Consider the following 144,179-nt stretch of genomic DNA (forward strand, 5'->3'; position numbering starts at 1 on the left):
TCTTTCTGTATTCTTACAGTAGAAGTGAAATTTATTCATTAAAAAATTAGTACCAATTCAAGGGAATGCTTATCCTCTTAGGAAAAACCAACTTTGAACTAATGAGAGAGCTATGTGGATCTTTCTTCCTGATGTTAAGAACAACTTTTAAGGAGGCTTTGCTAGGCTTCTTTTGTAAATCTTCTTTCTGTCGCCATCTAGATATCCTTCTTGGAAGTGTTGATCAGGTGAGAAAGGTGTCTGACCTTTATATGTGTAGATCTCACTTTATTCTCTGCTGCAAAGCATTCAGTTTGTCAAATTTGGTTTTATTTACTCTATTTAATTGAGAAAATTACTGAATATTTACTATGTGCCAATCATTACACTGAGTTCGTGCTGTACCAAGATCATTAAACCTCCAATCCTGCCCACAAGGAGAGTAAAGTGCAACCACTACGACCGTCCAGCTGTTCGAGCAGTTAGAATGTGTCTTTGCTGCTCCACGGCAACCTCTTTGTCCTAGCCGAGGCCATTGTCTTAGGTCTGCCGAAGTAATGGTTGAGCAATCCATTTTTTTCTTTGCTATTTTTACATAATTTCAAGATTCTTATTTCTTCTTTTGTATTTGTCTTTTCACTTTATAAAAGTTGTCCTAATGCTCCTGCAATCTTTTCTATTTCCACTTTGAGGTTTATTGCAAAAAAAAAGGAAGAGAAAATGTAAGGGAAATGTAGAGATAACATATTTCCGGTATGATTTTCAAGACTCAGAACTTTCCTCTCTCTTTTAACATTCCTAGAAAGTAAAAGTAAGCAGTTAAGAAAAAGGAATGCACAAGGGAAATTTGAAAGTAAACGTGGAAAATGAAAAGAGAAGAAGTGACACCTTCTCTATCTAAACCACAAAATGTCACTTAACTACACAGGTCGGGGATTCAGAGCTCTACAGAGTGACAGGTTTCAAACCAGCCCATGTGAGACAGTTGCAGCTGCAGACAGGTCCAGAGGAGAGCAGCTGGCTCTTCAAGGCAGGCCGTTACCTAAAGGGCTAGTTTCAGCTTTGCTAAATCAGAGAATCTAGTCATTTATTTATCTATGTGTCTGTTTACTTTTTATACTATCCACAGAGATTATCAGATTCCAAGGATTTAATCATACCAACTCACACTCAAAAGAGACTGGGTTATAGACTGGATGGCCATTTTATTAACGTGTGGGAGGTCAGCTGTTACCTGAAGGCAAATAGACTTTAGTCAAGTGGACAGGGCACTCCCTGTCACCTGTCACGTGAACACAGGCTCCTGTTCACATAAGAGATGAGATTAGAGATAAAAATATTTATTAGTGAGGTGGGAATTCAAGGAAGGGAAGCAGATTGTTTTAGGGAAACTTCCAACCAGTTCCCATAGTTGGACGGTTAGTTTTCTCCATTGTTGGAACAGCTAACAGATGTTGAGTGCTTGTTTTGTCCAGGCATCGTTGTAGGTACGTTACATCATCCAATCTTCACAACAGCCCAATGAAATAGATATGATTGTCATTTCCATGTAACAGAGGAGAAAACTGAGGTGCCCAAAGTCACATAGCCAGTGTTGACTGGAGCTGTGACATGGCCCCAGGCCTAGCCCCAGAGTACACGTCCTAGCCACTAGATTGGGCTGTCTCCTCTGACAATGTTCTTCTTGTCTTAGATAAACACTGAGCAAGTTCTCACTCTCCAATTTCCATTTGTCTTCATCACCCAAAAGCACCATTCGCTGATTCCAGACACATTACAGTACACTGGAAGGGGCTATAGCGCCCTTTTCACTTGCTAAGTTCCAGTCCTGCCTTTCACATGACCTGTTTTGTTGAGCTCTACTGTTGCTTTGAAACTTCCTATTCCCATGTCAGATATTTGCGGAAATTATCCAGGAGGTTAAAGCATCCACTTAAAACTTATTCTTAATATCTTTGTTTTTAGAAGACTATCATTTTCTGACACTGTCCCCCCAAATTTTAGGCCTACTCCCTCATTGGAACATGTAGTCATTTTTGTACTCGCTGTGGGACAGAGAGCCCTCCGTGTGCCTCCTCTGTGACAGACACCTTGCTGGACACTCGAGATATGGCATTACCATCCTCAGGGAGCTTACAGTCTGTTAGGGTAGTCAGATGTTAAACAAATAATTAGATGGATTACGTAATTACAAGCATACAGAGTGTAGCTAAAGGAGAATGTTTCAGGTTAATGAGGGGTAACGTGGAGGCAGAACAGTGTAGCGCTAAATACCACTTAGGGAATAAATCGAGGCTTCCAGAAAGTTAAGTAACCTCTCTGAGTTTCCATTTCCTCATTTGCAAAGTGTTAATAATTATAGTAATTATCTCATAGGGAAGCTGTGAAGATTGAGTGAAATAATGTTTGTAAAACATTTTGCTGAAAGATTGTATAATTAAAGATTGCTGCCATTAATATTATTAAAAATAATCTGTATATTACAGATTCAGTGAAAACATGTGATCATAAGCTTTGAATACCATTGCAGCCCCATTATCCCTTAGTATGTGGTAGGATAGCACTTGTCAATGGAGTATCTAAAGAGATGAGATTATCTGCATTACTGCACAATGACAAAGACAGAGTTTTTACTGGGAACGGTTGTACTTGGTAGAGATCCGAGAGACTCACACACATACAAAATTGACCATTTTAGGGAAACCAGCACCTAGGAAATTGCCTGGCAGACCATAAGTGCACCATAATTTATTTTTAACAAATCTTATCTGCAAAACAATGTCTTCAGTGAGTTTAAGACCAACTCAGGGGATACTTTATGCAACATATACAGTTGAAATTTTTTAAAGAGGGACGAAAAGTGTAAAGAAGGAAAAGATCAGAAAAATCAGAAAAAATACGAATAATCTTCTCTTTTAAGTGCTTTTATATTTCCTGTTGACCTGGAAAAGCCACCATTTATTATATGAATGTTTCTTCCTTCTCTGACTTAATCTAGGCTTTTCTCCCCAAGAACAATCTAGAAGGTGTGGAAACTATGTTATAATACTGTGTAGATATTGCATTGGCACATGTAGTTTGGATTCCCCAGTCTAGGCACTCATGTCAGTAAGTGCACATTTTTAATTGACTTGGTAAAAAAAAAAAAAAACTAGAAAGGGAAAGGAAAGGACAAAAAATGGAAAAACCCAGAAAATGAAAGTTTCTATACTCACTATTTAAAAGGTACTCGTTGCCCAAAGTCCTCAGAACTTGCTGCGACTTCCCCTTCAGGTAGTCTTGCAAAATCCTCCAGCTTCCCAATGGCCTTTCCAGTCTCTGTGCTGCTGGCCTTGGTGATGCTGTGCTCCAGCCCTGCCTGCCCTCTGGGCTGTGACCTGCCTCTGAGCCACGGCAATCAGGAAGCCTTCACACTTTTGAGTCAAATGGAGAGAATCTCCATTCGGTCGTGTCTGAAGGACAGGGCTGACTTCAGATTTCCGCAGATACTTGTAGACGGGCACCAGCTTGAGAAGACGCAAGCTGCAGCTGTCGTGCACGAGACGCTCCAGCAGATCTTCCGCCTCTTCAGCACCAGCGGCTCTCCTGCGGCTTGGGATGACACCCTCCTGGACCAATTCCTCGTTGGACTTTATCAGCAGCTGGATGACCTGGAGACATGTTTGGGGAAGGAGACGAAGGTGCAACAGTCACCCCTGGGAAGTGAGAACTCCAGGCTGGCTGTGAAGAGGTACTTCCACGGAATCAGTCTGTATCTGAAAGAGAAAGAGCACAGCGCCTGCGCCTGGGAGGTGGTCAGGGTGGAAATCAGAAGGTGCTTCCTCTTCATGAACAAGCTCACAGGAAAGCTCTCGAAATAAAGAAGACACTGAGTCTGAAAACAGTTCATCTGGTCAACTAAATGGCTATCTTCTAAGACTCAAAGTGAAATCTTCATCCCTATTTTTATGAAAAATAAGTAACAGCAAATGTATGGGATTATCATAAAATTATATTAAGTGTTGTAAGTTACAAGAAGTTGTTTAGAACAGAGAAATGCACCATCCATTTGCTTTAGCTGAAAAACTTCTTGTAATTTTTATTTATTTAAATTATTTGAACTATTTTTGCTATTCATTGCTATTCATTGTATTTAAATATTTATTGTTCATAGAACACTTGTTAGCATTATATTTTGTCCACAACTGCTGTTCATTTTTAAGTTATGGGAAATAAAAGCTATTTTTAAAAACCAATTTTGCTTGCACAGACTTTTTGAATAAAAACCTCACCCTAAGCCTGATCCCACTAAGTAAACCTAAGCAAGTTTCCTGAGTGAAGAGGGAATAGTGGAGCCCAGCACGGGTCATAGCACAGTGGACATCTTGAGGAGGGATTGAATACGATTCCCTAAGACATAGCGGAGAGGTGGAAGGGAGATCTGAGGACAAAAGCCCAGGGCATGGACACCATTACCCGCTCGGGGCCTCCAACAACTGGAGATGCTTCAAGGTTTAGTGAACCACATAAACCAAGGAAGTCAATCTAGATATGTGGACACTGGAGAACCTTGGAGAAGGCTGAGGACGGGAGGGTGAGTCAGTTTTTGACACTTGACGAGTCCTGATGTCTCATTTCTTATTCTTGTATTCTAAATATTTCAACCAAGAATTGAAGAAAGTATCCCTATAGTCAAAATTAATTTATTCATAATTCACACTGAAATGCCCTTTTGTTTTCCAAGATGGTTCCATGTACATTATTTTATTTGACTGTCAAACCTCCCCTCTGCCAATTAGTCATAATATTTTTTTATCATCACTATTCTTATTCACTTAACAAATATTGTTTGAACTCCTACGTTGTACTATATATTAGGTGGGACACTAGGTGCTAGAGTACAAAGTTAAATAAGATTTTACCCTGTACTGAAGTTGTTTATAGTCTTCTAGACAGCCGGCCTAAGGAGAAGAAAAGTGAGGTTAGCAAGTGGTATATCTCTGAAAAATAAAGAGAATGGACACACCAGCACCTCTCAGACTCAGAATAATTAGTATTCTATCCAAAAATGGATTCTGGCTAGTGTATGGCAGAATTTTTCTCAAATCCTGATTAGATGGGAGAAGATATCAGGAAGCAAACGACCAATCACCAGACTGCGAGGAGCTATCAAAGACTGCAAGAACAGGCGTCAGTAACTGCTAATACAGGTGACTGACGGTGACCACCCTATAAAAGTGAAACACACATGACAACCAAATTGGCAAGGAAGAAATAAAACTCTCTATTCACAAATGACATGATCTTATTTTAGAAAATTCTAAAGAATCCACGCACAAAAAACTATTAGAGCTAATAAACGAATTCAGCAAAGTTGCAAGATACAAGATCAACATGCAAAAACTAGTTTGTATTTCTATAAACTAGCAATGAACAATCCAAGAAGGAAATTAAGAAAAAATATTCCTTTTACGGTAACATCAAAAAGAATCAAATTCTTAGGAATAAGTTTAACTAAGGAAGTAAAAGATTATAACTGAAAACTAGAAAACATTGCTAAAATACATTAAAGAATACTGCATTAGTCAGCTCAAACAGCCATAACGAGATATCACAGACTGGGAGGATTAAACAACAGAAATTATTTTCTCACAGTTCTGTGAACTATAAGTTCAAGGGCAAGGTGGGATTAGGGTTGGTTTCTGGTGAAGCCTCTCTTTCTGGCATGTAGAGAGCCACCTTCTTGCTGTGTCTTCACATGGGTTTCCCTCTGTGAACACAGAGAGAGAGAGACCTCTGGTGTCTCTCCTCTTCTTCTAAGGACACCAGACCTATCAGATTTGGGCCGCATTTCATTTAAACTTAATTACTTCCTCAAAGGCCCTATCCCAAAATACAGTCAATTTAGGGATTAGGGCTTCAACATATAAACTTGGGGGTAACACAATTCAGTCTATAACAAAGAACTAAATAAATGAAAGGACATCCCATATTTATGAAATTGAAGATTTAAGATTGTTTAGATGGCAGTACTGCCCAAAGTAATCTATAGATTCAATGCAATCCCTAACTAAATCCCACAGCCTGTTTTACAGAAATGGAAAAGCCAATCCTAAAAATCATATGAAATTGCAAGGGACTCCGATAGCCCAAACAATCTTAAAAAATAAGAGCAAAGTTGGAAGGGTCACATTCCTAATTTCAAAACATACTACAAACTACATTATTCAAACAGTGTGATACTGGCAGAAAAGTAGACAAATAGACCAATGGAATAGACTTGAGAATCCAGAAATAAACCCATATATCTATGGTCAATTGATTTTTGACAAGGGTACCAAGACCGTTCAATGGGGAAAGAATGGTCTCTCCAACAAATCGTGCTGGGACAATTGGATATTCACATTGCAAAAGAATGAAGCTGGATCCCAAACTCATACCATATAGAAAAAAATCCAAAATGGATCAAAGGTCTAAATGTAAAAGCTTAATCTATTAAACTCTTAGAAGAAAACATAGGGATAAATCTCCATGCTCTTGGTTTTGCCAATGGATTCTTAGATAATACACTAAAAGCATAAGCAACAAAAGAAAAAAAATAGATAAATTGGATTTCAACAAATTTAAAAGCTTTTGTGCATCAAATGACACTATCAAGAAAGAGAAAAGGCAGTCTACAGAATGGGAAAAAATACTTGCAAATCATATATATAATAAAGTTCTAGTATGCAGAATATATAAAAAACTCTTACAACTCAACAACAAAAAGGCAAACAAGTTACTTAAAAAATGGACAAAAGACTCGAATAGACATTCAAGATGGGCCCCTGAAGATCAGGAGATGGGCCGCTCAAGATACAGAAATGACCAACAAAGCCGGGAAAAGATGCTCAACATCAATAATCATTAGGGAAATGCAAATCAATACTACAATGAGGTACCACTTCACACCCACTAAGATGGTTGTAATCAAATAAATGGAAAATAACTCCAAGTGCTGGTGAGGATGTAGAGAAATTGGAACCCTCCTACATTGTTGGTGAGAATGTAAAATGTTTCAGCTTCCGTGGAACAGTCTGGTGGTTCTTTAGAAAGTTAAGCATAAAATTACCATATGATCCAGAATGGTATGGATCATATGGTAATTTTTTGTGGTATATAAATTTTTGTGGTATGACAATGTTCACTTCTAGGTTATATACCACAAAAGAATTGAAAACAAATATTCAAACAAATACTTGTATTTAAATGTTCTCAACAGCACTATTCACAATAGCCTAAAAGTGGAAACAATCCTAACTCCCATTAATGGATGAATGGATAAACAAATGGTGGTATATCCATATAATGGAATATTATTCAGCCATAAAAAAGAATGAAGTACTGGTACATGCTGCAATGGGAACAGACCTTGAAAACAATATGCAAAGTGATAGAAGCCAGACACAAAAGGTCACTAATTTTATGATTCCATTTATATGAAACATCCAAAATAGGTAAATTTGTAGAGCCAGGAGGCAGACTGTGGTTGCCAGGGGCTGAGGGGGGTGAGGAAATGCAGAGTGACAACTGCGTAATGTGTATGAAGTTTCCATTTGGGGTGAACAAAAAGTTCTGGAACTAGAGAGTGGTGATGGTTGCACAACACTGTGAAAGTACTAAATACCACGGAATTGTACACCTTCAAATGGTTAGTCGATCTAGATGATCTTTTATTACTCTAATGATTTACCATGTACATGTCTTCCCAAAAGATTTTAAGTTCCCTAAGGGCAAGGAAATACCAGATCCTTTTAACCCAAGTCACCTAGTCCAGACCTTTAAGCAGAGAAACATTTAAATGATTGCTGAGTAATAGGTCCTTTTGAGTAGTTATCATGACTTCCCCTTTCATAATGTCTCATCCTGTTTGCAGGGCAGTGCACGGAGGTCTTAAAGATTGTTAATGGAAATGAAAAATTAAATCTATACATTTAGTAGTTGTGTTCACATAGTAACTAGTATTTTTATGACTACCACAATAGTTCTAATTTTCTCTAGTGTGCTAGTCTTGTCTTCTCCTTTGGACATAGGTTTCTTGCAAACAGGAACCCTTCTTAGCTTCTTCTATGGTCTTTGGGCAAGTTGCCTGAACTTTCTGTGGGTCAATTTTCACAGCTGTATTATGGGGTTAATAATAATACTTAACCTCACAGACTTATGAGGTAAAGGGTAATGGGTGCAAAACGCCTGGCACATAGGAATCACTCAGATGTGAAATATTTGTTGTTGTTATTAACTGTGCACATAGTAGTTACTCAATAAATTATTATTCACCTCTGAGTTTGCTGTAGTAATTATATGAAGAAATTCAGATGCCTCTTGATCTTTGGTTAATGCCTCTACATTTCAGGAGCTGGGGAGAAAGAACTGGTCAAAAACACAGAGAAGCCAGGGGCCAGCCCCGTGTTGTAAGTTCACATGCTCTGTTTTGGCGGCTGGGGGTTTGCAGGTTTGGATCCTGGGCGTGGACATAGGCGCCACTCATCAAGCCATGCTGTGGAGGCATCCTGTGTACAAAATAGAGGAAGATGGGCACAGATGTCAGCTCAGGGCCAATCTTCCTCAGCAAAAAGAGGAAGATTGACAACAGATGTTAGCTCATGGCCAAGCTTCCTCACGCAAAAAATAAAATACAGAGAAGCTGACTGGGAATTTACAATGTCTCAAAAGCCAAAGGACAAGACTTTGGGGGGACAAAAGGGTGTTAACAGTCTTGCATAGATAAGAAGAACAAAAAAAACACAAACTAATTAAAAGATCGGCAGAGGACTTGAAGAGACATTTCTCCAATGAAGGTATACAAATGGCTAACAAGGACATGAAAAGATACTCAACATCACTCATCATTAGGGAAATGCAAACCAAAACCACAGTGAGATACCACCTCACATTCCTTACAGTGGCTGCTATTAAAAAAAGAAAGTGTTGGGAAGGATGTGGAGAAATTGGAACACTTGTGCTCTGGTGGTGAAAATGTAAAATGGTGCAGCCACAATGGAAAAAAGTATGCAGGTTCCTCAAAAAATTAAAAATAGAATTACCAGACGATCCAGTAATTCCACTTCTGGGTTACACCCAAAAAAGTGAAAGCAGGGTCAAGTATCCATTGATGGATGAATGGATAAATAAAATGTGGTCTATCCATACAATGGAATATCATTCAGCTTTAAAAAGGAAGGAAATCTGACACATGCTACAGCATGGAAAACCTTGAGGACATTATGCTAAATGAAATAAGCCAGTCACAAAAAGACAAATACTGTTTGATTTCACTTATATGAGGTACCTAGAGTAGTCAAATTCACAGATACAGAAAGTGGAATGGTGGTTGCCATGGGCTTGGGGGAGAGGAGCATGAGGAGTTGTTGTTTAATGGGTATAGAGTTTCAGTTTTGCAAGACGAAAACAGTTCTGGAGATTGGTTGTACAACAATGTGAATATACTAAACACTATTGAATTTTACACCTAAAAAAACGGCTAAGATGGGAAATTTTATGCATGTACATTTTGTCACAATTAAAATTAAAAAAAAACTTTTTTCAAGTCTTGCATAGAACGCAAGAATCACAGCATTGTGGGTCAGGGCATGAAATTTCTTCAGAGTCTGAATGAATGTCTAAATTCTGGCTTCCCGCTGATTCACTGTATGACCCTGGGAAATATACTTAACCTCTTTGAGCAGCCTCAGTTTCCTTCTCTATAAAATGGGAATAATAATACCCTCCTTGCAGGAGCACTGATTTGATTAAATGAGATAAGGTATGCAGTACAGAACAATACTTGGCCCCTAAAATGGATTTTAATTATTCTTATTAAAACTGAGAGAAGTCTATTAAATTCGTCAATCCGTCCTTGGTGATCATGAAGACAGTAATGTCAGTAATGAGTTAGCATTAGACTGAGTCTTCTTCAGTAGTGGGAAAAATGAAGACAATACTAAGGATGTTGTTCCATCTCAGATAAATACAAGAACAATATCTGACCAAGGGCCTCAGGAAAACTTCTCAGATTAGGAGCTCTCATCACTCTCCTTGCTTTACCTTATTGTAGCTTCTTTCATATAGAACTCATTAGGCATTATCTTATACTGTTAAATATTTCATTTTTAAGATCTACATAACAGGGTGAAAATCATTCAAGTATAAATATTCTTGGCCGTGCCCTTACCCCCATAATGGGGATGACCTACCTGTGTCGCTTGGCCATCAGTGTTGGGTTCATTGGGGTTAAGGATGAAGATGCACAACTGAAGCTACTCATAGAAGAAAAATGTCTCCATCAGCTCTTTAGAGCGAGGCAAAAAAAGCAAGGCAGGCCGGCATTTGCAGAGACAGATAAGAGCGATGTGGGGACACGCAGCTGCCATGATAAGTGTGACTTTAAAGAACTAAAGAGAATTTCTTAAGTTTATTTATATTTACAAAATACACATAAATATATTACCATTGTTAAATTTTCAAACAATTCATTCAAGTAAAAAGCCCACCCTTGACCTCTTGGAGGATCCGCCTCAATCCCACATTGCTGATAATCTAATGTATATCCTTCTAGACATCTTCCCATGTATTTAGTAATCTATCCATACAGAAATATTGAGTGTGTGTTACATGAATATTATTACTCCATATATATCAGTCTGTAATTTGGTTTTTTTACCTAGTAACAGATCTTAGAGACTTTTCTCTATTAGTATGTAAAAATCTACTGCATTCATTTTAATTGCTGCATTGTGTGTTACTATAGAAATTCAATGCATTCCTAATCCATACTCAACAAGATTGTTAGATGAAACCTACAAGCTAACTATAAAATGTGTCAAGAAGAAATAATTTACAAGAAAATCTGAGAAAGGAAGAAAAAAACAGATGAACTTGACTTTTCAAATATCAAATGATCCTCTAAGGTTATAGAAATTGAAACCAAGTGGTATTATTATAAGAATAGACAAATCAATCAAAAAAACTGAATAGAGGTCAAGGGTAACACAATTTAATTCAGTGGACCTTTGCATAGAATAAAAGTGGCATTTCAAACCAGTGGGAAAAGTGAGTGTTGGGACAATTATCTAGCCATTTGAAAAATAGCATTTTCCCTGTGTTGTATTCTTACAGGTTCTCCTTGCTGCTTTAGACCTAAGTCTATAATCAAAAGTAGAGAGGGAGAGACAAATGCAAGCTAGATATGGTCACATGACACAATTCTAAACAATAAGATTTGAGGGAAGTCTGCTGGGAACTTCTAGGAAGAATTTCAGCTCTTATTCCTCTCTCCCTGCTGGGGATGCCCTTGGAAGGATTTGATGCTTGGGGCTGGTGTAGCTGTCCTGTGCCCGTCAGTAAGACACCAAGAGAGTCACAGAGATGCAAGTCCTGCACACTCGCAGTTTTGACCTGTTGATCTAACCCTGCAACCATCACCCTACAGACTTCCAAATTGGGATACACACCTGCCTTAATTATTTTAGCCTCTATTAACTGAGTTGTCTGTTAGAACGCACTCCTAATAGATATAATGACATTGATCAGATTTAAGCTCTTTCTTCAAGCCTCAGTAGCCTAAGATATGGCTTTTTAATTAATCCAGGGTTTTGGGGAACATATCGAGATCAGTTTTTGTTTTTCTCCTTATTATGTAGTAAATTACATGAACAGATTTTCTCATCTTGAATTATCATTAATATCCTGGATAAATTCCAGTCATTTATTTTTATTTTTGTTTTTGTTTTTGTGAGGAAGATTGGCCCTATGGGAACATCCATTGCCAATCCTCCTCTTTTTGCAGAGGAAGATTGGCCCTAGGCTAACATCATGGCCATCTTCCTCTACTTTATATGGAACGCCACCACAGCATAGCTTGACAAGCGATGCGTCAGTCCACACCCAGGATCCGAACCTGCGAACCCAGGGCCACCAAAGTGGAGCGCGTGAACTTAACTGCTACGCCACCAGGCCGGCCCCCAGTTGTTTATTTTTGGTTTTGGTGAGGAAGATTAACCCTGACCTAACATGTGTTGCCAATCTTCCTCTTTTTGCTGAGGAAGATTGGCCCTGGGCTAACATCTGTGCCCATCTTCCTCTACTTTATATGTGGGACATCTGACACAGCATGGCTTGATAAGCCGAGTGTAGGTCTCGCTCAGGATCCGAAACTGCAAACCCCAGGCCATGGAGGCAGAGTGTGTGAACTTAACCACTACGCCACCAGGCCAGCCCCTAGTTGTCTATTTTTGATTCACTTTTGGGTTGGAGTTAATGTGGTATTTTTATCTTCATGTTTATAAGTAAAAATGTCCCATGATTTTCTCTTTTGATTTTGTTATCCAGGTTTATAACAGCCTTGTAAAATGAGTTGAATAGCTTTCCATCCCTTTCCATGCCCTGTTAAAATAGGAACTAAATATGTTTTAGTGAGTAGTTCTATGATATAATTTCTCACTTTGCTGTCTCTACAAGACATGTCAGTGAAGACCTATACTGCTCTTTAAAGACTTTTGATGATGGATTTCTGTTTCTTTTGGATGCAACACTATGCAGAAAAGAGACTCAGAAATAGCAAGAAGACTCTTGTGCATTGGGGCTAAACTTGTCTAAAACAATATTTAAGCTTTATCAAAACTTGTATTCTAAAGCTTATCAAAATTGTATTCTATTTTGAAATTTATTTTTCTTCCTTTGTTCACATTGCTCTCAATGTGCTCGTGGATATGGCAGGTGCTTGAAATGTTGTCAAGAGAACTTATGAAATGAACGCTCAGCAAATAGTGCTGAGACAACCCATTGCAATTTGACAGTCAGAAGCTCATCAAAGCACATATTCCTAGCATAGTATTTATTCAATAAACAATACTTAAGTTCTGACCATGGGCTAGACACTGTGCTAACGACTTGGGATACAAAGTTCAGACTCAAAAAGTCTAATCTTCTGGAAGAGACAGAAAAAATTAACCATCAGTTACAGAACAGAGTGGTAAGTGTTCTAATGGAAGTGCTGTATTTGCAAAGAGCCATGGGCATGGGGGTGGGGGGTGGATGGTAAAATGGAGGGACATCATCAATCACTGGTACTTTAGAACTGATAGAGGGATATGGAAAGACATTAAAGAATTGGACAACGGGAGGAGGGCCAGAGATGTGCAGGCTATTTGGAAGCGAGAGCTAAATCAAAAGGTTAGCAAAATTGGACATTTTCTAAAAATAAGAAATGAATAAGAAATAAGAGCTAGGAACAAGATCAAGTTTCCCTCCTTACAGCGGGTCTAGCAACGAGAGATGGGAAAGTTACACGAGGCCTTGAATGTTCCTGCTAAAACTTGAAGCCCAGAATACAGTTGTTAAATTTCTTAACACAGGAAAAGGAAAGAGACCTCACTGTGTCCAGTTTCCTTATCTGTAAAATTAAGATAATCTTAGTACCACTGCATAAAACTGTGGTGAGGATGACTTGCTTCAATTTATATAATATGCTCAGAATGGTACCTGGATCTGAGTAAGTGCTCCTTACATGTGCAGCTCTTCTATTTGAATCTGGTTAGAAGATTATTCCCTGATGCTCTAGGTCTGTGGGCAGGAAGATGAGGGGTTCCAAGAGAGCTGTCCAGGAGTTCTTCTGTGCCAGCTCAACCAGAGCACAAGGGAGAGGAGAAATAGCCATTCCCTGGGGTGACGGGGCCAAGTGAGTCACAGCAAGTATCCTGGAGTTCTAGACAGAGCCATTTCTACTTGGCACACACCCCAGCTGTCTACAAGGACACACCTTTCCCCACCTGTTTCCTGTTTTCCCCTCACGTTCAGGAGATAAAAGTTTCCACCAGAATAACACAGGCATCTTGGCAGGCAGCCAGAGGAATCCTCTGCTCTGCGAAGATTCAAAGGTTCGATGTGGTTGCCTCACCCAAGCCACCAGGCCAGAGGGGAATCCCAGCCTTCAAATCCAGTCTGACAATTTGCATTTAGTTTCCTTTTCACTTGCTGCATCAAGCTCACTGTTATTTCCGCATCCCCCGGCTCATTACGCAATCCCTGATGATGCAATAAAACGAAATGTAGTTGTACGTTTTAACTACATAGGAGGTTTTGCTTTGGTTGTTTCACTTTAGAGATGATCCAGAAACTGCTTCAGAGACAGGAAACTGACACGGAACTCAGACTATAAGACACGCCCACGTGTTAGCAGAGGGGCGGGGGCTGATGCTTATTCAGCAGCTGCTTTACATGTGTTGCCCGTTTAATTCTCTTCTGAACCCCAGGCCTGGCTCCGTCTACCCTAAGAGTGGTTGTGAGAATTAAATAAGTGCAGCTCAGAGAACAGCCTGGGATCTGAAGGGAAAGTAAATCCAGGCTTGGTGGGGCCTGGCATCTGTGTCTGAGCCGGCCTATCTGGACTCTCCAGCAGCATGGGGAGGCCTGGCAGCACAGGGGGGGAGACATTGGGTGGGCAGCCCCTGTGTGTCCCTGGGCCACCAACCTGCTGATGGGAGCATTCCAAGAGTGGCAGGGGGAGCAGACTGTAGGAGCCTCTGGTTGTGTGTCTGTATTGGACACGGGGTGCAGTTAGCAAGAGTGAGGCAGGACCCTCAGCACAGTGGCCTCATCCCAGCTGGATCTGAAGTGACCAGGAGGAAACTGAGGAATGAGTCTCGTCAAAGGCCTGTGACAAGACATCCAGGATGTGGGAAGGGGAAAAAGAAGAGAGAAGAGTCTGAAACCAGGGCACATAGGCCTCAGCCGCATATTCTGCCTCTTCACACCAGGTTGGAGGCCTGAAGGTTGATTCACTACATCACCAGCTGCTGGCCTGTGGTTATGGGGAAACCCCAGCCTGGGCAGAATCAGCCTCGGGCACTGAGTGAGGATGAGGGTGAGACAGCAGGTGGAGGACTGGGGAAGACAGACTGTTCCCTCCCACGGAATACAGGCTTTTCCATTGGGTTCCAAAGTTTCATAGGAATTCTCTAAGTTGCTGAGCAAAACTTCTCCAGTGAAATAAGGATTTTTGGTGAGATTACCATTCATTTTATTATTGTGGAGAGTATTGTTTTTGAACCAAGTTCCTTCTCCTTTCCTGTGTCTTCATTACCTCCCATCCTCATCCTTGTCCAGTGGACTTTACTCCAGTATAATCTCACTCCACAGTCACTACCAAAGTTCTGGAAAAATATCACATTTGTTATTATGTGATTTGAATAGAACAACCAATAAAGAAAGAGATTAATGTTATTATAAATCCATAATACTCATCCTCAATTAGCCACCAAAATAGGTACTTGCAAATATTTTCAACATCAGCAGTTTTCAAATGCTTTAGTCTCAGGACCTACAGATACTCTTAAAAATTATTAAGACCCCCAAAGAGATTATCTTTATGGAAGTTATATTTATTGATATTTACCAGGTTGGAAATTAAAACTGAGAATGTTTTAAATATTTATTATTCTAAAAGTACTAAAAATAAACTCATTACATCTTAACACAAAAACCTATGTTTGTGTGTGTGTGAGGAAGATTAGCTCTGAGCTAACATTTATTCCCAATCCTCCTCTTTTTCGCTGAGGAAGATTGGACCTGAGCTGACATCCGTGCTCAGCTTCCTCCACTTTGTATATGGGATGCCGCCACAGCGTGACTAGATGAGTGGTGTGTAGGTCCTCACCCAGGATCCAAACCCACAAGCCCCGGGCCACCGAAGAGGAGCGCACAAACCTAACCCCTATGCCACTGGGCCAGCCCCCAAAAACCTATTTTTATGAAAAATAACTACATTTTCCAAAACAAAAAATATTTAACGAAAATGTTTTAAAGTTTTACAAATCTCTTGAATGTCTGGCTTAGCAGAAGACAACTGGTTTGTCATATATGCTCTGCATTCAATCTGTTGTGGTATGTTGTTTTGTTTCAAGTCTTTGAAGGAAATCCAGTCTCACACAGACATGTAGTTAGAACATGGAGGACGTTGAAGTCCTCTGAAAGTGTCTCCAAACCCCAGGGTCCCTCAGACCGCACTTTGAGAACCACTCATATACATCATCATTACACAAGGTTGAAAGGATACTTACTGCCAGCAGTGAGTTTGAATTTCTGTTCATCTTCTACCTATTTTCCAATTCACCTTATTTGAATTATAATTTAGAAAACCAAGAAGTTTGGGAAAACATTATACTCTTGTGGTTGATACTGTTCAGGATTATCAGCTAAAAGATTTAGATAAGAGTAAGTATACATGTACAGCTTTGTTCTTATTTAGTAACCTTCTTTTACTGTGAATGTAACAATCATACACAAAAATGCACAAAAGATAGGTATAAATTTTAATGAATAATTAAGGCAAATACTCATGTAACCACTAACCAATAAAAACAACCAAAATTTGCCACATTCTGGAAGTCTCACCACCATCACCATCACGTGTGCCCCTTCTTGGACACAACTCCTTCCCTCCCCACTAGAGGTAACTGCTATCCTGAATTTTATGCTAATCACCTCCTCACTTTCCTTTATAATTTTACCCTAAATCATACACTCTATTTTTTACTGTTTTTAAACTTTATATAAATGGAATACATATTCTTTTGAGCTCAATTTGTTTTATTCCCCATTATGTTTGTGAGATTTATCCCTGTTTGTGCATATAGTTGTAGTTCTTCATTTTTGTTGTGATTTATGATCCTATTATATGCATGGACTACAATATATTTATCTATACAACTTTTAAGGGATATTTGGGATGTTTCTCGTTTGGGACTAATATAACTAGTGCTGCAATGAATATTCTTGTACATATATCCTAAGGCATAGCTATATGATTTTTTTCCGGGGTAATTCCTAAGAATATAGTTACTGAGTCGTAGGCTATGCATGTTTTCAGCTTTGCTAGATAAAGCCTTAATGTTTTCCACGGTGGTTTGACAAATTTACACACCCAACAGGAGTGGGTAAGAGTCCTTGTTGCTCCATATCATCATCACACATGACATTTTCAGTCCTTTAATTTTTTTACTTGCATTCGATGTATTTGTTTACCTAAAAACCTGAAAAATCAACAAAAAACTTTTAGACATAGTGTTTATGAAGTTCCCCAGATACAAAATCAAAATTAGTAACTTTCATATATATGTGTGTATGGAATGAAAGTTAGCTCCTTCAAAATTAGAAAATGTAATGAAAAAATCATTTCATTCATAATTGTAATAACAATAATAAAGTATAAAATATGTTTTGAATAAACCTCAGAAAGGATGTGCGAGACATACAGTCACACCAACAGTAAAACTTTATTAAAAGATTTTTAAAACAGCCCAATAAAATGGCAAGATTCACCATTTTTCTTCATTAAGTGATTAATAAATATTTGCTAAATATTTATTCGATACATGAATGTGTGTGTCTCAGGGGAAGGCTGGCCTTGGCAGCCTCCTATTGCAGAGTCTGATTGCCCTTGTTAATGATGCGGCCAGCCCACCACGTGCTTAAATGTCCCTTGCTCACTGACAAAAAGAACAAGCAGGAGAAGCTACTTGATCCTCATTGGTGATCAAGGTGAAAACGATCAGTCTCGATTTAAGGGAAAAAACTAATATTTTTCACTGGTTTCTGGCCACCTTATTTGAATCAAAAATTTAATTATAGGCTTGTACTTAGAGGCCAAGGAAAAGATGAAGTTGACCTTGACCTGTCAATGCTACTTTAAAAAAAAAATGAAGTCCCTACTTTATTCATATTTCCTTAGCTTTTACCTGGTGTTCTTTTTCTGTTCTGGGATCACATTCAGAAGGCCACAGTACATTTAACTGTCATGTTTTCTTAGGCTCTTCTTGGCTGTGACAATTTCTCAGTAGTAGATTTTTTATGTTATTGTCCACGGTATCATTCCTTAAATGTCATTTTCCAATTTTTTGTTACTAGTATAAAAAGAGGCAGTTGATGTCTAATATAGACCTTCTGTTCAGTGACCTTGCCAAATTTATTTATTTATTTTTTATTTATTTATTTTTTGTGAGGAAGGTCAGCCCTGAGCCAACATCCATGCTAATCCTCCTCTTTCTGCTGAGGAAGACTGGCTCTAAGCTAATATCTATTGCCAATCGTCCTCCCTTTTTTTGTCCCCCAAAGCCCCAGCAGATAGCTGTATGTCATAGCTGCACATCCTTCTAGTTGCTGTATGCAGGACGCAGACTCAGCATGGCCGGAGAAGTGGTGTGTCGGTGCACGCCCAGGATCCGAACCCAGGACGCCAGTAGCAGAGCGTGCCCACTTAACCGCCAAGCCAGAGGGCCAGCCCTATTTTTAAAATCTAACAATTTATCTATAGCTTTTTTGTATTTTGCATATACACAATTACATCATCTGTAGATAATGAAAAAATATCTGAGGCAGTCAGCAAGAGATTTGAACAGGCCCCGCACAAGGAAAATATCCAAATGGCCAATAAACATATGAAAATGTGCTGAACCTTATTAATAATCAGGGAATACAAGTTAAAACTAGAATGAAATATCACTATACACCACTAGAATGGCTACAATTAAAAAGACCAGGAGTGTTAGAGTGATGTCAGCTTCATGGTGGAGTGAGCTTTCCCGTAAACTCTTCCCCCGATAAGATACAACAAAAGGAACAGTCACAGACCAACAACAGACTCCTAGACAGTGAAAAGCAAGATCAGAAAGATCCACACTGCCGCATATCTGAGAGTGGAACGTGCTGGGCCCCCAGAGGAAGTGAGGAGAGGTAAGGAGAACTCCTCTCTCTCCCCATCAGATCAGCAATCCCGGTCCACGTGGCTCCCAAAGAGCGGGGAGGGGCAGCACTCTGCCGGAAAACCATAGCTCTTCAGGCTCTCTCAGCCAGTGGGAAACTCCCACACGGAGGACTCAGAACTGCTACAGGGGTACCATCAACATCTGAGCACCTCAGGAGAGCGGATAACGAGGGGCAAGTAAGAAGCCCCCCACACCGGGGACCCAGCGGGCAAAAGAGAGAGCCCCACCCCCTGCAAGCCGGACACTGCAGCTCAGCCTATGAGACCAGATCAAGCAGCTGGTGGATTGCAGTGACCAGCCAGGGTAGAGTGCAGGGGGCTCAGATTACACAGCCCTTAACTCCCACACAGTGGCAGCGGGTGGAAATTGCAACCAGATATTTCCAGGATGAGGAAAAACAAAGCCAATACAGGAACCACAATGTAAAGGTACATGAAATCACCAGACCAGAAAGAAAATGACAAGCACCCAGAAACCAACCCTGAAGACACAGAAATCCATAACCTAAACAACAGAGATTTCAAAATAGCTATCATAAAAAAACTCAACGAAATATGAGACAACACAGACAAACAATTCAATGAGATTAGGAGTTTCTTCACAAAAGAGCTTGAAATCATAAAGAAAAACCAATCAGTAATGATGGAGATGAATAACACAATGGAGGAGATGAATGAGAATCTGGAATCTTTAAAGAACAGAGCTGACAATATGTAGGAAAGAATTAGCATTATAGAGGATAGGAATACAGATATGCTCCAGATGGAAGAGGATAGAGAACTAAGACTAAAAAGAAATGAAGAAAGTCTCCGAGAAATATCTGACTCTATTAGGAAATGTAACATAAGAATTATAGGTAATCCTGAGGGAGAAGAGAGGGAAAGAGAACAGAGAGTCTATTCAAGGAAATAATAGCTGAGAACTTCCCAAATCTGGGGAAGGAGCAGGAAATACCAGTAAGTGAAGCCAACAGATCACCTAAATAAGTCAACAGGCAAAGGCCCACTCCACGACATCTAGTGGTAAGGCTGGCCAAAGTCAATGACAAAGAAAAAATATTAAGGGCAGCTAGACAAGAACTAAAAATAATGTACAAAGGAACTCCCATCAGGCTCTCAGCAGAATTCTCAACAGAAACTTTACAGGCTAGGAGAGACTGGAATGATATATTCAAAATACTGAAAGACAAAAACGTTCAGCCAAGAATATTCTATCCAGCAAAAATATTCTTCAAATGTGATGGAGAAATAGTAACTTTCCCAGATAAACAAAAGCTAAGGGAGTTCATGACCACGAGACACCCACTACAAGAAATACTCAAGAAGGCCCTCAGGCCTGAATAAAAGAAAAGAAAGGGAATACAAAGCTTGGAGCAAGGAGAAAAATAGGTAGACAAAATCAGAAAAATAGTAGGTCTTTACCAGAATATTTCAACAACCACTTAAATACCAAAATCAAAGATCAAAGGAAAGAATTCATCAAAAATAAATATAAACTCATCATTGTAAACACACACTCACAACACAAGATAGAATAAGGTATAACAAGAACGACTTAGAAGGGGAAGAGGAAAGAGATTGAATTGACTTAGTATAAGGAAATAAGAGGCCATCAGATAATGGACTATCTCATACACAAGATTTTTTATACAAACCTCAAGGTAACCACCAAACAAATAACCAAAACAAAATCACATATGATAAACAAAGAGAAAACTAGAAGAGTTATAAGACAGAACAACCAAACTGAATTGCAGTCCAAAACAAATGGGACAAGAAACAAAGGAAATGCAAAAGAATTGATTAATAAGTGACAAAACAGCAACATTAAGCCCTCATATATCAATAATTACCCTAAATGTAAATGGATTGAACTCTCCAATCAAAAGATACAGAGTGGCAGGATGGATTAAAAAGCAAGACCCAACAATATGCTGCCTCCAGGAAACAAATCTCAGCTCTAAAGACAAGCACAGGCTCAGAGTGACAGGGTGGAAGACAATACTCCAACCTAATGGCAAACAAAAGAAAGCAGGTGTTGCCACACTCATATCAGACAAAGTAGACTTCAAGATAAAACAGGTTAAGAGAGACAAAGAAGGGAAATATATAATGATAAAAGGGACACTCCACCAAGAAGACATATCACTTATAAATATATATGCACCCAACATAGGAGCACCAATGTACATAAAGCAACTATTAACAAACCTAAAAGGAGACATTAACAACAACACAATAATAGTAGGGGATCTTAATACCCCACTTATATCAATGGATAGATCATCCAGACAAAAAGTCAATAAAGAAATAGCAGACTTAAATGAAAAACTGGACAAGATGGACCTAGTAGACATGTACAGAGCACTCCATCCAAAAACAGCTGACTACACATTCTTCTCAAACACACATGGAACGTTCTGAAGGATAGACCATATGTTGGGAAACAAAGCAAGCCTCAATAAATTTAAGAAGATTGAACTCATAACAAGCATCTTTTCAGACCATAATGCTATGAAACTGAAATCAACCACGAAAAAAAAACCTAGGAAAGCGACAAAAATGTGGATATTAAACAACATGCTACTAAACAACCAATGGATCATTGACAAAATTAAGGGAGAAATCAAAAACTATCTGGAAACAAACGAAAATGAAAATATGCCATACCAAACCATATGGGATGCAACAAAAGTGGTCCTGAGAGGGAAACTCATAGCGATACAAGCCCACCTTAACAAACAAAAAAAAAGCCCAAATAAGCAACCTTAAATTACACCTAACAGAACTAGAAAAAGAAGAACAAACAAAGCCCAGAGTCAGCAGGAGAGAAATAATAAAAATCAGAGCAGAAATAAATGAAATTGAGACCACAAAAACAGTAGAAAGGATTAATGAAACAAAGATTTCGTTCTTTGAGAAGATAAACAAAATTGACAAACCTTTAGCCAGACTTACCAAGAAAAAAAGAGAAAATGCTCAAGTAAATAAAATTAGAAATGAAAGAAAAGAAATTACAACAGATACCACAGAAATACAAAGGATTATAAGAGAATACTATGAGAAATTTTATGCCAACAAATTGGAAAATCTAGAAGAAATGGATAAATTCTTAGACTCATACAACCTCCCAAAACTGAACCAAGAAGAAATGGAGAATCTGAATAGACCAATCACAAGTAAAGAGATTGAAATAGTAATCAAAAACCTCCCAAAAAATAAAATCCAGGACCAGATGGCTTCTCCAGTGAATTTTACCAAACATTCAAAGAAGATTTAACACCCATCCTTCTCAAACTATTCCAAAAAGTAGAGGAAGATGGAACACTTCCTAAATCATTCTATGAGGCCAACATCACCCTGATACCAAAGCCAGACAAAGACAATACAAAGAAGGAAAATTACAGGCCAATATTGCTGATGAACGTTGATGCAAAAATCTTCAACAAAATATTGGCAAACCAAATACAGCAATACATGAAAAGGATCATACACCATGATCAAGTGGGATTTATACCAGGGATGCAGGGATGGTTCAACATCCACAAATCAATCAACGTGATACACTACATCAGCAAAACAAAGAATAAAAACCGCACGGTCATGTCAATAGACACAGAGAAGGTATTTGACAAGGTACAACATCTATTTATGATAAAAACTCTCAACAAAATGGGTATAGACGGAAAGTACTTCAACATAATAAAGGCTTTTTATGACAAAGCCACAGCCAACATCATACTCAACGGGGAAAGACTGAAAGCCATTCCTCTGAGAACAGGAATGAGGCAGGGCTGCCCACTCTCACCACTCCTATTCAACATAGTACTGGAGGTTTTGGCCAGAGCAATTAGGCAAGAAAAAGGAATAAAAGGAATCCAAATAGGCAATGCAGAAGTGAAACTCTCACTATTTGCAGATGACATGATTTCATATATAGAAAACCCTAAAGAATCTGTTGGAAAACTATTAGAAATAATCAACAACTACAGCAAAGTCGCAGGGTACAAAATCAATCTACAAAAATCAGTTGCATTCCTGTATGCTAATAACGAACTAACAGAAAGAGAGCTCAGAAAGATAATACCATTTACAACTGCATCAAAAAGAATAAAATATCAGGAAGAAATCTTACCAGGGAGGTGAAAGACCTACACAATGAAAACCAGAAGACATTATTGAAAGAAATCGATGATGACATAAAGAAATGGAAAGACATCCCATGCACATGGATTGGAAGAATAAGCATAGTTAAAACGTTTATATTACCTAAAGCAGTCTACAGATTCAATGCAATCCCAATCAGAATCCCAATGATGTTCTTTACAGAAATAGTAAAAAGAATACTAAAATTCATGCGGGGCAACAAAAGACCCCAAATAGCTAAAGCAATCCTAAGAAAAAAGAACAAAGCTGGAGACATCACAATCCCTGACTTCAAAACATACTATAAAGCAATAGTAATCAAAACAGCATGGTACTGGTACAAAAACAGACACACAGATCAATGGAACAAAATTGAAAGCCCAGAAATAAAACCACACATATACGGATGGCTAATTTTTGACAAAGGAGCTAAGAACGTACAATGGCGAAAGGAAAGTCTCTTCAATAAATGGTGCTGGGAAAACTGGACAGCCACATGCAAAAGAATGAAAGTGGACCATCTGCTATCACTATTCACAAAAATTAACTCAAAATGGATCAAAGACCTGAAGGTGAGACCTGAAACTATAAAACTCATAGAAGAAAATATAGGCAACACACTATTTGACACTGGTCATAAAGGAATCTTTTCAGATGACATGTCTACCCAGACTAGGGAAACTAAAGAAAAAATAAGCAAGTGGAACTTTATCAGATTAAAGAGCTTCTACAAGACAAATGAAACCAGAATCAAGATGAACAGACAACCCACCAGCTGGGAGAGAATATTTGCAAAACATATATCTGACAAGAGGCCGATCTCCGTAATATATAAAGAACTCACACAACTGAACAACAAACAAACAAACAACCCGATCAAAAAATGGGCAGAGGAAATGAACAGACACTTCTCCAAAGAAGATATACAGATGGCCAATAGGCACATGAAAAGATGTTCAACATCACTAATCATCAGGGAAATGCAAATCAAAACAACACTAAGATAGCACCTCAAGCCTGTTAGAATGGCTATGATCACCAAGACAAAAAACAACAAACATTGGAGAGGATATGGAAAAACAGGAACCCTCATACACAGCTGGTGGGAATGCAAACTGGTGCAGCCTCTATGGACAACAGTATGGAGATTCCTCAAAGAATTAAAAATAGAGATGCCCTATGATCCAGCTATCACACTACAGGGAATCTATCCAAGGAAACTGAAATCAACAATCCAAAGAGGCTTATGCACCCCTATGTTCATTGCAGCATTATTCACTGTAACCAAGAAGTGGAAGCAACCTAAGTGTCCCTTGACTGATGATTGGATTAAGAAGACGTGGTATATATATATATATATATACAATGGAATACTACTCAGCCATAAAAAAGACAAAATAGTCCCATTTGCAACAACATGGATGGGCCTGGAGGGTATTATGTTAACTGAAGTAAGCCAGAAAGAGAAAGACAAATACTGTATGATCTCACTCATATGTGGAATATAAACCAACACATGGACAGAGAAAACTGTATTGTGGTTTAGCAGGGGCAATGGGGGTAGGGGGTGGGCACAAGGGATGAAGGGAGACATATATATGGTGATGGACAAACAAAAATGTACAACCCCAAATTTCATGCTATAAACTATTAAAACATCAAAAAAAAAAAAAAAGACCGCAATACCAAGTGTTGACAAGAGTGTCATGCAATGGTAAATGCCATACACTGACAGTGAGAGTGGAAATTGGTACAAACATTTCGGAAATATGTTTCATGTTATCTACTAAATCTGGACATACACATATTCTATGACCCAGTTACTTCCTCCTAGGCATATTCCCAACAGGAATATGTACAAATGTGCACCAGAAGATACACACATGGGTTTTCATAGCAGAATTAATGATTATGACAAAAAATCAGGAGGAAAAAAATCCCAAATGTTCATCAGTAGTGAAAAAGATAAAACAGTGTGGCATTTCTAAATGGATATGACACATTCTTGCAAGCTGCGTACAACATAGATGAATCTCAAGGACATATTATTGAGGGAAAGAAGGCATTTATACAAAGTTCAAAAACAGGCAGAATATAGGATGTTAAAAGGCAGTCGTGATGCTAGGGGAGGAGAGTAGTGATGGGGGACGGAGGGAATAATGATTGGCAGGTTTGTTCTGTTGGTAGTGTTTACATCTTCACTTTGTTTGTGGTTACAAAAGCAGGCATAAGTTTTTATTTTATAATAATTTGTTAAGCTGTATACTTAAGATTTGTGCATGGATTTCTATGTTTATTATATAAACATTTTTTCAAAAGGAGGAATAGGGAATTCTTCCTTTTATCAAATTAAGAGAGTATCAAAATATTCTCTTCATATAGACTTTGCTGCCCCTTCCAAGCTCTCTCTGACAGACTTTTTTTGGCTTAATTTCTGTTTTGCCACTGCTCATGAACATCTCGATAATCTTCATCTTGTCTAATTTATCATTTTTGTAGGGCCCTTCTCCTTGAAGAAATAGTTGAAGAGATGAGGAGGAGAGAACAACTGTAATTTTGATTCTAGATACATAATTGTCTTGCAGAGAGAACTGTACTGAACAAGAAGAGGAGGAACCTCTTCTACTCTGGGAGGTTTATGGCAAAGCAGCTCCAAGTTCAAACGGTGATTTCAATTGGCTACAAACGTCATCCTAGTTTTACTTTCTGAATGTCCCTCCGCCTCCGAAAAACCTCATTAACCGGAAGTTAATTAACTTCCGGTACAGGAACCGGAAGTAGCTCTCTGCACCACAGAAAGTTGGTCGCAGAGGACGCGAGCAAAAACAATCTCCACAGAGGGAAGAGCTTCAAATAACAAAGGAAAAGGTGCCACGAAAGGGCCCCGGGCATTAATCCTTGCAATGCGCAGGTACACATCAGGCCGGGGAAGAAACAGACTTCCCTGGGAGAGACAGGGTTATGAGCATTTTTCTGGTTTTGTGATAAAACTCTAATAAATTAGGGGAAATGAAACAAAATAAGGGACGATGTCTTACAAAGGAAGAGATTTTTAACCCATTCATACGTGGGCTTCTGCAGTGATTATCAGCAGACCCTCAGGAGAAGGGGTAGAGGAGAAACTTCTTGAGGTGACTGTAAGAGACGTGTTAGGAAGCACCTCATGAAGACAAGAGCAAGAACTGGGAAGAGGACAAAGGGAAGAAACCAGAAAGAAGAATCCCCTTTTTATTACTCTGCATCCATCCCCTTTCTTCCGATTTCCTAGCCAGGGCCTCTATTTTCACCTCTGCAGCCAGGGGAGCATCTGGGCAGGACGTCTCTCCCCTCTGCCCGCTCCACTTCCCCTCCAACATCCCCGCCTGTTCTGCCCAGGGCAGAACTGCAGGCCGCGCTCTGCCCACGGACCCCCTGAATTAAGTGCAAACGCTACCCCGTGGCCTTCAAGAGCCTCCACAGGACACCTCCAGCTGATTTTTCCACTCTCAGTCCCCTTCACTCTTAACACTCAGCCTGTCCACAATTTGAAATTCCTTCTATCTGCTCCTGGCAAACGTGTCCATGCTCCTGGCTCTGTTCTTGCTGGTCTCTCCGTCTGGAGCTGTGCTGGCCATTATGGTAGCCGTTAACCACATGCGGCCCGTTGAGCACTTGACTAGTCCAAAGAACTGCAGTACGAATGTAGAAATACGCATCACATTTTGAAGACGGTATGAAAAAGAAGAATTATGTCAATACTTTTATATTGATTACATGTTGAAATGATAATATTTGGATCTGTTATCTTAAAATATACTATTAAAATTAACTTCACTTGTTTCTTTTTACTCTTTTAATGTGGCTACTAGAAAATTTTAAATTGCTTATGTGGCTTGCATTATATTTGTATTGGGCAGTGCTGATCTAGAATGCCCCTCACCATGTCAGCTTCACCACAGTCCCCTCTGCCTGTGGAGCTCACACCACGTCTTTAGGCACACTGCCTGCACTAAGTGCGTTGAGTGCCTCTTTATCCTCCGATCACCTGTAACTTCTTTTTCCCTTGAGAGTCACCATCGCCACCATGGTTGGCACCACGTACCTATCTGAAGGCACCACTGGCTTGGTCTACTTCATGTTCTAACTGTGATATACAGGAAAAAGCAAAGGTTTGAATGTCATCCACCCATTTTATTAGCTGTGTGTATCTTGGGCACATTACTTAGCCTCTCTGAACCTCAGTCTCGTCCTCTATAAGATGAAGATGATGATAACCCATCTTAAATGTGTACTGTGAGGATTATTCAGAGATTGGCACATAGTAAGCACTCAATATATGGTAACTAACACTACTGTTACTACTGCCACTGCTATTATTTTTATTCTATTAGATTATGAACTCTCTCAGCATGGAGGATAAGAGATCACTGGATGTGGGGAGGGTGAGGAGTCCCTCTGTCACACCTGGGGAGGTCAGCTCTACACGAGTGTGAAAGTCACCCCGGAGGGCCAGGACTCCGTGACCAGACTCCTGGGACGACCTCCATCCCCTGAGTCCATCTCTAGTCTGACTGACCTCTGCGACTCCTTGCATTGGCCTTTGTGCTGTGAGCCGTGGAACATTCAGGCTAATCCAAGGATGCTTTTCAAAGAGAAACACCCCGAGGAATTACTCAATGACTGACTTTACTGGGCATCTGAAAGTGGAACAGCTGAGAGATGCCTTTGCTTTTTCCAAAACTCCTTGTGCAGAACCCATGAGATGGCTGAGGGTCTGTTCAGAGCTGGCGTGCAAAGGTCGAGAGGCCAGAGGGAATGAAACCCACGGAAGAAGCAGAATAACCAGAAAGGCTGGGCCTTGTTCGTTCTTTTTTTAGTTTAGATTAATCTATAGAAAGAATACATTCACTGCTGGAAAATTGGAAAACCACACAAAGACAAAAGAAAAAAAACACCCTTAGTTTTGCAAGTTAAACATAATCACTATTAAAATGTTGGTGTATATCCTGTTATTATTTTTTTCTCTACATACTTTTACATAGCTGCCTGGTATGTACAATTTTATGTCCTTTTTATTTTATTTTCTAATAATATATATTCATTTTTTATTTTATTTTCTAATAATATATATTCATTATACAAAAAATCATAAATGTGAATAAAACAAAAGAAAGGTTAAAAATTTAGTAACACATTAAATTCTTTCAAACAAATAAAGTGCACTAAATTATGAAAATGCCTAATAATCCTATCTCCTAGATATCTTTTTATCAGGGGGAAAAAACTCAGGCACAAACAGCTCTAAAGGTACAAAGTGAAAAGGGAAAGAGTTTTCCTCCTTGCTGCGTCCTCACTCCTGTCAGCATTCTTTCCTAGGTTAACTACTAATAATAGACGAGCGAATGTGCCCAGAGAAAATAATTATATGCATGTATCAACATACATGTGTATATTTTTCTATTAACTAATGAAACAAATGATAATGCCATGTCCATTGTTATGTGTATTGCTCTTTTCATTAAATATGTCTGGGATATAGGTCCATATCAGCTGATCTTCCTTTTTAATGGCTATATAGTATTTCATTTTGTCTATACCATACTATTACTTAACTGATTCCCTACTGATGGATATTTAATCTGTCTTTTTTACTATGACAGTACTACAATGAACACTCATAAATGTTCATATAACATAAATTTATGATATGTATACACACACATATACATACATATACACATACTTCAGCAGGAACATCCATAAGTAAATTCCTAGCAGTGCTATTGAAAATTAAAGGGACAATTCCATTGTTTGAAATGTTAAATTTTGAGACATATTGCCAATTTCTGCGTGGTCTTTCCCTGTGAGCTAGTTTGGGCTCTCCCACAGCATGACAGGTGCAGGGCAATTGGACCACTACGTGTGAAGACAGCTTTAAGGGCAAGATTTCCAGCTAACAGGGTAGACACTGCATTATCTTTCTCAACCCAGCCTCAGATATTACACAACATTGCTTCTACCGCAGAATTCTGTCCCGATTCCAGAGGAGGGACGCAGACCCCAGCTCTTGATGGGTAGAGAGTCAGAGCCGCACTACAGATTATCACAAGGGATGGGGGATATTGTTCTGGCCATTTTTGAAGAAACAGTCTTCCCCACTCTCTAAAAAGTTTGCATAAATTTATACTTCCATTGAGTGTATATTAGAATACCATTTCTCCACGCCCTTTGCAAATCTTTTAGTGAAAAGTGGTTACCTTGTTGTTAGTTTGAGTTACATTTCTTAGTAACATTGAGCATATTTTTATACCTTCATTGGCCCTTAAATTTCTTTTCCTGGTGTCTGGCTATTTTAAAGTTTTCTATTAATTTTAGGGGCTGTTTCTACACGAAAGAAATAATTCCTTTCTTGTGTGTGGTGACTGGTGTTGATACAGCTCTTCCTCTTTGACTTTGTGTTTTGGCCACACAGAAACGTATAACTTGTTCATAGTCAGATTTATCAATGTTTTCTGTTATAGTTCTAGGGTTTTATATCTTGTTGAGAAAGGTCTTCCTTACTCCAATATTATTTTTAAAATACGCAAATTTGCTTCACGATTTGGGTCATTTTATCAAATAATCTGCTCCACATAATGTGATGTGGGCGATATAATGTTTAACCATCCTCAGTTTCCTGAAAATAACCTGTCTTGGTCAATATATACTAGTTTTTTGTACTGTTGGATTCCTGTTACTAATATTTTTTCCCAGATTGAAGCTTTTCTCCACTGCCAGATTTCCCCAAAACTTCTCATTTCTGCTGACTATAACTTATTCCCCCAAATGTGGAGGTTTTACTTTTATTATTATTTCTTACATATATTACTTCATTTCTGAATTTGTCTAATTCTGATTTATGTTGTTTATATCATTTCTTAATATTTTTAATTTCCTTTGTAACACTATGTTAAAATTTTAGTCTGTATTGTGTTGAATGCATTCCTGGTATATTTTCATTATCTGTAGAGATATTATTCTGCTCCTTACTTGCCTTTTTCTAATAATAACTTTGTATGAGACTTAACTCTAATACTATGCTGATGTTTGATTTTATAGGAGCTTATTTTCCCGACTTCTAGAAGTGGTCAGTGGTTATTCTAACTTCACGGAGCTCCCTATTCTGTTGCTTTGGTGAATTGTTCAAAACTGTGGTAGCTTGCATTCTGAGTTGTCCACCCCACACTGGTCTGGCCTTCTTTACTTGTCTCTGTTGTTTCTATCCTGCTCAAATTTGAGTCTCCTTCTAGCAGTTCCTCCCCAGTGTAGGGCCCTTTCCCAAAAGGGAGCTGTTCCTGGTTGGTTTGAAAATTGCTCATATCCTAGACTATTTCAGTGCCTTTCAGAACATACTGAGGCCCCTCACACTCACCAGCTATTGCTCTGGGCAAAATCCCTTCCAGGTTCAGCTGCTGTTCTCCAACTAGCCTGGATGGCTGTCCAGTAACTACCTCTCGGCTGTTCTGGGGTTCTCAGGTCCGTTGCTTTCCTCTGCTTTCTCCCACACGGACGATACTACCAGGCAGGTCTTGTGGCAATTGGTGGTTTGTCCCCATCTGTTTGCATTTTGTGGTTCTGTCACCCAGTTTTTACGTTAGATGGGGTTTTTGTTTCTTCTAGTTGCAGTGTCTGTTTTGGTGTAGGGACTCAGGGAAATTCAAAACTACACTGCTACCACTGCCACCTTCCCAGAATCTCGTCCCCGTATTCGTGGATTGTTTGCTGTGTCTTTTCAATTCGCAGTACCCTTCTCTCATTTCAGTTAACGATGCTGCTCTCTTGCCCACTCCCCCAGTCTAGAAGGAAAGATAAATTGCTTCCTCTCCACCCCATTTAGGGGGCATTGTATCAGCGCAGTTCAAGCATGAGTAGTTTGTTAGGAACACCTCAGATGTCACCAATAGATAGGCCCGTCTGGGGAGAGCTGATTACATACAGCCAGTGAAGAAGAAGGACGAGGAATGGAGGGACATTTGGGAGATAGGTTGAGCATATTGTAAAGACGAGAAGACAGGAAATCTATTGACGAGAGGAAACCTGGAGCTCAGGGTTGCTCCAGGTCCATAAATCCACATTTAGCCAGATACTCCCAGCCTCTGCTTCAATTTGGTACAATAGAAGTAATGTCCCTCAACATGAAGTATATATTGAAATTATCGTAACCCATAGAACCAAGAGAACTGTTGCAGCTATCTGTAAAATGATGCAGAATTTCCTCAAGCATTTGAATCTGGTGTTGTCAGGAAATGAGAGACTTCACATAAATAAGTTTATTTTTCTCCACCACTATCCTCCTGGTCTAACATATTGGTAAGTCCCCTAACTGTGCTGCCTGGGGACATCTGCCCTCCCTCCATTACTTATTGCTTACTGTAGAGAGAGTATTTGTTTTCCAAAATCTATTCAAGTTATTCCACTCCAGTCTAAAAGCCTTTCATGACATCTACGGCTCTTAGGATAAAGCAAACCTTCTTAACATGGCCTCAGAATCCCTGAGCTATCTAGCTCCCACTTGCCCTATGGCCCCATCTCAGACCACTCTCTGACCACTCTCTGACTTCAAGGTCGCAATGGCCTTCGGTCGTGTCCTCTGCCCTTATCACGCATCCTCCCACCACAGGGTTTTTGCACATGCAGTCCCATCTCACCTTCCTTCTGATTCCAGCTCCAGTGTCACTACCTAAGGGCAGTCTTCTCTGACCTCTCCTGCTACATTGTGTTCCCTATGCTACATATGGAACCCACGGAACCATGAACCTCTCCTCTGTACCACTTGTCACCGTTGCATTTTACTTTTGTGTTTTTCTTTGATTAATGCTCTTCTCTCCAACGCAACTGTAGGATCCATGAGAGTGGGGATTACAATCTTTAGCAGCTCATGCTATAGTTCTTTGCACACAGTGGGGATTCAGTAAATTCACGTTGAAAGATAACGCGTTTTCTGAAAACTAAAAGTAACTATTTGAAACATAATTATTATAACTTATTTTTGTATTGAAATCTTTAAAAATGTATGACTCGTCTCCTCGCCTATATAAACAGGATGTAAAAATCATAATTTTACTTCTTACTGATTCCTCTCTTATGAAAATCGGTAACTACACTCTAAAAAAAAAATGGCCTCAGAACTATTGAAATAGAACCATTTGTCTTAACAGTAACATCCCCTGATTGCTTGATCTCTTTTTTTCCCATTTTCCTTCCAGACCTCCTTGTAATATGTGGTATCTATTTGCATGGGAATGGAAAATGAGATATTTAGATTTGTTAGAAATATGTACAAAATAAGAATACATTGGCCCTCAATAATGGTCACAAGGCCTCCTATAAAGGCGTCCACGAGCTTTTGTGCATGGCCTGTGTAACACTCATTTTGTCTGCTTACAGATATCGCTTAATCTCTAGTTTTCAGTTATCTTCTAGATAGTTGAGATTGCCATAAAGGCGTCCACGAGCTTTTGTGCATGGCCTGTGTAACACTCATTTTGTCTGCTTACAGATATCGCTTAATCTCTAGTTTTCAGTTATCTTCTAGATAGTTGAGATTGCCAGATAAAGCAACAAATAAGACTGATAAAGCTATGTGATTCTTGCTTGATATGGTAAGGCAATGCAAAAAATTTCAGATTAATTTAGTTGAACATTATTCTATTTTAGATACAAAAAAGTACTTGTCTTTTTCAACATCATAAGTTGTATATATTTACTGTTTTGTGATAGCATAATCAGGAATTAAATCTAATTCTTACGAAAAAGAAAATTCTCATACAAAGACCCCCCCATCCCCAAAAAATCTCATACTAAAACAGAAAAATAAAAAATACTTTGCCAAATGAAAGAACCTTGTAATAGTAGAGTCTTAAATGATTTGGCTTATTTTTTTCCTTTGGTATTGAACAATTCACTGAAACCTGACAAAACATTAGATATCCTCGGAGTTTGTATATCTTTTTCCCTAGCTTATATAAAATAAAATAGTTAGGAGCTTAAAGAAAAAGAGAGTTTTAAAGACTACTAATGATTTCAATGACATAGGAAAACAGAAAGGGAGAATTGAAAGTGGGAAATTCCTCTGAACTAGAAAGAGTGGAGGACCATCCGGTATAAATAGCCCACACTCATGGAGGAAGGACACTCGTCCTCAAGCTCTTGCAGCCTCTACTCCAGCATCGAGGTGGTAGAAGGCAACGCTGTTCCTGTTTTCATCATGACCAACAGGTGTATCCTCCAGATGGCTCTCCTGCTGTGTTTATGCACCGTGGCTCTTTCCAGGAACTACAACTTGCTTCGGTCCCAACTAAGCAGCAGCAATTCCGCATGTCAGAATCTCCTGCGGCAGTTGAATGGGACCTATTGCCGCGAGGACAGAATGAACTTCGAGGTCCCCGAGGAGATTGAGCAACCACAGCAGTTGCAGAAGGAGGACGCCGTGTTGGTCATCTATGAGATGCTCCGGCAGACCTTAGGTATTTTCAGAAGAAATTTCGCTAGCACTGGCTGGAATGAGACCGTCGTCGAGAGGCTCCATGTGGAAGTCCACCTGCAGATGGACCGTCTGGAGACAAACGTGGCTGAAATAACGGAGAAGGAAAACTTCACCTGGGAAAACACGCCCGTTCCGCAAGTGAGGAAATATTACGTACGGATCGTGCAGCACCTGAAGGCCAAGAAGTACAGCCGCTGTGCCTGGACAACAGTCCAAGCGGAAATCCTCAGGAACTTTTCCTTCCTTACCGGACTCCTAGATTACCTCCAAAACTGAAGGTCTCCCGGCCTGTGCCTCTGAGAACGGACAGTGCTGACGGTGATTTCAGGCGTTCTTCCACCAGCAGAGGCGCTTTCAGTGACTGACAGCTAATGCACTGCGTTTGAAAGGACAGTTAAAGACTCGAAAATTTTTTACTAACTTATGAATTAAGTTATTTATTTATTTATTTAAACCTTTACCTTGGAAAATAAATTATGAAACAAAAGTCAACATGGCCCATTTTAATTTCAACTTGACATATAACCACCCATGTTAAAAATTGCAGAGTATCTATCAGATGTTCTTTGTAAAATGTGCCAGTAAACTAGGATAGTTTCTGGCCCCTGCCTTCAAGGCATTTAAAATCCAAGGAAGCCACGTGGAAAATACAAGGTAAGAGATGATAAGGGGACTGGAACCTTATAGGAGAATAAATGCGGCCTGAGCCACAGTAAAATGGAAGAGACAAGCAGGAGGCTCTGGAACTAGAACTACAGGTGCCTGCTGCTTCTACTGTGCCCCACACTCTCTGGCCCTAAAGTTAGAATTTGACTGGCTGTCAGGGTAACCAGAGGAATATTTCAGCTCTTGTGTTTGCCTAAGCTCATCCCTATTATCTGCAGGACGCTCTGCCTCCCCCTCTCCCCCCAGACCCCACAGGATTTTAAAATGTTTATGTGCCCCCCAAGCCTAAGGGTGAGAAGTCCCAGGCACTTGTGTGACACTGTTAAGTAGCAGTCCCTTTATAGTACTCTTCATGGGACAATCAAGATGTATGGGTGTCTTGGGGGAGCTGGCATTTCTGTCTCCTTCCGGGGCACAGACACCAGAGGGAGAAGAAAGATTGTCTACTATGCAAATCCCTATGCTCATTTTAGAACTTAGGTCATTTACTTGTTCAGTGATATAAACAGTTTAATTGAATCATGAAAAATAATGAATAATAAAATTTACTTGGCTATGTAAAAAAAAATCGATCCATTTGATAATCTCTATCCTCATATAGACAGGCTGACTTTTTACCAGTGTCATCTAAAGATTATCAGATCATTTGAAGTCTAGGTTTCCGAGGGATGGAAAATTATGTCACAACTATTTACAGTTCACATGCATTCTGGGGATTTTGTCCATACTGGACAAGGGCAGGATAGCTGCAGGATTGATAATTTGGGGGACATAGACGACTGCCCACCTCAAAAGTAATGTGGTAAATTGTCTGGTTGCTGTGAGCTGTGTGACTCAGGGAGTGTGTGAGTTTAGATGTGTGGCTCTATGTATGACTCCAGGCTAGTTGTTTTCTATTATGACAAAGCAGAGGGCAAATTAGAGATGAGGTCATACTTGTGAGTTTAATACAGCGCTAGGCAGAGGCTGAAAATCGTGCTGCTCTTGCAGATTGCATTCCCAGAGCCACACGCAACTTAAAGGAAATAGAATCCTAGTGGTTTTAGCAATGGACTCGGTAGGCATTATTGACACCAGTAACAGTAGAGTGGAAATATTAGCCATGTCTACTATAATCCTAGTCACTGTGGCCGTGATTAGGCAAAATAGCTTGGACATTCATGAACACCTTCCAGTAGGAAGAGGAAATATAAGAAACTGCTCTGGTAAAAATTATTTCTTGAATGATTACACTGGGCCTGGTGCTGAGGATAACACAGTGAATAAGACAAAGTCCAGTTACTAAAGAGCTGATTTGCCGAAGATGGTCTCATACCTACTTTCTTAGTCCAGTTTGGGCTGCTGTAACAAAACACCACAGACTGGGTAGCTTAAAAAAACAGAAACTTACTGATCACACTAGTGGAGGCTGGAAGTCCAAGATCACGGCTCCAGCGTGTTCGTGTGAGGGCCCAGTTCTGGCTTGCAGACTGTTCCTTGCGCCTTCACAAGCTGGAAGGAGCAGGGATCTCTCTGGAGCCTTTTTTCTAAGGGCAGTAATTCCATTCATGAGGGCTGGGCTGTCATGACCTAAACACCAGCCAAAGGCCCAACCTCCTATTAGCATCACATTAGGCATTAGAATTTCAAGACATGAATTTGGGGGGGACACGAACATTCAGACTATAGCACCTACCATTTAAAGAGTAGGAAGCTAGAGAGTTGAGACAACTTAACTTCCTAGGCAAAAAAAAAGGAGTAAAGCAAGGTTCAGGATCAGAGCTGAAAGCAAATTCTTCATGTGACAATAATCTATATTTATGCAGTTTTGAATTAAGGACAAAGATGTTTTCCTTTTATTTGAAAAGAATAGACTTGAATTGGAACCTCTGAAAGTTCTTTGGGAAATTTGAGATTTGAAATTTAATGCAAAAACACAAAGAAATTGATGATGTTTCTAAATTGCCTGTTCTCATTGGGGATGATATCACTATTGACAGTCCGAAAATTAGTTCTAGGGGTGTGAACAAGTCTTAGATATTACTGTAATTTGTGGTGCTCCAAAGCTCAACACTATCCAAAGAAATGTTATGCTTCAGTTCATTTTTTTCGTTGGGTTTTCTTGTGTATCATATAACAAGCATTGACATTGAGTTCATGGAAGATACACAAAATGTGTGCAAGATCAGTGCCATAAAACCTATGGTGAATGGGTGGCTCATGGGAGGACTTTCCATCCATCGTTTGCTTGATCTCAAAGTCATACTGTAAGAGGTGGCCTTCACTTAGGTCTGAGCTGCCATTGGCTTTCTGTGGATGTTGCTTATGTTTGAGCTTCAGTGCTTCTGTGTGTGAGGTGGGGTTGAGAATTAAATGCAAATAGTCTATATTTTACTATTTAATCTATAAAGTGAAACAATCATTAATAATTATATTGATCGCAGAAAAGAAAAGATATTGTCAGAGTATCTAGCAGGTAGTGAAGTTAAAAATCATTTTCTGACATGAAGTAAAAGTAAAAATTATGTATGTAAAAATATATGTTAAGAAAATAATTTGAATTTTCAATTGTTTTTAGCAGTTCTGAAAGATTTTTATATATATCATTATTGGTATTATGATGATGTATTCACGTAAAATTTTAATATGAATACGTAATTTGATACATTACTATTTAGATAAATAAATATATTGCATTAAAAGTCCCTCTGCAAACTTATTTATGAAGATAAATTAAATGTCAATAGCTTTCAAATTTAACTTTTATCTTAAAATTTTAGTTCATTCTTAATCTTGCATGGAATAGAAAGAGTAAAGTATGCACTCTCTTTTTCTATGTATAAAGTAGAGATGTAGAGAGAATACCTAAACAGATATGCCGTGTATCTGTGTTACTAAGTTTTCTTGAGGGGTTCAGTTAGGAAAAAACACAAAAAGACTCTGGGGGGAGGAGGCAATGAAGAAAAAAAAATGGTTGAGAAACACTGCTCTAAACCCATGTGGAAAAATGTATAAAGGAAAGAAAAACAGAAGTAGAAAGTAAGGGAAACTTTCAGAAAATAGACACTCATGTGTGCCCTATTTAAGACACATGCACAAAGGAAGGTCTACAGAGAATCCAGAGACAAGGGTCACAGGTCACCCACCTCAGCCAGGCCAGCATCATCTGCAAGATCCCCAATGGCCCTACCCTTTCCTTCCTGATGGCCCTGGTGGTGCTCAGCTGCCACTCCATCTGCTCTCTGGGATGTGACCTGCCTCACACCCACAGCCTGGGCAACATGAGGGTCTTGATGCTCCTGGAACAAATGAGGAGAATCCCTGCCCTCTCCTGCCTAAAGGACAGAAACAACTTTGGATTCTCCCAAGAGGTATTTGATGGCAGCCAGTTCCAGAAGGCTCAAGCCGTCTCTGTGGTCCATGAGATGATCCAGCAGATCTCCCACCTCTTCAGCACAGAGGGCTCATCTGCTGCCTGGGATGAGACCCTCCTGGACAAATTCTACACTGGACTTGATCAGCAGCTGACTGACCTGGAAGCCTGTCTGACCCAGGAGGTGGAGGTGGAAGAGACTCCCCTGATGAATGCGGACTCCACGCTGGCTGTGAGGAGATACTTCCAAAGAAATACTCTGTATCTGCAAGAGAAGAAATACAGCCCTTGTACCTGGGAGACCGTCAGAGCAGAAATCATGAGATCCTTCTCTTCATCAACAAACTTGCAAGAAAGGTTAAGAAGTAAGGAATGACATCTGGTTCAACATGGAAATGATTCTCACTGAGTAATAACGTCACACTTCCACGTGTTCTCTCATGTCACAGACTCTCATCTCTGCTGCAATCATGACCTGAATTCAATCAGATTTGTCAAATGTTTTCAAGAGTACTAATGCATATTGTGTTTAACCCTGAGGACGATAGTCTCATACAGATGACCATGCTGATCTATTTATTTATCTATTTAAATATTTATTTATTTATAAGATTTAAATTATTTTTTTCATACAATATTGTTTGAACCTTTACATGTGCTTTAATATAACAAAATGTATCTTTTATATTTAGTCAATTTATTATTTTCATTGTTCATTAAATTTTTACTTGGAAAATATCTTGTATTTGTTTCTTCTTTAAAAAAGAAACACCACACTTGAATGTGCAACCTAGTTAAAGAATGGATGGCATAATTCCTTTCCCAATCATTGTTATATTCAAGTTAGAAATAAAAATGGACATCCTCTAAGCACGGTTGTATGTTGCTCTCAGGATGCTGAAGTGGACATAACAAATACAGTTCTTGCTTTCTTGTATGTTTGATTTTGTAGGGAAAACAATAATCAGTTGATTGATCATTAAATTTCAATTATTTTTAAAATAGTACCAATTAATATTATCAATATAATAATAATATAATAATAATTTAATTATTATTAATATAATTAATATTAGAAATTAATATCAGGTTAATGATATAATGATAAGAAGGGGAAAAAATGGAATTCTCAGCAGAAGGTGGATCGAGTCATGTCAGGATATAAGAACATAAGCAGTAGATAGTCTCTGTATTTGGCTGGAAGACATCTATGTGCAAATTTCCACTGCATATTTGAGTTTGCAATTTACAAGCAATTCCATGAACTGTAAAGCATGGGAAGGGGAGTGGTCAGATGAGAAGAGAGTATAGAATGAGAAAAGGATTTAAAATCGATTCCTTGGACCTTCAACATTCAAAGGGAGGGAAGAGCCACAAAGGAAACAGATGGAATGGCCATATGTTAACAGGACGAGAGAGCAGTGAGAAGACTGTGTTTAAGGACTGAAACTGCTTAGAAGACTCAATGTGTTCATGAAAAATGTGGATGGAAACTGCCCCCCACACTGGGAAGGTAGATGGCATTGGTGACCTCAGGGAGAGCTGGTTTGGTGGAATAAATCACCAGAAACCATACAGGAGTAGGAGGAAGGGTGAATAAGAGAAGTTAGTGACAACATATAGAAAATGGTTTTGAGAGGTTTGCCTTCTGAAGCGGAGGAGAGAAATAGGATGGGACCGAGAAAAGAGTGTGGATGATTTTTTTCTCTGCATTGTTGTCCCTTTTTTTGAAATGTATTTGCCTCTGGAGAGATTTCATATATTGACAAATCATATTAATATGTTTAATGTCTTATTTACTTTAAATCATGACAAATTTAATTAGTACAATGATAACTTATCATTATTTTGATTAGTACCATGTTGAAGGTCACTAAGCTACTCTGTGGACTGAAACCATCCACCACATGGGGAAACAGATGGAACTGACCTCCGTGAGAGCTGGTTTGGTGGAATTAATGAGCAGAACCACACTGGAGAAGTGGAAGGGTGATAAGAGAAGAGAAGAACTCCCATTGTCATTTTTTTCACCTGGGGATTCACTTTATTTTTTTTTATCCTATTCAGACCGACTTTTGTTTTCCTTTTGCCTCAGTGCATCCAAATGCAGGGACGGCTTTCTAAGAAAGTTGAGTGGAGAAAGAAAAAAAATGATGTCTTGAAAATGATGGAAAATAATACTATAGGCCCTTTATGTTTCCATTTTTACTTCCCTATTTTGATACTGACCTCAAGACGAAATAGAAAGTAATTCAGAAGCGGTAAGACAAACTTTGCCCTGAAAAGTACTAAATTAAAACAAACAAAAAACATTAGAGAGACTCTGAAACTAGTGAAGCAAAGATGGCGAGTTTTCTGTAGCACCATATGCTGCCCTCACTGTCCTCCATCTTCACTGTGAGAAGGAGAGTGATGAACTAAGACGCTCTGGAGAAATGTAATGACTGAATAATCTAGGGATGGTTATTAATTATTTCAATATAAGCTTCTCATGGGAGACCAATATAAGCTTCTGATGTGAAGTCTGATGGAAAATCTGAGAATATTACTTGTTAATAATTATATCTTGGGTAATTATTACAAACTCAGTGATGATGACAAAATAGTGAGCAAGATATAGACATTTCTCCTAAGGAGGTTACTTGTCAAACAGGCCTAATAAATCCATTTTCAAGAAGACAAATCCAGAAGGATGAGGCAGCTTGGCTGACATGCAAAATAAAGACAGCAAAAACAGTGCCCAGGAACAGATGTGAAATTTTGTTCTTAGCAAGAAGAACACTATTTACATAACTTTAAATTTAACAAAAAGACTTTCCTTTTGAAAGATTTGATTCATCTATATTGAATCATCTGGGGCAAAACTTCATTGCCCATTGAAGTTTCTTGGGGCAAATTAAACATAAATTGAGAAAATGAAAGAATAATTTAAAAGGTTGATGTCTTCTAATTTATTTAGAGTATACATAAAGGAAAGGAAAAAGAGATAAAATGTATACAGGAACATCCAGAAAATAAAAACTACTGTGTTCTCTACTCAAGAGACAGGCATAGCAAGGTCTTCAAAGAAAGTAGGGGTCAATGCTCAGACAGACACACATCTCATCCAGGCTACCGGCATCACCAAGGTCCCAAATGCTCACCCCTCTGATGGCCCTCCTGGTGATTAGCTGCATCACCATCTGATCTCTGGGCTGTGACCTGCCTCAGGGACATGGACTTGTTCAGAGGAAGACTTGATGCTTCTGAGACGAACGAGGAGGATCTCCTTATTATCCTCTCTGAAGGACATCTCCTCTGGTAGATAGTGGATGCAGCCAGTTCCAGAAGGCCCAGGCCATCTCTGTCCTCCACGAGATGCTCCAGCAGATCTTCACCCTCTTCCACACAGAGCGCTCCTCTGCTGCCTGGAACACAACCTTCCTGGACAAACTCGGCACTGACTCCATTGGAAGCTGGAAGACCTGGAAATCTGTTTGGTCAGGCAATGGGAGGGGAAGAATCTGCCCTGGGAACTGAGGGCCCTACACAGGCCATGAAGAGGTACTTCTGGGGGTTGCATCTCTATCTGAAAGAGAAGAAATAGGGTGACTGTGCCTGGGAGATTGTCAGAGTGGAAATCATGAGATCCTTCTCTTCATCCACAAACTTGGAAGAAAGATGAAGAAGTAAGGAAAGAGACCTGGAAATAATTCTCTTTAACAAATACAGTTATTGAAATGATTCTCTTTACCTAAGTCACATGCCCATGTGTTCCATCATTTTAAAGACTCTTATTTCTGCTTTAGTCATAGAATGCATTGAGTTAAATTGTTCAACGTTGTTGTTAAAGTGTTTTTGTGAAAATGAGTATCTCTTGGGGCTTCACTCCTTGAGGGAGAGCTATACTGATGCTGTTTATATGTTCATATATTGGGGAAATTCTGGTTTCTCATTCAACATGTAACCAGCTTGAAAGTCACCATTTCTGACCTCACAACAACAACAAAACGCAAAATGACTTGAAACAACTCTTTTTAGATCCATCAAGAATTGAAATCGCAGGGTAAGCCACTGCCTTGACAACTGGAGAGAAAGGAGGATGCAGTGGATGACAGCTTACCTGGAGCAGAAGCCCGCAGCTGGCTCTAGTATTAGTGGGAACACTTAACTGTAATTGAAGAATTGCTGGAGGCTCTGTGTGGATGAGTTTCAGTGTTGAAAACTCCAGGGGTCAGAGTCATTGGACCCCCACACTTCTGTGAGTTTTACCTCAGGAACACTAGTAGGTTCTCACGTGAAGATCAGAGAAAAATCTGTTTTTCCAGCAGAGGGAGGCAAAAAGTAATCATTTTGAAATATTCTGAGAGTTCTGTTCTCCTTAACAAAGGCCAGCACTCAAGGGAAACTGTTTTACCAGAGCCTAACCCACCGGGGAGAGGGGAAATACCTAATTCCAAACTCCTCTCCATTTCCTGTCTCACCTAATAGGGTGATAAAAAGCTGAGGAGCACTTGTGAAGGTCACAGCCCAGGGGCACAGGCTCCCTGAAAGACTGAGACATAATCATAGGATTCTAGAACACTTCCCCTCCCCCATACCAACATCAAATCAATAGGGTTCCAGTATAGTAACCAGAGATTTCAATGGAAAGAACTGCAAGTCTCAAACTTTATTTAAGAAGTCTCTCGGGAAACTCAAAGACACCAGGAGAGAAAAAAGCAAGGCCTCGAGAGGAAATTTTAGCCTCTGACACCTACAGCTAAAGCAAACAGTGATAGCCCAACTCCTAGCTGGGGAAATGTAACACTTCACCCCAAAGGGAAATTTACCCCAGTTCCTTTTACACAGTACCTCATGTCCAGCTTTCAACAGAAACTTACAAAGCATACTGAAAGGTGAAACACTCAGTTTGAAGAGACAGAACATGCATCAGAACTAGACTCGGATATTGCAGAGATTTTGGAATTATCAGACCAGGAATTTAAAATAACTGCGAACAATATGCTGAGGGCTCCAATGTATTAATTTATTCATTCATCCTCTTTATGTACATCAGACTATGTGTGGTATTTAAACTAGTTTTATTCATATAATACCATGTTCACCTAATAACATACTCAAATATCTCAAAAAATGTTCACCTGTATCTTTTATTACATTATTTTGCTGTTTAATTTATAAAACTCTTCCCCAGGAGACATCTTGGATTTGTTTATTCTTAAAAAGAGAAATAGCGTAAATTTCCAACCCATATTAAAAAATAAATGATGAATTCAACTCGCTCATTTGTTTTTTCCAGTCAGTTATAGTTTAAAACTGCATATTTCTGTCAGATTATGTGATAGTTCTGAGAATACAGAGGTGAAAAAGCAAATGCAAAACATTCTCTTGGAGCTTTCAACTTGGAAGAGAAAGATATAAAAGCAGTAATCAAGCTTAATGAATTTCAATTATGTTTCATGTTACAATGAGAGGTAGAGGACAAGGGATTCTGTCACCAGAAGCTTGAATAAGGGATGTCTTGAACGGGGAAAAAGCAGACGTTCTCTATAAAGTCCTCAAGGAACATCTGAAGACAGACTTCCCATTGGTAGATGCAAATGTGAATGTGGAATCTCCAACAACGTACATCCTGGAGATATGAATTTGTAATAGTTTCATATTTGGAAATCAAGGCATAGTAATGGATGTCATTACTTATGACTAGAGTGTGGAATGAGATGACCTAAAGCTTGTAAAAACTTTCAACTTTTAAGGCTGAGAAAGAGGACAGCCTGCAAAGTGGACAGAGTCGGAGTAGCCAGTGCGGTTAGGAGAAAACCAGGAGGAAGGATCTCCAGAAAGCACTGAAGAAGAAAACAAAGAGTTTGAGAATTTCACAGGGTGAAACTTAAGTAGTTACTGATGACGTGTGATACGGGATTCTGCATGGAATCTAGATTTGGTCAGGACACATATGTGATCCTGGGGAATTCACTCAACTTCCCTGACCTTCAGTTTTCTCAAATATAAAATAAGGTGGAAATATTCCTAGAGTTGTTGTGAGTATTAAACAAACTAGAACATTTCAAAGCACTTAGCAGAGTATCTTCCACTGAGTGAGAGCTTAACGGATAATAGCTGTTTTCTTATTTTTTCATATAGATCTATAGGAGTATGGTGAACTCTCCTACCTCTCTCTCTGTAACTGACTGTAAAACGCTGACAGTCTAAAAAACAGAATTGAGAAAAAAGTGGCTCTTTAATTGTATGTAAGTACATACACAATAATATAATATATACATATATAAATATGTACATATATCTGTAAAATACATATACCATAAAATGTACTATATATACTACATATCTATAAAGATATATAGTATTACATACATTTGCTGATTCTGATTCCTGGTACAGTTCCCCTTTCCTCTCTGCTTTCCTGGATCCCGTTCTTTCACTCCCATATCAGAATGGTTTCATTCCTTCCACTGTAGAAACCCTCAGCGTCTCTCCTCACTCACTTTTCATTAAGCTGTTCTTCCCATTCACACAGCTGCTTTCCTTTCCATTACGGTTTCTGGTGTCAATTTCCCCTTAAGAGTACAAAGCCACAAACTGAAAGCAAAAGATGAGTGGAAGTTTTAGGTTTTTCAGAAACTCTCATATGAGAGGCCTTTTTTTTTTCCTCCCTGTGAATATTTTTGGAAACGTTGCAATGCTGTGACACTAGCTGTGGCAAAAAGGAAATAGAAAGCTGGATCCATTTTGCTCTGGGGCTGTTAAAACATTTATAACGGAAGAGTGCCCCCTGCTGGCCAAGATGGACAAAGACAGGGACCAAGTCTGGAGACCCAGCTTCTATTCTAGGCAGATCTGTCCCCTTGGAGCATTTTCTCCACAGTTAAAAAAAGGCTCGTTCTTGGAAAGAATCGAACATAATACCGGAAGAAGCTCGTTTCCTGAGCTTTTGTATATTTTTTAAAAATGTCCTTTGTTTTTTGGAGGAGTTTTTGGTTCACAGCAAAAGTGAAAGCAGAAGGTATAGAGAATCTCCACACACTCCCTGCCCCTCCACATGCAGACTCCCCATTATCAGCATCTCCCATCAGATGCAACATTTGTTACAAGTGATGAACCAACATTCACACATCGTTATCACCCAGAGTCCACAGTTGATATTTAGGTTCACTCTTGGTGCTGTATCTCCTATGGGTTTGGAGGAATGTATAGTGATATAGCCATCATTACAGTGTCTCTACCCTAAAACCCTCTGTGCTCCTCCTATTCATCACCCACCCCCTGGCAACCACTGACCTTTTTACTGCCGCCATAGATCTGCCATTTCCAGAACATCAAAAAGGTGGAATCACACAGCAGGCAGCCTTTTCAGATTTGCTTCTCTCACTTAGTAATATGCATTTAAGTGTCCTTCATGTCTTTTATATTCTGTGGGCAAAAATGGTATGATTTGGCTCCATATTCCCACCTTGCCCAGAAAAATCTTTGTAGCCATATCCTGATCATATCCAGAAGTTATTAATTTGTTATATATTCCAAAGTATTGGAGAACTGAGGCGAAGGAGGTGTGAAGGGATTGGGGTCCCAGAGCTGCCAGCGGAGGGCACTAATCACCCGCCCGCCCAGCACAGGCAGGTGCCTGGGCAGCGCACCTGGAGAAGGGGCACAGGCATCCATGGTCCCCGCCCTGGATCCCTGGGCGCAGTGACAGGAGGTCACAGTGCAGCGCCAGCTGGGGACCGCTGGGTCCTGTAAGCTCAGGGAATGAGTATGAACCGGGCCCTGCCTCCCCCCTCTCTGCCCACGCAGAGCTGCGCGCTGCAGGTCAAGACTGTCCAGCCTCGCACAGAAACACAGTAAATACCAGAGGGAACCCTGCCCACATGTCTACACCCGATGAGCTGGTAAAGACTCCAGGAGCTCATCTGTGCCTCTATTTAGGCGCTTCCACGTTCTGATTCCACTAGGAGGAGGCAGCACCAGGCTCAGGACCCCCATTTGCTCAAAACCCTGAAGCACAGGAAACATGGAGTTGAGTCAGCAGCAGCCTGAGAACTTGGAAGGAGAACAGAGATGAAAGCCTTCACTGGAACAGCGGCAGGTCCTCAGGAGATGGAAGGATACAATGGGCAGCACTGAGTCAAGTGTTTCTCCAGAACATTCTGATTCAGAGGATCAGAAGATTGAAGTGGATGCTGAGAGCACATTGTTCTCCCATGGAGACTTGGCCAATAGCAGTGTCCCCAGCATGGGTGACACTGACAGCACAGCAGCCTGCAGAGTATCAGAAGGGAGGAGGGTTACTCTGGTGCCAGCTGCAAACTTCTCTTCCCTCCCTTGGACACAGCAAGTCATTGCTTGCAGGGAAAATTATTCCTGAGGCCAATGCAATCCAAGGAATCTCCTAAGTTAGGGTCATGATGCAGCCTCCTTTAAAAGCAAACAACATAAAACAATGCCTGAATAGGAGGGACACATGCAGGGATTTGAATACATGTAGCCACAAGCTGGTAGAGCCTCCCCAGAAGAACATGTATGAGTAACGTGCATGTTGGAAGATCACAATTTCTAAAAGCAACAAAGACCTTTGTGAAAATTCAATTATTTAATTTAGGCAATTGGAAAGAGGACATTGATGGATCAATCCTCTTTCTTTTCTTTCCAGTTGGTACATACTGCAGTACGTAGGTACACTTAGAGTTTGGAAATCTTCCTAAGGTTAGGGTCAAAAAATAACCAAAGAACATTGTTATATTACTGCTAAAAATATCATTTTTACAATTAATGCTGATTTTAATAATATGTTTACTTCAATCCTACAGTTTTATTTTATGAATTTTTAATAGGATGAGGCTAGAAAAATAAATAAAGACAACAATACTAAGCAGTGTGGCTGAGTCTGGAGCTAAAGCCAGACTCTCCTTGGTAAGTAGCCTTTTGAAAGCATTCCCTGCTTCTGTCTGGGACGTGCATAATACTCATCCATCTTGGTCATACATGAGCCTCTTCAGCACTCACATCGCAACCACTGGTTGCAAAGACAGAGAGGAGAAGAGACTCTTCGCTGGACTCTATCAGTAGACAGCAGGAAGTGCAGTCTGGCCTGGAGGTGAGAAACGGAGCTGTCCTTGGGAGTGAGAAGAGCAGGCTGCCTGAAGAGGGCTCCACGGAATCAGTGAGTTCCTGAAGGAGGAAGGTCAGAGCCCATATGGCTGGAATCTGTAAGATGCTTTTTGTTTATTCTTAAACTCACAAGAAAACTCAGGAGTTAAAAATAAATAGGCTTCCAGGAGTCTGCAGTTAATGGGTTAATAAAGTTATTTTACTATATTTCATTGAAGAAATCACTGATACAATCTTTGACTACTTTTTCAATTTACAGAAAAATCTACTCCCTTCTAACTAATTAATAGGGATGTTGTCTGTTTTTCTTTAGATTTTAAAGTCAGTTTAATGGACTCATACCACACTCTTTTAACCTACAAAACAATAGACAACAATTCCTTGCCATTTGAAGTGGAACTCAGGGTCCTTTGTCATCTCATTCTCCTTGTAACCTCTGGCCCTCCAGGACCAGTTCAACTGACCCCATCTCTTATCAACAGAGTGATTAAGAGTTGCCTTTCAGAAAATATGCAAAGTTATGTAACCAAGGCATGGGCAAAAGAAGAAATCTAGACCTGAAAAGATGGGTGAACCAAAAATCCTCCTTTCCATGGAACCCAAGGACTGGGATGATAAATATCATGATTACTATTATCCAGATTAAGATCAGAATCATTTGGAACATTCTAATTCCCTTTCTTTTAGTTCTAGATTTCTTGAGGCAATCTTTTCATTGCCTGAGTGAATTTATCAACTGATGGAGTGCTCAGGCAAGGGCTGCTATCCACTACCCTGCCAGACAGGGTGAGTGTTCTAGCAACTGGGGTTCTGGTTGCCAGTCTCTGTGAGTTGGTTGGTGTGACTTCTTCCTTCTCTCCTCAGAGCTGATCACACGTGGATTAAATGAAAGAAAAATCATATGACTGATCTTGCAAAGCTGAAGATAGGCCATTGACCCAGGAGTTGGTCTTTGAGTGTCTGGCAGAAGCAGCCATTGTCCTGCCTTTGTGTTATTCAATATTGGCCTTCATTCTTCCCCTCTGCCATACCCTGGTCCCCAATTCAGCTGCACTGAATTTTGCTAACTCAGAATATGTCATTTTGTCAGTGGAAAATCACTTCCCTAGTCTACTTTCCTGACATTCAGACTTACATTTATTTTCTTTTTGCCAGCAAAACCACTGTCGAACTTTACTTTCTAGGACACTTGAAATGAAAAACAAAACATCTGAAGTCTTGAAAATGATAGAGGTTGCAGCATGTTTGCCTTTCTTTTACTTCCTTTATTGTTCTCACTTCATCATGAATTAGAATGTAATTCAGGAGCAGCAAGGCAAATATTGACCACTGAGCCACTAAGAGAAAAAAAAGATACAAAAATTTTAAATGAGAAGATCATGAAAGAGTAAAGAAAGGAAAACTATTTCTCCCTGATGTAGGAGCCTGGCCTTCACTGCCCTGTGTTCTCAGAGGGAGACAGAGACAGAGGAACAAAGAAGCCCAATGAAATCCACTGACTGATGAACAACCAAAGGTCATTAGTTTCTGTAACATAAGCTTCTAATGAGAGACAATATTATCATTGAATCCCATGTGCCCAGTTCAGAAACTTCCAGCATAGCAAGTGTTCAATAGTTTAAGTGAAAGAGTTGAATAGTGAAATCTGTACTCCACAAAATAAAAATTATTGCCGACTAAAGGGGAGATGATTACACCTTGGTAATTCCTCCACCTCCTTAGACAAAACAAAGTGTGCTATCAGCACCTGAGGGCTGGTGACACTTTTGATACCTGGGGACTCAGGTCAGGAGAGCAGAGATCACCACTGAGAACTAGGGTCCTACACAGACACTTTAGGAGAAAGGGCGAGGGTCCTGAAGGATTAATTATTTTGTCAACAAAGAAACAAGCCCTTCCACAGTAAAGAAATGTTGAAGTCCTCAGGAAGTGGTGAGCCTGCCCTCAGGGCATGAGTCCAGGAGACTTCAAGAGGAGGACTCTGTCACTCTAGAGGAGAGGGTGGTACGAGATGTGCCATCCTCCTTGTGAGTGAGGTGGTGCTGGGAAAATAAATTATCTTGGAATTAGAATCTCCACAGCCATATGCTCCTGAAAAGAACCAAGACTCCTGCTGGCACAGCCTGAGGAGCACTATAGGCCTCCAGTAAGAAATGGTAGAAAGAAAGGACAAAGTCTACGTTAGTTCTGACCTTGTGGACCCAGTGAAGCATAACCACATGGACCTGCATCAATGAGTTCTAGAAGGAAGAGAAACATTGGAGAAGCTCATTCGCTCATAATCATCAGCCTTTCCTGTAAATCAAACAGTAAATGAAACCCAGTCCTTGGTTCTAAAGAGGTTAATTGTCAAAGGTGGTCTGGTAAATCCCTCAACAAATACAGAGACCATTAGGGTTGAGGGAGCCTGACCTCCTATGTAAAGTAAGGAGGGTAAAATGGAGCCTAAGAGCAGGGCTACAAATGTGTCCTAGACAGAGAAGAACAATATTTACATATGAAAAAGAATGTGTGTATATGTGAGTATTGACATACCTACATCACTTCTGACTTTAGGACAAAGACCTTTCTCATTTGATGAGTATCCATTTGGATTGGCAAATCTGAAGTTTACTGGGAAAATTAAATTTCTATTGCAAAATTAAGAGTTTGGATTGATGACATCTTCTTAGACCATAAGGAGAATACATAAATGAAAACAAAAAAGGAATTAAAAGTAGAGAAATGTTTAGAAAATGAAAATTTGTGTGTTCCCTATTTAATGGCCATGCTTAGAAAGAATGTCATCAGAGAACCTCAGTCCAAGGTTCACCAGAAGCCTGGCTCAGCCAGGTCAGCAGCACCCTCGTTTTCCCCATGGCCCTCCTGCTCTCTCTACTGACGGCCCTGGTGGTGTTCAGCTATGGCCCTGGCAGATCTCTGGGCCGTGAACTGCCTCAGAACCATGTCTTGGTTAGCAGGAAGAACTTTGTGCTTCTGGGCCAAATGAGGAGAACCTCCTCCATCTTCTGTCTGAAGGACAGGAAAGACTTCAGCTTCCCCCAGGAGATGGTGGATGGCAGCCAGTTCCAGAAGGCCCCGGCCATCTCTGTCCTCCACGAGATGCTCCAGCAGATCTTCAACCTCTTCCACACAGAGCGCTCCTCTGCTGCCTGGAACACGACCCTCCTGGACAACCTCTGCACTGGACTCTATCGGCAGCTGGAAGACCTGGACACCTGTTTGGTGCAGGAGACGGGAGAGGAAGAATCTGCCCTGGGAACTGAGGGCCCCACACTGGCAGTGAAGAGGTACTTCCGGGGAATCCATCTCTACCTGAAAGAGAAGAAATACAGTGACTGTGCCTGGGAGATTGTCAGAGTGGAAATCATGAGATCCTTCTCTTCATTGACAAACTTGCAAGAAAGGTTAAGAATGAAGGATGGAGACCTGGGGTCAGCTTGAAATGATTCTCCTTGACTAATGTGCCATGTCACCCTTGCACATGTCTTTGGTCATTTCAAAGGCTGTTATTTCTGCTTTAGTCACAGAATTTATTGAATTTAATTTAGTAAATATTTTGTCAGTTGTATTAAACAAGAATATGTTAAAAATATTCAGATCCCCGGGGCATCAGTGCCTAAGAGATGACTGTCCTGATATTTTTATTTATTATTTGTTTATTTATTGATATTTATTTTTATATCTTAACATATTTATATTTATACCTTCATATAAAAGATATTTGCCTTTATATTGTATTAAAATTTAGAAAACATGTTGACCTTTCCATTTTATTAAATTTGCATTTTGTTTTGTTTATTAAATTCTTATATGCCGGCCCCATGGCTTAGCGGTTAGGTACGTGCACTCTGCTACTGGCGGCCCAGGTTCGCATCCTGGGCGCGCACCAACGCACCGCTTCTTCAGCCATACTGAGGCCGCGCCCCACATACAGCAACTGGAAGGGTGTGCAACTATGACATACAGCTATGTACCGGGGCTTTGGGGGAAAAAAAAAAGAAAAAAAGGAGAAGGATTGGCAATAGATGTTAGTTGAGAGTCGGTCTTCCTCAGCAAAAAAATAAATAAATAAATAAAAATCTTATAAAAGACAACTTCTTGAGTCTGTTTATCCTTCAAACCTAAATCTAAACCCTGGTTTTCTAAACCAAATCAAAGAACAGATAGTAATATCTAACTACACATTCATTCAGTTCCTGTCATATATATGAATTGAGTATCAAAGTGGTAGATTATTGAATTGCCTTCAAGAAACACAGGTGAATAAATCTAACACAATACTTTCTCTATTGAATTTTTCAATCCTGCAGGGAAACAGACATAAAAAGATTATAAATTTTAAAATTTCAATTATATTAAAAATACACAAAGAAGTAAAGGAAAATGATGTTCTTACATCATAAGCTTTAGATATAAATAATTTTGGAGAGAAAAAAGATATACTTTCTAGGGTGTCTGGGTGATATCTAAGTGCAGAAGTCTTGTGGGCTGCTGGGCATGTGGGTCTAGAATGAACAACCAATGCCATGGGTGCACGTATTAATTTGGGATTCCTCATTGAATATCTAGGCAGGAGGGCATAGGAATGGATGTGGTCACGTATAAATAAAGTGGATGACGAGAAGAGGACCTACACATAGTCCTGTAGACCTTCAACATTTAAAGGTAGGGCCAAGGAGAGTCTGCAATAGGCACTGAGGCTGAGTGGCCAGTGCCATTAGAAACACACATGGGGACAAAGAACGGGGAGACTACTGAAGGGAAGAAGTGTGTTTAAATGATAGAGTGGTGCTTGCAGGGCAGGTGCAGACTGAACTGTCCCAGTGGAGCTGAAAACAGACGCCGCTAGTGACCTCAGTAGGTTCTTGGTTAGTAGAAATAATGGGACAGAAACCAGATGGGAGTAGGCTGAAAAAGAAACACAAGTATGAGAACTAGGGGCACCATGTTTAGAAAATTATCCTGGGAAGCTTGTTTGTGAAGTGGAGGAGACTCTCCTGGAGAAATTCCTCACTGGACTTGGTCAGCAGCTGGGAGACCTGGAGATCTGTTAGTCAGGAGAAAAAAGTAAAAGAAATTCCAGAGGCCAGTACTTCCTATTGGCTGTGAAGATGTACTTCAAGGAACCAGTTTTTATTTTAAAGAGAAGGAACACAGTGAATGTAAGTAGGAGGTTGTCAGAGTGGAAATCAAGAGCCAGTTGTCTTCATGATTAATCTTGTTTCAAAAAAAGATACCAAAAATCCAGTTGACCTTGGATTTCGCAATGACTTTTTAGATACACCAAAGACACGATCCATGAAAGTAAAAAGTGATAAGTTGGATTTCATTAAAATTAAAAACTTCTGCTGCTCTGTGAAAGACACTGTCGCAACAATGAGAAGACAAGACATAGACTAGGAGAAAATATTTGCAAAATATAGATCTCATAAAGGACTGTTATCCAAAATATACAGAAAACTCCTAAAATTCAACAATAACAAAAAAAAAAACAATTAAAAATGGGCAAAAGATTCAAACAGACATTTCACCAAAGATGAGATACAGATGGCAATAAGCACATGAAAAGTTGCTCATCATACATCATTAGGGAAACGCAAATTAAAACAACAATGAGATTCCACCACACATCTATTAGAGTGGCTAAAATCCAGAACACTGATGACACTAAATGCTGGTGAGGATGTGGAGCAACAGGAACTCTGATTCACTGTTGGTGGGAATGCAAAATGGTACAGCCACTTTGGAAGACAGTTTGGCAGTTTCTGACAAAAGTAAACATACTCTTACCATACAATCTAGCAGTTGTGCTCATTGGGATTTACCCAAATGAGATGAAAACTTATGACCACACAAAACCTTGAACAGGGATGGTTATAGCAGCTTTATTTATAATTGCCAAAACTTGGAAACAACCAAGATGTCCTTCATAGGTGAATGAATAAATAAACTGTGCTACATCCAGACAACCAAATATCATTCTGTACTACAAAGAAATGAGCTATCCACAGACATAAAGGAAGCTTAAATGAATACTACCAAGTGAAAGATGCTAATCTGAAAGGCTACATACTGTATGATTCCATCTGTATGACATTCTAGAAAAGGGCAAAAGTATGAAGTCAATAAAAAGATCAGTGGTTGCTAAAGTTTGGGGAGGGAGATGAATAGGTGCAGCGCAAGGGATTTTTAGGGCAAGAAAACTTTTCTATATGATACTATAATGGTGCGTACATGTCATTATGCATTTGTCAAATCCCATGGAAAGTACGACACAACGAGTGAACCCTAATGTAAACTATGGTTTTAGTTGATTTTTTTTTTTAAGTAAGTAAGGAAAGAGCCTTGGGAAACAGATTCAGTGTAAAAGTGGCCTTGCTAAAGTTTCTGTGTGAAAGGAAAGCACAAAACTCAGGAGAAAGAGCAGAAAATGCCAGGTTCTGTGCTCGCTCCCTCAGAAACATGTCCGTCCCCTGCCAGGTGGCAGCCAAGCTCCCTCCTCAGCAGTCAGGGCCACTGAAAGGGAGATTTCTTACTCACTATTAAAGTGGCACAAAGATGGTTCCTAAGGACCAAAGGGACCAAAGGGTCGAGAAGCCCCACCAACTGAGACCAAAGCCCCCAAGTCTGAGTGTCTGACACAGGGCATCAGGAAAGGCCCTCTGCGGGCCCTCTGGCGGCCATCTGTGAATCACCAGAAATCAAATTGAAATGGAGCCCACTGACCCATGGAAATAGAGGGAGATACCGGGAAACAAATGATGACTTGTCATTTTTTGTGAGGAGTCCCCAAAGAATCACAGGATGCGGGTAGGTAATTATCACTACAGTCAAGATCCATCTAAAAAAAATGAATTTAAGCTACTTTGAATCTGTACATCACTTTGGGTAGTATGAACATTTTAACAATATTAACTCCAATCCAGGAACACAAGATGTCATTCCATTTATTTGTCTGTTCTTTAATTTCTTTCAGCAATGTTTGATAGTTTTCAGTGTACAAGTCTTTCATCTCTTTGGTTAAGTTTATTCCTAAGTATTTATTTCCTTTTGATGCTATTGTAAATGGGATTATTTTCTTAATTTCATTTTTTGATTGCTAATGGTTAGTTACAGAAACACAACTGATTTTGTGTGTATTTTGTCTCCTGCAACTTTGCTTAATTCATTTATTAGTACTAACAATTTGCGTGTGTGTGTAATCTTAGGGTTTTCTGTATATAAGATTGTGTCATATGGGAACGGAGATAAATTTACTTCTTTTCCAATTTGGATGGCTTGTATTTCTTTTTCTTGCCTAATTGCTCTGGCTAGGACTTCAAGTACCATGTTGAATACAAGTAGTGAGAGTGGCATCCTCAGCTTGTTCCCAGTCTTAGAGGAAAATATTTCAGTTTGTCACCATTGAGTATAATGTTAACTGTGGGTTTTTCATATATGGTCTTTATCATGTTGAGGGAATTTCCTTCTACTCCTAGTTCGTTGAGTGTTTTTGTCATAAAAGAGTGTTGAAACTTGTCAAATGCTTTTTCTGCATCAATTGAGATGATTACATGGTTTTCTCCTTTCATTTTGTCAATGTGATGTAGTTCATTGATTGATTTTTCTATGCTAAAACATCTTTGCAGGGTCCAGCCCAGTGGTGTAGCAGTTAAGTTCTCATGCTCCCCTTCAGTAGCCTGGGGCTCACCAGTTTGGATCCTGGGCATGGATCTATGCACTGCTCATCAAGCCATGCTGAGACAGCGTCCCACATAGAGCAACTAGAAGGATCTACAACTATGACATGAAACTATCTACTGGGGCTTTGAGGAGAAAAAAGGAAAAAAGGAGGAAGATTGGCAACAGATGTTAGCTCAGGACCAATCTTCCTCAAAGAAAAAAAAAAGGAATGATCATCATTAAAAAAAAAAACTCTTTGCATTCCAGGAGTAAATCCCATTTAGTCATGGTGTATAATTCTTTTAATCTATTGCTGAATTTGGTTTGCTAATATCTTGCTGAGGATTTTTGCATAAATATTCATCAGGCATATTCATCTATAGTTTTCTTTTTTTGTAGTATTTTTGTCTGCTTTTGATATCAGTGTAATGCTTGCCTCATAAAATGAGTTTGGAAGTGTTCTCTCCTCTTCAATTTTTTGGGAGAGTTTGAGATGGATTGGTGTTAATTTGGTAAGTGTTTGGTAGAATTTTCCAGTGAAGCCATCTAGTACTGGGCTTTTCTTTGTTGGGAGGTTTTTAATTATTGATTCAATTTCCTTGCTGTTTATGAATCTGTTCAGATTTTTATTTCTTCATGATTCAGTATTGGCAGGTTCTATATTTCAATTTATTGGTGTGTAATTGTTCATAGTCATCTCTTTTGCTCCTTTGTATTTCTGTGGGATCAGTTGTAATGTCTCCTCTTTCATTTTTGGTGTTTGTCATTTGAGTCTTCTCTCTTTTTTTTAGTTACTATAATTAAAGGCTTCTCAATTTTGTTGCTCTTTTCAAAACACCAACTCTTAGTTTCATTGATTTTTTTCTATTGATTTTCTATTCTCTATTTCCTTTATTTCTGCTCTAGTATTTATTATTTCCTTCCATCTGCTAACTATGAGTGTAGTTTGTTCTTTTTCTATTTCCTTAATGTGTAAAGATATGTTATTGATTTCAGATATTTCTTCTTTTTTTAATATAAGCATTTACAGTTGTAACTTTCCCTCTTAGCACTACTTTCACTGCATCACATAAGTTTTGATATGTTGTGTTTTCACTTTCATTTGTCTGAAGATATTCTCTAATTTCCTTTGTGTTCCCTCTTATATTTTTATTACATTTAGACATACATTTATTTTATTTTTATTCCCATGCATTGGAATGCAAAATCAGAAGACTTTTACTTTCTAGGAAAAGTGACATGAGAAATAAAGATATCTGGTCTTGTAAACAATATATACAAACAATTTTAGTTCATTTTTTTGATCATATTCACATCCCTCTATTGAGGTTAACCTGAAGATGAAAATAAAAGGAATCCAGGGGTAAAATACGGCATAAAAAGGGAATATGAAAAAATTCCCAATACAATCTCAAGTGAACAAAAAAAAAAGCTCATTTTCCAATGTTTGATAGACTGAGAATTATGGTTTGGGCAAAATTGCCTTGTATTCTCAGGGTTTGATGATTATATTGAACCCAAAATCCAATAAAAATGTGTTGACTGGATAAACTACTAAAACATATTGAATTTTGCAACATACATTTTTTGGAAAGAAGACTCACTCATCTACTATGCAAATCCCTATGTTCATTTTAGAACTTAGATCATTTACTTATTCAGTGATATAAAAGCTTAATTGAATCATGAAAAATAATGAATAATAAAATTTCTTTGTCTATTTAAAAAAATTTCATCCATTCTAGAATTTCTATCCTCATATAGACACCTGACTTTCTAACAGTGTCATCTAAAGATTATCAAATGATTTGAAGCCTAGGTTTCTGGGTGGTGGAAAAATTATGTCACAACTATTTACAGTTTGCACACATTCTGGGGATTTTGTCCATACTTGACAAGGGCAGGAAAGGTGGATTGATAATTTGGGGGACATAGGCAACTGCCCACCTCAAAAGTAATGTGTTAAATTGTCTGGTTACTGTGAGCTGTGTGAATTAGGAAGAGTGTGAGTTTAGATATGTGGCTCTGTGTATGACACCAGGCTAGCTGTTTTCTATTATGACAAAGCAGAGGGCAAATTAGAGATGAGGTAATAATTGTGAGTTTAATATAGTGGTAGGCAAAAGCTGAAATTGTGCTATGTTGCAGTTTGAATTCCCAGAGTCTCTTGAAGAACCTAGGATCCTAGCAGCTTTAGCAATGACCTCAGTAGGCTATATTGACACTCAGTAAGAGCAGAGTAGAAATATTAGCCATTTTCTCTTATAATCCTAGCATATGTGGCCATGATGAAGCAAAATAGCTTGGTCATTCATGAACACCTTCCAGTAGGAAGAGAAAATCTGAGAAACTGCTTTAGTAAAAATTATTTATTGAGTGATTACACTGGGCCTGGTGCTGAGGATAACACAGTGAATAACAGAGTCCAGTTACTAATGAGCTGATTTGTCAATGATGGTCTCATACATACTGTCTTAGTCTAGTTCAGGCTCCTATACAACAAAATACCACAGACTGGGTAGCTTAGAAAAACAGAAATTTATTGCTCACAGTTCTGGAGGCTGGAAGTCCAAGATCCTGGCTGCAGCAAGTTCGGGTGACGGCCTACTTATGGATTGCAGACTTCTCATTGTGTCCTCACAAGCTGAAAGGAGCCAGGGATCTCTCTGTAGCCTTTTTTCATAAGGGCAGGATGCCACTCATTCCACTCAGGGCTGGGCCTTTATGAGCTAAGCACCTCCCAAAGGCCCCGCCTCCTAATACCATCTCATCAAGCATTAGGATTTCAAGATATAAATTCGGGGGGACACAAACTATAGCACCTCCAAAGCTCAACCCTGTCCAACAAAATCTTATTCCTTAGTATTCATTTTTCTCATTGGGTTTTCTTGTGCATCATATAAGAAACCTTGACATTGAGCTCATGGGAGATATACAAAATATATTCAAGATCAGCATTATAAATAGATAGCTCACTAGAGAACTTTTCTTCCATCATTTGCTTGATCTCAAAATCATATTGTGAGAGGTGGCCTTCACTTACTTATGAACTGACATGGGCTTTCCGTGGATGTTGCTTACGTTTAAACCTCAGCGCTTCTTTGTGTGAGGTGGACTTTGAGAATTAAAAGCAAATAGTTTATATTTTATCAGTTAATTCTACTAAAGTTACACAACCATAAATAACTATGTCAGTTGCAGAAAAGAAAAAATATTGTCAGAGCATCTAGCAGCTAATGAAGTTAAAATTACTTTTTGATATGAAGCAAAAGTTAAGTACCTAAAAACACATGTTAAGAAAATAATTTGCATTTTCAATTGTTTTTAGCTGTTCAGAAAGATTTCTAAGTATATCATAATATTGATATTATGCTTATGTATTTATATAAAATTTTAATTAGAATATGTAAATGATACATTGCTATTTATATGAGTAAATATATTACATTAAAATCTCTCTGCAAACTTAGTTATAAAGTTATGTTAAATGTCAATAGCTTCTAAATTTAACTTTTACCTTAAAATTTTAGGTCATCTTTAATCTTGCATTGAATAAAATGAGTAAAGTTTGTACTTTCATTTTCTCTTTATAAAGTAGACATATATAGAGAGAACATAAACAGATACACCATATATCTGTGTTACTAAGTTTTCTTAGGGGGTTCAATTAGCAAAACATCTAAAAAGACTCTGGAGGCAGGAAGGAATAATCAAAAGAAATATATGGTTGAGAAACACTGTTCTAAACCCATGTAGAAAGTGCATAAAGGAAAGCAAAAACAGAAGTAGAAAGTAAGGGAAACATTCAGAAAATGGAAACTCACATGGGCCATATTTAAGACACATGCACAAAGGAAGGTCTTCAGAGAACCCAGAGACAAGGGTCACAGGTCACCCACCTCAGCCAGACCAGCAGCATCTGCAAGATCCCCAATATCCCTACCCTTTTCCTTCCTGACGGCCCTGGTGGTGCTCAGCTGCCACTCCATCTGCTCTCTGGGCTGTGACCTGCCTCACACCCACAGCCTGGGCAACACAAGGGTCTTGATGCTCCTGGAACAAATGAGGAGAATCTCCCCCTTCTCCTGCCTGAAGGACAGAAATAACTTTGGATTTCCCCAAGAGGTGTTCGATGGAAACCAGCTCCAGAAGGCTCAAGCCGTCTCTGTGGTCCATGAGATGATCCAGGAGATCTCCCACCTCTTCAGCACAGAGGGCTCGTCTGCTGCCTGGGATGAGACCCTCCTGGACAAATTCTACACTGGATTTGATTAGCAGCTGACTGACCTGAAAGCCTGTCTGACCCAGGAGGTGGGGGTGGAAAAGACTCCCCTGATGAATGAGGAGTCCATGCTGGCTGTGAGGAAATACTTCCAAAGAATTACTCTGTATCTGCAAGAGAAGAAATACAGCCCTTGTGCCTGGGATATTGTCAGAGCAGAAATCATGAGATCCTTCTCTTCATCAACAAACTTGCAAGGTTAAGGAGTGAGGAATGACACTTTATTCAACATGGAAATGATTCTCACTGACTAATGTCACACTTCCACATGTTCTGCCATGTCAACAAAACTCAGTTCTGCTGTAATCCTGACCTGAATTCATTCAAGTTTGTAAAATGTTTTCAAGTGTATTAATGAATATTGCATTTAACCCTGTGGACACTAGTCTCATACTGATGACCATGCTGATCTATTTAAATAATTTATTTAATTATTTATAATATTTAAATTATTTTTGTTCATATAATAATATGTGTACCTTTACATTGTGGTTTAATATAACAAAATATATTCTTTATATTTAGTCAATTTATTATTTTCTTTGTTCATTACATTTTTAGTATAGAAAATACCTTGTATTTCTTTATTCTTTAAAAAAGAAACACCACACTTGAGTGTGTAACCTAGTTAAAGAATGGATGACACAATTCATATACCCATCATTGTTATGTTCAAGCTAGAAGTAAAAATGGACTTCCTCTAAGCCAGGTTGTATGTTGCCCTCAGGATGCTGAGGTGGACATAACAAATATAGTTCCTGCTTTCTCATATGTTTGACTTTTGTAGGGAAAGTAACCTAAAAGCAATAATCAGTTGATTGATAATTAAATATTAATTATTTTTAAAATTAATACTAATTAATATTAGAAATAAATATCAGTCAGGTTTAATGCTATAATGAGAAGAAGGGAAAAAATGGAATTCTATCAGCAGAAGCTGGATTGAGTCATGTCAGGATATAAGAACAAAAGCAGTAGATATTCTCTTTATTTGCCTGGTAGATATCTAAGTGCAAGTGTCCACTGGATAGTTCCATTTGCAATTTACAAGCAATTCCATGAACTGTAAAGTGTGGGGAGGGAAGTGGTCACATGGCAAGAGAGTATGGAATGAGAAAACGACTTAAAATTGATTCCTAGGACCTTCAACTTTAAAAGGGAGGGAAGAGCCTCAAAGAAAATAGGTGGAATAGCCATGTGCTAACAGGATGAGAGAGAAAGGTGAGAAGACCATGTTTAAAGACTGAAACTGCTTAGAAGACTCAACATGCCCATGAAAATGTGGATGGAAACTGCCCACCACACTTGGGAAATAGATGGCATTGATCTCAGGGAGAGTTGATTAGGTAGAATTAATCACCAGAAATCATATTGGAGTGGGAGGACGGGTGAATACCAAAAGTTAATGACAATATATAGAAAATAGCTTTGAAAAGTTTGCCTTCTGAAGTGGAGGCGAGAAATAAGGTCTGCCCTAAAATAGAGTGTGGATTATTTTTTCTCCGCATCATTTTCCCTTTTGGAAATATGTTGCCTCTGGATAGATTTCATGGATTTAATATATTGACAAATCATATTAATATGTTTAATGTTTTATTTACTTCAAATCATGACATATTTAATTACTTACAATGATAATTTATCATTATTTTGATTAGTACCATGTTGAATGTCACTAAGCTGCTCTATGGATTGAAACCATCCAGCAAATGGGGAAACAGAACTGACATTCGTGAGAGCTGGTTTGGTGGAATTAATGAACAGAAACCACACTGGAGGAGTGGAAGGGTGATAAGAGAAGAGAAGAACTCCCATTGTCATTTTTTTCACCTGGGGATTCACTTTATTTCTTTCATCCTATTCAGACCGACATTTGTTTTCCTTTTGTCTCAGTGCATCCAAATGCCAGGACAGCTTTCTAAGAAAGTTGAGTGGAGAAAGAAAAAAATGGTGTATCGAAAATGATGGAAAATAATGGTACAGGCCCATTATGTTTCCATTTTTACTTTCCTATTTTGGTACTGACCTCAAGATGAAATAGAAAATATCTCAGAAGCAGCTAGACAACCCTTGCCCAGAACAATGCTAAATTAAAATGAATATGTAAAATTATAAAGACTCTGAAACTAGTAAACCATTGGTGACCTCTGGGAGAGTTGATTTGGTAGAATTAATCCCCAGAAACTATACTGGAGTAGGAGGATGGGTGAATAAGAGAAGTTAATGATGATATATAGAAAATAGCTTTAATAAGTTTGCCTTCTGAAGTGGAGGACAGGACATATTTAGTTGCTTACTCTCCTTGGTAACCATTCTCTGCTTCTGTCTGAGAAGTGCATAATACTCGTCCACCTTGGTCATACACAAGCCTCTTCAGCACTCACATCGCAACCATTGGTTGCAAAGACAGAGAGGAGAAGAGATTCTTCACTGGCCTCTATCAGTAGACAACAGGAAGTGTAGTCTGGGCTGGAGGTGAGAAACGGAGTTGTCCTTGGGAGTGAGAAGAGCAGGCTGGCCTGAAGAGGTCTCCTGGGGAATCAGTGAGTTCCTGAAGGAGGAAAGTCAGTGCCCATATGACTGGAATCTGTCAGGTGCTTTTTGTTTATTCTTAACGATTTTGAAATAAAGACATTTTAACTGGAAAAAAACTGAGATAATTTATTATTAAAAGATCCTTGTTATAATAGATGTTAGTACTTTACTTTATATGAAAGAACAAACAGCTGAAGGCCCAAATTTAAGGAAGTCTTAAAGAAGAATGCTGTTGTAAATATGTGGTTACATCTAAACAATCATTGACTGCATAAACACCAATAATAATTTTTAGGAAATAATTTTTCTAATTTTTAGGAAATAAAACAGGGTAGAACTAGAATACTGTGATCATAATTAAAGTATTGTTGGATTTTTCCATAAGTGAGTAAAGATATTGATTTTTCTTTGGTCTTTTTGAAAAGTCTATTGAAAACAATGTATTGTTAAATAACTAGGCAAAAAGAAGAGATGTAAAGCACATAAAAGAGGGGAAAGCTTAATAAATCAGAAAATATAAATATGAACATGTAATATGATAGAAGTAAATCTAAATACATCAGCAATCACTATAAGTGGCCTAAATTTTACAGCTGGAGAAATAGGTTTTTGGGATACCTCAAAAACAGTTTTCAGTACTTCCACTACTGATTATGATGTAATTACAGAGACTGGTTTTACCTCTCATCTTAACAACAAAAAGAAGAAAATACATGGAACAATACTTTTCAGACAAAGGATAATGTAGGACAGGACAGTAATCCCTGAAAAAGGGAAACAAATCAGGTGAGCTCTGTAATTGTTCCAATTTACCTCCTGTCGAGAAATCACAGGTTGTGCAAGGAAGGGGTAACCCAATCAGGCGTATTGAGTTGTTATTCTTAAACTAAAGAAAACTCGAGTTAAAAATAAGCTTCCAAGAGTCTTCAGTTAATGGATTAACAAAGTTATTTTACTATATTTCCTTGAAGAAATCACTCATAAAATCTTAGACTTTTTTTTCAATTGGTGGAAATATCTATTCCCTTCTAACTAATGAATAGGGATTTTGTCTGTTATTCTTTAGAATTTAAAGTCAGTTTAATGGCCTCATGCCATACCCCTTTGCCCTACAAAACAATAGACAACAATCCTTTGGCATTTGAAGTGGAACTCAGGATCCTTTGTCATCTCATTCTCTTTGTAACCTTGGGCCCTCCAGGACCAGTTCAACTGACCGCATCTCTTGTCAACAGAGTGACTAAGAATTGCTTTTCAGAAAATATGCAGTCATGTAACCAGGGCATGGGCAAAAGAAGAAATCTTGACCAGAAATGACCGTGGAGCCAAAGATTCTCTTTCCCATGGAACCCAAGGACTGGGACACGACCGGAACTTGAAAGTAGGACTCTTATAAGAAGCAAGGTATCCCTCATTCAGGAAGATCTGGTGTTAAAATTCCTTCCCCACTTCATCATAAATGTTTAGAACCCTGTCATAAATGCTAGTCTGTTCTCCCTAATCTCTTAAATTTCACCCCAAATCCTGAATCAGGGAGACAGATCTGAGGGCACACACCCCCTGTTCTCCCTGAAGGTCAATCTTGCAGAATAAAGCTGATCTCTTTCCCATAGGCTGACGCTGTAATTAATTGTCTTGTTTATGCGCATTGGGCAAGTGAACCCCAATTTTCTGTGGTAATAAATTAGTGACCATGAAGTGACAAGGTCCTGTGACTGGTTGCCCAAGGCTCTGGAACCCCCAGGGGGGGTTGGGTCCTTTCATTAACCCTAAGTGGTTACCTAGACAATTTTGTCTAGAGGCTTGACTGATTAGATTCCTGTTTCTGTGCTGCAGAGCTCCAGGCCCCAAGGCACTTTTCTTCCTTTGGGGGAAGAAACAGCTTCTGGATCAAGATGTCTCTCAGCTCTGGGTGAGTAACATTAAGAAAGCGACTGTCCCTTACCTCACCTCTCTGGTTTGATTTCTTGGAGATATGGGTTTAGTTTGTATTCTGAGGAATTTTGGCAGGCTGAGACTTGAACCTGGGGACTGAACCACATAAGGTAATTAGAGGCAGGATAAAAGTTGCTCCTAGATCTAGGCAAGTCTTTGCTCTGGTGCAGAGTTGCTCCTAGCAATCTGGTTTTGGGTAGCTCCTGGCACTGGTTCTGAGCTACTTCTGGAAAACTAGCTAGTATTCTGGTCTGTGTTATGCGTAGAATTGTATTGTGTGTTAATATTTGTCTGAATTGAATTGGCTCTTTTGGGGACTGAGTTTCTCAGCAACCATAACAAACTCTAGAAATTACCTTGTTTGTTGTGTCCACCTTGGGAAAAGCCCCCTAAAATGGGGATAACATAATCAGCTGTCAAGATAACCCAGGATAATTTAGAATTACAGTGGCTACTTTGGTGTCCTTTTGAGCTTTTGAACCGAGAAAGAAAGAAATCTTTAGAGTCAAGAGTCAAGAGCTCCACCTTTTGACCTAAAGGTTTCAGAAGCTATAAATGTTTACAAAGAACTGCAGAATCTTACCAAATTTGTTTTGTGTTCTGCAGGCTTGGCTTCATAATAGTCATGTTTGTGGGGGGGGAGTCCCAAAACTATGGTTGGACGAAAATGCTGTTGCACTCCATTTTGGTCAGAGATGGTCAGGCAGAAATGTGGGATGCACTCCTTTTTGTGGCTAAGGGTCCTACCAAACTGCCATCAGCCTCAGGGGAATTACATTGGCCATTAGAAGGAAGCCTCCGCTTGGCCTTCATTGTGAGGGCCTTGGTTTCAGGGATACCCAAAATTTTTGTGATCTGGTTCTAGCTGCAGCATAAATATACTTTTGACCAGCAGTGCCTAAATTCTGAAACAATGGGAAATGCTAATTTGATCCCTACCTGTAGCCCCTTAGGCTGCATTCTCCCGAATAGGGTGACTTTTAGCTAAGAGTATGTAGTGTGAGCTACTGAGTACTGATTGGTTTATTGATCCTTCTCCTCCCAGAGATGGTCACTATTTTTCCTTGTCTCTGTCTCTGTGTCATTTGTCATAAAAAGGAAAAAACTATAGGGCAAGACACAGGCATCTCCATAGCCTGTTGTCTGGGTGGGCCTGCAGTAAACTTTGCTAAAGGGCCCAGTATGCATATGAGGTGGAAACTGTAGCTAAGGGGCATATTGGAAGACAAAAATGGCCACAAAATTTGTGGGCACAGGTTGAGCAGTTAAAAGCCATTAGGGCACTCGCCACCTCAAGATGACTCTTGTGATAGAATAAGTTGGTCACGGAATGGGAAAGATGATGACAGGTCCCCCACCAACCTTAAAAAAATGTCTGTGCAGTGTGGTACTCCGTAAAGCACACACAAATCCCCAACCCCGGCACCTCTCTTCTAGGTATTAGTCTGGCTCCAAGGAACCCAAAGCATAGTTAAAGCTGTTAATGTGCATATAAGATGAGGTTTTTTTCCTTTTGTCTTGTTCTGTGACTTAATAAGTGGCTTTGTGACCTCTTTGGTCTCCACCATCCAGATGATGCATGTACCAATGTGCATCTCGGCAGCTAGTCAAATAGACTGAGGTTCTGAGATGTACTGTCTTTGTCGGGCTATATCAGCTCTCAGGGGAGTTTGCCATGAGGGGTCCCAGTCCATCAGGGGTCTTTGTCGTCTTAACCTTCATTCCTTGTTGGAGGACTACTGCCTGTGCAGGGGAAGCCTTTGCTTTCTTGGACTATTTTGGGGAGTGAACTTTCTGGATCTTGTAAGGGCTGCTTCTTTTGCATTCTCTTTTGGGGACACCTCCTGCATCCACAGTTAAGCCATAAATGCTTATTGGTTTGAGTTGCTATTAAGATCCTACTTGCCAGGACTGCCTAGTGGCATAGTGGTTAAGTTTGCATGCTCTATTTCAGTGACCCAGGGTTTGCAGGTTCCAATCCTGGGCACAGAAATACATACCACTTATCATGCTGTTCTGTGGTGGCATCCCACATACAAAATGGAGGAAGATTGGCAATATTCCTCAAGCAAAAAGATGAAGATTGGCAACAGATGTTAGCTCAAAAATCAAAACAAAATGAAACAAGATTCTACTCACCAGTGGTCAGAGGATGGGTCCTTAAGTTGGAAAAATTTTTAAATTGAAAAAATGTAGCTGAAAGTGTGGGTGAGCTTCTTTCCAGTTCTTTGGGGAATTGGAAACAATCACCTTTGTCTTGCAAATCCCTGCAGAGCCAGAGGCATGGCTCTAGAAGGCAGTTCAAAGTTCACTTGTCCTTTTACAATCCCAAAGCCTCCCCTGTTCCTCTCAAAATTCTCATAGATGTTGGCACATTATAAACTGACAAGACAAATATGCCCCAGAAACTCCATCTTGGAGAAAACTTGAATAGTTTCTCTGTGCCTTTGTGATGTAGTTCAACAGGTAGATCAACCTATAATGTCATTTGAGTTACAACCCAATTTCTGAGAAATCAAGAGCAACTGTCCTTAAAAAAAATCCTTACAAAACTGGAAACGCAGCTATAGAGGCAGTTCAGATTCTGTCCATTTCCCTTATCTCTAAGAGCTTGCAAACCCTCTGGGGACTATCTAGCCCACCACTGAATCTTAGAACTGAAGAAAAAAGAAGCAAAAGGAAAGAAAAATAGCCATAGCATTTTGAGAATCTTCTCCACAAATATTAGTAAAAAGGCTTAAAACAAAATTAGGATTCACAACCATGGAGCCTTGTATTCGTGGCAGTTATTTTAAAACAATAGCTGTGGAGTCTCTGTGTATGTGTGTGTATATATAGAGAGATGTACAAAAGTGTGTGTATGATATCTTACTTCCAGATGGTATAATTTCTAAAGAGCTCTATTCAACTGGCTTAAAGTAAGTGCTTATATAAATTATTTCTAACTGTAACAGGAACTAACCCAAATGTCTTTCAGGTTAACATGATATAAATTAATCTTTGATAAATTAAAACTTATTTAACATTGTTGGTTTGATTAAAATAGGCATGTCCTCAGAGTTACCAGCATTGGATATGATGCAGACATGCAGCCTGGGTTTACTAGTCAAATAAGCTCATGTTATCCCTGTTACAAATTTGTCAGCAAAATAATAGCTTAGAATGATAATAGATTTTGTCTGATGTGTCAAAGTCTTTATAGGCAATCTAAATAATTATTGGAAATGGGTAAACTAAATAAATGTAAAAAAGATAAAAATTTTTAACAATGATTATGTGTAACAAAGTATGCAATTAAAACAACTTAAGATGATGGCTAACTGCTTTAGCGTCACATAAAGCTTTGTGAGTAATCTAAAAATTATTGCTACAAACAAATGGTCTGGATGTAAGTGAGATATGAATTTATAGATAAACTTTCAGCAATAATTATAGTTTATGACTTGAGTACTTAAAATAGCTTCCACAATCTCTTTGGTAACTTGAAACTTTCAAGTTTTTCTAGGTCAAATTAAATGATAAAAATTCATTGAGTATCTAGAACATTTCCAAATAAGAAAATATTAGATGTTAATTATTAAATATAGGTTTACCTACTTTGGCTTCTTATTACAGAAAAACTAAAATATGTTTGGGTCTATTAGTAAACATGTCTTGTATTTTATTAAAAGATTGTACAATGAAGTAACATGTTTCTAGAAATTATGGAAAGTGTTTATAAACTTGCCAAGCCACAGAATGCTACTGTAAAAGACAGTTTATGATTGCTTACTTCTTAGTTTTCAATAAAATTAAGGCCAGTAAGGGTTAGAAATTTCAATTAATATATGTAATTAAAACTACTAAAAATTAATAAGAAAAACATCTTTGTATTCAAGAAAAGTAAGATATATGTTTTCAGTAAAGAAGGTATAAAGAATGGAAATACTTTTGTTTGTTTTGTTAAGAAAGATACATTTGTCCTAAAGTACTAGGAGGGAAGAAAGAAGACATGGGGCAAATTCTGAATGGAAAAAAAAAGAAAGTTACAGAAGGTTTGCAGAGGAGGAACCCCGAGGAAAGAGTTGTGCATGGTCAAGTTGGTTAAGACTGAAATGAATTTAATTAAGTAAGTAAGATTAAATATCAAAAGTAAGCTGGTGCAAAATTACAATTTGGCTTTCTCTCTTAAAAAGATAATTTTCTTGAACTTTTAGTCTGCTCTTGATAAACAGATTATGAAAGAGTTTTTTTCTTTGAGTAGCCTACTAGAAAGTTAGGGATTTTATGTTTTATCAAAATAAATTTCCTATGTTGTCTTTATCAGGTCTTTAATCACAGGTACTCAGGTTTTTCTTACAGCTACTTAATTTTCTGCATTGGCCTGAAAATCTTTAATTGTCACCACGGTTAAATGGATAACTAAACATTGTTTCATAGGGACCTATGATATTATGTGGGTAAAACTTATTGATATAAGTGTTTTAAAAAATTATATAACATTCCTAAAATTCTGATCTGTCCTGGTTGTCAGCCATAATTCTAGTTATTATCTTGAAGTGTTGTATGTCACAGAAATAGCCAAGTTTCTTTGTCAATTGCCCTTTTGAATTTATTATCATTTTCAGATAGTTGCTCTATTACTCTGATGCTTTTGCAAATATGATTCGTCTTCAGAGAGATTAGTGGAAAGGTCTCTGACACTTACTCTAGAATACAAGTTTCTGATAAACTTTCAGATCATAAAATTAAACTGGGTAAGAAATTACAGAATTCTAATGGAGAAACTGATGACTTCATGAAACTGCTAACAGAAGATTAAGATCAAGAATCAATTACATAGGACTGAATGAACTGATGAGGATGATTATAATTTTTGTGAGTTTTGAGATATTGCTGCTTTTTTTGATGTTTTGTTTTTTCCAGATTTAAGAAACCTTTTTCTCTTTTTCTTAAGCTAACTATGACTTCTAGCAATTTGGTAAATTATACCTTTGTAAACAGAACTGAACCATTTATCTTTTTTATCCCCACCTGATCCCTCCGAAATTTGGAAACTCTTGGTGAGTGAATATTGTTTTCATGGCAATACAGTTATTTGCATAAGTTCAATAAGAATTTGTTCTCCTTATAACAAGACACAATTGGAAACATTGGTTATAGAACCAAAGCTTTGACTGGAATGTCATATTTGAGAGAAACATGCAGACTTAGATATGATAAGACAACTTTTGAGGAACAAAGGTAGACTTTATTGAATAAAGCCCCCTGGAAATATTGGCCTAGTACCTTGTCTACAGAATTCTAAGCAACCTTACCAGCTGAGTAAAGAAGGTCACTTCCCTGGTACATATAAGGAACTTCATGATATTTTGAGGAACCTTAAGAGAAGAGAGGAATCCACTCAAATCTATAGGTATTGCAGCCAGAGTCTGACAACAAGTCATTGGTCTGGCTTTCCTGGCCTGAAGAGGCCTTTAAAGTTCAATCTGAGATCCTTATAAAAAGTTCCAGCAAAGCAAAGTTGAAAAAGCCTATATAATCAATTGTTATTCTTACTGTATTTATGTAAATAATTGGGTCAAGGTTATTGAAATTAACGTTGCAAAACAATGAGTCTTAATTTGGCTATATTTGGTAAAAATGAGGGTGATTTTAGAGATGAAAATTATGTTTCAATAAAAATTATAGTACACTTAGATTCTAGTTCTGTTAATTGTCTCTGAGGTTTCGTTTTCTATCCATAAACTGGACCAGATCCTGAATTCTTCCAGTCTCCTGAAATATCTGGCCACAAATATCCAAACTAATGTTTTCAATTTTTCCATCAATTTTTCCCACCCCCCCCAGCCAACTTCCTGTGTTGTCACCAGCAAGACCCCTGGAATGACCAGCCAGGCAGAGAAACAGTAAACAGAGGGGGTTGCAGCACCAACATGGCCACGTCTACACCCCACAAACTGGTAAAGAATCCAGGAGTTCACTGCACCAGTATTTAGAAGCTTTGAAGTTCTGATTCCACTAGGAGGAGTCTGCATCAGTCACATGAGCTTATTTGCTCAATAAAACAAAAGCGAGCATCAGGAACTGTGGAGTTGTAAGAGCCAGCAGCAGCTGGAGAAGTTGGAATGTAAGAAACTCGGTACATTTTGGTATACAGGGCACTCGATGGCACAGATTATGTCAAGGAGGGCCGGCCCAGTGGCATAGCAGTTAAGTGCGCGCATTCTGCTTCAGCGGCCCAGGGTTCACAGGTTTGGATCCCAAATGCCCACTGATGCACCACTTGTCAAGGCACACTGTGGTAGTGTCCCATATAAAGTAGAGGAAGATGGGCACGAATGTTAGCCCAGGGCCAATCCTCCTCAGCAAAAAGAGAAGGATTAGCATCGGATGTTAGCTCACGGCTAATCTTCCTCACACACACACACACACAAAAGATGTCAAGTGTGTTACATTCAAGTTACAAATGTGTTGTTTGGCCAAGGTGGAGGTCTGCTGATCTAAACTGTAAAGATCATGGTGGGCTTCTACATTTATGGTTTCTCAGCCTCCAGGTCCATTTTAGGGCTAGTTGCAGGATGGCTGGTTGTTGACCATGCCAAGTTGACTCATAGAATTAAGCATCACAAAGGCTTCCCTGGAGAAAGGATGTTCAGATTCTCAGCAGCATCTCTGGTTCTCGTGGACAGTGATATTCCTAGAATGTAGTTAAGAGCTCAGGCTGTGGAGTCAGAGGCCTGGATTCCACAATGTTGCCATGACCTTGGGAAAGTTATTAATCTCCCTGTGGCTCTGTTTTCTTCTTCACAGAATGGGGAGAATGAAAGGACCCACATCTGCCCATTTTGTTAGCTGACATATGCTCAAGTGACTGACACATGTAGGTGCTTGAGAAACACCTGTTTCATAAATTCACGTTCACTCCTGGGAGTGTTCGGAGGAATGAATCCCAAGTATTAACATGCTTAGAACAGCACCTAGTCCAGGGATGGCGCTCAATAATGTCATCCTTATTTTTAATATTGTCATAGAATATTCCAGCTATATTATCTTCAGCATTAATGATATTGAGATGGTCCAAGTTTCTGAATGGATTCACTCATTGTGTGAAGTGCCCAATGCAAAGCACTAATATTCATTTATTCTGCTAGATAGAATTAGTGAATTAGTAAGTTGGTCTTCTTATTTCAAGTGAGTTTCTTGTGAGTTGGTTGGTATGATTCCCCCTCCTTGTCCCAAAACTGATTACATCTGGATTAAAAAAAAAAAGAGAGAAAGAATAATCACATGACTGGTTTGGCAAAGGTAAAGGCTGGCCACTGGGCAAGAATAACTTTCCTTTAAGCCCCTACCAGAAGCCATCAGCTTGCTGCTCTCTCTGTACTTCTACTGTGCCCTTCATCCTTCCTCTTTACTATAACCCTTAGACTTCAGTTTTGTTGCACTGAATTTAGCTGAATTATACTATGTCACTTTGTTCCTTGAGAGAGGGTCAGCCTTTTTGTTCAATTCAGGCCTTCAATTGACTGGATGAGGGCCTCTCACATTGGGGATGCAATCTGCTTTACTCAGCCTATCTACTCAAATGTTAACCTCCTCCAAAATACTCTCACAGACATACCTAGAATGTTTGACCAAATATTTGGGTACTCCATGGTCCAGTCAAGTTAACACATAACATTAACCATCACTAGGGACAGAAGATGAAATACTGCAAAGCCCAGCAGATTGGTGAACACTGTATCTCCATAAGCCCGGGTACTCTGTATGAATTGGGTTTTATCATTTCAACCTGACACAGAGCCATGGGTGAACATTCTCTGGACACCACCTGAGTGATTAAGGTTTTAAAGAAGACAGTTTTGTTTTGGTCAAAAAGATCATTCCCTTTTACAATCAAGGTATACATATATACAATTTTTTGACAATTAAGTTCACCCAAGATATTCATATTATGTGAAATTGTGTAAAACCATGATTCTCTGCCCCAAGGTTGCTGTCTGCTGTCAGGATAAGTGCCCACAAGACACCCCTATTGCAGCCCTGTCCACCCTGTGCCTCATTCTTCCCCTAATTCTCTTCTCGTGCTTCTAGAACCTAGGTCCTAAACACATCTGTCACCAACACAAGGGCAGTTCAGACCCCAAGCTCTCCTAATGAGACTGAGAGTTTGACTAGCATCTAAACATGAAGTCCAGAAACATGGACAACTTGGATTCATACGAGTTTAGCACCACCTGCGTGCAGAGCACTGAGACAGGCCTGCTGGAGAGAGGAGACTACTGTGCAGGGCACAAAGACCATGTCTGCAGGGATGTTTTAAGGCCTGGAAAATCCCTTTTTGGATAAGTGCCCTCCTTACAGCCATTGTTTATACATCGTGCAGCATATTGTTCTTGGTGCAGAGCTGGCATCTCTGCATTGAGGAACCTTCTATGGTCTTTGTGTGCTTGGTAGAGCCATGGAATATCCCTTCAGGGACATACACACTCAGGCAACAGAAGTAGGTCCTGCAATTTGTGACAAGCGTCCACATGGCCAGGTGTTCTAAATCATTCTCCGTATACCTCTGCATCCACGGGTCTGGGTCAACAGTTAAAGGGCTGAGTGGAGTGACTGCTAAAAAGGAAGAGCCATGTGGGGAGTGGGCACAAGGGGTGGAGGGATGCATTTATGTGGTGACTGAAAAACAATAATGTACAACAAAAATTTCACAATAGAAAAAAAAGAAAAAAAGAAGAGCCATGAAATGTAGTCACCAAAAAGGAGGAGAGTCATCATGAAACTAAGTAGAGAAAAGAGCCACTGTGGCCACCCGTTGTACCATTTCCACCTGGAGGAGAGAAGAGGTCAGGGTCAATGTCATCCTGGCTCCACTCCAGTTTCTTGGCCCTTCCTTAGCTTCCACATCCAGGGCCTACAGACGCAACCTTCATCTCCTACTGAGTGGTTCACACTCACACAGCAATTGAAGTCTGGGAAGAGTAATGTCTGCTTTTCCTCACAAAATTAAAAAATAAGCTGCACATTCATCTTTTCACCTGAATCCCTCAACTTGAAGTTACCAGAGGACAAGTAACCGAACAGGTGGACAATCCAGGACTAGAGAACTCAGAGGAGGTGACGCTCGGGACAGTGTCCTTTCTCACGCTCCCATGGCCAAAGACCACTCATCCAAGGAGAGGTGGTGGCTTAAAGTGCTGAGCGACTGGCCCTGGGTCACATAACAAGTCGTGTCTGGCTTCCATATCTGTACTTTTCTCCAGGAACACACATGGGCTGAGGCAATCAGACAAGATGTGCACACACAGAGGGGCTACTAAGAGATCTGTCCCAAATCAGGTGGGGTGCCCCACAGCAAGGATCCCATTCATTATCTCTGCTTCTAGCTGTTTCCCTTTCTCTTTCCCTAACCCTTGCCCACAGTGACTATTTGGCAATTTCTCGGTTGTTTTCAAGTCCAAACAATGTGTTGGTGAGAGTGTCTTATACCTGAGGGACAGTCTTTCCTTAAAGAAGGAACTAGGAAGTAAAATTTATTGGTCAAAATACATACACATTGCAAATCTGTACTGCCATCTGTCCACAAAAAAAAAAGTGGCTATATTAATCTCCATTTAAGAGTGTATGAATTCATATATGTTCCCACACATTGACCAACATAGGATCTTATCATTCTTTTTAGTTATTGTCAATCTGATAGGTGACAAGTAGCATCTAGTAGCACCATTAGTTGCCTTTTTCCTAATTGGTGGTACTTGTTATCAGTCACAGTCCAGTCAGCAAAACAGAAAATTTCCTCCAGGCTTCTAGTCCGTCTGCTGTAATTGGTGTGGAAGAACTTGAAACAACCGCAACAAAAATCTGCTGGCAAAGAAGAAATGGAGTCAAAGGGACTGGAGCGCCAGCATCACAAAGCAGAGTTGAGGAGAACAGATTTGGAGCTGGGACTTGAGCTTCAGGACCAGCAGACTAGTATAGTTCCCCATATTCACTGGGAATTCATATTTCTTCTGTGAATTTTCTATTTACAGACAACGCACCGATTGCTTTTGCACTGTCCTTTCTTAGTTATTTACAGAAGTTCATTATTCATTTTTTATATAAACTCTTTGTTTTATACAGGTAGTAGACACACACACACAGTCTGTAGGGTCTTCAGATAGATCCCAGATCCCACACTTACGCTGTATTTCTCCCCCCTCTCTGCTGCCCATTCTGGGTTTCCTTTGTGACATCTAAATTTGTGGTTTTCCTGTGTTCAGTGCCCAGAATTCTCTTCAGTTTAAACTCATGAACTAGGTCCTGACCTAATCTAGTTTTCAGGGCTTTAAAAACAACCTCGATGCTGACGTATTCCAAAGGTAAATTCTGGAATCATATATCCACTGCCTATTTGACAATTGGTATCTAATAAGCATCTCAAATTTAAGTCACTGAAAATTGAAATCTCCTTTAAAAAAAAACAAAAAACAAATAAAAACAAACACAAATCACCCTCCTTTCTTATTGTTTCCTGGTCATTTAATGGCAACTCCATACTTCTAAGATCTCAGGTCAAAATACCTAAAATCATTCACAACCTTGCTTTCTCTGTCATCATGTATCCTGTCTGAGTGTAATTGAGGTTTTACGCCATTGAGGGTTTTCATCCAGGAATGTGGGAAAGCTCTGCAGTTTGAGCACAAGACTCCTAAAACCTACTTAATTATATTAATAGCTGTGGTGTAAGCATCCTTGAGTTATTAGACACACTCTATTTGATTATGATTCACTAATTATTAACATGCCTTCTGATTTACTTTACTTGTTATGCATCCATAGTTTTTTTTAAATCTGAGTTTCTTTTCTTATTTAATCCTTTTAAAACACTTGAATCAGGATTTTATTATTCTCAAAAAAGAAGGTGGATGACTTTTCACTTTTTCCCATGACCTGTTAAAAATAATGTTAACATAGTTGCAGGTGTTTTCTGATAAATTTCCTACTTTACCACTTCTTTAAGATGCTTCCCTGAAGAATCTGCCTGTTAATTCTAAAAGTTACATGCTGAAAGTTTCCCTAGGAAAGAGCAGAAAGGCCCCTAATTATTGTGAAAACACTTCCCTCTACACACATTTTCAGGTTATTCATCCATGTAAATTTTACCTTTAAATCTAGCTTACAGGGGCCGGCCCCATGGCTTAGTGGTTAAGTGTGAGCACTCTGCTACTGGCGGCCTGGGTTCGGATCCCAGGCGCGCACCGACACACCGCTTCTCCAGCCATGCTGAGGCCGCGTCCCACATACAGCAACTAGAAGCATGTGCAACTATGACATACAACTATCTACTGGGGCTTTTGGGGGAAAAAAAAAAGGAGGAGGATTGGCAATAGATGTTAGCTCAGAGCCGGTCTTCCTCAGCAAAAAGAGGAGGATTAGCATGGATGTTAGCTCAGGGGTGATCTTCCTCACAAAAAAATAAATAAATAAATCTAGCTTACATTCCTTTGTCTTGCCCATCTGTCAGATACTTATATAGATGCCACTCAAATATTTTGCAAATCAAACACAATAAATGAAATGTCAATTTGTAGTTATAAGCCAAAACCTTGATATTTGACTATTTGAAATATGTCAAAGCATCTCATCTACACCCAGCACAGCACTTATTCACCACCATGGACTGAGGTCTGGCTGAGATTTGAGCACGAGATTAATTACTGGAAATAGCATATGTTCCCTGTCATCAAAGTGTATGATATTCTAAGAGAGATTTAAAAATCAACCTGTCAAAGTAATACACAGAATATATTGTTACTGAGGTACCTCCAAATCCTGCACCAAAGACCCAGGGTTAATTTATTAAAATTGACAAAAAAAAAAAATCCTACCAAGAGTTTATACATTTCATTTAATATATTTCAACTTTTATTATTCCAATAATTTCCTAGGGTCCTGTACTTTACAAGGGCAAAGTCCTGCCCTCTACTTTTATCCATCCCTGCTCCCCTACTACACCCCCTGCCCGAAACACACATGTACTCACCCAGGGCCTTATAATTGAGAGTCACTTAAACAAATGCTTGTCATTAATTGACTCCCCAGAACAGGAGCACTTCTTCATTTCTTATTCCCATCCCATATTCTGCGCAACATTAGGGATAATGTAGGTTTCAGGGTTGTTAATAAAAGTGTAAATATAATAAGCTTAAAATAGTTGTGCCTAAAACTGTTTGAAAGCTACTGTCTGCTGCATTTTCTCTTGTGGGTTACTCTTGTCTTCTCAGATGACCAGTAAATTTGTTTATGGGCATCTCCTTAGTCTTTCCCTCAACTTGATGCATGATTAGGGCAATTGTTTCCATTTTCCTATAGTGGTTTTTTCAGCTTTAAAATAGGGATAATGAGAATATTATATTCCATTCAGTCTACCATTCATGTTATAGTGTCTAAGTAATGAGAATATAACCATTCATAAAGTTGTTATCATAACTGAATAAATTGTCTAAAGCATCAGGGAGATATTAAACATACTTATGACAGTTGCTGGTTGTTAGCATGACAGGTGTATACAAAAGTCCAAAAGCCACTATTCCATGTCCCCCAAAGATGATTATGCTGCATTTGTGCCTTGCTCAGCTCAGAATTTTATTATGCAAAAATTCTACCCTTGTGAATTAACACAAGATCATCTTTTTTAGTCTTATACAAAGGCTATACACACATTTTTGAATTCAAATAGCAAACGAAATATCTTCATGTCTCTACCAAACACTACATTAATAATACCTAAGGATATCTAGTGGGCATCAAAATAAAACGCAATCAGTGCATTTTGCACCTAAGATATTAAGTAGTAAATTATATGTAAGTGCAAACCTTCATTAAGCTGAAATGGAAAGCATTTTGATGCAAATAGATTACCAATTTTAATGCAACTTATCCATGTGGGATGACATTTTGAAAAAGTTAAAACCCTCCACTGAAAAATCATGACTATAAACAAAGCTGAATGCTTAATAGAAGACTCCTGCTTAAAACAAATGAGAGAAAAAAAGATTTTGTAAGTGGAAATCATTTAAGATAGTGACTGAGCCATAAGATATTGCCAAACATGGCAATTCTCTTAACTGAAAATGAGATAAGCAGAGAAGTAATTTTGAAAATATTACTGATGAGTTTGCTTCCATTAAAGGCAGGAACTTAAAGTCCGTTTTGCGCATAAATAAAATATGTAAACTTAATGTGCTTTAATACTTTTACATTTTAAAATATTTTTTCGACCACGTTAACGTTGTAAGAGAAATTAACTATTAAAATGGAATGAAATCATATATATACAGGCACCCATTTTCTCTTCCTCCCGGGGCTGCTTTAAAGTCAGCTGGGTCCCCAAGTCATTGCACTGGAGGGTCCCAATATTTCCTAGATTCGTCCAGATTGTAGAAGCGCTTCCCTTTCCCTGAATTCGTGTCTTTCTCCCCAGAAACCATCCTGAATCTGAAAAGAGACCGCAGCACGCTCTGAATTCGAGCCGTCAGTCCTCTGAATAAACGGGCGCTTTTGTGGACGGTCTGCTAGGATCTCCCAGGAGAAAGGAAAGGACGGATGGACGCGGGACAGGTGCAGACGGTGAAAGGCTCTGGCGACGCCGCGGCGCAGCTCCCCTCGGCGTCAGGCCCGAGAAGGAGGCGTTGACTCCGGTTCTCGGGCCCCACGCGGTCCCCGAGCCCGGCGGCGCCCCTCCCGGGCCGGGGCTCAGCGGACGGCGAAGCGCCGGGTCTCCCCGTGGAGGCGGTGCCCGAGTCCGCGGCGCCGGAGCCCCAGGCGGGTCCCGCTGGGCGGGCGGCGCCGGTTGGTCGGTTACGGAGAGTTCGGGCGCCCCCTGCCGGCTGTTGGGGGCAGCGAAGGGAGCTTTGCGCGCGCCATTGAGCCGGGTTCCGGAGCTCAGTTTCACGGTGGTCCAGGGGAAGCGCTGAGGTTCTGGCCTCCCTGGTGTCTCTGCTGACGACGGTGGTGATGCTCTGCTCCATCCCTCACATTTCACCAGTTAGTGTATATTGTTTTACATTTTTCCAATCATTTCCCATATTCATGTAGTTGGTAGCGTAAGTACTTGTTCCTTTTAATCCACAAGAGCCACTAGCTCAGTGTTTTCCACAGAGTCACTGAAGTGTCTGTAATTCACTCACTCTGCGGTGCAGGGACCATAAGTCTCACAGGTCTTGTCTCCCACGCGTCTCATAAATGTATGGTGAAAATTAATATGAGCAATCTATACGAACCATCTGGAATATGTATTAAATGTGGTTATTTTATGATTATTAGAATTATTAATCATGTTGATCTCATTTTAGGCTCTGAGAAATAATTGCCAATTGATCATTTCATTTTGCTTAGCACATAAAATAATCAAAATACTTGGTTATTCGGTCAAGGCATCTACAAATTTGGAAGTGGAAGACAAATTAATGAAGACATAAAGAATCTGTAATCAGCGAGACAATAAAGGAACATCAATATGTTAAAGTGGAGGGTTTTCCAGAAAAGAAGCGATGGTTCAATACATGCAGTTTGCACAGGCATCTAATGTTGTGGGTAAGGAGGTGGAATTCGGAATGTGACGTAGTAGCTTTGGAAACCTGGCATGGTTTCTTTTTTTTACTTCTTAGATCGTTTTACTATATAAACTCTTCACAGGTGGCTCTTTGGAAAGGAGAATATTAACACCTCAGTCTCAACTATGTTGGAAGGATTAAATGAGTCCCTTAGAAAAGGCAAAGTAATTTGAAGGTGCCTTCAGCAGCAGCAGCATTTTTGATAATGACTGAAAGAAGTCTGTGGAATTTGTCTGGTTAGGTCCTTGATGATCATGATCAGAGTAACATTGTAACATTTAATCAGTAATCACTTCAAGATTAATGTGCCACAAGAAAATTAAGGCAGCATCAAGGAATGTGTTATTTATCCTCAAATAAATGTAGAGAATGAAAAATACTCTAAACATACCTTGCCATAACCACAATACCATGGGAACTTCTTATCATGGTATTATGGACTGAATGTTTGCATGCACCCAAAATTCATGTGATGAAACCCTACACCCCTCAACATGATGGCATTAGGAGGTGGGGTCTTTGGAAGGTAATTGGGATTAGATGAGGTTATGAGGGTGGAGCTTCATGAGTGGGATTAAGGCCTATATGAGAGTCCCTCAGATCTCCACCGTGTGAGGATACAAAGAGAAGTTGGCAGCCTGCAACCTAGAAGCGAGCTCAACCATGCTGGCACCCAGTTCTTAGACTTCCAGCCTCCAGAACTGTGACAAATAAATTCCTGTTGTTTATAAGCCACCCAGTCCATAGTACTTAGTTACAGCAGCCTGAACTAAGACACATGGCATCATTCATACAGCACCTACGATACACTGGTTGATATTGTGCCTAAACATTTCAAGTTGAAATCATACATGACAGAGATGAAATTGTCATGTATAATTATTCTTAACCCCTTTCTTTAAAAGAAAACCTGATATCTGTGCTCACTAGTAAAGAGCATAGATGCTGAGAGAGAGAGGAGGAATGACGGCCCCATGGAAAAGGCAAATGAGTATTAACGAGAGAAGGGAACAGCAAGAAGGAGGAGGAGGCTACAAGAAAGAAGACACTGGTGTTTGGTTCCCCCAGGGGATAATCCCAAATACATTTCTAAAATAATTTGTCTTCTTTAGTTTTTGAAAAAATGTTGGGGGATATTTAACCAACTGTTCCTACCCATGGCCTGGTCTAAATATTTGCATCAACCATTCCTTTAGTAAGTAACTAGTCAGATGAGGGCAGAGAAATCAGTCATTTGCTGGCCTTCATGTACCAGCGAAAGTCAGTGAGTGTCTGTGTCTCGAGAGTCAAAATATTTTTCCTTAATTCCTAAATTTTCCTGTGAACTTGTTTATGAAGAAAAATCAAGGCCCTACTTGATTCCAGGGCCTAAATTATTTTTATTTATTTTCCTATTATCATTGAATAGGCCAGAAAGAGGAAATTATTTCTTTTAAATTTAATCTGCTCAGGGAAAAATATTCTTAAGGCAGTAGTCCATTCTGCCTGGTTTCTTAGGAAACTCACATTTACTTGAATGCAAAAGTGGGTGTGTAATATCTATCAGACAGGGGCTGAGGAAAGGATCTACTGGTGAATCCAGACTCATTCAATGAGTAAACATGTTTTGATTTTACACTTTGTAATATGTTGATCTGAAGATCTGATTCTTAGTACAATATATTTCTGTACATGTTTAAAATTATTATAAATGTTTAGGCATATAAAGACTTAATATATGATTGTGATAGATATCAAAGAAAAAGCCTCTCTCAATTTGTTGTCTGATTTTACTAATTCATGGTACTGATATTAAATCCTAGCCACCAATTATGCAAAAGTTCTTATTGACAGGACTAGGAAAATTCTGTTTTTCCCATGCCAAACAGTTGTATTTGTTAATTACTCAGAAGACAATCCATTTTAATATTTTCTAAAAAGTGTTCAAACTTGATGTCAATTTTTCATGATGCACAGTTTTAACATCCTCAACACTGAGAAACACCCTTGCATAAAACTGATCTGCGTGAGGAGACAGAAGTTTGGCCTAGCTCCATATCCACTTCTGTTCTCACAGACAATTGAGACTTTTTATCATTATTTTATAAAAGAAAGTCCCTTTTACGAATCCCAAGCCTCACCATGTTGCACTGCTCCGGGGTGCAAAACCTCTGTGACACCAAACAGATGGACAATTCCATAAGGCTTAGCTTTGGGAATAGAGTTCCTTGATGCAAAGTGCAGAAAAGATATTGATGCTTTGTCAGTTACCTCCTCTCTCCCATACCAACATCTACCTTTTTACTGGCTAGTTTGGATCAACATTAAAGGTGCTTAATTTTTATCTTCTTCATCCTAAATACGACCATTCATTCTTCAGCCCTACAAGCACCTGTATTACCTTGTTCCTGTCATTCTGTTCATACTCAAAACTTCTTGAATGTTCTCTGCACTATTGGTCCCTACTTCTTCACCTGCAGCTCATTTCTGCTCTTGCTGTCCTGTGGTTTCAGCCTCCCTGTTCTTCTGAAACAGCTCAGCCGAGATTGACAACACACTCCGTCTTACTGAGCTCAGAGGTCACTGTCAGTCAGCCTTGGCCGACACCTCAGAAGCATCTGACTCTTTGGACCACGTCCTCCTTTTAGAGTCGGACCTTCATCTGGCTTCTGTGTCACCACCATCTTCTGCTTTTCTGCTCCTCCTCCTCCTCTCTCTCCTTTGTTGACTGCTCCCTCTCATCTCATCTTAGGGAATTTTGGTGTTTCTGAAAATTCTGTGCTAGGCGCCACAGTTTATCCTCTCTGTACATGCAGTCTCAACCTCCCAAATAGTTCCAAATTTCATCTCTATGATTATGACTTATATACATATGTCTTTACCCAGAATCCCGTCTCCAAACGTGAGACCCATATTTCTACCTGCTACCCTAGAACACCTCCACTTACCATGTCCAAACTTGAACCATCATGCATTTTCATTGTATCTGGCACCCCCCACAGTGCCAAAAAATAGAAGGTATATTCACAACTTATTTGTTGAAGTTTAAATTCCATGAATGTATAACATTTCACTTTAGTTTCTTGTTCATGCACTTGCTGAAATGGAGTCAACAACCACTAGACATGATTTCTCCAAGAAAGCATAAGTACAACTGAATAGCTCCAGCTGCTACAATCTGTCAGAGTGTCTTGCGCATCTCCTCCAGAGCCCTAGAGAGGGTTCCTACCTAATGATGTCTGTGTCAATGGCTCCACCTTCCTCTCTGCCATAAAGCTTCATTAAAGAAAGCAATATCTTTGTTTTATTTACCAATTATTCACAAACACAAGTAAATTACTTGGAGCAGAGATACTTAAACATATTTTATGAATCAATGAAATGAATAAAAATATTTATGGTCCTTTTGGATTTGAAGGCAGACTGAACATGTAAGAGCACTTTTTATCTCTTTAAGAGTATGAGTAAGACCCAACATTTAAAATACAGATTTTACACTCCCAAAGAAAATGAAAATGGAAGACAAAGCTGACCATATAGCATGAAGAATAAATTTTCTAAATACAACAATCATCATAGATAAAGAGATAAATTCTAATTATTACAAATTAAAAACACAGTTTCTCTTGATTCAAAAGTACAGTTTCCTCTTGTTATTAAAAAATAATCTGCAAAAGTGACTCAATGCATTTTATAACTGAAGCAGAAAAAATGTCTTTGAATTGAGTAAATATTTACAGCTTGAGGCCATTTACAAGTAGGTAAGACTCAACTGTGGAAGACTGGCTCTAAGTCTCCTTTCCAACTTCCCAGGTTTTCTGTGACTTGGTGACACAGAGGGAGCACTGACTGACTTTCACTTGTTAACTTCCAGTATGACAACGTCTGGGCACCGCAGCGGTATTCTTTCTTCCTCAGATGGAGACTGGTTCTTGGGAAATACCTCTTCACAGCCAGGCTGGAGCCCTCACTGCCCAGGAGGCTCTTTTCCTCCCCCATCTCCCGCACAAACTGGTCTCCAGATCTTCCACCTGCTGATCCAGTCCAGTGAGGACCTGCAGCTGTTAGTGCTGAGGAGGCTGAAGGTCTGCTGGATCGTCTCAGGGACAAAGAGGTGGCCTGAGCTTTTGGAACTGGCTGCCATTCAGTCACTTCTGGGGGAACATGAAAACATTCTTTTCCTTCAGGCCGGAAAAGAAAGGAGACTCTCCCCATTGGTGCAGAACTGTGCAGGCCTCCTGCTTTGGTAGGCCATGGTTCTGGGCCAGGTCGCAGCTAAGGGTGCAGACAGAGCTGGACAACATCATCCTCGGTGTCATCGGTGAAGAGGGTGGCCGGCCCCTGTGATGCAGATGTCTGGCTGTGCGAGCCTTTATCCAGCTACTCTGAGTGTCTTCTTGCAAATGAGATTCTTAAACAGGCTAGAATTGACATTTTCAGCACTTATACCAATTCGGTTCCCACTCTCTTCTTCTTTTATGGGCCTCAGATAAGGTCATGACATTAACACTTCTTTTGTATTATTATACTGGCAATTAAACATATTCATAGAAAATGACAAGGGCCGGCCCCGTGGCTTAGCGGTTAAGTGCGCGTGCTCCGCTCGCTACTGGTGGCCCGGGGTTCGGATCCCGGGCGCGCACCGAAGCGCTGCTTCTCCGGCCATGCTGAGGCCACGTCCCACATACAGCAACTAGAAGGATGTGCAGCTATGACATACAACTATCTACTGGGGCTTTGGGAGAAGAATAAATAAAAAAAAAAAAAAAGAAAATGACAGAAGTCTCAATCCAATAGGATGTATCCATCTAAATGAGACCCAGTGTTGAAGTAAAAGCCTGAGTCTCAATATAGCTCTCCTTTTTTTGTTTTTCTGCTGAGAAAGGTTTGCCTGGACCCAACATCTGTGCCAATCTTCCTCTATTTTGTATGTGGGTCACCATCACAGCATGGCCGCCGATGAGTGTTGTAGTTTCACACCCAGAAACCCAACCCGGGCCGCCAAAGCAGAGTGCACTGAACTTAACCACTAGGCCACAAGGATGGCCCCTAGCTCTCCTTTTTAATTCTAATAAGGAGAGGACTTAGAGCTTTGATCCTGGATGCCATTTTTACACTTTGTAAATTGCACTGAAATACAGCTGGCCTCACCCCTCTGCATTGCCCATTTGAGGGGCTAATACGTTTGATTTGAATTCTTCCACATTTCTTTTCAGGAGCTATAGCACACATGTTCTGACATAGTCTACAGACAATAGTGGCAGAAAACCAGAACACAAGGGTTAATTCATGCAGTTCTCTTCATTTTGTCATGAAAAAGGTGCTGACTGCACACGTCACAGACATGTGCTTGGCAATGTGGATTCAGGGAAAGGAAGACAGGGACAGTGACTGCCATCCAGGGAGCAGAGCAGACAGACACTAAAGGCAGGATTAGGATTAAGGAAGCACCCGCATAGCCTGCTCGGTGCAGCTCAGAGCAAGTCCTCAGAGCTGATGAAGAGGAGGGACTGGGAGTCAGCACTTTCTGAAAAGGTTCCATTTTCTGACAAAATCCATGGATCCTGAATTTAAATACCAGATTTTCATGTTGTCTTCCAAAAACCTGAGACAACTTTAGTAGTGGTCACACAGGAAATTGTAAAGATTAAATAAACTTTGCAAATTACAGGCTGAGAATCTGAACGTAGTAAAAGAGAGCAGCCTTTAGAAATGATGCAAATAATCCATACTCAATCTCCAAATCAAAATTGGGGTGAGGTTATTATGAGCCAAGTTGAGGACTATACCCTGAGGCCTTCCTTCCCCAAAGAAGGAAGGGCGCCAATGAAGTGGGGTTGTACAGAAGGGTTATATACCATCTTGGAACAAAGAGCATACATCACATATGACAGGAATATCTTTTACTACTGTCACGAGATGCTCAGCTGGCACAGCAGGTCGGTGGTGACCAGGTGATCACAGCAGGTCAGTAATTAATCCTTAGTTTTTAGGGAGAGATTATCCTAAATGAATTGCCAATATGGGGAAGCTACATCCCTGTCTTTAGGGGCATCACTCTTATCTTTGGGGCATATTAAATGTTTAAAGCAGACGTACAATGCATGCTCAACAGGCCACATCAGGCCCTTTTAGACAAACAAGGTCAGACTGAATTAGTTTTACACCTAATGGCTTCCTCATATACTCCAATATATCTTATTGCTTTTCATTTATTTATCATTTTTCCATTTTCGATCTATAATGTTTCAATATAAAGCACTGATGATCAAAATATTGTCCCTCAGGGCCCGGCACAGTGGCATAGTGGTTAATTCGCACGCTCTGCTTAGGTAGCCCAGGTTTGCAGGTTCAGATCCTGGGCGCAGACCAACGCACTGCTTATCAAGCCATGCTGTGGCAGGCGTCCCACATATAAAGTAGAGGAAGATGGCCATGGATGTTAGCCCAGGGACAATCATCCTCAGTAAAAAGAGGAGGATTGGCAACAGATATTTGCTCAGGGCTAATCTTCTTCACCAAAAAAATAAAACAAATTGTCCCTCAGCACCAGGATGGTTGCTGCCTGCCTTGGGTCCATCATGTCCCTCTGTGCCAGGCTTTTATCTCATTGATTTGCCCAGTTATCTACATTGGGGGGAAATAGTCAGACAATCGTAGAGGTATACGTTAACAGAGAAAGCATTTCATAGGTTATATATTTTTCAATTAATTTTAGATTGTTCCACAAACATTGTACATGTGTTTTTACATGACTCACATGCTCACATTGTCTACAATTATAAAAGATTCAGTTTAAGACATTCACCTACTTTTTCATGTGCTTTAGCAGAGATGATACAGTGGAAGATTCATCAGGTATAAAAACACAGCATTCAGTTTGAATGACTGTATATGTACCACCTTGGGATGCTGACAGAATATCGAAGGCTATTGTATTTTGAAGGACAGCCTTTCTCATTTAAAGACATTTCAGTATTTAATAAGGCTATTCCTGCTTTAATATCATTAAGGGCTTATAGAGTAAATTTAGTCAGAGCTTCTATATGTGATGTGACATCTTCTAGCCCCAAAGAAGGAATGAATATAGCTGCTCCGTGGCCATACAAGTGGAACACTGAATGCGCCCATCTGGGCTTAAAGAGAAGAAGGCTGGCAACAGCTGTTAGCTCAGTGTGAATCCCTCCATGCATCCAAGGGAAGCTCAGGGTGCACTCTTTTAGCCATCCAGGCAGTAGCTGAGGCCAGAGATTTGTTCCACATACCCACCGAGTTCCATTAGGAGCCACCTGATAAATGCCTGCCCTTGGAGACCAGTCTGTTCTAAGTCAATGACTTTCTTTAAGTATGATAGTATTCTGAAAACCTTAAATGGAACAATTATAAAATAGGTAAGTGGTTTAAGCATTACAAAGGTTTAAATAAGGAGATATAAGGTTGGGAATACAGGCCTGGTCTGGAATCTTTGGACAGCTGTCTACAATGGATGCCGTCGTCTTCTCATCCTGGTATGGTCCTTTCCAACAGAGCTGCAAAGAGTCTTTTATCTGTTACCTTTTCCAATAAACAAAATCTCCAGGTTGAAGTCCATGATCCTTAAAGTCTTCATCTCCCAGGAGCTCACTGTGAAAAGAATCAGTTACCAGCCTCTCATTTCTTTTGAGTGTCTCAATGAGACCTTGACAATAATGTAAGATATTGCCTTTAAGCAAAATTGGTTCATACATTTCCTTGTCTAATTGCATAGGTCGTCCAGTTGTTATCTTGAAAGAGGACAGCTGATGCTTACCAAAGGTGTAGCTCTAAGATTGAGGAGCACTAGGGGAAGAGCTTTTGGCCATGAGAGATTAAATGCTCTGAAAGCTTTGCCAATTGAGTTTTGATTGTGCCGTTAGTTAAAATGTTGCATTATTGGCCAAATGTCACAAATAGTTTTAATTATTTGTCCGGTGAAATGGGTTCCCTGGTCATTGTGTAACTCAACAGGAATTCCTCAAACAGGAATTATCCTTTCCAATAATAATTTACCTAAAGCCATTGCTCTTCTGCAAGAAAAGGCCTTAACCCAAAGTGAGAACATACAGATCGTTACAAGATAAATTTATTCTTGAGATGGTGGCATTTGAACAAAGTCCAATTGCCATATCTCAAAGGGTCCCTTAGGAAGGGGAAAGTGACCCATGAAATAGTTTCCCTAGATTATATTTTGGGCATAGAGCACAACAAGTATAGGCTTTATGAGCCACTATGGGAGAACACTTTTTTTTTCCCCCACAAAATCATCTTTTCAGGTGCCCAGTGGGTTAACTGCTATATACCCTGGAGCAGTGAGAATTGTACTCCAACAGGCACTATGGTTTGTTAGCAGGGCCTGAACCACATCTGCATGGTGGTGTCAAAAATTCACTCTTTTGATGACACCTTTATTTCTCTGCTTCCGTGGTGATTTTTTGAGCCTATAGAAGGAAATCTTTTACTGGGTTAGCAGAGTTAATATAAAGTAGTAGGTATTCTCGAGGCTGGATAACATATCCAGCTCGATAATGTCCTTGCTTATCATTTAAGTAAGACCCATCTGTAAACCAAATTAGATAATAGAATGCACTCACTGTCTTTTCCTCCTGTGGTGCTGGAAGCAATGTAGCAGGGTTAAGATAGTGTATAATATTTACCTACACAATAAAACCTAAGGAGGCTTATCATCATTTACTTGACAATGCTTCCCATGCAATTCAGCATACCAAACAAGCCTAATTAGTTTAGTATCTCCCTCTTTATAGGAAGAGAACAGATTATTTTGAGAAATCCCAGGAGCTCTCTGAAAATTCTCAAAGAAAAAAGTAAAAAGAAAGATTTCATTTAGGATATGAATTTTGGGGACCTTGTCAAAAATATCAAAAGGTTTTAAAACGCTTGGTCAAACAAGATCAAGTGTCACTGTGAAACAATGGTCACTATGAAACAATGCTTTTAAGACATTTAACCAAAATTAGACTCACTCAAAAGTAAAGAAAATCTTTTATAATCTCTTATCAGGAGCACTAAAAGTTCAAGAAAATTATCCCTTTAAGAGAGAGAAAACCAAATTCTAATTTTTTGTACCAGCTTACTTCTTATATTAAAACTTATTCACTTAATTAAATTTATTTTAATCTTAGCCAACTTGACCATGCACAAAATTCTTTACTCAGGGTTTTGCTTTTTCGTTTGTTTGTTTTACAAATCTCTATAACTTTCTTTTTGCATTCAGAATTTGTCCCATGCCTTCTTTCTTCCCTCCTAGTACTTTAGGACAAATTTATCTTTCTTAAAAAAACAAACAATAGTATTCCCATTCTGTATACCTCCTTTACTGAAAATGTACATCTTACTTTCCTTGAATAGAAAGATGTCTTCCTTATTTTTAGTAGCTCTAATCACACATATGAATTAGAATTTTTAACCCTTACAGACTTTAATTTTTAGTGAAAACTAAGAAGTAAGCAATTATAAACTGTTTTTGCCATTAGCATTCTGTAGCTTGGCAAATTTATAAATACATTTTATAATTTTTTGAAACATGCTCCTTCATAGTACAATCTCTTTAATAAAACACAAGACATGTTTAGATCCAAACTTTTTTTTTTTTAATAAGAAGTCAAAAGTAGATAGACATGTTTAGCAATTAATGTTTCAGTACTTTATCTTATTTGGAAATTATCTAAATATTTAATGAATTTTCCATCATTTAATTCAATTTAGCAAAATTCTAAGATTTCAAGTTCTAAAAGTTTATCTATAAACTCTTGTCTTCTTTACATCTATTTAGTTTACTTGTTTCCATGCTGATAACTTCAAAACCATGTTTATTTTAATTAAAAAAATTTAAATAAGCTTTTATTTACCAAATATTATATCATGTTAGCTTGAAAGATATTTGGGTTAGTTTCCATTACATTTGTATAAGTGCTTACTTTAAGCCAATTGAATAGAACTCTTCAGAAATTCTACCATCTGGGAGGTAAAATATCACACATATATAACATACATAGACATACAAACACAGAGACTCCAGAGCTATTGTTTTAAAATTACTGCCATGATAGATATTAGCTCAGATCTGGTCGTCCTCAGCAAAAAGAGGAGGATTAGCATGGATGTTAGCTCAGGGCTGATCTTCCTCACACACACACAAAAATTACTGCCGTGAATCAGGTACAGTAGCATAAGTCTCACTAGTTATGAAAGAATAACTGAATCCAATTTTTTTTAAAGCTTTTTCTACTAGTATTTGTAGAGAAGACACTCAAGATGCTAGATTTTGGGTGAGGATGCTCGTATGGACCTTTTTTCCTTTTCTTTCTCCAGCTTAGGAATTAGTGATGGGCTAAATAACAGTTCCCTGAAAAGTGAGTAAATAAGCCTTTTGAGATCAGGGAAATGAGTGGAATCTCAACTGCCTCCAGAGCTGCATTTCCAGTCTTGCAAGGATTTGTAAGTCAAGGACAGTTGCTCTTCTACTTGTTCAACAACATCATCCATAATTTGCTTCTTTCCCTCTGGGTGTTTAGCTTTATTTTAACTTAGGGAAGACGGCCTGGAAAGAAAATTCCGATCAGGATTTGAATATTATCTTCCAGTTTGACCAAATTTCTGATTGTAATTTGCTAAATCCTTTCAAATATCTTGCCAGGTTTCAGCTGGGACAAACAGTAACTACCTCATGGTACTGAACAATGCCAGTAATCTTTAAAGTAGCAGTTTCCCAGAAAGTCTCTCCAAGTCTCATTGACTCTAGGAGCAGATTACCAGGGGTGTCTGTAAAGCCATGGCCTAACATATTTTCCTTTAGGTACCTTTTATAACTTAATTTTCTTAGCTTTTTGCAACAAAACTTTCAGTAAGGTTATTTTGGAATTTTGAAGTCTCCTTTTAAGCACACTTCTTAAATAATCTTATCTAATGGGAATGTTCCTTCTAACAGCCAATGTAATTCCACAGAGGCTGGAGGCACTTTGGTAGGACACTTAGCCAGGAATGGAGTGCAACCCACATTTCTGTGTGACCATATTTTGATTTTTTTTTTTAAATTTTTTGTTTATTGCAGTAACATTGGTTTATAACATTGTAAAAATTTCAGGTGTACATCATTGTACTTCTATTTCTGCATGGACTACATCATGTTCACCACCAAAATACTAATTACAACCCATCACCACACACATGTACTGAATTATCCCTTTCACCCTCCTCCCTCCCCCCTTCCCCTCTGGTAACCACCAATCCAATCTCTGTCCCTATGTGTTTGTTTATTGTTGTTATTATCTACTACTTAATGAAGGAAATCATACGGTATTTGACCTTCTCCCTCTGACTTATTTCACTTTGCATTATACCCTCACTGTCCATCCATGTTGTCACAAATGGCTGGATATCGTCGTTTCTTATAGCTGAGTAGTATTCCATTGTGTATATATACCACAGCTTCTTTATCCATTCATCCCTTGATGGGCACTTAGGTTGCTTCCAAGTCTTGGCTATCGTGAATAAGGCTGCAATGAACACAGGGGTGCATGTACCTTTGCAAATTGGTGTTTTCAAGTTCTTTGGATAAATACCCAACAGTGGAATAGCTGGATCATATGGTAGTTCTATCCTTGATTTTTTGAGGAATCTCCATACTGTTTTCCATAGTGGCTGCACCAGTTTGCACTCCCACAAGCAGTGTATGAGAGTTCCCTTCTCTCCACAACCTCTCCAACACATGTTGTTTCCTGTCTTGTTAATTATAGCCATTCTGACGGGTGTGAGGTGATATCTCATTGTAGTTTTGATTTGCATTTCCCTGATAGTTAGTGATTTTGAACATCTTTTCATGTGTCTGTTGGCCATCTGTATATCTTCTTTGGAGAAATGTCCGTTCAGGTCTTTTGCCCATTTTTTAATTGGGTTGGTAGTTTTTTTGTTGTTGAGATGCATGAGTTCTTTATATATTTTGGAGATTAAGCCCTTATCAGATGTATGGTTTGCAAATATCTTCTCCCAATTGTTAGGTTGTCTTTTCGTTTTGTTGATGGTTTCCTTTGCTGTGCAGAAGCTTTTTAGTTTGATGTAGTCCCATTTGTTTATTTTTTCTATTGTTTCTCTTGCCCGGTCAGACATGGTGCTTGAAAATATGTTGCTAAGACCGATGTGGAAGAGTGTACTGCCTATGTTTTCTTCTAGAACTTTCACAGTTTCAGGTCTTACATTCAAGTATTTAATCCATTTGGAGTTAATTTTTGTGTATGGTGTAAGGTAAGGGTCTACTTTCATTTTTTTGCATATGGCTATCCAGTTTTCCCAACACCATTTGTTGAAGAGACTTTCTTTTCCCCATTGTATGTTCTTGGCTCCTTTGTCAAAGATTAGCTGTCCATAGATGTGTGGGTTTATTTCTGGGCTTTCGATTCTATTCCATTGATCTGTGTGTCTGTTTTTGTGCCAGTACCATGCTGTTTTGGTTACTATAGCTTTGTAGTCTATTTTGAAATCAGGGAGTGTGATACCTCCAGCTTCGTTCTTTTTTCTCAGGATTCCTTTAGCTATTCGGGGTCTTTTGTTGTTCCATATAAATTTTAGGATTCTTTGTTCTATTTCTGTGAAAAATGTTGTTGGAACTTTGATAGGGATTGCATTGAATCTATAGATGGCTTTAGGAAGTATGGACATCTTAACTATGTTAATTCTTCCAATCCAAGAACACGGAATATCTTTCCATTTCTCTGTGTCTTCTTCAATTTCTTTCAGAAATGTTTTATAGTTTTCGGTGTACAGATCTTTCACCTCTTTGGTTAAGTTTATTCCTAGGTATTTTATTCTTTTTGTTGCAATTGTAAATGGGATGTAATTCTTAATTTCTCTTTCTGCTACTTCGTTGTTAGTGTACAGAAATGCAACTGATTTTTGTATGTTGATTTTGTATCCTGCAACTTTACCATATTCGTTTATTACTTCTAAAAGTTTTCTGGTGGATTCTTTAGGGTTTTCTATATATAAAATCATGTCATCTGCAAATAGTGACAGTTTCACTTCTTCCTTTCCAATTTGGATCCCTTTTATTTCTTTCTCTTGCCTGATTGCTCTGGCTAGGACTTCCAGTACTATGTTAAATAGGAGTGGTGACAGTGGGCATCCTTGTCTGGTTCCTGTTCTTAGAGGGATAGCTTTCAGTTTTTCACCATTGAGGATGATATTAGCTGTGGGTTTCTCATATATGGTCTTTATTATGTTGAGGTACTTTCCTTCTATACCCATTTTATTCAGAGTTTTTATCATAAATGGATGCTGGATCTTGTCAAATGCTTTCTCTGCATCTATTGAGATGATCATGTGATTTTTGTTCTTCATTTTATTAATGTGGTGTATTACGTTGATTGATTTGCGAATGTTAAACCATCCCTGAATACCTGGAATAAATCCCACTTGATCATGGTGTATAATCTTTTTAACGTATTGTTGTATGCGATTTGCTAGTATTTTGTTGAGGATTTTCGCATCGATGTTCATCAGTGATATTGGCCTGTAATTTTCTTTTTTTGTGTTGTCCTTGTCTGGTTTTGGTATCAGGGTAATGTCAGCTTCGTAGAATGAGTTAGGGAGCTTCCCCCCCTCCTCAATTTTTTGGAAGAGTTTGAGAAGGATAGGTATTAAGTCTTCTTTGAATGTTTGGTAGAATTCACCAGGGAAGCCGTCTGGTCCTGGACTTTTATTTTTGGGGAGGTTTGTGATTACTGTTTCGATCTCCTTACTGGTGATTGGTCTATTCAAATTCTCTACTTCTTCTTGATCCAGTTTTGGAAGGTTGTATGATTCTAAGAATTTATCCATTTCTTCCAGATTGTCAAATTTGTTGGCATATAGTTTTTCATAGTATTCTCTTATAATCTTTTGTATTTCTGAGGTGTCTGTTGTAACCTCTCCTCTTTCATTTCTGATTTTACTTATTTGTGCCTTCTCTCTTTTTTTCTTGGTGAGTCTAGCTAAAGGTTTGTCAATTTTGTTGATCTTTTCAAAGAACCAGCTCTTGGTTTTATTAATTTTTTCTATTGTTTTTTTGGTCTCTATTTCATTTATTTCTGCTCTGATTTTTATTATTTCCCTTCTTCTACTGATTTTGGCCTTGGTTTGTTCTTCTTTTTCCAGTTCCTTTAGGTGCATTGTTAGATTGTGTATTTGAGATTTTTCTTGTTTGTTGAGATAGGCCTGTATTGCTATAAACTTCCCTCTTATCACCGCTTTTGCTGTATCCCATAAATTCTGGCATGTCGTATTTTCATTTTCATTTGTCTCCAGGTATTTTTTGATTTCTTCTTTGATTTCTTCGTTAACCCAGTCGTTGTTCAGTAGCATTTTGTTTAATCTCCACGTATTTGTGGCTTTTCTGATTTTCTTCCTATAGTTGATTTCTAGTTTCATACCGTTGTGGTCAGAAAAGATGCTTGGTATTATTTCAATCTTCTTAAATTTATGGAGACTTGTTTTGTGGCCTAATATGTGATCAATCCTGTAGAATGTTCCATGTGCATTTGAAAAGAACGTGTATTCTTCGGTTTTTGGATGGAATGCTCTGTATATATCTAGTAGGTCCATCTGTTCTAGTGTGTCGTTTAAGGCGAATGTTTCCTTATTGATCTTCTGTTTGGATGATCTATCCGTTGGTGTAAGTGGAGTGTTAAAGTCCCCTACTATTATTGTGTTACTGTCTATTTCTGTTTTTATGTCTGTTAATAATTGCTTTATATATTTAGGTGCACCTACATTGGGTGCGTAGATATTTACAAGTGTTATATCCTCTTGTTGGATTGTTCCCTTGATCATTATGTAATGCCCTTTTTTGTCTCGTTTTACAGTTTTTGTTTTAAAGTCTATTTTGTCTGATATGAGTACTGCTACCCCAGCTTTCTTTTCATTGCCATTTGCGTGGAGTATCTTTTTCCATCCCTTCACTTTCAGTTTGTGAGTGTCTTTAGGTCTGAAGTGTGTCTCTTGTATGCAGCATATATATGGGTCTTGTTTTTTTATCCAGTCAGCCACCCTATGCCTTTTAATTGGAGCATTTAGTCCATTGACGTTTAAAGTAGCTATTGATAAGTATGTACTTACTGCCATTTTTTAACTTTTTTTTTTTTTCCTCAGTGTTTTAGTAGTCCTTCTCTGTTCCTTACTTCTTCTATACAGAATTGATGGTCACTTTAGTTTGACCTCTGTCTGAAAGCTGTACTCTTTAACTACCCTCCTCCCTCCTTTTATGTTTTTGATATCATAGCCAACCTCTTTTTTGTGCATTTGTATCCATTACGTTCTAATCATGGAAGTAGATAATTTTTCCTATTTGTGGTCTTCTCTTTTCCCCTTAAATCAGTCCCTTTAACATTTCTTGTAACACTGGTTTCTTGGTGACAAACTCCTTTAATTTTTGCTTATCTGGGAAAATTTTGATCTCTCCTTCCATTTTGAATGATAACCTTGCTGGGTAGAGTATTCTTGGCTGTAAGTTTTTTCCTTTTAGCACTTTAAATATATCGTGCCATTCTCTTCTATCCTGTAAGGTTTCTGCTGAGAAGTCAGCTGATAGCCTTATGGGGTTTCCTTTGTATGTAACTTGACATTCTCTTGCGGCTTTTAGGATTCTCTCTTTATCTTTAATTCTGGACATTTTGATTATGATGTGTTTTGGTGTGGGCCTCTTTGGGTTTATCTTGTTTGGGGCTCTCTGTGCCTCCTGTACCTGGATGTCTGTTTCCTTCCTTAGGTTAGGGAAGTTTTCATCTATTATTTATTGAAATAGATTCTCTGCCCCCTTGTCTCGCTCTTCTCCTTCCGGGACACCTATAACACGGATGTTAGTGTGCTTGATGTTGTCCCAGAGGTCCCTTAGACTGTCCTCACTCTTTTTAATTCTTTTCTCTTTTACCTGTTCACCTTGGGTAATTTCTTCTAGTCTTTCTTCCAGCTCACAGATCCGTTCTTCTGTATCCTCTACTCTGCTTTTGAGTCCCTCTAATGAATTTTTCATTTCCAGTATTGTATTCTTCATTTCTGATTGGTTCTTTTTTATATCTTCCATTTCTTTGTTGACATTCTCACTGAGTTCATCTATTCTTCTCCCCAGATCAGTAAGCATCCTTAACACTCTTAGTTTGAACTCTCTGTCAGGTAGGTTGCTCATTTCTGTTTCACTTAGTTCCTCTTCTGGGGTTTTGTCCTGTTCCCTTACTTGGAATGTATTCTTTTGCCTCCTCATTTTGCCTCTTTCCCTGTGCTTGTGTCTATGTATTAGGTAGGTCAGCTACGTCTCCTGCTCTTGGATAGGTGACCTTATGTAAGTGATGCCTTAGGAGGCTTCCAGTGTGCTTCCCTCAGTTCTCAATGTTCCAGGGGTGGCCCCTATGTGGGCTACGTGTGTCCTTCTATTGTGACCTGTTAGCTCTCCCTATAGGCGCCCAGGGAGGCTGAGTTATGCTCCTGGCCAGCTGTTGTAATGCTCAGCTGCTTGTAGTTGTTGTGGGCCCTTCAGTCTCTTTATCAGGTGTGGGGAGCCCCAGCACAGTTGACTGCAAGTTCTAATACCACATTTGTGTTGCAGTATTTCTTTTAAGTGAGTAGGCCCCCAGTGTGGCAGGTTGTTAGGCTCAGGGCCTTACAATTGCTGTAAACCTCTAGCCTATTAGGTCTCTTGTCAGCTCTCTGAGGATTGCAGCTGGGTGGGGCTGCCCTTAGGCACAGGAGCACCCAATTGTTTCAGGCTTTGGAAGGTGGGGCAAACCTCCTATGTGGGTCTTTGAGAAGCACAAGTCTTCTGCAGCTGACAAGCCCTGTTGCCCACAGGTCCACACACACAGTCAACACAGTCCTGCCCCGTGTGAGCGCCCCAACCTCCCCAAGCGGACCCAGTCTCTCCATGGCAGGAGCCCCACACACTCCGCCACTGCCCCACACTCTCCACCCGCTCCTTGTGCACACCCTGCCCCGCTCAAGTCGGCTCAGTTGCCAGGCTGCAGAGAATCCAGTCACCAATCTATGCAGGCCCACAAGTTGCCTGAGGGCTTGTTGCTGGGTGGGGCCAGTCTCTAGGGTGGGCTGCCTGCCCTGGCTGAGCTGGATTAAATCGGTGCTCTAGCGGGTGGAGCAGACCCTGGGCTAGCAGGTCTCAGGGAGAACTCCAATGGCGTCTGTGTCAGCACACTCACACCAGGCCACAACAATGGCCGCCGCCAATGTCCCAGTCCCTGGAGAGGTCTCACCCCTCACTGAGATGCACTCAGGGCCTATTAGGTGAGTCTCTTGTCACGGAAGCACTGTGCACCTTTCTTTCTGGTGATTTTAGGATGCTTTCTGGAACGGGTGAGTTTGTGCGCGGGCCCTTTAAGAGCCAGTTTTAGTTTCTTTGTGAACCGGGTTTTCTGGGGGTACTACCCAATGCTTTAGTAGCAGGCAAAGTCAGATATTATGCCGCTGGTCTCGATTGTGCTGGGTCCACAAAATGCCCACAGCGGGGGCGCTCCCTGGCTCAGGGCCCCATGCTTCCAGGGAGGCTGCGTACCTGTGAGCTGCTCCCGTTGGCCGTGAAGCTGGCGGCCTGTGAAGGTGGCGTTTTTCTCTCCAGAAGGGAGTCTCTGCCTCTTCCACCTCAGTTAGGATTGTCCGTTGTTGCAGGAGTTCCTCTTATCCAGTTTTCAGTTCTGTCTCAGGGGTAATTTTTCCACGAGTAGTTGTAAATTGGCTGTGTCTGCGGGAGGAGGTGAGTTCAGAGTCTGCCTATGCCGCCATCTTGACTCCGCCCCTCTCTGACCATATTTTGGAATCCCAACCTGACGATTATTAAGCTAAGCCCTCAGAACACAAAACAAGCTTGGTAAGTTTTTTTTTTTTTTTTTTTGCTGTTCTTAATAAATATTTACAGCTTCCGGAACCTTTAGTTTGAGCAATCATGCTGGAAGTTGGCCAGCTCAACTCTCTAAAAATTTCTCTCTTACCTGGTTCTTAAAAAAGGAGTCCCACAGGCCAGCCCTGTGGCCTAGTGATTAAGTTTGGTGCGCTCCACTTTGGCAGCCTGGGTTTGGTTCCTGGGCATGGACCTACACCACTTGTCGGTAGCCATACTGTGATGGTGACTCACACACAAAACAGAGGAAGATTGGCAGAGATGTTGGCTCAGGGCGAATCTTAGGGGAAAAAAAAAGAGTCCCACAGTGGTAACTGTAATTTTATCTTATCTTGGGTCATCTTGCCAGCTATTTACAGTTATCCCCATTTCGTTAAGCACTTGCAAGTTTCAGCACGAAGCCAGCTGGAGTTCTGAGAGGAGACTGCTCATTTAGGAACTGGTTGGCTTTCAGAAGCTCAATTCCCTGTTTTTCTTTTAGTTTTATTTTACTATAAAGTCTGAATAATTTCTAGGGACAGCATAGTGGGTCAGACACTCCCATGAGATTCTCAGTCACCTGAAAACGCCCTACAGCTGGGAGGAGCTGGTGTCCCTTCTCTTCAGTTTGCAATAAGTTCAGACTCTCATTTCTCTATCAAGCTGTTTGTTCAGACTTTAGAAACACAATTCTTTCCAAAACAAAGCCAAATTAAAATGGTCAGCCTAACGCCATTCACTCCAAAGTTCCCCTTGGCCTCCCCTGGCCTAGGAAATTCCCCCTAGGTTTCTTTTTCCTAGGAATTACCCCTAAGTGCATCTAACCTAGGAAATGTACTGGTAGCCCCTTAAGATACCTAGTCTTAAGGCTCAAAACAGCTCATATAAACTCTGGACCATCGACTTAAAATAAAGAGGTCCAGGATTCAGAAGAACTCATTGGGGTCACCTGAAGAATGCAGGGATCTGGGGGGGGTGCTCAATGTGCCCTTATTGGTCCAAATGCCAGTTCAGTGTAGATTCCAAGTGGTCTCCAGCACGTCTCTCTGAATTCCTGCTGCAACTATGCCAAGAGATGTGGAAGTCAATAATCTATAATCAATCTATAAATCAAAATTGTGGTGAGTTTATTATGAGCCAAGTTTGAAGACTATACCCCAGGGCCTTCCTTCTCCAAGGAAGGAACAGCACCAAAGAAGTGGGGTGTACAGAGTGGTTATATACCAGCTTGCATACATCATATATGACAAGAATATCTCTTTTACTACTATCATGAGATGCTGAGCTGGCACAGCAGGTCAGTGGTCACAAGGTGAGCACAGCAGGTCAGTAATTAATCCTTAGTGTTTAGGGAGAGATGCTTATCCTAAAAGAAATACCAATGTGGTGGAAGCTACATCCCTGTCTTTGGGGCATCTTTCTTGTCTTTGGGGGAGAGTAAATGTTTAAAGCAGATATACAGTGCATGCTCCACAGGCCACATCAGGTTATTTTGGAAAAACACGGTCAAGTCGAATAACTTTTACACCAAATGGCTTCCTCTTACACTCCAATATATCCTATTGCTTTTCACTTACTGAACAATATTAACATAACATACGATAATCTGCACAGTCCACGTTCAGCCAAGTCAGAGTAGGTTTGATTGCAGCTCCCTTAAGTCTCTCAGGGCTCTGTATATGGAGGTCCCTCAAATAAACTCTAGGAGACGGGACTGTCTGCAGGAGAGTAGCAGAGCAAAGCCCAAATTCCTCCCTTAGATCAGTATCCAGCACATTGAGGAAAGAAACCTGACAGCGCACTTGAAGCTCTTTGCAGAGAACCCGCCTGAAGGAAAGTTGTCTGACCAAAAATGGCTGCTCTGTGAAACAGTACAAATGAGATAAATAGGCCCTTTCCTCCTCCTCAGTTTCAGACCATCTCTGATGATATTTTTTAATGGCACAGGTAAAAAAGAAAAAAAGTTATAGATACCAAGGAAATGGTTAAAAAAATATATGGGGGAGAGGGTGAGGAGAAATAGGACACCTCTCGATATTCAGCAGGGGAAGATCACAACCTTAAATCAAAAGCCAATTCCTGGGTTAGCATCAAGGTCACGTGAGCAAGTACTTCCCTCAAGCACGGAAGTTGAGGAGGCACCAAATCTAAATCACGGAAGTTGAGGAGGCACCAAATCTAAACCATCAAGATAAATACTATTTTAATCCAATATTAAAAAGTGAAAATTAATGCCAAAATATCCGTGATAAACAAAATATCAAAATTTTAAATAAAGACAAGAAATGACCCGGCCCTGCAAGGCCCTCAGAGTCTCACGAAGGAAGGGGGCACCGTGTCAACGAAATGTAGGCAAATTCCTCAGTCTGTAAAATCCTTACCAAAGCAAATTCAAAGCCCTGACCTGCTGAATGTCCTCAGCGGCTTGTACACAACACTAATTCTTCTCCAACAATACAGTCAAGGTGCGGACCTGTGACAGTCCTTTCAGCAACGTGAAGTGAAAAAAAAAGTTATTTACGATTGTCAGGGTGCCCCGAGACATTGGCAATCCTCTCAACTGAAAACAAGTAAAGCAGTAATCTTGAAAATATTATCGCGTTTACTCCCATTCAACCTAGGAAAGAATTATTATATTAAATTCTTCTTTAGGTATCAATGAAATATAGTTTAAATGAAGTTCGAGTTTAATGAAATGCAGTTTTAACGCTAAAAATATTTTAAAATTTTGTTTGATATTTATATTTAATATTGAAATATTTTAATCGCAAAAATGTTTAATAGAATGCACTGTCCCTATTCCCACTTTTCAGTTTCTCAATACTGTCCTCCACCACGTTCCCGCTGTCGCGCTGACAAGTCACCAGGAGAGTCACCGAGCACGTGGGGGGCACCCGCCGCGGCCCACGGCCCCGGCCCCCCGTCTCTGCATCTGTCCCCGCGTCTCGCCCTCACACTCTCCCGAACCTGTAAACACGACTCAACCCGCTCGGATTCCAGCCTCAGATCCTCGGGAAACGGGTTCGCTGTAACAATGGCCCCGCTGAAGTGTCTGTGCGAAAGGAAAGCGCAAAACTCAGGCGAAAGCGCAGAAAACGCCGGCTTCTGTGCTCGCCCCCTGAGAGACACGTCCCCGGCGAGGCCGCCGCCACGCTCCCTCCTCAGCAGTCAGGGCCGCGGAAAGGGAGTTTTCTTCTTCACTATTAAAGCAACGCAAAGTCGGTCCCCGACGCCCCGACTGCATCTCCCTCCAGCGGCCCGAACGACTGAAAGCAAAACTCCCACGTCTGCGCGTCTGAATCCCGGGCGTCAGGGAGGCCCCTGCGCGCCCTCTGGCGGCCGCCTAGAGAATCCCGCGTTCCGGGCAGCCCGCGAAGAAAACTGCGCTCATTGCTCAGCGGTGCCCGCGCGCCCCCTGTTGGCCAACTGGTGAATCACCGGAGTTCTCCATGGCCCAGATCCACTGGCTAGTGGCAGGAGTGATGTTCTGCTCCATCCCTGCCTGCTCTCTTGGCGGGGACTCGCCTTGGACCGGTAGCCTAGGAAAAACGGAAATCCTCATGCTGTTGAGACAGCTGGCAAGTATCCCCTCTCAGTCATGCCTGAATGACAGAACCGACTTCAAATTTCCTGGGGAAGCAGAGACTATCACCCATATTGAGAGGACACAAGGCACCTGTTTCCACCAGGAGATGCTCCAGCAGATCTTCAACCTCTTCAGCACAGAGCACAGCCGTGCTGCTTGGAACAACGCTCTCCTCGACCAGCTACTTTCTAGACTTGATCACAGCCTGGAACAGCTGGAGCAGATGGAAGAAGAAAATCTGGCTTGTCCCTATTTGGGAATTGTTGTCCGAGAGTACTTTCAAGGAATCCATCGCTATCTGAAGGAAAAGAATTTTGGCCCCTGTGCCTGGGAGATTGTCAGAGTGGAAATGCAAAAGTGCCTTTCCCTCATGTAACAATCTTCAAAGAAAAGCCAGCAAATAAAGAAGTTAGACTCGTGACTCCCTAATCAACTACATTATTGTTTGCTAAGCCTCACCAAAGCAATCTCGACTTATATTTCTGCACCAGCTGAAAAATACCTGAAACGAAAATCATGAGAATATTTAAAAAATGTATTGTGCATTATGAAGTCACAAAAATTTCTATGGTCTATTTCCTTAAATAAACAATTTTGTGACCACTTTTTGAAATTTATTTAAGGTCTGGAGGGTATTTGCTGTTCCCAAAGGGTGAAGTTCATTTTCTTAAGGAAAGATTCTTCAGGATAGTATATGGTTAAAGATACTTGTCAGTTAAGTTAATGCTCGCTGCTGTAACAGACAAACAGAAAAGTGTAATTTGATCGTAATAGAAACTTATCTTTCCTTCACAAAAGAGCACAATGGCACTTCTGATTAGATAAATCTTCTTTTCTTTTTTGTTTTTTCTTTTTACTGAGGCAGATTCACCCTGAGCTAACATCCGCTGCCAGCCAATCTTCCTCTTTTTATATGTGAGCCACCTCCACAGCACGGCCACTAATAGGTGCGTGGTGTAGGTCCACGCCCAGGAACCCAACCCAAGCCACCAAAGCAGGGCATGCCAAACTTAACCACTAGGCCACCAGGGCTGGCCCAGTTGAATCTTCTTGTTGACTCTTCTCCAAGCAGTGATTCAGGGACATGGTACCCTCTATTTTGCGGCTTAGGCATGTTCAGCGTGTGACTCCCAATCTGTCTGTGGTACTTGGGTCTATTCCACTTGGTTGTAAAGAGAAAAAGGAAGGTGGATCACATGGGATGTTTTCAAGGGCCAGGACCATACAGGGCAATATCACTTCTGCTCACATTAGTTGGCCTGAATTTCTTCTCATGGGACTTCTAAGTGCAGAGAAGTTGGGAAATAGACTCCAATCGGGTGACTGATGGAAGAGGAGACAAGTTCAGTGAAGAAGGCCACTCTCCATCATTGCACTCTTTGCACTGATGCTTTTTGAGACGAAAAGAATAATAAATGTGTTTGCTGCACAGACTTTATGTAAAAATAGAAAACTGACCCAAAATCTGATTCCACCATTGAAACCCGGGGAGATGACATGGATGTCACTCGTTCGAGTTCACAGTATCATTGACCCTTTGAAAGAAGCGTTCAAGTTGAGGCCCAAAGGTGGACTAAAGTTGGAAAATAGCCACGAGTGTGGAGACAACACAAGTTGTTTCCTTATTACCTGAGGGAGCCCAGGAAAGTACGACCAGGTAGCCCCTTGCAGGTATTGAGGATACTGGAATAAAAGTGGAGAGTGAGTCTTCCATTCATGACCAGGCCTAGGATTCCCATCCTGATATTCGAAATATTGAAAATGCACACTTGAAGAAAATATCCCTGCAAACAGTTTTTTTAAAGTACACTACACAATATTAAATTCTACTTCTCTTGTAAAATTATGAAGAATTGACACAGTGTCTTTAGAGCTATTGTCCTCTCAAATCATAGCTATCTAGCATATATCGGTGTTTTTCTTTCTCCTATTATTACCATGATTATTCTGCTCGTGCACATTGATTGAGCTCCTCAGAGGGTTAGGACTAGAATAGATGCCTAGGAAACAAGGTTGGGTAAGATGATTTTTCCACCCACAGGTATTTTACAGACTCCTGGGGGGTAGTCTAAGGAGAAAATAGGTCAGGTCAGTTTTTAGTCCATTCGGGCTGCTTTAACAAATTAGCATCAAGTAGGTAGGTTATAAAGAGCTCAAATTTTAAGGTCACAGTTCTAGAGTCTCGAAATCCAAAATCAGAGTCTCAACATGGTCGAGTCATGGTCAGAGCCCACTTCCAGGTCCCACCCTCCCGACTTCTTCTACCCTCATGTGGCAGAAGAGCAAAGGATCTATCGCAGGCCTGTTCTATTGCAACGCTAATTCCCTTCGGGAGGGCTCCACCCTCCCCCCCAATCACCTCCCAAAGGCCCCACCACCTAATACCATCACCTTGCGTTTAGAATTTTTCAGTGAATTTTGTGGGGACACAGTACCATCACACAATATTCCCACCACAGCAGGGCATTAAAGCCCACACGCCTGGCACCTGGAGGAGAGCTACAGCCCTGCTTACTGCATAAAGCAGAACGAGCAGGTTAGCAGGCAAAAACAGCAGACCAAGTTCTCAGAATCTGGACTCTTGATTTCCCACAAGTTTACTTCCAGATTTACTTGAAGTAATATTCTAAACTTTACACGCCAAATTTCGGAAATCACACTGAAATGGGGTCCACTATCCCATGGGAATGGGAGGAGATAACAGGAGGCAGATGACCATACATCATTCTTTGCGAGGAGACTCCAGAGGCTCTCAGGGTGAAGGTAGGCAATTGCCACTTCAGTAAAGAGCCACCAAAACGTAACGTGGTCAATTGTGTGGCTGCTGTGAGCTGTGTCAGTCAGGGAGAGGGTGACGTTAGATATGTGGCTCTGTGTATGACACCAGGCTGGTTATTTCCTATTATCACAAAGTAGATGGTAAATTAGAGATGAGGTCATATGTGTGAGTTTAATACAGCACTAGGCCAAGGCTGAAAATCGTGCTGCTCTTGCAACTTGAATCCCCAGAGCCACATGCACCTTAGAGGAAATAGAATCCTATTGGTTCTAGCAATAAACTCAGCAGGCATTATTGCCATCAGTAAGATTAGAGTGTCTTATCAGCCATGTCTACTATAATCCTAGCCAATGTAGCCGTGATGAAGCAAAATAGCTTGGTCATTCAGGAACACCCTCCAGCAGGAAGAGAAAATCTGAGAAGCTTCTTTAGTAAAAATTATTTATTTAGTGATTGCACTGGGCCTGGTGCCAAGGATAATACAGTGAATAAGACAGAGTCCAGTTACCAAGGAATTGATTTGCCAAAGATGGTCTCACCCCTACCATTTCAAGAGCAGGAATGGAGAGGGCCAAGGAACATAACTTCTTATGCAAGATAAAAAGAGTTCAGGATCGGAGCTGAAAGTTAATTCTTTACATGATAATAATATTCATCCAGTTCTGAATTTATTACGAAGATGGTTTACTTTTGTTTGAAAAAAATAGACTTGGATTGGAACCTCTGCAAGTCCTATAGGATTGGTGAAATTTAATGCAAAAATACAAAGAAAGATTTAAATTGATAATGTTGTCTAAATCGTGTATTGTCACTGTGGATGATATTGCTCCCAAAGGTACAAAAATTAGTTCTTAAGGGTGTGAACATATCTTAGACATTACAATGCCTTGTGGTGCTCCAAAGCTCAGCCCTGTCCAAAAATATCTTATTCCTTAGCACTCATTTTCCTCTTTGGGTTTTCTTTGTGTATCAGACTGGAAGCACTGACATGGAGTGCATGAAATGTAAACTGTATGCAAAATCAGTGCTACAAATCTACGGTGACTTGATGGCTCATTGGAGAACTTTCTCTCCATCATCTGCTTGCTCTCAAAGCCATATTGTGAGAGGCAGCCTTCTTACTTCCGAGCTGCCATTGACTGTCCTGTGGATGCTGCTTATGTCTGAGCCTCAATGTGACGTGGGCCTTGAGAATTAAATGCAAGTACTTTGTATTTTATGATTTAATTCTACTAAAGTTATTCAACAGATGAATAATTACATCAAGCACTAAAAAAATGTTGACAATATCTAGATAAATATCTAGCGACTAGTGAAGTTAAAAATTATTTTCTGATTGAAACAAAGTTAAAAGTTTACTTAAATACATGCTAAGAAAGTAATTTATTTTTTCAATGGTTTTTAGCAGTTTTCATAGAGTTTTAAGTATATCTATACATTGGTATTATTATAAAGTATTTACATAAAATTTGTTTGAATATGTAATTGGCTACATTACTATTTATTTAAGTAATACATTACATTAAAAGTCACTTTGTAAACTTAAATATAAAGTAAAAATAAATGTCAATAGCTTTTAAATTTAACTTGGAGCTTAAAATTTTTAGTCATTCTTAATCCTGCACTGAATAAAGAGTAAATTTTGCACTTGCTTTTTCTATATGTAAAGTAGAGATATAAATAGGGTACATAAATAGATATATAGTATATCTGGGTTATCAAAATGTCATCAGGTCCATTAGGAAAAAATATCTAAAAAGGCTCTGGGGGCAGGGGAAGGGGAGGCAATAATGGGAAAAAAAATGTTTGAGAAATGCTCCTCTCACCCATTTGGAGAGGGCAAATGAAAAGCAAAAACAGAAGCAGAAAGTAAGGGAAACATTCAGAAAATGGAAACCGGCACGTGCCCTATTTAAGACACATGCACAAACAAAGGTTTTCAGAGAACCCAGAGACCAAGGGTCACAGGTCACTCCCTCAGCCAGGCCAGCAGCATCTGCAAGATCCCCAATGGCCCTACCCTTTTCCTTCCTGACGGCCCTGGTGGTGCTCAGCTGCCACTGCATCTGCTCTCTGGGATGTGAGCTGCCTCACACCCACAGCCTGGATAATAGGAGGACCTTGATGCTCCTGGAACAAATGAGGAGAATCTCCCCCTTCTCCTGCCTGAAGGACAGAAATGACTTTGGATTCCCCCAGGAAATGTTTGATGGCAACCAGATCCAGAAGGCTCAAGCCGTCTCTGTGGTCCATGAGATGATCCAGATCTTCCACCTCTTCAGCACAGAGGGCTCCTCTGCTGCCTGGGATGAGACCCTCCTGGACAAATTCTACACTGGACTTGATCAGCAGCTGACTGACCTGGAAGCCTGTCTGACCCAGGAGGTGGGAGTGGAAGAGACTCCCCTGATGAATGAAGAGTCCACGCTGGCTGTGAGGAGATACTTCCAGAGAATCACTCTGTATCTGCAAGAGAAGAAATACAGCCCTTGTGCCTGGGAGATTGTCAGAGCAGAAAAATCACCAGATCCTTCTCTTCATCAACAAACTTGCAAGAAAGATTAAGGAGTGAGGAATGACACCTGGTTCAACATGGAAATGATTCTCACTAACTAATAATATCACACTTCCACGTGTTCTGCCATGTCAACGACTCTCATTTATGCTATAATCATGACCTGAATCGAATCAATTTGTCAAATGTTTTCAGGAGTATTAAACATCATATTCCACTCTACAGGCACTAGTCACTTACAGATGACCATGCTGATCTATCTACCTCAATATTTACTTATCTACCTATCTATCTATTTCTTTATTTATAAGATTTCAATTAATTTTATTCATATAATATTATGTGCACCTTTATATTTACTTATAAGATTTCAATTAATTTTATTCATATAATATTATGTACACCTTTACATTGTGGTTAAGAGAAAAAATCTATTCTTTATATTAGTGAATTTATTATTTTCATTAAATCGTTTCTATAGAAAATTTCTTGTATTTGTTTGTATTTTAAAAAGAAACACTAAGTCTGATTGTAACCTGATTAAAGAATGCATGGTACAATTCACTTACTAATAATATTTTTCAAGTTAGAAGTAAAAATAGCCTTCCTCTAAGTCTTCCTTTGTACACAAAATCTGAGAATATTATTCATTAATAATTATGTCTTGAGTAATTAATATGAACCCTGGGTAATGAGAATATTGTGAACAGGATATAGACCTTTCTCCTAAGGGGTTATTTGTTGAATAGGTCTAATAAATCCTTTTTTAAGAGGACAAACGCAGAGACATGAGGCAGCTTGGCTGACAAAATAAAGAGGGGAAAACAGAGCCCAGGAGCAGAGATGAAATTTTATTCTTAGCAAGAAGAAGAACACTATTAACACAAGTTTAATTTTAACAAAAAGACTTTCATCATTTGAAAGCTTTGAATCCATTTACCTTAAAACATCTGAAGTTTTTTTGGCAAATTAAACTTAAATCAAACGAAAAGAATAATTTAAATGGTTGATATCTTCTAATCTATTCTAATCTATTTGGAGCATACATAAGGAAAGCAAAAAAAAAAACATAAAAAGTGCAGAAGAACAATCAGAAAATGAAAATTACTATGTTTTATATTTGAGAGGCATGTATAGACAGGATTTCAGAGAAACTCGGGGTCAAGACTCACACAGACGCACATCTCATCCAGGCCACCAGCAGCCCCAAGGGCCCCAATGCCCACCCTCTGATGGCCCTCCTGATGGCTAGCTGCATCACCAACTGATCTGTGGGCTGACCTACCTCAGAGCCATGTCCTGCTTCACAGGAAGACCTGATGCTTCTGAGACAAATGAGCAGGATCTCTCTGTTCTCCTGTCTGAAGGACATCTCCTCTGGGAGATGGTGTAGGGCAGCCAGTTCTAGAAGGCCCAGGCCTTCCCTGTCCTCCATGAGATGCTCCAGCAGATCTTCGACCTCGTCCACACAGAGCGCTCCTCTGCTGCCTGGAACACGACCCTGCTGAACAACCTCTGCACTGGACTCCATCAGCAGCTGGAAGAGCTGAACACTTGTTTGGCACAGAAAATGGGTAAAACTGAACACACTCCTCTGGGAAGCAAGAACCTTACGCTAGAGAAGAGGTACTTCCAGGAAATGCATCTCAGTCTGAAAGAGAACCAATAGTGTGACTATGCCTGGGAAGCTGTCAAACTAGAAATCACGTGATCATTCTCTTCATATTCAAATTTGCAAGAAAGATTAAGAAGTAGGGTAAGGAACCCGATTCTCTTCAACTAATACACTGTCCCATTCCCACATGTTTAGTCATTTTAAAGACTCTTATTTCTGCTTTCGTCTTAGAATGTATTGAGTTAAATTGTTTGAAATTGTGTTAAAATGTTGTTCTTAAAGGATTATCTCTGGGGCATCATTCCTTGAGAGACACCTATAATGACACTATGTGTGTATTCATGTTTTGCGGGAACTTCTGGTTTCCCATTCAACATGTAACCAGCTTGGCAGTCGTCATTCTTGATCTCATATCAACGACAACAAAAGTGCCAAGCAAACTGAAAAACAACAACTCTTCTTAGAGCCATCAGAGAATTGAGGTCACAGTGCAAGCTGCTGCCCTTATAACTGCAGAGAGAGGAGGCTGCAGAGATGATGGCTTACCTGGAGCAGAAACGCAGGAGCAGAAACCACAGCTGAAGCTAGTATTGGTAGGAACACTTCAACTATCATTCAGGAATTACTGAAGGGCCCGTGTGCATGAGCTAGAGATTTAAAAATTGCAGGATGTCCAGTCTTTGGGGGGCCCCACACATTTGTGGGTTTTACCTTCAGGAGCCTCACTAGGTTCTCACTGTGAAGATCAGAGAAAAATCTCCTGGTGCTTCCAGCAGAGGAAGGGAAAAAGAAATCATTATGAAATGCTCTCAAATCATTTTGAACTACTTATAACAAAGGCCCGCCCTCAAGGGAAATATTTTATCAGAGCCTAACCCACCTGGGGGCCACTAGGCCCTTTTCACTTTCCTGTCTCACCTAATAGGGTGGTACAATGGTGAGAAACACTTGCGAAGGTCGCAGCCCACGGGCAGAGGCTCACTAAAAGACTGAGACATAATCATAGCATTCTAGAACACGTCTCCTCCCCCATAACAACATCACATCAATAGCATTCTAGTGTAATAACAAGTGATTACAACTGAAGGGACAACAAGTGTCAGACTTTATTGAAGAAGTCTCTAGGGAAACCCAAAAACAGCAAGGGAGGAAAAAGCAAGGCCACAAGAGGAAATTTTAGCCTCTGACACCTATGACACATTACTATGTCAATTTAGTAATATGGTTACCTAATCTTCCCCTTTGTTACGTTGCTCTGTTATTATAAAATACATCTTCTTTTGGTGTAGACATTCATATGTCAAGACGTCGTCTTCTTGATTGTTTCCTTTCTGACTTTTATATTCCACCAGAAATTGGTGGCTTGTAAATATCTGGTATGGAGATTAGTCTCCTAAACTGAAACTGAAAAAATATACATATTTGAATAATATGTAGTACATAATATATGATAGCATGTATTATAGTATATAACATATTAAAAAAGTATATATATATTAATAAATAGATATATGATATTCATTTACTGATTCTGATACCTGGCACATTTCCCCCTTCCTCTCTGCTTTTCTGTATCCCATTCTTGCACTCCCATCTCCCTGGTGTTGAAATCCCCAGTGTGCTCCCTCATTCTCTCCTCATTAACCTGTTCTGCCCATTCATACCACTGCTTCCTGTTCCCTTGTGGTTTCTGGTTGTCAATTTTACTTGAGTCCAAAGCCACCAACTGAAAGCAAAAGTGGTGTGAAAGTTCTAGGTTTTTCGGAAACTCCCATATGGGAGGCTGTTTTCTTTTCTTTGTCTCCTGGTGACTATTTTTGGAGATGAGGGGATGTCCTTGTTGCAATGATGTAACAGTAGCTGTAGCAAAAAGGGACTAGAAAGCAGGGTCCATTTCTCTGTGGACTATTAAAATGTTTATACAGGAAGAGTGCCACCTACTGGCCAAGATGGACAAAGACCGCTACCAAGTTTGGAGACCTGGCTTCTGTTCTAGGTAAAAGTCTGTCTCCTAGCAGGAGATTTTTCTCCAGAGCTAGAGAAGGGTCTTTCTTGGAAAGAACTGACTCTAATACTGGAGAAGACTTTATATATTTTTAAAAGTATACTTTTTTTTAAAGAACAGTTGGGTTCACAGCAAAATTGAGCAGAAGGTATAGAGATTTCCCATATACTCTCTGCCCCCATATAAGCATAGTCTCCCCCGTTATCAACATCCCCTACCAGATGGAACATCTGTTACAATTGCTTCCAAGGGTGTGAAAATAGGTTCATGGAGGTGTGAACAAATCTCAGATATTACAATGGTTTGTGGCACTCCAAAGGTCAAACTTGTCTAACAAAAACCTATTCCTTGGTATTTATTTTCTCTCATTGGGTTTCCTTGTGTATCACACAAGAAGCATTGACACTGGGTTCATGGAAGAAACACAACATGTATGCGACATCAGTGCTACAAACTTATGGATTATAGATGGCTGTGATTGGAGGACCTTCTCTCCATTGCTTCCTGGATCTCAAAGTCATATCGTGGAGGTCGCCTCTGCATACGTAAGGCTGCCATTGGCTGTCCTGTGGATGTTGCTTATGTTTGATCCTCAGCGCTTCTGAGTGTGATGTGGGCTTTGGGAATTAAATACAAATAGGTTATATTTTATGATTGAATTCTACTAAAGTTACTCAACACATCAATAATTATGTCTAGTGCTAAACAGAAAAAAATGTTGACAATATCTTGATGAATATCTAGTACCTAGAGAAGTTAAAGATTATTTTCTCATATGAGGCAAAATTAAAATTCAGTTCACTAAAAGTAAATGTCAAGAAAATAGTTCAATTTTTCAATTGCTTTTAGCAGTTTTGAATGATTTTAAATATTTCATTACATTGAACCTATTATTACGTATTTTTACAAATTGTTAATTTGCATATGTAATTTTATACATTACAATTTATTTAAGTAAATAAATTATAAGTCACTCAGCAAATTTAGTTAAAAGGATAAATGTCAATGGCTTTTAAATTTAACTTGTAGCTTAGAATTTTTATTTAGTCATGCCTAAACTTGCATTGAATAAAAGAGTGGGGGGTTCAATTAGCAAAACACCTAAAAAGACTCCAGGGGCAGGGGGCAATAATGAAAAAAAAAAGGTTGAGAAATGCTGCTTTCACCCATTTGGAGAGTGCAAAATGAAAAGCAAAACAAGAGTAGAAAGGAAGAGAGAACATTCAGAAAATGAAAACTCGCATGCCCCCTATTTAAGACTCATGCACAAAGGATGGTCTTCAGAGAACCCAAGGACCAAGGTCACAGGGTCACCCACCTCAGCCAGACCAGCAGCATCTGCAAGATCCCCAATGGCCCTACCCTTTTCCTTCCTGACGGCCCTGGTGGTGCTCAGCTGCCACTGCATCTGCTCTCTGGGATGTGAGCTGCCTCACACCCACAGCCTGGATAACAGGAGGACCTTGATGCTCCTGGAACAAATGAGGAGAATCTCTCCTTTCTCCTGCCTGAAGGACAGAAATGACTTTGGATTCCCCCAGGAGGTGTTTGATGGCAACCAGTTCCAGAAGGCTCAAGCCATCCTTGTGGTCCATGAGATGATCCAGCAGATCTTCCACCTCTTCAGCACAGAGGGCTCCTCTGCTGCCTGGGATGAGACCCTCCTGGACAAATTCTACACTGGACTTGATCAGCAGCTGACTGACCTGGAAGCCTGTCTGACTCAGGAGATGGGGGTGGAAGAGACTCCCCTGATAAATGAGGACTCCACGCTGGCTGTAAGGAGATACTTCCAGAGAATCACTCTGTATCTGCAAGAGAAGAAATACAGCCCTTGTGCCTGGGAGATTGTCAGAGCAGAAGTCACGAGATCCTTCTCTTCATCAACAAATTTGCAAGAAAGGTTAAGGAGTAAGAAATGAAGCCTGGTTCAACATGGAAATGGTTCTCACTGACTGATAAGATCACACTTCCACGTGTTCTGTCATGTCAAAGACTCTCATCTCTGCTGTAATCATGACCTGAACAGAATCAATTTGTCACATGTTTTCAGGAGTATTAAGCACCATCATATTCAACTCTACAGGCACTAGTTGCTCACAGATGACCATGTTGATCTACCTATTTATCTATCTATTTAAATATTTATTTATAATATTTAAATTATTTTTGTTCATATAATATCATGTGCACCTTTACATTTCGGTAATATAATAAAACATGTTTTTATACTTAGTCAAGTTATTTTGTTTCGTTTGTTAAATTTTTACTATCAAAAATGTCTTATATTTGCTCATTCTTTAAAAAGAAACACCAAGCCTAGTTGTGCAACTTGGTTAAAGAATGGACGGCACCATTGATTTACCTATCATATTATATTCCAATTATACGTAACAAGTGACTTTCTATAAACCAGGCTGTGTGTGGCCTTCAGGATATAGAGGTTGTGGAGGATCCAAATTTGCCACCCCAAAATATGTCTCTTTGTCTTTTTTGTGTGTGTGTGTGAGGAAGTTCGGCCCTGAGCTAACATCTGCCGATCCTCCTCTTTTTGCTGAGGAAGACGGGCCCTAGGTTAACATCTGTGCCCATCTTCCTCCACTTTATATGGGACGCCGCCACAGCATGGCTTGCCAAGAGGTGTGTTGGTGCGTGCCCGGGATCCAAACTGGTGAATCCCGGGCCGCCACAGTGGACCATGCACACCTAATCGCTTGCGCCACCAGGCCGGCCCCAAAATATGTCTCTTTGGCTTGATTACTTTTTAAGAACAAAAGACTCAACAAGAAACTGACCTTCCGTCTAACTGCCTAAAAGAATTTAAGATAGAAGGCCTGCTCCAGGAAGGAGCTAATACCATAAGATAGCAATAGTATAAAATAAACTAGGTGTGACAGAGAGGGAGGAACCTAGCAAGGGCCATTTAATCAAAGTCCTCTCCATCTCTCACTGTCTTTGTTTGGCATGGTCAACATTTGTTTATCAAACATTTGCTTTTCCATCTCCACGTGCATTGCCTTCCTCCCCTTTGAAGTCTCAAACCATTACCCCTGAATTCCTCCTTTGTCTTTAGCTGAAGATGGTATTTAAGGTGGTGGCTTTGGCCATTTTGGCAGGTTACTCAGTTTTCCTGGGTTTCTCCCATGTATACATGTTATTAAATTTTGCTTAATTTTCTCCTGTTATTCCGTCTCATGTCAATTTAATTCTTAGACAAGCCAGTAGAACCTACAGGTTAGAGGAATAGCTCTTCCTATCCTACAAGGTGAACATAACAAACACAGTTCCTGGTCTCTTGTATCCTTTATTTTTGTAGGGAAAGGAGCCTAAAAACAATAATCATAATTAATATCAGTTATGTTAAATACTATAACAAGAAGAAGGAAAAACAAACGGATTCTCTCGCCAGAAGCTAGAGTGAAGAATGCCAGAAAGTAAAAATAAAAGTAGTAGATATTCTCTACAGTTGGCCGGTAGACATCTAAGTGCAAATATCCATTGTCAATTGGAAATATGAGTTTGCAATTTACAAGGAATGCCATGGATCGAGGTCCATATCTGGTAACTGAAAGCCAGAAATGGAGGTGGTCATGTGGGGAGACAGTGTAGAGTGAGAAAAAGACTTGAACTTGATTCTGAGGACCTTCAAAGGGAGGGGAGGGAAGAGCCACAGAGGTAGAATGGCCATACATTAGAAGGACAACAAGAGAGAAAGGTGATAAGGGTTATTTAAGAAAATAAATGTGCTTAGAAGAACATCAGTGGATTCATGGAAGATGTGGATTAAAACTGCCCACTCCATCAGGAGAATGGATGGCATTGACAACCTTAATGAGAGTTGGTTTGGTAGAAGCAGAAACCACATTAGAGTAGATGGAAGCATAAATAGAGAAGTTAGTAACTCTGTGGTGAAGAAGGACATACTGTGCAATCCGGAAAAGAATGTGGGTTAGTTTTTCTGTGCTTAGTTTTTTCTGTTTTGCAGTATATTATTTCTGGATGATTTTGTGTAAGTGATGTACTAGCAAATCATATAAATTCTTTTATATTACTCTTCGGTAATTTTTCCTAATTTTATGCATATCACAATCGTATGTGGATTCTAAGATAACCAAATTACCATGGACGTAAAGACTGACAGATTTCCATCAAAAATGAAAGTGGGAAATTGGATCAGGCAATTTCTTTCTCAATACTTAAGGTAAAGAAAAAAATTGGTCAAAATCAGCTGAAAATACAACTTGAATATAGAGCAAGAGAGAGTCGTGTATAATTCAGGAGTAAAAACATGTTTAACAATTATAACGGAAATCTAGCATACAAAGCTCACAAAATCACCCATAACTCACAATAGAAATTTTCATTGAAATTCCATTCTGCTTGGACATATGTCCTCTCAGGGAAGACACCACCCTGGTGGCCAAGTGCTACAAGGGCAAAGACCAAGACAGGAGGGCAGGCTTCTGATCTAGGCAGCTCCTACCACTTTCTGAAGATGTCCCTTCAAGCTACAAAAAGCCTACTTCTTGGCAATAACAGATTCTAATACTGTCATAATGTTGTTTCCTTATCCTTTGTCTATTACAAAGAGAAAGTCTCTGAGTCTCCAGCTCCAGGCAGGGTATGGACTCTTCGGGATAGGGCAGTCATAAGGACAGAGAAAGATATGCTCCCTGCCTACAACCTACTGTGGAGACCAGAGCCTTCCTGTGAATCGCCCTTTCCACATACTGTGGGAGATTGGCAGGTGGAGCCGCCAATCTGGGCATGGAACTCAACGGCAATCAGGAAAATCTCACATTTAATAGTGCCTTAAACAGCTCTCAACAGTACCACTTTAGTTGCACACATTTATCCCGAATATCAGACTTCAACTATAATCAAATAAAAAATATTCTCATTGCCACATTGAATAACAATCTTGACATCTCTTTCACTCGGTAGTACAAACTGTCTAGGTAGCAAAAGAGATAAGTCTGATATAAGCTAAGGAATGTGAATGAATAGTATCATTGTCACCTGAGAGCTAGTGACATTTTATTTATTCAAACATATCAATTTTGGTATAATTTGAGAGGAATTGCTGTAATAAGCACAATATTTTCACTGATGTATTTCACCAGGAAGTGTGTGTGAATTGCTAAGCTAACAGGGAGGTCCTGCAACTGCAGAGAGTTCTCGAATCTTTTCCTTAGGTTACACACTCAACATGTGGTTGAGGTTACACACTCAACATTTGGACTTACTGCTCGCCAACTTGGGGTTGGCCAGGGCCTTTGTTAAATTTCAAAAGATTTTTGCCCTTTGCTGTATACATATATGTATACCAAAGGATGTATACATATACGGGGAAAGATTGATTTTCAGGAATTGGCTTAGGTGATTGTGGAGGCCTGGCAAGTCCAAAATCTGCAGAGTAGGTCAGCACGCTAGAGACACTAGGAAGAGTTGCAGTTCGATTCCAAAGACAGTTTGCTGGCAGAATTCCTTTGTATGGATTCACAAGAAATTTCCCCAAGATGTGCCACTCTTGCATGCAGATTATTTCAAGCTAAAAACAATCAAAGTCAAAAGACTCAGGAAAAACCTTTGATCTTCCCCCTAACTGTCTAAAAAGAATTTAGATAGAAGACCTGTTCAAGGAAGGAGCTATCACCATAGATAACTATAGAATAACATGAACTAGGTGTGGTAGACAGGGAGGAACCTAGCAAGGCCTGTTTGACCAAAGTCCTCTCTGTATCCCATTATTTCTGGATGGCCTAGCAAACATTTGTTTACCAAACATTAGCTTTTTGTCTTTCTGCAAACTCCCTCCTTTCTCTTTGAAGTCCCAGACCCCTGCTCCCTTCGGCTTAGTCCAGAATGACATATACACCTCATTTTGCCTGCCTATCTTTGGAATTTTTCATGCTTATGTGAATTCTCTGTGCTCATATATTAAATTTGATTTTCCCCTGTTAATCTGTTGTATGTCATTTTAATTATTTGATCAGCTAGAAGAACAAAGAGGGGAAAGAGGAAGTTTCTCTATTCTTAAGAATAAGACACCTTCTTATTCTTCAGAGGGTCAACCTTTTCTATTAAGGCCTTCAACTGATTGGATGCGGCCCACCCATATTATGGAGGGTAATCTGCTTTACCCAAAGTCTACTGATTTAAATGTTAAATGCCCATAATCTCATGCAAAACATACCTTCACAGAAACATCTAGAATAATGTTTGACCAAATATCTGGGTACTGTGGCCTAGCCAAATTGACATATAAAATTAACTATCACACAGCTCTTCCCTAATTGATGTCCTAATACTTTTCAAATATTATTCCTCTTCTATTCTTTGATGGCTGCTTATGTATTTTCTATAGTTTACTTAATTTTCCTTATTCTATTGGTTTCTGGGTGACCAAAACCTGAGATCAGGCTCTATTCAGTCATTTTGCCAGAAAAGTTTCTGTAGCCATACCCCATTCTATATTAAGAAGGTAGAAATTTGTGTATATTCAAATACAACCAACATTTCCTTTTTTAGGTCACCTATTTCTCATGAGCTTACCATGTTATCCTGGGCCTCCTCTCTCTTTTTAAAAATCTACTCTTATTGTCAATTCTTCATTCCATCAAGATTATATTACCATCTATAGTATGAGATGAGATTTTACATTTATTTCTTCCTAGATTGCTAACTAATCATACTAGAACCATTTATTGAAAAAAATTTTCCACCATATCAGCATCACATATATCCTTTATCTTAAAGCTAATTAATACAGATAAAACAATTTCAGAGACTATGTGCTTTAATAATCTGTTTACCTAATTTCTCCCTATATCACACTGTTTTTAGTATTACTACTATAATCTCATCTCATTTTCTAGAAGAGATGGATACGCCAAAACTTTTTCTATTCTTTAACGTTATTTGTATTCTTCCTGATTAAATTTATATTTTATCTACAATATAGAGCATCAACTTCATGAAAATCACAGACTTTTGGGGATGCACAGATAGACAAATTGCAATGCATATAAAAAAAAAAAAGATAAGGGACGGCCAGCCCCGGTGGCCTAGCAGTTAAGTTGGGTGAGCTCTGCATCAGTGGCCCGAGTTTGGTTTCTGGGTGCAGACCTACACTGCTTGGTTAGCGGCCATGCTGTGCTGGCAGCCCACATACTAAAAAATAGAGGAAGATTGGCAGGGATGTTAGCTCAGGGCAAATCTTCCACAGCAAAAAAAGAAAAGGGAGCAAGACATGTTTAATTTTGGGATCAAAGCATATTTTAAAACTTAATGGAATTCTAAAACATGAAATTTTTCAGTTGCCTATAATATGCAACATAGGATTCCGTATTGAATCTTGATTCTGCTGGCAATTATGTGTGATCCTGGGAAATTCACTTAACTTCTCTGAGCCTGAGTTTTCTCAAATGTAAAATAAGGTGTAAATATTCCTAGAGTCACTGCGAGTATCAAGCAAACTAAAACATCTTAAAACATTTACTAGGTTATTTCCCAGAGTTAGGGCTTAACTATAGTAACATTTTCTTATTTTTTCATATAGATATATATATATCAGAGCAGCAAACTCTCCCACCTCTCAGTAATTACCTGCAAAAAACATGACAGTCTGAACAATGGAATTCTGGGAAGTGTCCTGGAGAAGACTGAAATATAGTCGCTGCTCGCATCGAAGATCAGCCTGATTTGTATATTCAGTTAGGAAATGGTGGCTTGCAAAAATATCCGGAAGGGAAGTTAGTCTTCTAAACTGAAGTATTAATTTGTATTATTTGTATACTATATATATAACAGATAGTATTAATTTGCTCATTCTGATACCTCGCACACTTTGCCCTTCCCTCCTTGCTTTATTGAATCACGTTCTTTTATTCCCATATCACAATCTTTTCCTCCATCGCCAGTGTAGAAATTCCCCATGTGCTTTCCTCATTCACTCCTTTGCCTGCATTGCCCGTTCTTACAGCTGTTTCCTGTTCCTTCGTGGTCTCCAGCTACCAGTACAAAGCGACCAACTAAAAGCAAAAGTTGAGCGAAAGTTCTAGGTTTTTTAGAAACTCCTATATAAGAGACTATTTTTTTCCTTCTGAAAAAAATTTTGGAACTGAGAGAAGGTCCCTGTTACCATGATGTAACAGTAGTTGTAGCTAAAAGGAACTAGAAAGCAAGATTCATTTTACTCTGGGAGCTATTGAAACATTTACAGAGGAAGAGAGCCACCTATTGGCCAAGACGGACAAAGACACCCACCAAGTAGGTGGACAGGACGCTTCTTTTTGCTCTATGCAAAAAAGTCCGATCCCTTCCACCTACTTCTTCAGAGCTACAAAGAGGTTCTTTTCTGGAAATAACTGACTCCAATACTTTAAGCTCACTTCCTTGGCTTTTCTATCTCAGAGAGGGAAAATATTCCCACCTTCAGGCGGGACACACCCTCTTTTGGCAATGGGCAGCTCTGTGGAGAAAAAGGGTCAGAACTCGTTTCTTGCCTCCAGGCTACTCAGCTGGCCAGTCTCCTGAATGCTCAGCCCCTTTGCATACACACATACTTGCAGGCTTAGAGCCTCCCATTCTGGGTGTGGAGATGCAAGGGAAATCAGGAAGTGTCTCCTGTTTGAAGGTGCATTAACTCTTAAAAGTGAGACGTCAGTTTTTCAAATTTATTCTCACTATGGGATCATGTTGCTTGACTTTATAATCAGAAGATTCTCAACAGCACTTTGAATAATGACTCCACCTTGCAGCCCTTCTTCCTTGGCTCAGTAGTAAGAGAGCACAGACGTAAATAAAGGAATTTCCGAGAATACAATTGTTGCCAACTGACAGCCTGTGGAGTATCTATTTGGATATATATGAGATATATACCCAACATATACATTACCTTAATTAAAGTAATCCAAGATTGTAATTGAAGAAGTTAATCAGGAAGTGTATATGAATTGTTCAGGTAGCAGGGAGGGGCTTCAAGCTAGCCTGGATCACTCAAATCTCTGCTTCAGGTTACAGACTCAACCTTTAAACTGCTTCTCTCCAATTGATGGGTTAAAGGGCTCTAATTTAGGGGCGGGCTGGTGGCATAGTGGTTAAGTGTGCGCGGGCTGTTTCCTCGCTGGGGGTTCGCAAGTTCGGATCCTGGGCACGGACTTACTCACCGCTCATCAACCCATGCTGAGGCGGCGCCCCACACAGAGGAGCTACAACTGGACAACTCTGATACGCAGCTATGTACTGGGGCTTTGGGGAGAAAAAAGAAAAAGAGGAAAATCTGCAACAGATTTTAGCACAGGGCCAATCTTCCTCTCGCCCCCCCCAAAAAAGAAATAAGTGCTTTCCGAGGTCTAGGCTCTGTGTTGTTTAAAAAAAGGGGGGGGGGCTTTAATTTACATGTCAAATGATTTTTGTTTCTTGCCTTTCTTCCTCCACTGCTTGGGAGGGGAGCATTTAGGAGCAGGACAACATGAACATTTTTTTGATTTGCCTTTCAAATATTGTGACTTCTTCCACTCTGGTTGTTGGTTATTATTTTTACTATAACTTTACCTTTTTTTTGGTTGTTTTTCACTATACTTTCGGGGTACAAAAGTTCTATGATTTGGTGTCACCTTACCCTGAAAATCTCTATAGCCATATCTTGTTTCATATCCGAGAGTTACTAACCGTTAAATATTAGAAAGCGTTGGAGGGCCAAGAGGCGGGCTGGAGGGCTGAGTGAGGCGGAGTGAGTGATGTTTCCCCTAAGGCCCGGCACACGTCCCGCAGCGGAGCGGCACATTACACCCTAAAGTGCCTCTGGTCGACCAGAGAAGGGGTGCCAGGTGCCCATGAATGGGCTGTGAGGGGTCACGGTGCCCCACCAGCTGGAAGAGGCCGAGGGCTTCCAGTGTCAGGGGCGAGTGTGAATGTGGCCACGCCTCCACCCTCCCTGCCAGCTGATTCCTGAGCTGCAGCGGTCAAGGCCGCCGACTTCCAGCCCCAGCACTGAAACACAGTACAGACAGGGAGCCCCGCCCACATGTCTACACCCAATGACCTGGGAAAGAATCTGGGAGCTCATCCGTGCCTGTTTAGGCCGTTCCACGTCTGATTCCACGTGGCGGAGGCCGCACCAGGCGCAGGACTCATTTGCTGAAAAAACCAAAGCAAACGCACACCTAGAAACGTGAAGAGGTTGAAGGCAGCCGCTTGAGAACTTGGAAGGAGAACAGAGATGTTTCAAGTGTCGACTGGAACAGCGGCAAGTCCTCAGGAGGTGAAACAATACGAATGGGCAGCACTGAGTCAACCTTTTTTCCAGAACATTCTGATTCAGAGGATGAGAAGATTGAAGTGGATGCTGAGAGCACAGAGCTCTCCACCTAGCCGTGGCCAATAGCAGTGTCCCCAGCGTGGGTGATGCTGATAGCACAGCAGCCTGCCGAGAGAAGGGGCGGGGGTTACTCTAGTGCCAGTTGCAAACTACTGTTTCAATTGGCAGAAAAATCTACTCCCTTATAACTATTTTAAAGGAATTTTTTCCTACTTTTTCTTAGAGCTTGAAGTCAGTCAGTTCAATTGACTCATACCACACCCTGTTCCCATACAAAAGAATAGACAACAATTGTTTGGTATGGAGTGGAACTCAGGAGTCTTTGTCATCTCACTCTCCTCGCTCTACTGATTTCATGCTGTGGCCTCTCCTTGGTTCATAAATCTCATGTCCATTTCTATCTTTCACTTCTTTTAACAGACTCTTCCAGACAAGTCATTCTCTCAAATCTCCTTGAGGTTTTGGATCTTTGGTACCTTTGGAATAACTCATCCCTCTAGATTTATATTTCTTTACAAACAGGTGTATAAATGAATATAATCCAAATAGGATTATAGAGAAGATTGAGTTAATAATTTCAAAGATCTTAGAACAGTGGCTGGTCCATGGTTAGCATGCAATAAACTTCAGTGTTATCGTTTTTAAATATCATCATTATCCAGATTAAGAGCAGAATCTTTTGGGATCATCCAATTCCCTTTCTCTTAATGTTAGATTTCTTGAGGCAATCAATTTGTTGCCTGAGCGGATTTATCAACAAGGTAGAGCGCTCAGGCAAGGGCTCATACCTCCTATCCTGCCAGAGAGGGTGAGTGTTCTAGCAACTGGGGTTCTGGTTGCCAGTCTCTGTGAGCTGGTTGGTGTGACCCTCCCGCTTCGCCTCAGAACTGATCACATGTGGATTAAATGAAAGGAAAATCAGACGGCTGGTCTTGCAAAGCTGAAGGCACGCCGTTGACCCAGGAGTTAGTCTTCTCCCAGCCTCTGGCAGAAGCAGCCATTGTCCTGCCTTTGTGTTATTCACACTTGGCCTTCATTCTTCCCCTCTGCCATTCCCTCGTCTCCAGTTTTGCTGCACTGAATTTTGCTAACTTAGAATGTGTCATTTCGTCAGCAGAAAAGTCACTTCTCTTCTTTCACCTTCGTGACATGCAGAATTACATTTGTTTTATTTTTGCCCACAAACAACTGTCAAGTTTTGCTTTCTAGGAAAGTTGAAACAAGAAACAAAAAAACTGAAGTCTTGAAAATTATAGAGAAAAATGGCACAGCTCCTTTGTCTTTCTTTTACTTCTCTTTGTTTATATTAACCGCAGGATGAAATAGAAAGTAATGCAGGAGCAACAAGACACATTATGCCCAGGGAACCACTATGTAAAAAATGTTATTAAAATTATTTTTGTTGTTGTTTAAAATTAAAATGAAACATCACGCATAGGTAAAGGAAAGAAGGTGATTTCTCCCTAACATAACAGCCTGGGCCTCGCTGCCCTGCATTCTGAGCACGAGACAGAAATGGATGAGCAAAGAAGCCCAGCAGAAATTCACAGGGGGCCAGCCCGCTGGCGTAGCGGTTAAGTTTGCATGCTCTGCTTTGGCGGCCCAGAGCTTACGGGTTCAGATACCAGCAGGGACCTATGCATTGATTGTCAAGCCACGCTGTGGTGGCGTCCCACATACAAAATAGAGGAAGATTGGCACAGATTTTAGCTCAGAAACAATCTTCCTCATGCAAAAAGAGGAAAATTGGCAACAGATGTTAGCTCAGAGACAATCTTCCTCACCAAAAAGGAATACGCAGACTGAATGAACAACTGACAGTCACTAGTTTCTGTAATATAAGTTCTACTGGGAGATGCCATCAACAAAAGGAAATACACAGACTGAATGAACAACTGATAGTCACTAGTTTTGTTACTGAACCAAGTGGGTTCACCTTCTGGTGAGTTAAATAAGACTCTATGCCAGTGGACGTTGTCTCCCAAAGTAAAGTGTATTTGCAGCAAATAGGAGACCAGGAGGAATCATTTCCAAAGTCATGGTGTCCCTGAACAAAGGGAAGCAAGGATCTTTTATTTTGAATATTCAAAAGGGAGAGGCACGTATTCGCTTGTGCAGGCTGGGTTGGAAAAGATGCTTCCATATACACTGCAGGTTATGGTGATAAGGCCTAAGCTCCTCCTGGAGAGATCTTAGCATTAAAAATAAGGCAAAGGTCATAGGCATAGCTCTTGTGGTAAGGCTTGGTCAGTTCCAGGGTGGTTGGTGGTTGCATCTCCTTAACATAACAAAAGAGAAAACACCAACTTGGAAAAACAATTAAATGCTTCCAAACCCACCCTTGAGTTTCTTGGGGTACCTAGTCAGTGACAGTTTCTGTAATATAAGTTTCTACTGGGAGATATCATCATTGAATCCCCTGTGCCCAGCTAAGACATTTTGAGCATAACAAGTGTTCAATAGTTTAAGTAAAAGAGTTGAACAATAAAAGCTGTACTGGCAAAATAAAAATTATGTCCCCACTAAAGGTGAAATAATACAATTGGGTAATTCTTCCACCTCCTTAGACAAAACAGACTTTTGCTCTCAGCACCTGAGGGCTGTTGACACTTTCGATACCTGGGGACTTGGGTCATTAGAGCAGGACGTCACCACTGAGAACTAGGGTCCTTCACACAAACACTCTAAGAACAAGAGGAAGAGTCCTGGAAGATTGTTTCGTTTACAAAGAAACAAGCCACTCCATGGTAGGGGAATTCTAAAGTCCTCAGGACATGGTGAGCCTGCCCTCAGGGCGTGAGTCCAGGAGAGTTTGGGTTGAGGACACTCTCACTCCAGAAGAAAAGTGTAACTAGATGTGATAAGTACCTTTTCAGTGAGGTGGTGCTGGGAAAATACAATTACCTTGGAATTAGAATCTCCACACCTATGTGCACCAGAAAAGAACTAGGATTCCTGCTGGGAGTGTTGGCACAGCCTGAGGAGCACTATACAGTGGTTGCAAAATGGTGGAAAGAAAGGGCAATGTCTGTATCAGTGCTGATCTTGTGGCTCCAGTGAAGCATGACCACATGGACCTGCATGAATGTATTCAAGAAGGAAGAGAAACATTGGAGAAGCTCATTCACCAGTAATCGTCAGCCTTTGCTGTGAATAAAACAGTAAACAAAATCTAGACCTTGGTTCTAAAGAGCTTATTTACTATCCACGGTCTGGTAAGTACCTAACAAAATACAGAAACCCATAGGGCTGAGAAAGCCTGTCTCCATATGTAAAGTAAGGAAGATAAAAACATAGTCCAGAATCAAGGCCAATTTTGTTCCTAACACAGGGAAGAGCAATATTTGTATATTAAAAAATGCACATGAGTATGTGTGTGTATGAGTATTTACATACCTACATACACTTCAGTCTTTAGGACAAAGACCTTTCTCATTTGATTAATAAGTATCCGTTTGGATTGGCAAGTGTGAAGTTTACTGGGAAAATTAAACTTCTATTGCAAAACTAGGAGTTTGGATTGATGACATCATCTTAGACCATATGGAGAATACATAAATGAAAACAAAAAAAGAAAGTAAAAGTGCAGAGAAATGTTTAGAAAATGAAAATTTGTGTGTTCCCTATTTAATGGCCATGCTTAGACAGAATGTCATCAGAGAACCTCGGGTCCAAGGTTCATAGACACCCAGCTCAGCCAGGCCAGTAGCACCCTCATTTTCCCCATGGCCCTCCTGCTCTCTCTACTGACGGCCCTGGTGGTGTTCAGCTATGGCCCTGGTGGATCTCTGGGCTGTGACCTGCCTCAGAACCATGTCTTGGTTAGCAGGAAGAACTTTGTGCTTCTGGGCCAAATGAGGAGAACCTCCTCCATCTTCTGTCTGAAGGACAGAAAAGACTTCAGCTTCCCCCAGGAGATGGTGGATGGCAGCCAGTTCCAGAAGGCCCAGGCCATCTCTGTCCTCCACGAGATGCTCCAGCAGATCTTCAACCTCTTCCACACAGAGCGCTCCTCTGCTGCCTGGAACACGACCCTCCTGGACAACCTCTGCACTGGACTCCATCAGCAACTGGAAGACCTGGACACCTGTTTGGTGCAGGAGACGGGAGAGGAAGAATCTGCCCTGGGAACTGAGGGCCCCACACTGGCAGTGAAGAGGTACTTCCGGGGAATCCATCTCTACCTGAAAGAGAAGAAATACAGTGACTGTGCCTGGGAGATTGTCAGAGTGGAAATCATGAGATCCTTCTCTTCATTGACAAACTTGCAAGAAAGGTTAAGAATGAAGGATGGAGACCTGGGGTCACCTTGAAATGATTCTCCTTGACTAATGTGCCATGTCACCCTTGCACATGTCTTTAGTCATTTCAAAGGCTGTTATTTCTGCTTTAGTCACATAACTTATTGAATTAATTCAGCTAATACTTTGTCAGTTATATTAAGCAAGAATATGTTAAAAATATTCAACTCTAGGCTCATCAGTCCCTAAGAGATGACTCGTTTGGTGTTTTTATTTATTTATTTATTTATTTATTTATTTATTTTCCATTCCTTCTTGCCTCTATCATATTTATGATATTTAGAAATTATATATATAATTACCTGTTCATCTTTACATTGTATTAAAATTTACAAAATATGTTTACCTTTCCATGTTATTAAATTTGCATTTTATTTTATTTATTAAATTTTTATTAAAGAAAACTTCTTGAATTTGTTTATTCTAAAATAAAAATCCAAGCCATCATTTTGTAAACAGTATTGAGGTATAGTAAAAATTTATTTACTCATTCATTACATTTATATTATACATATAAATTGAGTATCTATATGACAAATTGTGTAAGTGCTGTCAAGAAATACAGATAAATAAAGCAAATACAGTTCTTGCTATGTTGAAACTCTCAATCTTACAGGGAGGGAGACCTAAAAGCAGTCCTAATGTTTATTTTATTTCAATTAAATTAAACACTACAAAGAGAAGTAAAGGAAAATAATGTTCTCACACTAGAAGTTTTAGGTACCAATGATGCTGGAAAGGAAAAATCATATTAGAAGTCCTTTCTAAGGTGCCTGGGAGATATATAAGTGCAGAGGTCTTATTGGTTGTTGGGAATATGGGTCTAGAATTTACAAAAATGCCACGGGTGCAGGTATTAACTTGGGATTCCTCATTGCATATCTGGAAATGAGGGCGTGGGGATGGATGTGGTCACTTATAAACAGAGTGGACAATGAGGAGAGGACCTATACCTAGCCCTGCAGACCCTCCACATTTAAAGGTAGGGCAGAGGAGAGTCTGCAGTGGGCAGTGAGGCTGAGGGGCCAGTGCAGTCAGAAGGACACATGGGGACGAATGGGGGAGACTGCTGAAGGGAAGAAGAGTGTTTAAAAGACAGAGTGGTGCTTGCAGGGCAGGTGTGGCTTGAACTGTCCCAGGGGACCTGAAAACAGACGCCGCTGGTGACCTTAGCAGGATCTGGTTTAGTGGAATTAATGGGACAGAAACCAGATGGGAGTAGGTTGAAAAAGAAATGCAAGAACGAGAAGTAGGGACTCTGTGCATAGAAAATTATCTTTGTAAGCATGTTTGTGAAGTGGAGGGTGGAGAAATAAGGCGGTCCCTGGAGGAGAAGGTGGGTTAACATGCCCGTGCATATTTTTCTTCATGTTTTCTGAGAATCATTTTCAAAGAATGGATGAATTGGCACAAAATATGTGAATATTTTTAATATCTATTTGATTTAAACTATTGCTTATTCAGATATTCGATTTAATACATTGCTTGTTTGGCTAACAAGTAATTTATCATTGTTCTAATTAATATCACTCTGTAGTGAATTTCAGTGGTCACCCATTTGCTTGCTAATTTTAGTTCTTTTTTCAATCAAGTTTTACAATCAAGTCTCATTTTCTTTTATCGGTTACTTCATTTACTCCAGTTTTATGTTGGTCATTTACATTATTTATTTATAATTTTATAATTTCTAATCATTATATAACATTTTCTATAAATTATAGCCATATTCTTTTGATAGACACTTGTTTTTAATTTCCCCTGTGTACAAAGAGCTGGACGGTTCCTTGTCTATTTCTCCAAGGGCTGTTTAGAACATAGAACTAAGCCCCTTCCTAGTACATTCTTTTTTTGGTTTTATACATATTCAGCTCCCTTTCTTGTTAATCAATCTGTTTTTACATTAAGTTCAGTATTCCATTAGCAGTTTTTTCTAATCTATGATATGAGATGATAATCTAAATTGCTTTCTGTTAGAGTGCCAGAGAAATTCTTAGAAAATTTTATTAAAACGTTATTTCTTTCCTTATTAATAATAGATACATCTATACCAGAAATCTAATTAATTCTGATAATACAAGTATTTTTGACATTATTTTCTTTATTAATATGATTACTGAATTTACTTGTTGCTACACTCATTCTACTATGGGGACTTTAAAACTCCTTTAATGCTTCTGATTGAGGTAGCTAAGGTCAAGAAGTCCTTTCTATTTTTTAATATTATTGCTTGCATTATTCCCTGATTAACTTTAGAATTGTTCTAAGATCGAGAGCACTGGCTTCATGAAAAGCATAACATTTGTGGATCCCCAGATGACTAATTACAACACAGAATGAGACCCCCAATAAAAATAAACAAAAGAAATTGGGTCAGAGAATCTTTTTCCCCAAACCGAAGGCAAAGAACAACTATTAAGTAATATGCAGGAAAAACTACAACATTAGCCACAAAAAAAGACCAGGGAGAAAGTTTAGAGATTGCATAAATTCTAATTTAAGAAATGTTGACAGAAATCGGTAATATAAAATTTAAGGAATCATTCATTCCTCACAATATAGTATTTGGTATTGACCCACGCATTCTGCCAGCCAGTGTACATACACATGTATAATTTTACTTTCCAATCATTTTTTTGTATTTTTATATTTAATGTGAAAAACTTCTCCTAGCTAGCTCTGTCCTGTCACCTTGCACTGAAAAATCTCTGTAGTCATCTCCTGTTTAATATCCACAAGTTATTAACTTGTATGTTCCAAAGTAATGCAGAACCAAGAAGTGGGGCTGGCAAAGCAGAGCTGGGGATGAGTGAGCCGCTGCCCCATTGAGCTACCGGCCCACCCTGCACAGGTCTTCTCCAGGCTCTGGACTTTAGCTACCAAAGACATGTGCTCAGCTGGAGGAAAGGACGAGGGGAGACAGAGTCATGGCCATGGTGGCCATGAGCTTCTGCAGGGGATTACTGTGCAGTGCCAGTGAGAAGCAGCTGAGTTTTGGCGGGCTGCAGGAGCAGGAGTGGGAACATTGCCATGCTTCTACTCTCCCCACCTGCCACGCCCTCCTCTGCAGAGATCAAGACGTCCCTAACGTCCAGCTAGGCACAGAAATGCAGTAAACAGAGGGAGCTGCAGCACCAACATGGCACACACGTCTACACCAAACAAGCTAGTAAAGAATCCAGCAGCCCACTGCACCTGTGTTTAGGTGCTTGTAAGTTCCCATTTCACTAGAAAGAGGCTGCACCAGTTACATGATGCTCACGTGCTCAATAAACAAAGCATCAAGAACTATGAAAAGTTGTAAGAGCCAGCAGCAGCTCAAGAATTTGAAATGTAAGAGACTTGGCAGATTCTGGTATGTCCAGCTCTTGAATGCAGATTCAAGAAGAGATGTCAAGTTTGTTACATTTAAGTTTCAAATGTGTTGTCCGGCCAAGTTCGAGGTCTGTTGGTCTATCCTGTGAAAGATCATGGTGGGCTGCTCATTTATGGTTCTCTGCCTTCAACTACATTTTAAGGTGAGTTGCAGGATGGCTGGTTGTTTGGAGGAGGCACTTGGAACCTGAGATCAGAAATTCAATAAAGGCAGAAAATAAACACTTCATATATAACACAACATGTATACACCACCCAAATTCAGTTTTTAGAAAACACTGCTGGTCAAACATAGAAGGAAACATCCTCGGGATAACAAGACTAATTTGTGACGGGTATAAGGGAAGTGATGATCACATTAATTGTACCGTAAAATGCCTGTCTCAAGGGAATGGCGTCTGTTATGACTGGAACAAACGGGAATTGGGAAGAAAGAACTTATCATTATTTATTTACGTAAGACTGCCCTGGAGAAAGGATGCTCAGATTCTCAGCAATTTCTCTGGTTCTTGTGGACACTGATATTCCCAAAATTGGTAAAAAGCTCAGGCTGTGGAGTTGGAGGGTCAGGATTCCAAAATGAAGTCACGACCTTGGGAAAGTTATTGAATCTCCTTGTGGCTCTGTTTTCCTCTCTATACAATGAGGATAATGAAAGAACTGACATCAGCCTGTTGTGTTAACAGATACAAAGATCAGAGAAACTTGAGAATCAAAGACCATAAAGGAACAGAGCAATACATTTTAACACATTAATTTAAAAGTCTGTCCAGTCAAGCATCATAAAAAATTTAAATCAGATGAGATTGAAAAACCTTATAATATATAATAGGGTATCAACATTTTCAATATAGAAAGAGCTCAAGAAAGTCTAAGAATGCCATAAAAATTCGAGCAAAAGAATAGAAAGAGGCAATTTACAGAAGCAGAAATAACTGAGGGGATAACATACATATGCCAAATCATCAGCCTCCCTAGTGATCACGGATTTTTTAAATAAATGAAATTTCAAATGAAAAACCTGATAAACAACAACAACAGAAAGACTGCTTAGTGATAGCTGGGGTATGAGCACGCACTTATACAGAGTTGGTAGAGGTGTAAAATTTTCAAACACTATTGGTAACATCTATCAAAAATTGTAAACCCCTAGACCCAGCAAACATAGTAAGAGGTGTTTATCTTAACAGAAATACTAAATGAATACTCAAATTTTTGCATTGTGAAGTATTATTTATATGAAAGGTAATTGAAGTTAACTTAATGCGCAGTACAGGTGAATAGTTAGGTAAACTATGGTTCCTTCGTATTATATTGTGCAGCCACATTAAATTAAATGAGGTAAATCAATACTCACAAGCATCTCCAAGGGTGATCATGATATTATGAGTGTTTTCTTGAGTGAAAAAGCAAGTTAAGGAATAAGAAGGATCACATTGGTGAAACTGATATCTAATTATTCCTAAAGATTAGGATTTGAGGAAATAAAGGGTAGACATGGGATCGTTTGATTTCCTTTTCTGGAACCAAGATATCTCTGTTTACTTTTAAAAATTAGCTATATGTTTAAAACTGATTTTTTGTATTGTTTCCAACATTTCTATTAGATTGAAGCAAGGGATGTTCATCTTAGCTTAGTATCCCATTTGTCTGAAACTGGAAAAAGGGCACTGTCTTTATATCACCAGGAGAAGAAGTGGAGAGAAATGGTTTACTGGACTCTTTAGAAGGCAGAGGTAGAGCTGACAGCATTGATCACTTAAAACTTTAGATAGCAGTCAGAATTTTCTATCAATATAGAAATAAGAGAATGCTCATGAATGTTTCTCATTTAACAAATAAAAACTTTGAGATAATTTTATGTAAAAGTAATGTTTTGAATCTTGGAAGTTTATTTCCTCTTTAATATATGAGTTTTCTAACTAATATGAATGAATAAAAAGCCCATATTGAGTTTTTTTTTCTCCAGACTCTTCTAGGTCTTGGAGCTATGTTTCTGCTCCTTTTGATAGTGATTTGTTTCCTTTATAGAGCCAGAGTTTGCACCAAAAAGGACTCCTCTGATTCAGCATCCTGCTCCAAATTTACCTTTAGCTGTTCCATCAGCTAAGAAATCCTTCATGGGTCTCTATTCCAATCAGTAGGGACACTCTTGGATGAAAATAACATGGAAGGTCTGCTGGAACATACCTCACAGAAGAAAGACATTGAACAAGGTCTTCTGGTACAGACTTAGCAAAGATCTCCTACCTGCAGAGACTATAAGCCTAAATCATAAGTTTTGACATATACATATCTCCATAAAACCATCACAACAATCAATATAATGAAGATACCTGCTACCCTCCAAAATTTCTTCATGCACCTTTGTAATCCCTTCCTCTGTCCCTTTCTAACCTCACCACACCCCCGCCAGTCAGCCCTTTCCGTTCCTGTAGACGAGTATGCATTTCCTAGAATTTTATGTAAATGGTATAATACCATATGTACTCTTTTTCTTCTTTCATTCAGCTTAAAAATTTTAAGATTCATCCGTATTTTATCATGTTTAAATAGTTGATTCTTTTTATTACTGAATAACATTCCATTTTATGGATATACGATAATTTATCATTTCACTTCGTGAGGGACAGTTAGTTTTTTTCCAGGGTTTTGTAATACAAATAAAGCTGCTCTGAACGTTCATGTATAAATCTTTATGAGGATATATGCTTTCATTTCTCTTAGGTAAATATCTAAAAGTGGAATGGCTAAACCATATGGAAGGTATGTGTTTTACATTTCAGGAAACTGGCAAACCATTTTCCAAAGTGGTTGTACCATTGACATTCCTACCAGCAAAGGAGGAGAGTTCCAGTTACACCACATCCTCTCCAGCACCAGTTATGGACAATCTTTTTAATTTTAGCCATTCCCATAGACAGGAAGTGGTGTTTGTGCTTTTAATTTGCATTTCCCTAATAACTAATGATGCTGAGCATCTTTTCACGTCTTTATTTGACAGTCACATGTCTTCTTTGGAAAAGTGTCTGTACAAATCTATCCAAAAATATTTTACAGAAAAAAATGTAAAGAATCTAAAGAACTTCCATTCTTCAGCCCCAACTTTTGCCTGAGTTGTGATGTGACTCTGGTCATAGCCTAGACAAGAGGCACATCTTAATGTTCCTCCAACAAAAAAATGAGCGTTTCCCATCTGTTATTCCTGGATGATCTGACATCACGTTCCCTGAGATGCTGGGGGATCCAACCAGCTTGAGAGAGCCCGCACCACGCTGTCTTCTCTGAGATGTCTCTGCAGGATCTTCAGTACAAAGGGCCCAGGATGTGTGGGATGAGACTCTCTTGGAGAAATTCCACATTGGACATCATCAGTAGCTGGAAGTGCTGGAGATGTATTTGGGACAAAGAGGGAAATTTAGAAGGGAACTTGATAGAAGTGAGGATTCAAGACTGGCTGTGGAGAGTTACTTTCAAGGAATGAGCCTTTCCCTAAAGGAGGAAGGATGCAGACCATGTGTTTAAAAAGTTGTCACAACCTAACAATTGGGAGAAGATATTTGCAAACCATACATCTGATAAGGGCTTAATCTCCAAAATATATAAAGAACTCATGCATCTCAACAACAAAAAAACTAACAACCCAATTAGAAAATGGGCAAAAGACCTGAACAGACATTTCTCCAAAGAAGATATACAGATGGCCAACAGACACATGAAAAGATGTTCAAAATCACTAACTATCAGGGAAATGCAAATCAAAACTACAATGAGATATCACCTCACGCCCGTCAGAATGGCTGTAATTAACAAGACAGGAAACAACATGTGTTGGAGAGGATGTGGAGAGAAGGGAACTCTCATACTCTGCTGGTGGGAGTGCAAACTGGTGCAGCCACTATGGAAAACAGTATGGAGATTCCTCAAAAAATCAAGCATAGAACTACCATATGATCCAGCTATTCCACTGTTGGGTATTTATCCAAAGAACTTGAAAACACCAATTTGCAAAGGTACACGCACCCCTGTGTTCATTGCAGCGTTATTCACAATAGCCAAGACTTGGAAGCAACCTAAGTGCCCATCAAGGGACGAATGGATAAAGAAGATGTGGTATATACACACAATGGAATACTACTCAGCCATAAGAAACGACGAAATCCAGCCATTTGTGACAACGTGGATGGACAGTGAGGGTATAATGCAAAGTGAAATAAGTAAGAGGGAGAAGGTCAAATGCCATATGATTTCCTTCATTAAGTAGTAGATAATAACAACAATAAACAAACACATAGAGACAGAGATTGGATTGGTGGTTACCAGAGGGGAAGGGGGGAGGGAGGAGGGTGAAAGGGATAATTCGGTACATGTGTGTGGTGATGGGTTGTAGTTAGTATTTGGGTGGTGAACATGATGTAATCTATGCAGAAATAGAAGTATAATGATGTACACCTGAAATTTTTACAATGTTATAAACCAATGTTACTGCAATAAACAAAAAATTAAAAAAAAAAGTTGTCACAGTAGAAATCAGCAGGTGCTTTTTCTTCATTAACAAACTTGTACAAAAAAATTAAGGAAAAAAGGAAGAGAATTAGGTTCTCACAAAACAGTGAAAAAATGATTCTTATGAAGCCCAAGTATTCATGCATTTTAGACGTTGCTTTATCAACTGAAAACTGAAGCCTGGAATCAGCATTGGTGACCTTAAAAGCAGAGAAATATGAATTGTGTTCAATGATCAGCCTGACGGGTTTAAATTTGTTTTTATGTATTTATTTTGTACTTGGTATTTATATTTTACAGGACAAAATTTTCTCATTACAACGTGTAATAATTTTATTTTATAAAAATACATGTAATTTCTCAAGTTATGTGTTCATGTGTTCAATTTTTATATCTGAATCAATGCACACATAAACTGTAGGACAGTTGTTTTTCCATGTGAGATCTACACTGGAGACAAGGAATACCTGTATTTCCCAGACTGATTCTGGGGTTGAATCTCAGTGAAGCATCTTTGTTCAGGACCCATGGTCACATTAAGTTCCTGGGATGAGGGAGAATCTCCAGGAACCTGACATCAACTCTATATCAAAATATTCTAGCTCTAAGAGATTGTCAGTCTGTTATTGTCTCTAGTTGGGGATGGAAATTGAACTTACTTAAAGGCAAAAATAGATGGTTTATTTTGGCAGCCTAAATAATGTTAACACCGACTGAGAAGCCTCACTCATACCAGAGATGAGGTAGCACAGACTGGATCTCTCTCCCTTCACACTCTGAAATCTTGGAGAATGGGTGCTGACTACCAGAAAATCTACCAGAGTCATCTTAAGCATCTATAAGCAGTGGCCTTCAAAAGTCTGTCAATTCATCTGCAGTGCTTTATCACTGCCACATGCACGTCAAAATACAAAAAGGACAAAAACTTGTTAACCAGCATCAGAAAGAGAAATTATTAACATGGGAGAATTCATTCACTGTCTTTCTTATCTCATGGACTCTTTAAAGAAAATCCTGAATTTATCTGATCGAGTCATTGTCGTGTGTGCTCAGAATAATGCATTGCATAGAAAGCGAAGCAGAACTGGAAAAGACCTAAAACAAGCCAGTGGCGTTTTTGTGTTGGACTGGAGGGAACATTTTGGGCAAAGAGGTAGGAAGAATGGATCCAGAAAAGCACATGTGTATTCCCTTATGCCCTGGGTGGGAGACCCAGCCCCCAAAGGTGAAGAATCCTCTGTCTGTCCTTTTCTTTGAACTAAAATAAAAGTGACGTCCCCAGGTCGGTGTTGATTCGTGTAAAATATAGGATATTTCTTGAGGTACAATTTATAGTTATTATCTGGAGGAAAGTGTATGTATGTGAACAGAAGGGATGACAGAAAAAGTGGAATAAACTTGAAGCCTGCTGTGAAGTAAAATTTGCATGGATTGTGAATTATGGGTTAATATTGAGTTTTTTAAAATGAAAATTCATAATGAGTTAGAAAAATTTTCTTACTGATGACTAAATTTTGATTTCTGAGTATTACACTTCACCCACTTAATAAGATAAAGGAGACAAGTCAATAGTAATTATGATCCCCCTCCCCCAGCCTCCTTGTCCATACCTGGTAAGCTGTTGACTAGCGCTTGGCTGAAATAAGTCAAAGAATGATAAGCTCCCACTTTTATGGTAACAGGCTCGGGGACAGGGATCTGTAAAGAGATGGAGGTGCTTTTATAGACAAGAACTAGCAAAGGAGACTGCAGAGCTTAAGTCAGAGATCTGGGGAGCTCTCATCCACTGTATATCAATCCTGTTCTGATATTGCCTCTTATCTAAATTTATACCTTTGGTTATATCTATAAAAGAAAGATGGAAATACGTGCAGGCAAGTTGTGGCTTAGGACACCATTCAATAGCACATGTGTTTATAGCCACATCCATCTCAAGTGGGAAAATGCTTAGTGTAGGAGAACATCCTACAGTGAGAACGGGCTGGAGAGTAGGGGATGCAGTCAACGCCACTTGACCGTTCACATGGTCCACAAATAACCTTGGTTGAAACATGTGTGAGTACTGGGAGAATTTGGGTTAGCTGGTCTAGAAGTCATTCTGTGTCATTCGCACATGGGTGCCTGTATGTGTGTGGGGGGGTTCATGAGTATGTGCCGTTTTTCTTGTGTGTGTTTGCCTGAATTAGGTGAAAGCTATTGGGTTTCAGAAGCAAAAATCCTAGTGTCTACAAGGGAATAGTGTGTAAAAAGCACTTTGAATATTAAGACTTTGTCGGCTTTATTTAAATCTGAATATGTTGCATGTTCCATTTTTTCTGCCTTTGAACAACATTACTGTTTTAAGGCTTGAAGATAAGTCCCTCTGCTCAGAAAATAGCATGCAGAAGCCATTGTTGAACTCTATTGTTGGTTGTGAATGCTTAAAATCAAGTTGAAATGTTGCAGTTTTGAAAACTTTTTTTTTTTTAGCGAGGAAGATTGGCCCTGACTTAACGTCTGTGCCCATCCTCCTCTATTTTGTATATGGGACACCACCACAGCATGGCTTGATAAGCAGTGCATAGGTCCATGCCAGGGATCTGAACCTGCAAACCCCCGGCCTCCAAAGTGGAGCACGCAAACTTAACCTCTACGCCACCAGGCTGGGCCCCTGGAAAACATTTGAATGACAGAATGGACTAAACAATGTAAACCTGAAATTTAATGGGATTAAAATATTTCTGCTCTGATTATTTGGTGATGTATATACATCAAGTTTTCTGTGCTGTTTTATTTATTTTTGGCTTGTTTTCTTTCTAAGGGGAAAATTTCATAAAGATTCTGCCTCAAAGTTGTTTTCCTGGAAAAGTATCTGAACAGGCATTTTCAACTTGAACCAGTAGAGGGCAGAATAACATTAATTACTAGAATGTGTTTGCTCAGTGTGTCAACAGTAAGAAAATAACTCTAGATATTCATAGGTATTAGTGCATTTGTTAATTTACATAACACTATGTTATGGTCTTCCTTAATGAACATAGCTAAGGCTTTTGTTTTTTACCAGCACTCAGCCCTTCAAATACGCTTCTTAGCAAAGAGACACCAGAGGACAAAGTTATTAAAATCAGGGCGGAAAAAATTCCAAAAATGCGCTTAAAAAACAATTATGTTGGATGGTCTGATATGGTCAGATTAGACAGTAAATAACAACACAGAACTGGTATTAGGCTGACATCATCATTTTAAAGGCTCCTTTTCCCTTTTATTTTGCATTATTTACTTATTCTAGATGCCCATAAATATATTTGCTATTTAACACACTTGGAAGATTTTTGTACAAATTGTTTCTAAGCTAGTTACCACAATCAGTAATGTGATAAATAACACGGATTTTTGATCCATCTACTGGGAACATTTCAAAACAATCTATCCATCAGTATTTAACATGAGAAAAATAAACTGTCATCTCAAATATTTCGATGTGACATTTATAAAAAAAAGAAATAACATGCATCATAACTTTTAAGAGTCCAAATTAATGAAAAATAAACAGACATTTGCAGATAATATTAAGCATGTTTCTTTTTAAACAAGAGAAATTTTAAACCAGAATATTCTTTATAAATTTAGGTAAAAGGCAACAATGCCTATTTTCCCCTCTAGTATTTAATATTGTGGTGGAATAATAACAAATTAAAAAGTTGTAAAGTAAACAATAGGAATCAAAATTATTATAATATGTAGATAATATAGTTCTTTTAGGTAAAAGTGAAGCTCTCTGTGCCCACCTAACGAACACCCCACCCTAAATCTAACCACTCTTGTGTCCTCTATCACTGTAGATTGGTTTTGCCAGTTTCTGAACTTCCTGTAAATGAAAACCCACTTCAGGTACTTTTTAATATCTAGCTTTTCAATCAGTATTATGTCTGTAAAATCATCCTTATTGTTTCATGTATCAATAGTTCATTATTTTCATTGCTATTGTTTTTTGAATACATCAAAATATATGTGTCAATTCTAGGATTAATGTACTTTTGTTTCTTTGGCATGTGTGGGGGCTACTATGATTAAGGCTTCTGTGAGCATATTTAGACGTTTCTTTTGGTGGAGCTAAGCAACAGTTTCTGTTGGATATATACCCAGGAGTAGAATGGCTTTGTCACAGGGTACATGTATGCATGTTTATCTTTATAGATACTGCCAAATTCTTTTCAGAAGTTTTAATAATTTACACTCCCATTATCACCAATCGCATATCAGTCTTTCTAATTTTTTAATTTAATCTTAGTTTTAGCCATTCTGACGTGTGTGTGTCATGGTATGACATTTTGGTTCTAATTTGCTTCCCATGAGCAGTAATGATGTTGAACACTTTTTTTCGAAGTATACTGATCATTTGGCTATCTTCTTTTGTGAAGTGTCTGTTCAAATTTTTGACTCTTTTTAATGGGACACTTTCTCATTAATACGAAATACATATTTTGAAAGATATGCAGGAATGCTACAGATGTAAATAGGCTAAAGATGCAAGTAAGTTCATAACTTTCTGAACCTCTCCCCCTGGTTAGTCTGACAGTATCACAATGGACTTTGGTATTGCCATGAGACCCTTCTGACCCATTCAAAATGCCTCCTTAGTAGAGCTTTGCTTTAGATTCATACTCCCTGTCTGTAGGTAGGAAATCTTAGCCAATTCCATACCAGAATTCTCAATGTCTTTCTTCCATAAAGGGCATCCCAGAAGTTCTTCCTTCATGTTAATTTCATCCGAGTGTCCCTTCTGACTGGAATAGAGACACGTGGAGAGATTTCTGCTATAACTTATTCAGCAATTGTCGGATCAGCTAAAAATAAGATTAGAACAAGATACTGAGTGAGAGGAGTCCTTTTTAAGTGCAAATATTTGCTCTAAGGAGAAAATAAGTCAATACCAAGAGGTGCAGAGACATAGATTCAAGATCTAGAATAGTGCTGAAGAAAAAAATCAGGATGTGCTTTATTCATCCATAAACTACTATGAAAAACTATACAGTAAAGAAGACATCAGCGTCCAAGAATCAGAACTCTACTTATTCTTAAAGTTATATCAATATTTTTACTCATTAAATGAGAAGCATACACTAAAACTCTTATTTCTGTATTAGCAGGAAGACATGATTTTTATCCAAAACTCTGTTCCACTTTCACTTTTTAACAGAGTCCAGTGAAGTGGTCCCTCCACGCTGTCACTGGGGGTACAAAGGCAGGAGTCATCTTCCAGTATCAACCATGGAGACTGAGCTAAGACAAGTTCCCTTTGCTTCCAAAAAATAGAAATATTGAACACAATTTAAAAGATTCAATTTTTTTTTTTTTGCTGAGGAAGATTCGCCCTGAGCTAACATCTGTTGCCAATCTTCCTCTTTTTGCTTGAGAAAGATTCGCCTTGAGCTAAGATCTGTGCTAATCTTCCTCTTTTTTTTTTTTTTTTTTTGGTGAGGAAAATCAGCCCTGAGCTAACATCCATGCCAATCCACCTCTTTTTGCTGAGGAAGATCAGCCCTGAGCTAACATCTATTGCCAATCCTCCTCCTTTTATTTTTTTGCCCCCTTTTTCTCCCCAAGGCCCCAGTTGTATGTCATAGTTGCACATCCTCCCAGTTGCTGTATGTGGGACGCTGCCTCATCATGGCTGGACAAGCGGTGTGTTCGTGCATGCCCGGGATCCGAACCCGGGCCGCCAGTAGCAGAGCATACGCACCTAACAACCAAGCCACGGGGCCAGCCCCTCTTCCTCTATTTTGTAGTCAATCTTCCTCTGTTTTTCACGTGGGTCGCCACCACAGCGTGGCGTCCTACACGAGTGGTGTAGGACCGTGCATGGGAACTGAACCCGGGCTGCCAAAGTGGAGCACACTGGACTTAACCACTAGGCCATGGGGTCGACCCCAAAAGATTCAATTTTAAACACATAGCTAAGAAGAAGAAAAAGAGAGATACCTAATTTCCAAAACTTAAAGATCTCATTTCTACCCTTCATTTCCTCAAATCCTACTTTTCAGGAATAATGAGACTAGTTTTCACCAGTGTAACCATTCTTATTTCTTAACTTGCTTTTTCACTCAACAACACTCAACATATTATTCTTTACCTAAATGAATTTCATGGCTGTATAGTATTCCATAATATGAAAGGATCATTGTTTATTTAACGAATCCTCTATAATAGCACACTAATTTAACTACAATTATCCTTTGTATAAATAATGCTGCAATAAGTAAATTTGTGTAGACATTTGGGCAGGTGTATTTCTGTAATAAATACCTAGGACTGCTTTTGCTGGGTCCAGTGGTTTAAAAATTTTGGTAGATTTTACCAAATTAACCACCGATGTTTGAAAATTTTACACTTCTGCTGTGTATATGTGTGGACTCTTACCCCACCATCACCAAGCCGTCTCATTATTTATCAGATTTTTCAATTATATGAAAAATCCATGATCACTAGGAAGGCTGGATATTTGGCATATTTATATTATTATCTACTTGTAGCTATTTCTGCTTTTGTAAATTGCCTCTGTATTTCTTGCTCGTATTGCTATTGGGTTGTCAAACTTTTTTGAGCTCTTTTTATGTTGACAATATTAATACTCAATTATATGTTTAAGATTATTTTCATAAGTATTTAAGTTTTCTTGATAGTTCTTTACTGGACAGACTTTTTTTTTTTTAATTCATGTATTAAAATATGTTGCTCTTTTCCTTTCTGGGCTTGGGTTTCACATCACTCAGGAAGAGCTTTCCCATAGGAAGATTTTAAAACTTTTTATATACATATTTTTTTAGTGTTTAATAGGTTTGTTTTTGTTTCATATATTTATAACCATAACCATTCAGTGATTTAACCACTTTCATTACCCTTACTTAACAGCTGGATGACCTGAGATGTAGAGAGACTGATTATGCTCATGGTCATAAAGCAGTGTATGGCAAAGCTGGTACTGAAACCCAGGCGATCTCCCTTCAAGGCCATTTCTCTTATTCCATATTCATCAGATTTCATTTTGTGTATTGTGGGAGACTTGTAATCTAATTTTTTTTCCCAGATAGCCTATTTTCCCAACAACATTCGTTGATGAAGTCAACTTTTCTCCATTTATTTCAAAAACAACCATTATTCAATAATCAGTTCTCATATATACGTGAGTATATGCCAAGGATCTTAAAACAATTTGAATTATTTTTGTGCCAGTACCAACTTTAAAAATTTCAAGTTTTAAAATTCTCTTTCTCTTTAAATAAAAAGTTATACTTGTCACAACGAAAAAAATATGTTTTTGCAAAGGCATGTGAAAATGCAATTCGAATTGTTTTTGGAATCATAACTCAGAACAAAACTTCCTAAAAGTCATCTTTCCCAGGCTCCTCCATCTGGGTTCTGCTCACCCCACCCTGCACCCTATTCCTCCAGCCCCTGCACTGCAGAACCCTTCACAATGCTTTCCCTTTACCCCTCTCTTTTTAAATCCCCAGAGACTCTCTTCAAATCGTCTCTGATACATGGAGAGTTTGCCCTTTTTTGATCCCTGCCTCTGCTGTGTTAGATCCATTCTTCTATCTATCTCCCAATTGTTTTCTTCCTTTATATTATAAAAATGGCTCTATTTTTTTCTGGAGATAATTCCATTTCTGCATCACTGTCTACACTTTTTATATACATCTAATGCAACATGGTAAAAGACCTCAAAACTAAGCAGAGAGATGCACAGACTTTCTTAGAGGATACCTAAGAGGGAGAGGCTGTAAATACTCATTCATTTGTTTTTTGCTTTGCTCCTTTTAATATTTCAATGCATATGAATTTGTATATAGCTTGTATCATATATTTAAATAAATAAGTAAAATGAGGACTCGGAGCTGATGAAGGAGGAGGGTAAAGGAGATCTACGGATGATTCTGAGTCGCAGCTACCATTGAATGGCGATGCTCAGGGTGATTGAGGTGATTCCGCCAGTTGTCCTGGAAGGCAGGATTCTGGTCCCCTTCTCTTCAAAAGTATGCACCCCAGTTTCTGGCTGATCTCTACTCTTGAGGACAGATCCTGTGAGTGTTATTCTCAGTAGTACCGCAGGAGTAAGCACCCCTTTTTGACCCAGGGGCTACGAAACCACAGTGCTTTTGCTTTCAAATCAAGTCTTATTCCTTGGAAGATCCTCTTAATTTCCAGTCTTGGTTCCTCACTGCTCAGGAGGGAGGTCTCTTCTTTCTCCTCTCCTCCCCCTAATACATCTCCAGCTGTCCACCTGCTGATGAGGCCCAGTGAGGAATTTCTCCATCTGGGTGTCATACCAAACAGCACAACGTCCTCTATGCTGCAAGGTTGGAAATCTGCTGGTGCTGCTCACGGACACGGTGGCTGGGTCTTTGGTCAGTCGCTGGCTATTTTCCATCAGCCTCTGAGGGAATCTGAAATCCTCCCTCTTCTATAGGTATGACAGAAGCAAAATTCTCATTTGATACAGAAGCTTTGAGGTCTCCTTCTTGTCCAGATTATAACCCTGAGTCCAAGACTGGCCCAGTGGGCAAGCAGGGCTGGAGCAGAGTTAGAACCCCAGTTAGGGGTATATCTATTTCTTCAAAAACATGTTTTTATTACAGATGGGTTTCAGTATATTGGATGTATATCCAGGATCTGATATCATCTGAATTGTCTAAACATGTTTATATAATGTATTATCTTTTACATATTTTCTTATATACTGAAGGTGCCTAGCTTGAGCCTAAACAGTGGTGCTGTTGGATTCATACCAGTGTGGGCTTGTGTTAGAGATCTTAGAGTGGGGTCACGGGGATCCATTTGCATACAATGACAAGGAACATCCTAACAAGAACCCATCCTGAGAAAGAAGAGAGTTATATCCAAAACCTAGTCCAGTCACAATAACCCTGCTTGGGAGTAGAAGATCAACTTTGATAAAGCCATGCCATGTAACACCAGGATCACCGTTGGCCCAACCCTTATAACCACATCCCTGAATGTGAAAGAGAAGAATAGTTACTGTTTTTTGTTTGTTTTCATCTCATTTTTTAATATTTATTATTTTTTTCTTTTTACCTTTTGACTCCCTCCATCCATTTCTCCCACCCCCACCCTTCACTTCTGGCAACCACCAATCTGTTCTCTGTATCCATGAGCTTGTTTTTTTTTTGTAGATCTTTTTGTTTATTTTTAATATGTCAGGCATTAGTTGCACAAGACAGCACACAACAATCTGAGAGATGCTTTAGGGAAGTAATCTTTCCTCTGGAATGTTACACTCTGCCCCACATGTGTATAGTGCCACATGTGGTTTTTGATGTCTGAGACCTCAGATATGGACCCAAGTTCTCTAAGGAACTTTGTGCCTACAATTTATAGCATGACCCTGCTGGCGGAATCTCTAACACCTTTTTCCCATGGGACTGTTGATCTTGTATCTTCTGAGACTATTTCCACGTAGAGTACTACAGTTGAAACCCTGAAATGTCCAAACTCCTCTCTTTGCCCTTCTAATTTCAACCCATAGGAGAAATCCACTTAGCCAGAGGCATTTGGGGGACATTTTTGTTATTTTATTTGTTTCAGCTCCTGAACCCTATCCCACTCACAGAGAGTGTGTCCTCTTTCCCCTCTTCCTCTACCAGACACAAATGGGTCCTTCAAGCCATTTTTCCTGTAATTCCATAATTTGCTCTGGAAATATGCTTATTTCCTTCCAGTTTCATCCAGCTTCTTTCTCCTCCACTCCCAAGGAGTGAGAATAGATTAAGAGCTGTTACTAAAAAAAAGTCTGTTATACTGAATAATATGCGAGCTAACAATTCAATTCTTAAGGCTCTCAAATTAACTCCATTTTGATCAGATTGATAACTACCTTGTTCATCTGACATTAACTAAGTTTCTTGTATTTGGAATAATTAAATTTCTCCCCAGGGATCTATGTCTTACTTAGTATAAGGCATGTACTTAAACTTAACTTGGAATGAATATCACTAAAACAATGTGTGCTTAGCTTTCTTATGTAGAAAAAGTTACATGATTTATGGGTCAACGGAACCCTGCCCTTTGTTCTACTCAGTCCTGGCTCTACGCTTGCCAAGGCATACACATCTCCACCTTCAGTGACGTAAACTTGGTTGAACAGGTTTCCACACTTCAGAGAAGCTAGATTCTTCTTGCATTGAAGGTAAACCCATGGGACTGTTTTTGTGTTATGATTCCCTCCCTGCATACTTGCAAAGTGACTCTGACTACTTACCTCTAAACACTCATTACATGCTGGCTATCTTCTGCCTACCTGTAATGTTTCAAGCATACAGTCCAAAGAAATGAGGAAAATTGTCATCAAGTCTTTACTAAGAGCTGGTAGAAAAACTAATCCAGTGGCCACCCATCTTGGACAATAACAAGACAAGTGGTCTTTTGAATATAACAGTGGGAAGAGTGTTACAGTTTGTACAATTATAAAATTAAGCCATTTACACTATTTGCATGTATTGTTTTCATAATTTTTCCAATATATTAAGTTTTCTATAAACTGAACCAAAAATAGATCCCATTGGAACCACTCAAGTTGGTGCCAGGGGTTTCTATATTACTTGGCAGTTGAAAGCGTGACTAACTGTTATCAGGCTGAGAGGAACCAAAGGCCCATAAAGAGTGGGCTCAGAAGAGGATTTTCTAAGATGACCAGAACAATCAGAAAAGAGGCTTTTCTGGACTTCTGCCCTACATACCCTTATTTTATTGTGCCCTTACCATATAAGGATAAAAACCATCCTTTCATCAGAGAAAGATGGATGCTTTATTTTTTACTCCAAGAAATAGCTTATCGAAATGGTCCATCCAGGAAGAGTAGAGAAACTGAAAAACAAAAATAGGAACTTAACCTCTTAGTAGACACATCTAAACAAGACTTCCTCATCTCTAGACGGAGAGTCTCCTCACATGTAGAACTAACCATGACACTATGGTACCAATATAGCCCTTTTAATGCTGCATTTTTAATTTCTTCATTCATCCAGTACTTAGATTGCCCCTGTTATGTGTTGAAGAATGTTCCCTACCATGAAGTGGGACATACTCTAGGTGGAAGAAAGAGAAGTAATCTGTTACTTGTGTACAATGTGTTTTGTGACATGGCAAGAGTTGTGTTCTGGAGGGGCAAATAGATTCATAAAAATCAGACTATAAGGGCTTTTTGTGAAGGGAAAAATTTTTAATGAGTCATAAATAGCAAAAATGAGATATTAACACATATTAGGAAGAGAACATGTACCTGGCTAAGGAAATAGCATGTGAGTTTGGGTTTTCTGTGGCCATAAATGGAAGGTCTGTATGCTATGGTATTGGAGGTCAGGTGCCAAGAAAGCAGACTCTGAGACAAAAATTACCATGCAAGGAGTTTATTAGGGAATGTTATGGGATCAACAGTTGTGGGAAGAGAAGGCAAGAGGATTGAGCAGAGGGAAAGTAGAGCTGCAGGGCAGTCACAAAGTGGCCTTGGCCAATTACAAGGGGCCCTCTGAAGCTAAGATGACCCTTCAGAGGTGGAGTGAGGAGTCTGAAACTTTATATTTCCACACTGACAAGTCACTGGATACAGGCAGACCCCAGGAAGGGGGGAAACTTGGGCTAACTGACTCATTTCAGCAATTCCAAGAATGATCCTAAAATCTATTTACCAAACACTTATACTTCTCAATAGAGATTACTGGATTAGTTTGCCATCTTTCGCCTTGGAATCTTCTATTTTTTAGAGGTTTGTTTCCTTTGTGTCCACAACATGTTCTTTGTCCAGTTAGTTATTGCTACAGTTGTAATTTTGATTTCAGTCAACCACGGACATGAGGACCAGAAACTCTTATGGAAAAAAAAACTTGCTTTGAACCATTTTCTTAAAAAGTAGTTATCGTCGTGGGGTGCACCTGGGGTATTATAGTCTCTACATACAGATTCTTCAAGAAGGCAAAAGACCATTGAATCTGCTGCTGTGAAAAGACAGTGATGATAGAAAAAAACTGTCCTTACCAACTCTCTCCCATCTAGGATGCTTACTTCTCTCCAGCTATTGTGGAAAAATATGAGATCAGTAACCTCACAGAGACCATGCCTTCATCTGTTAAAAGTCTACTAGGGCTATCAAGAAATAGGAGTGTGGTTTATAATGTGTAGTTACAGGACCAGCAGCATCAGGATTGTCTAGGAATTGTTACAAATGCAAATACTCAGGCCCCACTGCAGACCTATTGGATCAGAAACACTGAGGGTGAAGCCATGCGATCTGGGTTTTAACAAGCCCTCTATATGACTCTGATGCATGCTGGAGGTGGGGCTTAATTTACTGCAGGCGATAAGCATCCTAAGCAAAATCTCTACAAGGGGCTGTATTTGTTCTTTTTTTTAAATTTCAAAAATAAAATAATTTATTCTTTTCCTGGGTCTAAAATGAATCCATATTCATGGGAGAAATATTTAATCCAAAAAGTGTAAGAGAATGGATATTCTATCACCCAGATGGTACTACTGTGAACATTTTAGTGCATTTCTTTTCAGACATTTTTCTTGCATATTTTATTTGTAGAAAATACGATGATACTATACCTGTTATTTTGTAACTTTGTGTGTGCGAGGAAGATTGGCCCTGAGATAACATCTGTTGCCAATCCTCTTCTTTTTGCTTGAGGAAGATTGTCCCTGAGCTACCATCTGTGCCAATCCTCCTATGTGGGATGCCTCACAGCATGGCTTGACAAGCGGTGTGTAGGTCTGTGCCCATGAACCCTGGGCCGCTGAAGCAGAGTGTGTGAGCCTAACCACTACACCACTGGGCCAGCCCCTGTAACCTGTTTTTGATTTAATAATCTATGTAGCTCAGTACGTATAGATATAACGAGGATGACTCACATGACTCAGTCTGTGAGTACAAACTTACCTCTACTCTGAGCCCACTATTAGCAGGGCATCTTTTAAAGTATTTCTTTTCTTCAATATCTCCAAGTTTAGAACTCTGGTTTTAAAGTTTTAAAAGAGCACATATATTTAGAAGCAAGCAATTTTTATTTTGTGCTAAGCAGTTAAGACAGTTATATAAGCAGGATGTCAACTTAAAGCTAAATGTCTGGGGAAACATTAGCATGTAAAGTATTGGTTTTAGCTTCTAAATATGAATATTATCCGCTCTAAGTTTCCACTTGGCAGCTCCTTCATTCTGTTCTCCTCAGTTCTCAGGAAAGAAATGTCCAGGGGGAGAAAATATCCTTTCTTTAATTCAAGACTGCAGAGAGTGTGTGAACTTGGAATAAGGACAGCCAGGAGCAAATTCTTATCATTAGAGTTATCATTATTATTTTGCAGTGATGTTGCACAATGTTGTTCAGGTTTGTGGTGTCTAGAACACAGTGCAGGCTTCGAGTCAGGCAGACTTGGGAGAGAATCTTTGCTCTGGCATTTGCTAGCTCTGTGGCTTACTTGCTGCATGACTCTGAGCAAGTTACTTCGCCTTTAAAGTCTTGTTCTCCTCACCTGAGAAAAGAAGATAATAATGAAACTACCTTGCAAGGTTAATTTGAGAACTGAATAACGTGTTAAAGGAAGGGTTTGGTTTTGAAAAGTCCCTGGTTTAAAGAAAACAACAAAAACTCTGCAGACCATGTGAAGCAAATGACCTGTTATTTGCAGTGGAGTGTGGTAAATATTTCTCCTCTGTTCACTTCCCTACTTCCAGGTGAACTTGAAGTTAAATAGGTCAACCCCTGGGCTGAAATGTGAAATCAACAAAGACT

The 144,179-nt window shown here is 39.5% G+C and overlaps 6 protein-coding genes and 3 pseudogenes across 6 annotated transcripts; all 9 read left to right on the plus strand.

Annotated features, from left to right (window-relative positions):
* Positions 1–3,281: 3,281 nt before the first annotated feature.
* Positions 3,282–3,839, plus strand: LOC131419813 (interferon alpha-2-like). Its single transcript, XM_058565342.1, has one exon. The coding sequence runs from the start codon at positions 3,282–3,284 to the stop codon at positions 3,837–3,839; it is 558 nt and encodes a 185-aa protein (XP_058421325.1).
* Positions 3,840–33,125: 29,286 nt separating this feature from the next.
* LOC131419814 (interferon beta-like) lies at positions 33,126–33,680 on the plus strand. Its single transcript, XM_058565343.1, has one exon. The coding sequence runs from the start codon at positions 33,126–33,128 to the stop codon at positions 33,678–33,680; it is 555 nt and encodes a 184-aa protein (XP_058421326.1).
* Positions 33,681–37,229: 3,549 nt separating this feature from the next.
* LOC131419815 (interferon alpha-4-like) lies at positions 37,230–37,798 on the plus strand (annotated as a pseudogene).
* An 11,512-nt stretch (positions 37,799–49,310) lies between these two features.
* LOC131419816 (interferon omega-2-like) lies at positions 49,311–49,974 on the plus strand (annotated as a pseudogene).
* A 3,363-nt stretch (positions 49,975–53,337) lies between these two features.
* Positions 53,338–67,034, plus strand: LOC131420256 (interferon alpha-4-like; annotated as a pseudogene).
* Positions 67,035–98,841: 31,807 nt separating this feature from the next.
* Positions 98,842–99,354, plus strand: LOC131419817 (interferon alpha-2-like). The gene has a single exon (XM_058565344.1). The coding sequence runs from the start codon at positions 98,842–98,844 to the stop codon at positions 99,352–99,354; it is 513 nt and encodes a 170-aa protein (XP_058421327.1).
* A 4,413-nt stretch (positions 99,355–103,767) lies between these two features.
* Positions 103,768–104,322, plus strand: LOC131419818 (interferon alpha-4-like). The gene has a single exon (XM_058565345.1). It carries the CDS (start codon positions 103,768–103,770, stop codon positions 104,320–104,322), a length of 555 nt encoding a protein of 184 aa, XP_058421328.1.
* A 4,777-nt stretch (positions 104,323–109,099) lies between these two features.
* LOC131419820 (interferon alpha-4-like) lies at positions 109,100–110,080 on the plus strand. Its single transcript, XM_058565346.1, has one exon. The coding sequence runs from the start codon at positions 109,155–109,157 to the stop codon at positions 109,812–109,814; it is 660 nt and encodes a 219-aa protein (XP_058421329.1). The 5' UTR covers positions 109,100–109,154; the 3' UTR covers positions 109,815–110,080.
* Positions 110,081–121,865: 11,785 nt separating this feature from the next.
* LOC131419821 (interferon omega-2-like) lies at positions 121,866–122,529 on the plus strand. The gene is given in 2 exon segments (XM_058565347.1): positions 121,866–121,916; positions 121,918–122,529. Coding segments are annotated over 2 exon segments (663 nt in total).
* The last annotated feature ends 21,650 nt before the right edge of the window (positions 122,530–144,179 follow it).

The sequence above is a fragment of the Diceros bicornis genome, chromosome 22 (genome assembly GCF_020826845.1).
Source record: "Diceros bicornis minor isolate mBicDic1 chromosome 22, mDicBic1.mat.cur, whole genome shotgun sequence".
Classification (NCBI taxonomy): domain Eukaryota; kingdom Metazoa; phylum Chordata; class Mammalia; order Perissodactyla; family Rhinocerotidae; genus Diceros; species Diceros bicornis.

Bases quoted from the DNA above. Each gene is read 5' to 3' on its own strand.
- LOC131419813 (XM_058565342.1), top strand. From the start codon at position 3,282: ATGGCCTTTCCAGTCTCTGTGCTGCTGGCCTTGGTGATGCTGTGCTCC.
- LOC131419814 (XM_058565343.1), top strand. From the start codon at position 33,126: ATGACCAACAGGTGTATCCTCCAGATGGCTCTCCTGCTGTGTTTATGC.
- LOC131419817 (XM_058565344.1), top strand. From the start codon at position 98,842: ATGGCCCAGATCCACTGGCTAGTGGCAGGAGTGATGTTCTGCTCCATC.
- LOC131419818 (XM_058565345.1), top strand. From the start codon at position 103,768: ATGGCCCTACCCTTTTCCTTCCTGACGGCCCTGGTGGTGCTCAGCTGC.
- LOC131419820 (XM_058565346.1), top strand. From the start codon at position 109,155: ATGCACAAAGGATGGTCTTCAGAGAACCCAAGGACCAAGGTCACAGGG.